We start from the raw sequence: 144179 nt of genomic DNA, 5'->3' as shown, positions 1-144179 counted from the left end.
AACATCCCCCCACAGGGGAGATTTTAGCCCATAAATAGGTTCCTGTCCTTCCGAGTAATGAGTAGAGTTGCTACGAGCCAGTTTCCCCCACAAAATATTTTTAAGTAAACCTGCACTTAGCTGCCATCTGCAGTATGAGTTCCCCTGCTTCCCCAGGGGGGCTGTGGAGATAGCGGAGTTCAGGGGTCAGCGCTGTGGCAAAGAAGGGGGTTGTGGGAAAGCTGTGGAAGTGGACCGACATTGGGGTCGGAAACCAGGCCATGGAATCCTGGGAGCACATCATGGTTGGGTCTCACAGGTGGAATTCATGTGCGTGAACCGTTATCTCCTCAAAGGGTTCTCTCCTAATAGCCTCTGCAAGCACTAACATTCACATGCATGCATGCACGTACACACATACTCACAGACATGCTCAAACACACACACACACTCATACTCACTCACAGACACACACGCACACACACATATACACACATACTGACACACATTCACACACATATAAACACTCAAGCACACACAGTCATGCACACACACACACACACACACACACACTCACAGATAAGCACCACTTACATGTTCTTCCCCCTCTCCAGTTAATGCCACTTGGGTGAACAGCGCTCTTAGTGACTGCCATGTCTGTATCACACAGGGTTTGAATGGTGGGAACTGAGTGGTATCACACACAGACAGTGAGCGGTTAATGAGCCCTGCACCCCAGTGGACACACCTGTGAACACACCTGTGGGACATCCCACCGCCTCTCTCTGAAGTGCTGCCAGAAAGCTAAAGATCAAAGATGTCTGCCTGTTACACAGGGGGAATGAGACTGACTGGCTTTCCTCATCTCTCTCTCCCCCTCTCTTTCTCTCTCTCTCTCACTCCCATCCTCTCTCTCTTCTCTCTGTTCCTCCCTGTTCCCCTCTCTCCCTATCCCCTCTCTCTTTCTCTCTCTACCCTCCCTTTCTCCCTCCCTCCCCTCCTCTCTCTATACCCCCCTTTCTCCCTCCCTCTCCTCTTCTCTCTCTCTCTGTCTCTCAGGGAGACAGCTGACCATCTTTAACAGCCAGGCAGCGATTAGGATCGGGGGTCAGGACAGGGGCCTCCCGTTCCAGGGGCAGATTTCGGGGCTGTACTACAATGGGCTGCAGGTACTGAAGCTGGCCTCGGAGGGGGACCCCAACGTCCAGGCCGAGGGGAACCTGCGTCTGGTGGGGGACGTGCCGTCCGTGCTCACCACCGAGACCACCTCCGCCACGCCTCTCTCCGACATGTCCACCACCATCATGGAGACCACCACCACCATGGCAACCACCACCACGCGCAAACAGCGCTCCCCCACCATGAGGGACAGCGTCACACCGGTACGGGGGGTGGGACAGGGTCAGGGCTAACCCTAACCCCCCCCATCTCTCCCACAGGGACCTTTGCCGAAAGTTAGATTTATACCTCGTCACACGACCCTTGAGAAAAGTGTCGCTCTGCATTTATACTTCAGTGAAGGCCTGTGTCGGCTGTTCTGCTGTCTCTGTAGTAACAGGATGCCAGAGATCTGATGTTCACATTGTTTAACCCACATTCTTCTTCCCACGCACTCTCTGAAATAAAGGTACGGAAATTGCCGCTATTGTACAAATTGTACAAATTCTTGTCGCTGGGGTGGTACCCTATAGGTACATAAAATTGTACCCCTAGCCATATATAATTCATTTGAGAACATTATTGTGCCTTCAGGGTAGATTTGGGAAATTTGATCCTTGAAGAACAAAAGTACACCTCCACTGTCACATCGTGCAGATAAACTTTCTAAGTTAAAGTTTGACGTGAGGACTTCCTGGAAGGTTGTGTCTGTGTCCCAAATAATCCCCCTGACTAAATCCATCAAATTAGTCAGGTATGTAATTAGTTAACAACATCTGCGTGAGCGAAAGACCAGCTTAGTGATTTATCTCCAGTACACAGCGCAGGGCCGATATTAGGGACGCCATGAATCACCACTAAAAATGTGAAAAAAGTAAATGAGACTGGAATTGAGTAATGATGGGGGGGTGACGTGATTAAGGGGGACCTCTATGGGGAGCAATCAAACCTGGCAACCCTGAAGAAGGGAGGAGGTCACACGACCTGAAACGAGGCACAGAGAGATCGAGGGTGCGTCCTAATACTCAAAATGTATCCTCCTTTCCTAAATGTTTGGCCTTTATCCAAAGCGCTGTACAATTGATGCTTCTCATTCACCCATTCATACACACACTCACACACCGAGGGCAATTGGCTGCCATGCAAGGCACTGACCAGCTCGTCAGGCGCATTTGGGGGTTAGGTGTCTTGCTCAGGGACACTTTGACACAGCCCAGGCGGGGGATTGAACCGGCAACCCTCCGACTGCCAGACGACTGCTCTTACTGCCTGAGCCATGTCGCCCCTTTCCTCCACTTGCCTCCTCCCCATGCTTCCAGAGAAGAGGAGGAGACAAGTGGAGGCAAGGAGGATGCATTCAGAAATAAGCATACGGTGGAGGTACATTTTCATTCATTATTGATCCAATGGCAAGGGGTACAATGTTATGAACCTGTAGGGTACCACCCCAGTGATGAGCTTTTGTGCCTTTTTTGGAACTTTTTGTACCCTGTTGGGACACACCCAGATAAATATTTGGAGGTGGAGACATACCGGTTTCCAGCTCGACAGGGAAATGGGTGGACATGGGTTAAGTGAAATTCCAGGTTTTAGTGAAATTCCCGGTTTTAGTGATATTCCAGGTTTTATTGATATTCCAGGTTTTATTGTTCAGGGGCCCAACAACCGCAACACTAGATATAGTAATAACATTGATATCAATTAATCTATTTAGAAAGTGTTTTATTTTATTTTGTTTTATTGTTATATACATTCAATATACAAGCCATATACATTCCCCCCCCGCTTGGGCAGGGGTTCGAACCCCGGACCCAGCGCTTTCAGCTCTGTGATCCCACAGCCCCCGTCTGTAACCCTTTCTGTGCTCCTCCTGTCAGAATAAAGGCAGAAATACAAGATGGCAGCCTGCCATCCTTTTAAATATGTAACACATCTTTATAGCACTTATATACCTATACCTATTTTATCTTTTTCAAAACAGGGCACTCAAAGTGCTTTCCATGAAAGTGTAATAAAAATATAATGTTAAAAAAATATAATGCACTGAAGGTGTTACGGCCATATCAATTTTTAATTCATAAGGATTTAGGAACCATTTTGAATTATCCACAAACAAACAACTTTACAATTGGCTAACTCCTCCGAAGTATGTTTGTGAAATTGTGTGGTTGTTGGTGATTGTGTGCAGTAAACTCCATTTTGTTGCACAGGCCTACTCGTGCATCTTATTCGGTACACTCTGTTTCACAAAGCAGGATTACTGAGTTAGCTGGATAACTGCACTGAGTAAAACCCAGAACAGGGTACTGTATCACAAAGCACGATTACTGAGTTAACTGGATAACTGCACTGAGTAAAACCCAGAACAGGGTACTGTATCACAAAGCAGGATTACTGAGTTAGCTGGATAACTGCACTGAGTAAAACCCAGAACAGGGTACTGTATCACAAAGCAGGATTACTGAGTTAGCTGGATAACTGCACTGAGTAAAACCCAGAACAGGGTGCTGTATCACAAAGCAGGATTACTGAGTTAGCTGGATAACTGCACTGAGTAAAACCCAGAACAGGGTACTGTATCACAAAGCAGGATTACTGAGTTAGCTGGATAACTGCACTGAGTAAAACCCAGAACAGGGTACTGTATCACAAAGCAGGATTACTGAGTTAGCTGGATAACTGCTCTGAGTAAAACCCAGAACAGGGCCCCAGCAGAAAAGAACTAAAACCTGGCATGCCCACAGCCTCTCGTCTTCAAAAACGTGAAACTTTATTTAAAGTGGGATTTTTTTTTTGCCAATGCCCAGGTTTTCCTCCCGGCTCAACACATTGCATGTGACATCATGCTAACAAAGTTAGCGGCTATCAGGTAGTGGTGTGTGCCAGTGTTCCAACTCATATATTTTTATTGATATTATGGTCTTACTTAATTATTGTATTTATTGGTTTTACCCCCTCCAAAGGAACGGCTTAGTAACCTTGTGCCAGGGATGTAGCTGTGTTTTAATTAGACTATTAAATCACTTCTTTAATTGGCAAAACACATGTATTTTGTGAGCAGAGGGGCTACCTAGCTGGTGGTCTGCTTGTGCCTGTATTTCTTTTTTAACATAGTTGACCCAACTAACCTTGTACCCAACTAACCTTTTTTTTGTATTCAGACAGAGAGCAAATAGTGTTGAGAACACGCTCAGAAATTCAGTGACAGTGCAGGTATTTTGTTCCCAAATGTGCTCTTAAAGTACAGTAATGAAAAAAACAGATATTTGTGGGATGAAAGTGAAAAAGTTCAGCGGAAGTGGGGTTGTCTCCTGAGCTGAGGAGCTCTGGCCCCTGTGTCTAGCTCTGAGCTCTGGCCCCTGTGTGTAGCTCTGAGCTCTGGCCCCTGTGTGTAGCTCTGCGCTCTGGCCCCTGTGTGTAGCTCTGAGCTCTGGCCCCTGTGTGTAGCTCTGGGCTGTGGCCCCTGTGTGTAGCTCTGAGCTCTGGCCCCTGTGTGTAGCTCTGAGCTCTGGCCCCTGTGTGTAGCTCTGGGCTCTGGCCCCTGTGTGTAGCTCTGGGCTGTGGCCCCTGTGTGTAGCTCTGAGCTCTGGCCCCTGTGTGTAGCTCTGGGCTGTGGCCCCTGTGTGTAGCTCTGAGCTCTGGCCCCTGTGTGTAGCTCTGGGCTGTGGCCCCTGTGTGTAGCGCTGTGTGAGGTGGCAGTGATTGATTGGCAGGGCCCGGGCGGCAGCTTGCAGCAGGCCCCACCTGAAGGCGGGCGACAGGAGCCGCTAATGAGCGGGAGAAACCGCCCCGCGACTCCGCCAGCTGTTCTTAATCAGAGCCGCCGACGGCATGCCATCACTCTCTCAGACCTGCGATCGTTTCTCCTGAGTGACTGCCACAGACACACATACTCACACACTCTTACACACTGCACTGACTGAGTGACTGGCACACACACACACACTCTCTCACACACTGCACTGACTGAATGACTACCACAGACACACACACACTCACACACATACAAACTCTCTCACACACCCACTGACTGAGTGACTGCCACAGACACACACTCACACACACACACACACTCACATACACCCACACACACACTGACTGACTGACTGAGAGTTTGCTGTGAAAACTTGGTTGAAGACAGAGATTGCTATATCCCTTCAATGCTTGATATTTGTTTTGTTTTCCTTCCATATTTTTGGAGACAAAACATGTTTTTTTTATATTTTATCTCATGCTTTCACTTACTGATAAATTCCAGGCATCCTTCACTGAGTGAGAGCAGAGTTCTCCTTTAAGACGAATGTAACCGTGTGTCTGGTGTGTAAAATCCGTGTAGCGTGAAGTGTGAGTTCGTATTTTATATTCATGAACGAATGTGTGAATGCACAGGTGTTGGTGTGCATCACATATGATACTGTGACATGTCTGTAATCCTGTGAATGTCACACACATGCTCCTGGGAGGGAGATGTGGCACTTCCTGGATTTTTACCGTCTTTGCTGCGTGGAGAGTGAGAGAGAGCGCCCACACCAACACAAAATAAATTATAGAAAGTCTTCACCCATCCCCCTCACAAGTTCCGGACAAAAATAACAAACTCTCCCTCTCTCTATTTCCTTCACTCTTTCTCTCCCTCTCCCTCAATTGAATTCAATTGAATTCAATTCAAAATTGAATTGACAAAATGTAGTGCCATGACATATTTCAATATATGTATTGCCATGGTTTTACAAAACAATTCCGATGTACATAAAAACTAGAATGCAATATGTCATTAATAATAAACAAACAAGTACTGACGAATCCAGTAATAATTATCAGATAAAGAATAACAATTACAAAACAAATTAAAATGTTTCATGATAATTAATGATCCATATGGGTAGTAACTGTCCCTCAGGCTGTGCCAGGTACCTGGCCACATTTTGGCACCACTTTCCTCTCTGAAAAACTGGGCTGTGATTCACGTACATGTTCTCTCTCTCCTGCGTCTCCCTCGCTCTCCCTCTCCGTTTGTTCTTTATTTTGCATGTACAGGTGATTGATGAGTAGATAAGAAGGCTTTCATCTACACTCATCAAAATATAACCCCACTGAAAACAAATGTCATGTGTAGCTGCTCTCTTTCGTTTCTGCTTTCTCTCCCTCTCTCTCTCTCTCTTTCTCTCTCACTCCTCACTCATCTTAATCTCTCCCTTTCTCTCTCACTCCTTACTCATCTTAATCTCTCTCTCTTTCTCTCTCACTCCTCACTCATCTCTCTCTTTCTCTCTCACTCCTCACTCATCTCTCTCTCCCTTTCTCTCTCACTCCTCACTCATCTCTCTCTCCCTCTCTCACTCCTCACTCATCTCTCTCTCTCTCTCTCTCTGGCTCTCAGTCTCTCCCTTTCTAAATGAAGCTGTGCTGCTGACAGAGGGGGTGTTGTGTGTACAGAGGGCTGTGCTGCTGACAGAGGGGGTGTTGTGTGTACAGAGGGCTGTGCTGCTGACAGAGGGGGTGTTGTGTGTACAGAGGGCTGTGCTGCTGACAGAGGGGGTGTTGTGTGTACAGAGGGCTGTACTGCTGACAGAGGGGGTGTTGTGTGTACAGAGGGGCTGTGCTGCTGACAGAGGGCCGTGCTGCTGGCCCTGCTCTCTCTCTCAGTCAGAGCCAGCTCATAGTTATTCCATAGCAGATGCTGTTTATATCAGACCCACAAAGTGCAGATAAACACCTCAGGAATACAACTCAAATAACGACGTGCCATGAAAATCTATTCCTCAATGTTAATATTAAAACTAAGAAAGATGCCGACACATCCACTGAACCAGAAGCGCCGTGTGAAAACCAATGAACATACGCCGTCTGTGTCCTAGAGCAAGTCGGTATGGTAGAGCTTCGCACGTCTGCCTGGCTGATAGGCGGGAAAGGCCAGTGTTAATCCAAGAAGTGAAGGAGAATTATACATTTATTTACAGTTCTCCAATTCTGACAATTCTGACAGTGTTGTGGTTTGAGCCTGTTTGTTGCCGCAATTCCTCTCTTGACCGTTAGAAGACCGAAATTACCTATTGTACGGTTAACACATTCCTTTCCCTTGCTGTCTTCCCTCGACGCAGGTATTTTTAGACTAAGGGTTCGTTCCAATCACTTATTTTTTCTTTTCCTTGCTCCTGACCCGGAAATCGATCGAGGTCCGCCATCATTAAGGACATTCCAATTCCTTAAATATTCCTTCTAGGAGCCAGAAGTAGGAGTTAGGAACTCCCGATCTTTCCATCAGCATCAGCGCATCCTTTGCAGAAGTTGTTTTTCGGAAAGCGTGACGTATAAATGATGGACCTGTGGATCCACCTCTCCCCATCTGCCACGTCTTCACTTTAAACCCTTGGTGGAAGCGAGGAAAAAATGAGGGCGCAAGGGAATATAACCGCTCCATCCCCTTTCATAATTCAGAGCCCAAACCCCACATGCCGTGGCCTCCATATTTCATCCTGCCATTTTAGGTATTCCCCCCTTGAGGCAGGGGGAAAGGAACGTCTGGAAGAAAGCATACAACTTGGATTCGACTCCAGCCCTAGTCTCTTAAACTCTGCCATCCGCCTGCCAGTGAAATATCTCCTCAGCAGGAGGAGAGCCAGCCATATTGGGGAAACCGTTGATCCGAGAAAAGGCTGACGCTGGGTTAATGAATTACCGGAGGGTAGGCGGATCAGATCAGATAATAAGCCCAGCATTCCCGAAAATGACTTCAAATTTCTGTAAAAAACATTTTGGGCAAATCACTCTAAATTGATTGGCCTTGGTGACTTCTGGTGTGAGGACATGACTTAATTACACAACCAATTAGGCAACAAGTGCAATTGCTTAGTAAATGCTCATTGCTTGTAATTCCAATCAAATGTTCTGTAATTACTTAATTCACATAAACAGTTTCTCATGCATTTGAAAAATTCTTAATGTGCGAGAGGAACTAAAGACATCCAAGCAAATGAGCCTGGGGTAGCAGTGACACTGGATTCAGTGCAGAATGCAATCTTTCATTCCTTACACAGAGAAACATGATAAGCATTCAATTTGTTTAGCATGATGATTATGATGTGCAGCCCCCTATCTGCATATACAGTACCGTGCTCTATGTGATGGGCCTGTCGCCCTCCTGTGAATTACGTCTCTCCCAAACTCAACGTCTCCTGACTGCCTGCAGCTGGCAGGGGAAATGAGAACAATCTGACAAATAAATATGGATAAGCTGCAGTAACGACACGTAAATTCATTTTATCGTCGTCAATTTTATAGTCATTGTGATCTGAGATGATGGCCGTTTGGAAAACTCCTAGTCCAAACTCATCATGTTCATGTATTCCACTTTGGAACCGTCTTCCATTGTCAACTGCTATTAGGAAGCTAGCTGAAAGGGTTTCTGAGCTTTAGGGATAAAACAGAAAAAAAAAACCCAGGAGCCTTTAGTCTAAAACCCATTGCAGATTACAAGCTCCTCAGAGCTCATTGCGAGATTTGAGAGGTCTGAAGCAAAAACACGAAGATGAAATAATCATGTTTATGTTTGTCATTATTTCCTTTAGCATTTGCAATTTTTATGATGATCGCTTCAAAGACTTATCTTTGAACTTTTGAGAAGCCTGTGTCTCATCTCTCGTAAGTAAGTGCACCCCCCCCCCCCCCACAACACAGATTTTAAAAGATCTGAAATGCACTTGAGCTCAACCTTCATATACTCTAAGAAAACAACCAGATCAGAAGATGAAACGACTCACAGAACCCACTTTAACCTCCATTAGCGTTCGTCTGCCTGGCGGAAGCCCTTTCCCACAGCGGTTTACCGCGAGGGCGTCATTCCGCGTTTCAGAACTCATCGGCACAGCTGGTTATTCAGCGGGGTAATTGGGGACAAAGCACTGGGGCCCCCAGCACTGCCACAGGCCAGATTCGAACCTGTGACCCTCACAGTCTGTACACGCACTCCTGTCTGCTACCCCACCTCCCACCCCCCGATCAACTCCCAAATAACCCCCCCCCCCCCCAATAATACCACATGATGACAAGAAAGGCTATTTCATGTAATAACAATGGGGACATCATGTTGTGATTGGGATAAACTCCTCAGTATTCTGAAGTGTTTTCCCCTTTGAATTCCCCATAAATGACCTTTTCACAGCTGTTCTTTACAGATTTTCTTCCTAGGGAGGGTGGGTTGTAACCCCCCTTCCTTGGACCACGTTTGTTTCTTTACCAAATCCGTACTTCTCCTCTGGAGGATATTACGTGGGTATTGTCTGATGGAGCTGTTTGTTGCAATGCAAACAATTACTGTCTTACCAAGTGTTTCAGTCTATTTTTCTGTCAAGTTGTGAAGATTAGCTTATTTTAAGTTACTGTTTTCTTGAGAATGACATTTCCTTTGCACTGTAGTGCTGTGGTGAGAGTGGTACAGCTAATGAAACACTGACAGATTCTCTGATAACACACCTGCGATATCCCACATATTTGTCAAATCAAATCAATTCTATTTGTATAGGACTTTTTACAGAATACTGTCACAGAGATGCTTCACGAAGTAGCAGAAGAAAAAAACAAAAGAACAATAAACCAGGCCCAAACCCCAAAGCACATAATGATGTGTAGTGTGAGAAGACTGTCTGATAGCTCTTTCACACTGAATTCCCTGTTAAAGCCAGGAGACCCAGTTTTTCTTTTCATTCATGGAAACTAAGGTGAGGATCATACCACGCCATGCTACCTACGCTCAGTGGAGGTACATTTTCATTTTTCAAGGATCACATTTCCAAGATGTACCCTGAAAGAGCAGTAATGTTCTCTTTGGGTACAAATGAGTATGTATCCCAAGGTACAAATTAATAATATATTGATGGCTATATGTACCTGCAGGGTACCGCCCCAGCGACAAGCATTTGTAACTTTTTAGGTACTTTTCGTACCTTTAGTTCTGAGAAGGCAGTGTGAGGTGACTATCTGACAGCTTGTTTACATCGAATTTACTATTGACGGCAGGAGTCTCACAGTTTTTCTTTTCATTTAAGGAAACTAAGGAAATTTCCGCTGCAGTTGGCATAGGCATCCTATCAAACTCCTCCAAACACACGGCATAAATAAACCCATCGTTCTTAGCACCACGCCTAAGAATGATGGGATTATCATGGCTAATTACACAATGAGAGACACGTGGTGCTAGCAGAGGCATACGAACAAACTCATACACACCTGCAGTGTAAATCTGTTTCACTCACACCCGTGTCTTTTCTGTCTAACTCTCTTTCTCTCTCCCTCTCTCCCTCTCTCCCTCTACTCTTCACTGAGCTCACTTCACTACCTGCCAACACAAATACAAATATAACCGTCAGAAATAACACATAATGGTGGCATGGCGATGCAGAGAATAGCACTACCATCTCACAAGAACCGAGGTTCGGAACCCAACCGAGAGCCTTTCTGTGTGCATTTTGTGCCCTCTCTTCTAGTATCCAACTAGGTTTCCGCCAGGCACTCTGGTTTGTGAGTGATCGGTGTGTGTGCCCTGCGATGGTTTGCCGACCAGTTCAGGGTGTGTTCCTGCATCTCAGCCAGTGCATGCTGGGATAGGCCTTAACCCCCGGCCCACACAACCCTGATCAGGAATAAGTAGGTCTGACCAGGGCAGTGAGAGAGAGAGAGAGTGAGAGAGAGAGAGAGAGAGAGAGACCAAAGGATATGTTTGGTGTGATGGACAACTCATAGCTAGGAGGACACTGTGGACCTTAGATGTTCTTGTCTGAATGAGAAAAGGGCAGAGAATCGTACAGCTACACACACTCATATGATTTCTGTCCTGATTGATGTTGGATGCTCGAGGCACTTTGCTCAGAGTTGTTTGTCTTCTCTTACGTCGTGGCATGGAGAGTACAGTTATATTCCCCTCAGTGCTCTCTGCTCAGGAACATAAAGGAGCACTGGCTGGACACACTGTTCTGGCCTTGCTGAGTTTCCATTACATTACATCTTATTTAGCTGACGCTTTTATCCAAAGTGACTGACAGTTGATTAGGCTAAGCAGGGGATAAACCCCCCCTGGCGCTATGTTCGGTTAAGGATCTTGCTCAAGGGCCCAACAGTTGTGCAGATCATATTGTGGCTACACCAGGGATTGAACCGCCAACCTTGCGGGTGCAAGTCATGTACCTTAACCACTAGACTGCAGGCTCCAAATGCAGCACTCTTCAAAGTAACCCCCCAGGATGTAAATGTAAACATTCTTACTCAAATTCTAATTCTAATTCTTGTTATTATTGTTATATTCTCTTTCTCATTCTTAATCTTAATCTCATTTTTAATCTTATTCTAATTCGTATTCCTATCAGGCGCATTCATCCAGAATGCTAACAGCAGATACTAATACATATTCCAGTGTGATTATTGTCCCTTCAGGCCGCATCTTATGGGGGACGCATGTGTCAGAGAACGGTGTCCAAATCTGGCAACCCTTTACATGAAGCATGCCTGTGGCATGGCGTGCTTAGCTTCCCATGTACACGTATTCTCTGCTGAATATGAGCACGACTCAGGCAAGATTCATTATCTCACAAGACACTCTGCAGTTGCGCGGGAGAGCAAATGCTTTCATGGCTTTACATCTTTGAATCTGTGTGTGTGTGCGTGTGTGTGTGTGTGCGTGCGTGCGTGCGAGCATGCGTGCGTGAGTGAGTGTGTGTGTGTGTGCGCGCGCAAGTCTGCGTGTGTGCCCGTGTCCGTGCGTGTGTGTGTTTGCGTGTGCGTGCGCACGAGTGTGTTTGTGCATGTGTGTGTGTGTTTGTGCATGTATGTGTATGTATGTGGTGTGTGCGCACGCCCTCAGCCATGTGTCCTATTGATTTATATTTTATAGGTCTGGCCTTTTTGAAAGTCAAAGACATAAATCAGCATATTATACATTGTTGCCGTTAAATAACACCTTGATTGTGAAATAAAGCTTTCGATAATGCCTTTGATGACGTCTGTCTTTGACGAGTGTGCCCTTATAAAGTTGTTTTAATAAAAATCCAATCATCTGTGACCCCCACCCCCCACACCCAGAACATTAGACACTTATTTGGAGGTGACTGTATCTGTCCTAGTCTCACCTTCACCGCTTTTCAGTTAGAAAAAAAAGTCAGCCATTTTGTTTCCTAATAGCAGAATAAAACCTTCATCAAACAATGCCTGTGGCCTGTCAGGCTGCTGAAGCCTGGTGATTAGGAGATGGATAGCTGTCGGGGGTTATTCACTTATTCGAGTTCCCTGTACTGCATTAAGTGAAACGAGAGAAAATGCTCACATTTCAGCAATTCTGCTGCTCTAAAAGAGACTTTAGGTGCCCAAAAAAAGAGTCATCAAGTAATCGCAAGGACAAATCAGCTTGTCAGTGTGTAAAACATTTTTTTGCCGGTTCTGGCAACCTTGCTGTTGGTCATTTCCTGTAATATATTTTTGAAATACAGCCTTTTTGCTGTTTTTGTCATTACGATGTTCTGTAAATCAGGATTTCAGTAAACGTATGGTAAATATACAGTAGTGGTACTGGCTACCAGTAATTTCACTGTGTTGCCAGTCATTTTAAATGACATTTCATAAAGTGCCAAATTATTGGCTGGGTCCATCCCCCATTGGCGAGCCTACAGAGTGCAGGGGTTCTGCTAGCTGTTACAGCATTCACTCCTTGAGGAGAAATTGGATTTCTTCAAGGAAACAGGAACACCTATTCAAATTTCTTCCTGTAGCATTTATTTTTTGCAGAGCATAGGCACTTGTTGATGTATGTACATAGAAAAACAATCAATAACCTTGGAGAGGAGGTGCAACAAATATAAAATGTGGAGTCACTCGACAGGGACTTTTTGAGTCGCTAGTTTTCCTGTGTGATTTCCTCTGGTTTGCTGGTGTGCAGTCGCTAGCAGTGGCGTGTCGTCCTCTGTCTTGTTGATGAGTCCCCCGCCTCCGTTTATTGGTCTCAGATTGATAGCACAGATTTTTATTTCACACTAATGGGTCCCCAAATAATTCAGCTTTGAAGAGGTTACACCCCAATAATGATTGTTGTAATTTGTGTTGACTTAGTTTACAGGACTACTGAGGATATGGAGTCACAGCTATTCATGAGGACTGCTCAGATGAATAAGTAAAAGCCTGCTTTTGCTCAATACCAGACTGCAAATATCACAGTATTACCCTGCTGTGAAACCACGCTATGCCAGCTGGACCGGCTTGAGAATTAAACTGGCCAAGCTGGTCATAAAGCTGATCTAGCTGGGTATGAGCCTGTCTGAACTGTTCAACCGGCTACCAGCAGTTTCAAAATATAACTTCAGCTGTTTCCTCAGCAAGGGAGTGCAATCAGATTGTGGCCATGAGACCCTTATCAAACAATGTTCTGTCAGCATTGATGCGCACCTCTAAAATATTACGATCTGTGCAGAGAGAGGGGGACTAACAGGACGGAACAAAGTTATTGCTGGAAGGGAGAGTGTCCAGTATGAAGCAGGTTCCAGGATGGTTCCTGGTTCAAGGTCCATGGGGTTATAGCTGTGCTGGGGAACAATGCTGAGCCCAACCAAGGCATGATCCTGGATCACAGCTATCATCTCCTACCATCGTTACACACAACACACAGCTGCTCAGTGAATCAAACACAGGTGACAAAGCTTTGGTCACGTTCCATGTACTGTATGTGTCTTTAGATTCTGTAACAGGAATGGCACTGTGTAAAGGAAATGTTACACATCATGCATTATATGTACAAATACCCATAGGCAAAATGTTTGTGAAAATCATATATGTTCATTCGTATGTTACATTTAATTGAGCATATTGAAAATATATTTATGTATTTCTATATGATTATGGCTCCTTTTATACATGTGGCATATTAGACATATACAATTCTTATGATCTCAATACAAAATTCAAAATTGTTTTTGACAAACAATTTTTTTAAAGTTTAACCGTAAAACTAAATATGTTCTATATGTGTCATTTAGTAAAACATGCTAATCAACATTTTGGATTTTTACAAACCTTTTCCAAATGGGTATACAGTATATTCAGTATACCACTGCTACCATGGCATAACATATCAGAATGTGTTTGCTCTGCAGGCAATTTTGTCTTTTATGCAGCATATTATTTTCTAAAATATAGGGTATTGCGAATCTTTACAGCCGGATATTTAGCGAATGAATTAAGAACAAGTGAGAATTCTGTTCTCAATTACAGTGTCGGGTGAGCCCTTGTATGGCTGAGTGTTATTTCCACACTGCATTCATTCAATCATTCATTCCTCTCATTATCCACCTCACAAGATAACCAGCGTCTGAAATTGCAGGTTTGTGTGTGTTTCACTGGCTTAACAGATGTGAGTTAGTAATTGATTAATAGGCTTTAATTATGGCTTACGAGGAACTATTCTGCCAGTTTAGTGGTGCATGTTAAGCACATTCTCAGTGGCAGACATTTATCTGAAGAAGAGAATCTAACAAATGCTATGATGATAGGTACGGCCTGCATTCCTGTTCAATGGATATTGTTTCATCTTAATTGCAGGTGTTTCTTATCATAATGCACATGCAATACTGTATGTATCCTTCTGTGGTCCTTTTATGTGGTAAATTTATTTTCCCTTTGGAGATCACTTGAAGGTTTTGTTATGGTGTCGTTATAATAAGAGGTGTGATAAATCTTCAGATTTCCCCGCTGTAAAAGCCAGCTATGACCAGCTCAAAATTACCAGCAACCTGCAGTTTTAAGACATAGCTTGACCTGGTCAAACCATCTTGAGGGGGGTGCTGGTCAGAGCTCGTCAAGTAGCTATCAGCTGTTTGAACACTGCAAAAAATGTCTTAACAAGCGTTTCAGTCTTTTAATAAGACTGAAGATCTTGTTTTTTTTCTATTAAGAAGAAAATCTTTGCTTGTTCTACGTTACTGTTTGCTTGATAAGTGCAATTTTTCACCCCAATGGCAAATTTTCACCTTTTTTTTATTTGTCTCATTTAGCATTAGGTTTTAAGTGTAAATATAAGACTAAGATACTTGTTAAGACTTATTTTTAGCTTGAGCTGTTTGTTTTTTTCCAGTGAAACTTCCTCCGGAGATCAGTAGAAGGTTTTGTCATGGTATAATGAGAGTTGGTGTGGTGTCGGTATGATGTGAGGTGTGATAAACGGCATGTTTATTCCAAGCCCTCCGTTGGCTTCCTCACGCCTCTCTCCTGCCTTCCAGAACACGGACGATCTGCTGGTGGCTTCGGCCGAGTGCCCGACGGACGACGAAGACCTCGACGAGTGTGAGCCGGGAACTGGTGAGTTCACCTGTCGCTGCAGCGCCCAATTTCAGCTTTAACAAAGCCTCTTTCTGTGACCCCCGACCCCTTTCCACATGAAGCTGTGATTGGTCAGTCGTACGCATGTATATGCACACTACAGGCGCACACACCTTTAAAGTGCCTGTGAGCACCGTGCGCCCTGTACAGATGGAATAGTTTGATTAGGCGGCAGTTGATGGTTTTTTGGTTGTAAAGGAAGAAGTAGGTGAAGAAGATATACTTTATTGAACCCTGTGGTGTAATTTGTCTAAACTGCCCATTCGTGATTGATAAACATGGAAAATAATGACACATCAAACTGGCTACCAAGACATGGCTAACTCAGCCCCCCCCCCCGCCCGATCTTAATTAAACAGGAATTTGAAATGCAGACTGTTTGTTTGAAAAGTTTTAGCCGACTAGGACATAGCCTGTCTATATCTGGCCAGAACCTGAGCTGCACTGGGTTTAACGTAGTCTGTATGTCAATACGTCTCTCAACCTGGATTTTCACTCCTCTAGACATCTGGATTCAGCTTTTTCTCACTGGGGCCACATTGATGTTGGCAGGTCTAAGCCTGTCAGAGCTTTTTGGTGTTCACTGCGGATCTGTCTGCCTGTCCGTGGAGCCTTTCACACGCGAGCGTTCGTGAATCTTTGGGATGTCCCGCGACGGCACATCTGTCTGAAACAACTGTTACATTAACTATAAATTAGTGCTGACACTGCAACAGCCAAAAAAATATGTCAATGTCAAGTATTTCTTTTTGCTAAATAAGACAAAAATATTGCCAATGAGGTGAGACAGTTTGACTCATTTCAAGATTTGCCAATGGGGTAATACAAATTCCCTTTTAAACTAACAGTAACTAATAACAAGCTAATATTTTATTTATTTAGGAAAAAAAAAGATTTTAAGTCTCATTACAAGACCTCTTAAGACAGATATATATATATGGCAGGCCAGGTCCACCAAATTTCCACAGTGTCAGCTCAAGGCCTGCATACAGCAGCTGATTAGTGTCTGATTAGCTGGACCTCGTTAAAATTTGTGACATCTCTCCTCCGGGGACAGGCAAGGGGCATCCATGGGGTGTCTGTGGGATCCCCTCCAAAATGTTTCGGATCAGCCGAAGGAGTTCTCCTCCTTCCCGTCCACACGCTTGTGGAGCTAATTAACATTCCTCCTCCTCAGGCTCCCTCAATTACAGTATCCGCTGAGGCAGCAGGTTTTTACGGGAGCGTGGCCAGTGCTCTGCGCTGAGTGTGTGGAGTTCAGCTCTCCACATCGCTGTAACCTGCCCCTGTTTGTCCTCCCTCTCTCCCAAAAATACTGTAGCGCCTGTAAAATATGACCCAGCGTGCCCTCCTGCCTGGCCCCTGACCCCTGGCTGTAGGGGGGCATTGCTGGGCCACAGAGAGGGGGACTGGGCCTGCAGATTAATGGAGCTATGCTACTGCTGAAGCACTACGCTGAGCACTGAACGGAGATCAGCCTTCTCTTTGTTTCACCCTAAATGCAGTACCTACAGTAATGCAAACCTACAGTACCTCCACTTTCATCTGAAACAAAGAGCATTCATAAACAGATGCTACGTGAAATATGAATAGACTGTGTGGACAGGCTTATGCACACTATCTCTCTTTCTCTCACACACACACACACACATACAGTACTGTATATTCACACACACAAACACACACAGTACTGTATATTCACACACATACATACATTACTGTACATATACACACACACACACACAGTACTGTATATTCACACACACACACACACAGTACTGTATATTCACACACACACACATACACACACCCACACATACAGTACTATATATTCACACACACACACACACACACACACAGTACTGTATATTCACACACACACACACACACACACACACACACACACACCCACACATACAGTACTGTATATTCACACACACACACACACACACACACACACACACCCACACATACAGTACTGTATATTCACACACACGCACACACATACAGTACTGTATATTCACACACACACACACACACACACACACCCACACATACAGTACTGTATACTCACACACACACACACGCACACACATACAGTACTGTATATTCACACACACACACACAGACACACACACCCACACATACAGTACTGTATACTCACACACACACACACACACAGTACTGTACATATATACACGCATACACACACACCCACACACACACAGTACTGTACATATATACACACATACACACCCACACACACAGTACTGTACATATATACACACATACACACACACCCACACACACACAGTACTGTACATATATACACACATACACACACACCCACACACACAGTACTGTACATATATACACACATACACACACACACCCACACACACAGTAATGTACATATATACACACATACACAAACACATACAGTACTGTATATTCACACACACACACACACACAGTACTGTACATATATACACACATACACACTCACAGTGGCATGCCCAAATATGCATTGCACACTCACTCATACACATGCCCCTACACACATGCATACCAAACAAAGTGGCACGCCACATATGCATCACACACATACACGCACGCACTTTCGTATACATACATTTCACCAGAAACATGTGTGCACAAAAAGAAAATACATACTACACACATACATACCCCAATACATACTCAAACAATCTGCACAACACACACACACACACACCCTGAAATGTCACTGACACACACCTGTACATGCTGAAAACACACATAAAAAGCACATGCAATGTACACGTGTTAACAGGAACACAAAGATCTAATACTTAACGCATATTGTAGGCACATGCACACAAACTAACCTACATAATGCTTTCATTATGTAGGTTAAAACAAATACACACTCACACACGCACATCTTGTTAAGTCTAATTTAATCATTTATAGCAAATTATTTATAAGAAGTTCATAACCATTGCGTGATAAGCATTGCTTATCTGCATCAAGTAGAATGCACAAGTCATCTGGGGACAGCCTTATGCACTCTGGAAAAGCCTCCATCTTATCTCCTGCTTTCCGCTTTAGCAGTAAGTGGATGTACCGTAAACCGTACACAAGGCTGAAGTGGACATCATCAATAAACTCAAACTCACATAAAACAGTTTCAGGTTACAGAGACCTGACTCCTGGTTCAGCACTTGTAAAACCATTTTTTTGTTGTTTTTTTTCGGGTGCACTCAACTGATTTTTGGAATGACTTTTTCTCTGAGTACAGCGGCAGCCACAGATGTGTGTGCTTACACCACTTAAACAGGCTGGCTGTCCATTTACCACTGCCACAGAAAGAGCCAGAATATTCCTCTACTGCCAGAGGACCTTCAATGGGCCTTAAAGCAATTCTGTGTTTTGAGGGAACTTAATAATTAGTCATTTAGCCAAACAACAAGTCATAGGTCATAGTGGAGTACAAGTGAGGTACACTAATTGGCATTTATTTGAGTGTCAATTAGAGTATCATTATCTATTAGGTAAGTATAACTCGTATTAGTGTATTATAATAATAATTACCTTTCAGAAGAGACCAGGAGGAGATTATGTCTGTAGTCAAACGGGTTCAAGAATAGTAACCATTTTATTTTGGGTATGTCATTTTTAAGCTTGTGCCAAGAAAAGGGGTGATACTTAAGGGGTTAACCTGAATGATATTTTGTCCATCTTTCTTGCTTTCATATAATAAGATGAGTCAATGATTTGATGCTGGTGTCTGAATTGGGTGGATGTTTATAGTGCCATTAGTTTGGGTTTGGTGACATTTTTGACAGGTTTTGTCTTCCTGTATCTGTTTTTCTTCTGCGTTTTTCCCTTAAAATATCCTGAAATTGAACCATAAACTCAAACTGACGCTTTTAAAATGTCAAGTTGAAACTCTTTGTTAGTCCGAGCATATGACTTGTAAACGTTTTTGTAGTCAGTCCTGTGAGTGTAACTGGTAATTTGTCAAAATTTAAAACCTTTTTCGGCACTGTGAAAGAAGCTGATTTCAGCAGAGATGGTTTTTATGACCTGAGGTTTTCAGGCCAACCCCTGCCTGCTGTTCTCGGTACACACCTTTGTCATTTTGAGCACAGAAAAGCAAAGAACAAGTGTTTGGATCCAAAATGGTGGCACCACAACACCAGCCTGTTGTTATTGTGACTATGATGGATGAATCACAGCTCCATGTGTGAAACAGGTGTAACCTGACGGCAAAGCCACACGTGCACCTATTACTGTGTTTCTCTTTGGCTAAACTCCCCACAGTAGTGCATGGCTCCAGCAGGTTCCAGCAACAATCCACAATCTAAATCTTTCCCTTGATTTTCCTATGGCCATGAGCAGGTGTGTGTATGGTGTCGGTGTGTGGGGTGTGTGGGTGTGTGTGAGTGTAAGGGTATGCTATCATGAGGGAGCATCCCTAAGTCTGTATGTGTGTGTGTGTGTGTGTGTGCATTTGTATGTATGTGTGTGTATGCCTGTGTAAGTCCCAATATAGTCAATTTAAGACACTATGCACATCTCTGACCCATATAAATAAATAAATACCAACAGCTCCAGGACTTTCTGCAGCTGCACGGTTGCTGTGTACATTTAAATGTTTGTTTTCCTTGCCAGATCGAGACAATGACCCCTACAGCTGTAATCTGCCCATGTTCTGCAGGAGCTATGTGCAGAGCAGCAAATGTTCTGCTGAATTAATATTTTAAACAAACAGCAAACATTACGCTTGGTCTCATAAGTGAGGTGGAATATTTATAGGACATTATGCAGGAAGGTGCAGTGTTCACCGACCTCACACACACACACACACACACACACTCACACAGACACACACACACTCTCACACAGACACACATAGACACATACACAGACACACACACACTCACACAAACACACACACACTCACACAGACACACACAGACACACACACACTCTCATACAGACACACACACACTCACACAAACACACACACACACTTACACACTCACACAACCACAAACACACACACATTCACACAGACACACACAGACACACACACTCTCACACAGACACACACAGACACATACACAGACACACACACTCACACAAACACACACACACTCACACAGACACACACACACACTCATACAGACACATACACACTCACACAGACACACACACTCTCACACAGACACACACTCTCACACAGACACACACACACTCACACAGACTCAACACACACATACATGCACAGACATTCACACATACACACACACACACACACACACACATGCGTATGCCTGGGTTTGTGTTGCTGTGAGTTTCTGGGGTGCAGGTTGAGTGTGGTTGTCAGTTTGACAAGAGAAAGATTTGATGGACTGGTTTTCTTTTCAATGTTTTCCCCTCTTCTCCTTCTGTGAGTTGCTTGGTGCCAAAGATGGTTCCAAAGATGAACTCCGCATAACCCCTGCTTTTACTTTGTGTTCTGTGATTAATCTTCTTCTGAGAGGAATTAATGCATTTTGTGTGGGCACACAACAAGAAGTCAAATGTTATTTATGTGGAGCACATAAAACTGTGGACCTTTTGCAGGATCGTTAATGTAATCCCTTAAAATAAGGGATATTCTCTCCCTCTCCCCCCAAACTTTAAGCCCAAAGATTCACCCTTCCACTACTTTGGCCATTACCTAATGAACATCATTATCACATACATATCTTTAATGTTTAAAAGATTACCTTCATAAATCATGGAGCTAATCATGATGAACAACACATTCCAGGTCAGGAAACAAGATGTGAATGAAAATCAGTTAAATTTGAAAATCAAGACTGGGCACTCTGAAACTGAAATTATTAATCACGGCTCAGAGAGGAACAGTGTTCCCCAAAAAACACTGTGTATTTAAATATTTTTGAATGTGCATACTGCCATTGTACACCTAGTGAGCATTTCACAGTTGTAAAATGAATGAACTTATCCAGCCTTTGTGTATTTCTAATGGATATTTGTCCTGTATTTTCATCTGAAGGGGATGGTGTTTTTAAGCTATTTCTAGTGTCATTGCAGATGTCTAATACCCTGTTGGGTTCCCAAAGATAACCCCTCCTCCCACAAAAAAAAATGCTTTGAAATGAACAGTATGTTTGAACTGAAAGCAGAATCGATACTGTTCTTTAACAAGGAGACCTAGGCTCTCTCGGGTTAGAGCAATACATTGACAAAGACAGAGAGAGACATTACACAAGTCATATACACACACACACCACACACTCTCAAAAACGGGAGCAAGGCCAGACACATTCTCACAAAGAGAATAGCTGTACACAAAGACAGAGATAGAATGAAGGTTACCGGAACTGAGCACTAAGATACCTCATCTATTTTATTCACTGGAGAGAATAATTGTTGTTGAGCGGGTATGTGACAACTCGTATATAGGTGTCCCATGCTCAACTGGAAGTCAATAGTAATACAAAATACCACATGCATTATGTGAAGAGTGTTTGAAAACACACGCAAGCACACACACACACACACACACACACACACACACAGGCTCACACCACACACAGGAATCATCAAGCAATCTAAGGGGGAAAAAGTTGTGTTTCTATACGAGAACAATCTTACACAGCTTTCTTTTTGTAATTTTTTTTTTCATGCTAAAATCATGCGGCCAATTTGTTGATGTAAGTGACCTGAACTCCGTGGTTTGCTATCTTATTTAAAGAAAAGACAAGAAAAGCAGTAGAGTAGCGATAGGATTCACAGTTGAGGACAGACAGTTTTAGATGCAGAACTGTTTAGATTTGATGCAAGAGCTTTTTAAGAAATACTAACATAATCAGTTGTTACTAATCAGTACATTTTAATCAGTTAGTCTAGTTGAGAGTTAGACTAGCTTAGAGTAGTTGAATCTGGATGTTTCTGTACCTGTATTCTACTTTACCTGTACTAAATACCATACTTCAAGATATTTGTTTTGTGAAAGCTAGCTTAGCCAGCCTAACTGTTTAAATAGCTCCTTGTACACTAGCATCTGTGTAGGCTCTAACTCTGACTAACCTCTTGCTAAGTCTTAGTGCTGTTTCTAATGAAGGTTATTGTGCTGTTGTTGTTATTTTTTGACTGGTTTTTCTTATTTTCCTTCAGACCAGAGGGGGCGCTCTCAGTGCTTTTCTAACGCTCTGTTCCCCCTGCCCTTCTCTCTTTCTCGTCCCAGGAGGTGAATTAGTGTTGCCCATAATTACGGTGGATTCCCTAGAGCCCCCGTCCATCGCCACCCGTTACCCCGTAATCCCCCCTCCCCCCACCTACCGCCCCTTACTGACCCTGCTCGAGACCACCAAAGAGTCGTTGCCCCTGACAACCGGCCGCCCGCCCTGCCCCCTGGATCAGGAGGACTGCGAGGACCCCATGGAGGTGTCGGCGTTCGGGTCGGGGGAGATGACCGAGTCGGACGATGAGGACTATTACAAAAACTCCCCCCTCGACACCGACAGGACCGTCCTGCCCCCGCCGCCGGGTGCAGGGGCCGAGGGTGGGGGTCTCAATCCCCGCGGCGACCGCCACTTCTCCCGCCCCCCCCACCATCCTTCCTCCTCATCCTCCTCCTCCACCCCGACCGCCAACCCCGACCAGTCCCCGCCTCGCCTAAAACCAGGGGCCGGTGGCGGCAGCAGCAACATCCCCGCCGGCAAAATGAACACCCGCGACCAGGTCCTCCTGCCCCCGCCCCCTGCCCCCCCCTCCTCCCACGACCCCGGAGTAACCCACCCCCCCGATTTCCGCCGTCCCACAGCCAACCCCACGTCGCCGGGAGAGAGAGGTCCTCCAGGGGCGGTGGAAGTCTTCCCAGAGTCCAGCAGCACCACGGGCATGGTGGTGGGCATAGTGGCCGCGGCCGCCCTGTGCATCCTCATCCTGCTCTACGCCATGTACAAGTACCGCAACCGCGACGAGGGCTCCTACCAGGTGGACCAGACCCGCAACTACATCAGCAGCTCCGCCTCGCAGAGCAACGGCGCCGTCGTCAAGGAGAAGCAGCCGGGGACCGTCAAGACCGCCACCAAGAACAAGAAGAACAAGGACAAGGAGTACTACGTCTGAGAACCGCCAAAGGGGGTGGGGGGTGGTGGGGCTTTTCGGGTTTTCGGGTGTTTTGTTTTTGGGGTTTTTTTTGTGTTGAGGGGCGGGGGGGAGCTCAATCTCAAGCCATGTTTCAGGATCTCCTGACAGCCATCAGCCCTTCCTCTCTCTCTCTTACGGGCAGGGCTTTGGTGGGGGAGAGCATACTCACACCCTCTTTTCGGCTGGAACTCCTCCTGTCCTCCCCCCTCTCCCCAACCCACACCCTCCCTCCCTCAACACCCCCCTTCCTCAGTTAACGTCAGCGGAAACGGAGTGAAGTAGAGGAACGCTTTCTTCTTCATTTTTCCCTTCTTCGCTTCTACTCATCGATAGAAGAATAAGAAGAACTCAACTGTCACTTCTCAACATCCAGTCCTGTTCATCAACCTCTCACAACTGCCCCCACACGGTGCAACTGCGTCTTCAGCGGGGCTGTTAAAGGATAGAGGCCTATTGGACGCTGGCTGAAGACAGGGCAGCCGTGGGCACCGCAGGCCCCTCGTACAGTAACAGGGTGAGAGCTGAGTCCGCGTAAGATCGTGAGACCCCACCGCCAACTACAGCTGCCATCCTTCATCCTTTACCGCCTCCCTTCATCCTCCATTTCTCATCTCTCTCCCTTCTCTTTCTTATTCTCTCCTTGCCGTTCTCTTCCTTTCTGTCTCTCATAGTCTCTCTCTCACACTTTCTCTCTCTCTGTCTCTTCCTTCTGCTCTGCTTTTGTTATTCTCCCATGTTGGCCTCCATCCCCTCTCTCTCTGTCTCTTCCTTCTGCTCTGCTTTTGTTATTCTCCCTTGTTGGCCTCCATCACCTCTCTCTCTCTGTCTCTTGTCTCTCTCTCTGTCTGTTTCTCTCTCTCTCTCCATCTCTCCATCCATGGTGCTAAAGCAACATTATTCAGTTGCAGTCTCGAGCATGTTCATTTCCTGCCAGAGGGAATAAAAGCTGAATATCAAGCAGAAAAGAGCGGGAAAACGAGCGTGAAACAAATCAGCAGTATGTTCAGAATTCTGCAGACGAGCTCCTGGTTGCTTTTGGGGGGTCATTTTTGTTTGTCTCTCGTGAGTTTTGGGGATCCGACAATATCGACCTGCCACAGAGTCCAGCGGGAAGCCTGGTCTGGACTTTCAGAGCAGAACTCTCAACACTGAAAAAACCTGCAACGGCAAAGTCATTTGCTCTTATATAAATATATATATGTAAATATATATAGAACTTTCAGAAATCTATGGACAAAATCGATTACAAGGAAGTAGGACTGAAAAAATATGTGTGTTTGTATCGGCTTATTGGCAAACAAACATAAAAAAGACAACTGTCAGGTGTACCACCCCTCCCCTGTCCCCCGAATACACCCATACACAGACACAGACAGTCTAAGACGGCGGCCATTTTTTGCAGTTGAAGACAAAGAAGCAAAGAAACTGAAAGAGGTTTTGTTCTTTTTTTTGCCTTTTGCAAGTCGTTTTTTGGGGGAGTCAGCCTTTGCGGCATCAGTCGGGGTACAGTTGTCTCGTGTTCAGACATCTCCTCGCTGCCTCTTCAGAGACAGAGGAACTTCCTGTGGAGAGCAGGAAATGGAAATGTTTCCATCTTCCTGGAACAGAACTCAAGTACTCCACTTTTTCTCCATAAACTGCTCCATGACGAAAAAAAAAAAAAACATTTAAAAAAAAGTTTGTGAAATGTCTAGATATTTGACTCTCATCCCATCATTAAGAATAAAGTGTTTTTCCCCTGTTGCTACCCCTGTTTGAAAAATAAGACAGACTGGGGAACAGCAATTTGTATGTTCATTTTTCGTAATTGAATGACGTGGTTTGGGTTTCAAAAAAAAAAAAAGACCTTCAGTGGTTTTCATCTTCAGCGGTACGAGACGCGGTTTCTCTCCGCGACACCAGAACTCCTGACCCCATCCCTGTCATTTTTCCCATGATTACTTCCTTTGCATTGCCGTCAGGTCATAACTGATTGTAAGTATGTAAGTCCATTCAGAGAAACCAATGGGGAGGCGGTTTCAGATATATTTTTTTCCCTTTCGTTTCAGATATATTTTTAATGACATTATTTATACAGGAGTAAAAGCAGCCCAGTACTACGAGGGCAGCTGTGGTCATTCAATTTTGAAATTTTGGTTCATTGCTTTTTTAATCATTTATTTTTATATATTTTAACAAACTGTGCAAAACATTGGCTGCTCCCAGTATATTCCTGTTCTTATTAAATGTTACTGTAACTTGTTACCGTGAGATGAATCTGATTATGTGTACATTAACAGAGGGTAAATACAATTGGTTATATACTTCTTACATTCTGTGTGCTGTGGTTTCTTAAAGAGTGCATAGATTGTCACCTACAAGTCTTTTAAAAGCGTAGACATCAATTCATTCCTTTTTACCTAAATTTACATCTCATTCTGGTTACTTTGCCTCCAAGATTTTAACATTTTTGCAATTGAGTTTTACGCAGCACTGTAAATATACTAAAACTGCAGTCCACATTAGTGAATATTTTATATCCACTTAGCAGGAGCTGTTGTAAAAATAACACTTACCTAGCTCCCATGAAGTCAGGTTGGAATATAATTCCAAAAGAATCATAAACAACACAAAAAGAGATCCAGATTTGCACCAACATCAATTACACAGGACATAAAATTCCAATGCCCTGTTTACAGGAGTGAATATTAATTTAATGTGGAAACTTTACAAGCAAAATCATCTGAATGAGGAATTGGAAATACCATCTCTAAGAAAAGAGGCTTGCTTTAACTGTCACGACACCATTTACAGCGCTGAATATTAATGGAAGATTTGCGAGCGATTCGGCTGAATATCCTAAAATGGCGTCTGAAGGAGAAGAGGCTTGCATGGTTGTCTGGTGGGCACAGGGGATTTCTCTAACCCCATCGACCAAACAGGACTGTGGTCGGATTTGGTTGCTTGTTGTTGTTGTCGTGTTGCTGTGTATGACTCTTATACCCCACACCCCCTGACGTTCCTGATCAATACTCCGTTAATCTTATCTGTTTTGCTGCTTAGCAAACAGGCACAATCAAGGGCAATTTACATGGGCCATGCTTTACACACACCACAAAAAAAGTCTGTCTTAAGTAGTCTTGTAATAAGACTCTCATTTTTTTCATAAAAGTACTAAAAATAGATTTTAAGTCTAAATATAAGACTAAGATACTTGTTTGTTTTTGTTTTTTGATTTTTTTCTGCCGTGTAGCATCCTTTAATGCCGTGGGGATATTTCCCTGAAGCTATACACTCACTGAGCACTTTATTAGGTACACCTACTTGTTCATGTAATTCTCTAATCAGTAGTGCAATACATACAATCATGCAGATATGGGTCAGGAGCTTCAGTTAATGATCACATCAGACTAGACTGGTCAAAGCTGACCGAAAGGTGACAGTAACTCAAATAACCACATATTATAACAGTGGCATGCAGAAGAGCATCTCGGACCACACAATACATCAAACCTCTAAGTGGATAGGCTACAGCAGCAGAAGACTTAAGTCGAAAATATAAGTCTAATAAATAGCAAATAAAGTGCTCACTGAGTGTATATGTCAGTTTAAAGCCTTCTGCAGCAATGCCCTGTACAAAGACGTACATACCAAGGTCATTAGAACAAACTACAGAATTGGTTGGATAAGATACAGTTCACGAAGAATCAGCTGTACAGCCACAAACATTATGTCCAGTACATTTTTCGTACTATATATCAAATATCACATTTTCATGATATTTTTTAATATGTTGTACTCTGCATACCCACGCCAAGTTCACGGATACATATATCACAGACGCTCACAGGGCATTCTGGGATTGAGAAGGAGATGCTGAAGGAGTGGATGCTGCTTTTTCCTTGGACTTGTGCAGTTAACATGGATATGCACATTACACAAGTATCAGAGACAGTGGGATTAAATTAGGCATAATGCACTGTGAATCTACTCATGCAACTATCCAATACTTATATTGACAAACTATTCCTACTTTTCCAGGATTATTACAAGGCAGTGCACTTTGAATTGATATTCTAATACACTACACTGATAACCACCCCTGTTCCTGGTGATCTACTCTCCTTTAGGTTTTCACTCCTACCCCGACTCTAACAAAGCACACCTCATTCAACGGCGAGAAATCTTCATTGAGCTGCCAATTAGTAGAGACGGTTGAACCAAATTAGGGTTGAAATGAAAACCAGGTGCTGGTAGCAGGGTTGGTTGCCATTGTGCTTGTACAGCAGTTCCCAAATGTACTAATCTGAATTCCCTACAAAAGATTCACTGAAAATGAGCACCCACGCCTCAATAAAATGGTTGGCATACTAAGTCAACTGCCTGCTAATATAATTATTTAACACACTAGTCCAGAATGTCTGGAACAGAATGACATTTACTATGCATCTGTATCAGACATGGTTTAATAAATCTAATAAATTGCAAAGATAATATATTATCCGCAATGACTGTGAACCAGTGATTTTATGTCAATTAAAGATTTCCGGTATACAATTGATTAAATGCAAAGGAGTGTATTCATGGCTGCAAGAACACTTGCTGCATGGCTTTCTTATAACACAGGGGGAATGTTCAGACATGTTCCATGTGTTGCCTGAGCTGTGCTGTGGAAGGCACAAATGAAACTCGCAACACAAAAGCTCCTCTGCTCCCGGTAAAGAAGACTATCAGGATGTGCAGAGTTCCCGCGGGATTAAGGCAGATTACTCTGGATTGTTCCGCCTTCGTTGAGGACTCCAGGTTGGTGTTAAGGAGTGTAATGCAGAAGAATTATGTCTGCTCAGGCAGCTTGGTGAATGATAAGAACCTGGAGAGATGATTCAGATCCATACTACAGTCTGAGTCATCAATAAAGGTTGCACTTTAAAGATGCCTTTTAAGAATATAGGAAATTATTATTCTCCGTACTTAAACAAATGATAAGGAATCATCTGTGGTGTCAAGCATGTAATGTCATTATTGTTCATCACTACAGTATATCTGAGAGCCACACATAAAATAATGTCCCATGTTTATCCATTAACTGTAGGCATAATGGAAGTAAGAGATTCATTGTCTGTTTCCTCTCATGATCCTAATAGTGATTAAATAATGCAAATTGCCAGTACTCCAGTAGCACTGCATTATCATGTTTTTAAATTGCTTGTTCATTTGAGTATCAATAGATCAGCCCATGGATTGCAATTCAAATATTGGTATGCATGTCTATCTTAAAATTGCATATTGTAACCTTTGAGGGATTTTTTATTTATTTTTTGGCCTGGTCTCCAGTCTCCCCCCTGGTGTAATAACATATTTACTCACATGTTATTACACATGTTATTAATGCTGAATGATGCTCACTGTTACATGAATATAGCAATGCTCACCATTTCCGACCACTAAAGTCTTAGTTTGCCTAAAAGCTAAATAGTATCTAGCACCGTATCAAGCCTGGTCTTGTAAACTCCCAGTGTTTCTGCCTCCACTACATGTCCTGGCAATCTATTTCACACAGTGACCACTGTCTGTGGCAAATTTACCCTTTTCTATAATTTCCATTTATGGAAAAAATACCTCCTCATTCTGCTAACCGAACTCACAGTGAATAATCGCGTGTAGTTTTTTATTTTTTATTTTTGTTAATCCCTTTAATGAGTTTAAAAGCCAAATCACCCCTAGGTGACTAAGCTTAAGTTCTCATGACATTCTCAGAATCAACACTCTACACGCACCTGGAGTTATAAATAGGTGCTCCATTTTTCCTGTTATGGAGAGAGCCTCAACGACCTCCACGTCTGTTCGGCTCCCAGAGACCCGTGACCCCTACTTATCGCCCAGGCAGTGTCTGAACGTCTCCCCCTCCTCCTGATCTAATTAGCGGTAATTTTATTAATGAGGACGGTTCCCCACAGGGTTCGACTCGACCTCGATTCCCACACAGGGCTGGGGCGCACGATTCGATTCCGCCCCGGGCAAATGCGGCCGGTTTGGTGTGGAACCACTGCTGCTCTCCGAGCTCTGAATCTCTGATCTTTCCGGCACTGCCCTGTTCTGGCCATCAGGAACAGCTCAGGTCAGGTAGTTTTACATTCAACATCTGAAATGACCTGGTTTTCCTCCAGCAGTAAAGGGCTAGTTACTATCAAAAGATACCTCTGCAAACACTGCGATGTGATTGTAGATGGTCCTATAGCTATATAGATGACCTTGCATAGATGGTTTGGGGGGGCAAGTGATCAGAATTAAAATATCTGTGTTAAGCATGACCATATAAAATGGCTTCCACCAATAGGGCACTTGGTGGCAGCCATTTAAAAAAATGCCTTGTTAATGAGAGAGGTCAGTTGAGACTGATCAAAGCTGACAGAAAGGTGACAATAACACAAATAACTGCCCATTACAACAGTGGTGTATCTCTGAACACACAACGTGTCAAACCTCTTAAGTGGATAGGCTACAGCAGTACAAGACCAATAAGTCAAAAAAATAAGTCGAATACCCAGTAATGTGCTCGCTGAGTGTATGTAACAGGGGCCATACAGGGCAGTTCATAAGTATTTGGACAGTGGTACAGTGGTTTAATTTCAGTGAAGTAGTGAAGGGCTAGCTATCAAAAGAAACCTCTACAAACACTGTGGTATGATTGTAGATGGTTCTGTAGTTGGACACAGTGCGGTGCATAGACATTTTGGGAGGCGTATGCTCAGGAGGTAAGAGCGGTTGTCTGGCAATCGGAGGGTTGCTGGTTCGATCCCCCATCCTGAGTGTGTCAAAGTGTCCCGGAGCAGTAACCCCCAACAGCTCCCGATGAGCTGGTTGCCCAACAGCTCAAGCTTGGTTTTGAGACAGCTGGTAGCTGGTTGACCAGTTCAGACCAGCTCCATACTCAACATGGTTTGACCACCTCAGGCTTGGTTTTGAAACAGCTGTTTGCTGGTTGACCAGTTCAGACCTACTCCTTACTGAACATGGTTTGACCAGCTGATGCTATGTTTTGAAACAGCTGGTAGCTGGTAATTTCAAGCTGGTCGTCGCTCGATTTACAGCCGGGTGGCACCTTGCATGGCAGCCTGTCGCCGTTGGTGTGTGTTTATGAATGGGTGAATGAGAGGCATTCATTGAAAATAGCTTTGGATAAAAGCACTATATACTATAAATGCAGTCCATTTTCCATTTTAGCATTTAATAAAAAGGGTACCTCTGCTATAAAATGGACCATATAAAACCGCTTCCACCAATAGGGCCTTTTTGCTGTCTCTGGGCAGGGGGCATATGCTCCGGTTAATGTTGGTATGTGTGGAACAGACATAGCGGGGGACATAGGCGTGGGCACTAACCTGTAGCTGGGCATGACACGAATGAACTGGCTTCCTGTTCCGTAGCTGGGCACTGTCGTGTATCTGCAGTAAGGTTTAAAATGATTTCATGTACATTGTCTCACATCACTTTAGTGATTCACAGTCTAAAACACTTGCCTGACATTGGGTTAGTTATATCCACTGAAGATTCACTCCCAGTTTATATAGTATGTGGCTAGCATTTGTGGGGAGTGTCGAAAGAAGTGATTTGGGATAGATGTAAATTACATTAATGGAATTAGAAAGAGTGCCTGTACGGTTTGTAACTGTATTAAAGGCCCTATAATATGAGTTGTCAGGATTACGTACAAATGCATGCGTTGGAGGTTTGGATATAAGCGCTTCTGATCATGCATGACTTGCATACGGTGACTGTGCCACAATCTGTTTAACTCAGTTTCATTAACCCTGTCACAGCCAATTGGCTGATATTATCCAAGATGCCACTGCACATTTCTTAAATGCTGAATGTCTCAGTGGGTTAGTGTGACATGGAAGAGAAGCGTTTGCTTTTCTCTCACAGTTATTTCTTTATACAGGTAACTGCACCTTTAAATGCACAGGCTGCATTTACATTACATAACAGTTCTTCAGCTGATGCTTTTATCCAAGGCGACTTACAGTTGATTAGATTAAGACTGATTACACTAAGACTAAGCAGGGGCCAGTCCCCCCTGGAGCAACCATTTTCATCTATAAAGTGCTGATTTGCTCCCAGTGGAAAAATGTTGCAGACCCATGCCAATGCGTGTCATATTATTCATAGGATTTAGAACAGTGGTCCTCACTCCTGGTCCTAGAGAGCCACAGGGGGTGCTCCAGGACCAGGAGTGAAGACCACAGATTTAGAAGGATCCGGTTCAACTTGGCTATTTGGCTGTCAGCGAGCTAACACTTGGAGCTCTCTATCTCTCTCTTTCTCTCTGTCTCTCTTACCCTCCCTCTCCCTCCTCTCTCTCTCTCCATCTCCCCCTCTCTTTCTGCTTTTCTTTCTCCATCTCCCTCTCTGTCTCTCACCCTCCATCTCCTCCTCTCACTCTCTCACCCTCCATCTCTCTCTCTTTCTCTACCTCCACCTTTCTTTATGTCTTTTTCTCCCTCCATCTCTCTCTTGTGCGCAGGCAGAGGGATAAAATGTACAGCGCGTGGGGACTGAGTGAGGATTCCCGAGTTGTGAACAGAACCTCATTACAGGCAGTGGCTAAGCAGAACAGCTTTAGCTTAGCCTCCTCGAAGCAACCCTCGCTTAATCACAACAAAACAAGGACAGCGACCTTGCGTTGCTTTGTCCGTTCAAACACAAGTCCAGCTGCCTGACTGAAACTTTGTTTGTTGTAGAGGAGCATTGTGGGATTGTATGTGTTGGGGGAGATGAGTAGGGAAGATAGGAGACTGAAAACCGCATTATTAAGTTGGTTCTACCCAAGGACAGCGAAGCACAGAGTCAGCACAATAGGCTGAATGTACTCATTGCTCCTGTGTCATATTAACAATGCATTGAAGAAGGGCATGTGTGGCGGTGATAATGCGGGTCAGGGTTGTTTCTATAGAGACGCCATACATAGTGCTTGAGCTAGAACTTCCATCTGTAGAGGACTGTGAGCTTTTGCTACACAGGGTGAATGACATATCAACAGGCTCAGACCTTTTATTCAAGTAAAGATCACCCATTGGTAGGCACTGCTGAAAATTCCTGCTAAGATTCTCGACGAGCCTACTGTCACATTAACGCATTCTTTCAAATAAAGAAAGCCAGTCCTTCATGCATTCAGATTGGGGAGGTTATCATTAATCTCCCAATGCAAAGCAAAGCTCTCTATTGGTCCATATCTTTGACTGACAACATTATAGAGCCAATCGGTGAGTTCCATTCAAAAATTGTTCCTTGTAGCTTCCCATAGACACTTATCACAGTTCTAAATCAATCAGAGCTGGTCATACCAGCTTAAGCTGGTCGCACTTAAGTCAAATTGTTACGTTTAAGTAATAGTCAGATAGCCATCCAGCTATGAGCTTATTCTACCATCTTACTCAGCTTTGACCAGCCATAAACCAGCTATGACCAGCTTTTACCAGCCCAAGACCAGCTATGATGAGCCACAGACCAGTTATGACCAGCTTTAAGCAGCTACAAATGAGCTATAACCAGCTTTAACTAGCCACAAACTAACGATGATCAGCTTTAACCAGCTACAACTAGCTTTGACGAGCCACATACCAGCTACAACCAGCTAAGACCAGCTACGACCAGATAAGACCATCTTACTGACCATCTGGTCCTAGCTGGAATTTTCAGCAAGGCAATCGCTTTTGGCTCAATTGTTTCTGCGGCACTGTTGCCTTTGAGCCCTTCACAAGACATTATTTGATTTCCAGAAAGTGACTGGAGATTCAGGGTTATGACTTGAAACCTTTTTTATGGCGCTACAGCTGAAATGATTTCATCTGTGGTCCATAAAGCCAGATATACTGGGCTGCATTAGACATGGTCAGTGAAAGGGTTAATGGGTGAAAGTTATTTAAATTGCCGTGCCTCTAACTCATGCAACAGAAGCAGATTAGTTTAAATTTAGTTTAAAGTTGTTGTACAACTTCCCGGGTTGAACAGTCCCTGTGGCTTTGTGATCCATTAGTTTTCTGCTTTGCTGAGCATTTATTAGGAGATATCTTTTAATGTTCTAAGAATACTGTATTAAAGGTGCTTTTTGTAAGCTTTAGAACTTCTCATTAAATGAAAAGCCTTTTTGTCTTTAATAATTAATGGCATACGCTCACTTGAGTTTTTTTTTTTTTTTTGTGGTTTCTTGGTTTATTTCAGGTTACCATAGCCCTGTTACAAATCCCAGAATCCACTGCTCCACCTCTATTTTGCTCTGCCAATTGAGTTGTTGTATTCATTGTTTAGAAATTGCCCCTGATCTCGTTTAGGTATCTTAAAACATGCTCTGAATGCATGAAGTAGTTTACTCCCTAGGTGTTTTGCTGATGTGGCTGATGTAGAATAGGAAAGTTTGTTTCTTTCACTTGAGCATTAACCCTCCAGTGCATTCTGGGTAGTGGAGGCAGACCGAAATCACCTTAAAAGGAATGGATTCAATGCAAAGTGAATTGTATAAAAGGCTTGTGACTGTTGCCTAGAAAAGACTGTGGGTGGGAGATGAGGTGTATCATGGGGGTATAAATCTTTGCTCATCCATTTAGAGCAGGGATCAAATCACAGTCCTCGAGGGCCGGGAACTGCTGGTTTTCCATCCTCCCTTTGTCTGGGAGTTAGCTGCTGGAAAAAACCTCTCAAGCTAGGTTTTTGAAACAGGCAAGATACCAGCACTAGCTGGTTGACCTGATCACAGCCAGCTAGATCAGCTTTATGACCAGCTTGGCCATGCTGGTTGTGTCACGTTTCAGGTCTGTCTCGTCATGTTTTATGTTTATTCATGTTGTCTTAGTCACGTAGTGTTTTATTATGTATTATGTTAGTCTAGGTTCGTCATGTTGTTTAGTTTATTTCTTTTTACGATTTATTTTCTCGTCATGTCTAGTTATGTTTCGTTACGATTATATTACCTGGTTATGTTGAGTGATTATCGTCTTAGTTTCGCTTTGTGTTATGTTTCGATTTATGTTTATTGTTACGTTAACTGGTCGTTGTTATGCATACACTTTTACATGTTTTTCCGCAAACCTTGCGTTCCGCCTTTTCTCTCTCTCTCTCTCTCTCTCTCTCGTTCTGTCCTTCACTCCCCTAATGTTTCTATTTGTCTATTTACTAAAACTACTAATGCTAGATCAGGATTGGGTAGAAACTAACAAGACTAATCATGTGTTCATGTTACCTTACGTTTCTCGTGCATGTCATTTACTAATTTACTAATGCTAGGGCAGGATAGGTTTATTACTAACGATTACTAATCTCCTTGTTAAACTTGTCATCCATCGCACCTGTTTTCCATTTCCTTGCTACGCTCTAACTAATTGTCTACACCTGTCTACACCTGCATTTATAGCCCAGTCGCGCAACTGTTCACTGCGAAATTGTCTGCCTCTGTTTACCACGCAACTCTTGAGCATTATTTACTGTTTGATTACACGTTAAGATCCACGCCTGTTACCGACCACTGTTTATTGATTTCTGTTTTGTGACCATCGTTTGTTTTTTGACTTCGTCCTTGCCTACCGTTTTTGTACTTTTGCTTCGCTGATTGTTTCATGGTTTCGACTCCCGCTTCGTCCACGACTACGCCTCTGCCTGCCGTCCGTCTGTTCATCTGCCCCGCTGACAGCTCTCCTGCTACCGGACCTCCCTGCACGTCTACCGACTACGAGTTTGCCTCTTCCCTCGGCACCGTGCTTTTTGTTTGTTTACTTTTTGTTTGGCTGGATCTACGTGTATGGACTTTGCTTGTGTTGACTACTCTCCTGGGATTCGTCCCGAATAAAGCCCTGAGGGGTCTTTATATTACTATTGTTTCTGAGTCGTGCATTTTGGGTCCAACCCCCACGCACCCGTCTCAGGTTGACCAGCTCATACCCAGCTAGACATGCTGATGATAATCTTAACCAGCTCAATTTTCAAGATGGTCAAACTGGCATAGCTGAATTTTCAGCAGGGATTAGCACTAATTTTTCAGTTAATTACCCAGAGGAAAAGAAAACCAGGGCTGGGTTTGGCTTTGAGGGTCAGATGATCCCTGATTTAGAGAGAAGGGCTGGCACCGGTGGCCATCAGACATCAGACAGGAGATTGCTGTGGCTTCTTTTATGCTAAGGTAAGGCTGGGAAAAAAGCATACAAATCACAGAAAAAAACACACAGGACTGGTTTCACAATTACAGATTAAGCCTAGCCCAAGAATTTCATATTAGTCCAGGACTAATCTTACTCTGTGCCTGTGAACCGGCCCATTGCCAATCAATAAGTACGTAGGTTTGTGTTCCTACCCATATGATTAACAACGTGGTCTTGTGCTCACAAAATACAGTATGTTGCATTTATTTGGTAAAATAATTCAAAATGGCAGTATTATGTCAGTGGTGCTGTATACAGTAGCAGTTATGTTCTCATGAAAATCTATTATTTCCCAGTGTGACACAACAACAAAGAAGACGACAAATAACTCTGAACACTGTGTGGACATTTCTCTGTCGATCTAGATAAGAGTGTCTGCTAAAAGATTGTAATTTAATCTCTATTCACTTCACTTGTGTTTTGTAATTGGGGTATCTTATTTGCCCATCATTTAACTTATTATTAACCGTTCAGAAGATCGTCTCTCCACATGTGCACTTGTCGAATATGATAGCATGAATTAGCATGGTCCATTAAACACTGATTTACCCGACATGCCTAATTGTGAGCAAGGCTGGAGTTAACTGGAGGAGATCTATATGTAGCTAATATAACTCGCAAGCTAGCCTTCATTTGCTACTATACCTCTGTAAAAATTAATGATGGTCTCCTAAAAGCATGCCATTAATAATTTGACATTCACCATTTTGTATGCACAACTGAAAAAAGTATGAAGAATTTACAGTATGTAGTCTGTGCCTTTTATGTGTATACACAGAATTTCAAGAGATGCTTACATTGAAAGTTCTTTTCAATGTACTTTTTCCAAACTTTGCTGCCTCCGGCGAGCTTAAAAGAATAACTTCCCTGTGCTGTCAGGGCCAGTCTACAGACCGGACAGTGTCAAGGATTTGCGATTCCAAGCCGAACGGCACCGTTTGATCAGATTATAAAGTCCCAGCACATTCCCTCAGCTTCAGTTATCTTTTCTTCTCTAAGCTTAATGTCTCTTCCTTTCTCCCAGACAAAGGAAAGTTTCCAAGGCCCTAGGAAAAAGGTAAGCCTCGCCTTTGTGGAGAAACTTGCATCATAAGAGCCAATTTCTCGTCGGGCTAGAACTTGGCTTTACAGCAAGGCAAAGATTTTCACTCCTGACGGAAGATTCTGGGCCTGTCTGAAGCCAAGATACTGAGAACCAAGCCAGGGAGAGAAGCAGAGGAGGAAGGCTCATCGTCCACCAAAAGGTCAGAGGTCATCCCCCCAAAAGCCTGTTTTACATCCTTGAGTTCCCTGTGTTTCGTTATGTATATGTGGGTGTTCAAGTTAAAGGGTACAGCAAGTATGGTCGCCATAAGTACGTTCCGAACCACAAGTATGCAACTTTTATAACCCTTCCCACTTTGTGTTCCTTTATGTTCATCGTAGTACCTGTCAAATTCAAACTCTGGTTGCACATCTGTTCTAATTTCAGCTGTAGTAGAAATGCACCTCCTGGTGATAAAAATTCAAAAGATTTTCTCAGTTCGAGCATAGTTCTCTCCTAACAGTGATGGAAAGCAAAACCTCCTCTAATGTCCTCTCTCTCAACTCCATGGAAAAGCCAACGGCAGGATTCCTGCAGGCTAAAATGGCTGATTTATATACACTCCTTGATAATACTTTCTTTGAAGGGTTCTACATAACAGCTTTATAACTCCTTCATAAGCAATACATAGCACATTCATAAGCACTACATACGTGATCAAGAACCGCAAATGGGCTAATGGTGTGCCAACATTGATACAGCAAGTGACATTACCATATGTGACATTACCCACTCCTCCTACTCTGTATACTTCACACTAAAGCTGAGCTTGGCTGTACATGACTGTCAATAGCGCATAATAGAGATGGGTGTGTGTGTGTGTGAGAGAGAGAGATATAGAGAGAGAGCGATTCGTTTTATTACCTTTTAAGAAAATGGATTGGCCCGCTCTTGCTTGCTGATTGGCCCTTAAGTGTTCCAGGTCATGTTATCATGGTTAAAAATACCTTCTGAGTGCATGAGGGAATATTGCCACCAGTAAAACAACATCAGTGCAATATCCATTAAGATCCATTATGTGTTGTCATGAATATTGGCACATCTAGGGGATTGCAGGTACTCACCAATATCCGTGATAATATGCCGTGACCTTCCATACGCTGCCACTTTGTATTGTGATGAGTTATGGTTTATGAAACCGAAAGCATATCCCCAAAAATGAAAAGCACAAAAAATGTAATTTTCACAGTAATTGTAGTGAAAACTGCAGGTAACGAGTGCTTATTCACCACAGTTCATCCAGTGCTTCCGCTTCATTCAAAGTTGCTCATTTTATTTTGTATTTTTTGTGAACACCTCGCTTATCTGTTGAGAGCGAGGGAAACCTCTAGAGTGCCATTCAATAAGAGAGATGGTCATAGCCCTAAAGGCCCATCCACACCAATAACTAATTATAACGATAACTGTAAATATATAATTTAAAGATTTGTTGTAACCGAAGGGGATGGTGTAGTCCACTCCACATCCATAATAATGACAGCGATGAACAATAATGTTGGGATTTTCTTTTCCAGCTGCATGAACTATAAAGCACTGACAGCCAAACAAAATCTTTCAGAATTTACAGGACACCACATTTAAAATGGCAGATGGCATAGCCGAGACAATTTATTAACAATTTATTTCACGTTATTGTTAAATGCTCACCTCGTTATCCTTATAGTTATGGTTATAGTTATAGTTCTTGGTGTGGATGGGCCATAACACCCCCCCATCTCTAACCCTACCCTCCACTGGGGGATATGAACCAACCTGTACTACTCCAGCAATGTGGGGTTAAGGTCTTCTTCAAGTGCTGCGCTGATCTTATCGTGGCTTCACCAGGGCTTGAACCACCAACCTTCCCGGTCCCAGTCAAGCACCTTAGTAAACTGTAAAACTATGGCAGCCTAGGTGATACACATTTTCTCCACTTCCCCATTATGTGTTAAGCATTCTGAATATGAGTGTGCTTAACCATTGTTATGGCAGAATAACCAGCAATGAATAATACTGACACAGACCCTCGTGTTCCTCTTTTTGTGATAGCAGTCAAACGCTGTAGCTTTCCCTTTTGTGGACTTCACGAGGGATCAATTCGGGTTTTGGACAGAACCCAATCTCTGCTGTCTTGGTAATAACTTCATTGTTATAAATGAATTAATTTCATGTGAAGTCCTCAAAGATACAACAGTGAGATGACGCGCTCAGAGTAAATGGGCTGGTGAAAACGCCCATTGTTCTAAGCACAATTAAATAAGCTGAAGACATTTCACTTAAAAGGTGAATTCACAGCATTGTCTTACATAACTTACATACATAATAAAATCCAGGAGAGAGGGGCTAGCACAGGTGGCCATAGGTGTAAAATCCAGGTATGACCCGCTTGAAATGACCAGCAGTTTTAAAACATAGCTTGAGCTAGTCACACGATGTTGAGTTTGGAGTTGGTCTGAACTAGTTAACCAGGTGCCAGCTGTCTCATAACCTAGCTTGAGCTGTTTTTTTCAGCAGGATAAAATTGTCTGCGTATGAATACACATTAATGTATAAACCAAGGGTCACCAACTTTGGATATGGAGTCACATTTTAAACTAAGCTAGTTCAGATCCAAGAGGCCAGGGGCCAATATCACAAATAGGGTTACTGAGTGAGCTGGATATCTGCACAGAGTAAAACCCAGAATAGCTCGTTTTACTCCAGTCCGTCATCCAGATTTGGGAGGTTCCAAGTTTTACTTAGCCAGAGTTATCCAGCTAACTCCATAATCCGGCTTTGGGGAACAGGCCCCAGTGAGATCGATTAACAACTGCTGTATTTCATAAATGAAGTACCAGAGTTAACACAACACCAGTAGACCCTTAGACTCTCCAAAACCAGAGTCCGGGACCCTTGGTATACACAAAAGGTGCAAAGACACCTTCACCACACTCTCAGAAATAAAGGTACAAAAAGTGCCTAAAAAGGTACAAATGCTTGCTGCTCGGGTGGTACCCTATGTAAGTACATACAATTGTAACCCCTATCCAGCAATATATAATCAATTTGTACCTTTTTTGCGTGGAAAAACGAATCATTTGTACCCAAAGAGAATATTATTATTGGAAATTTGACCCTTGAAGAACAATGTACCTCCACTGTCACTTTATTACTGAGAGCGCAGTACGTGGCCAGCTGTCCAAAAGGGTGGCACCAGACCCACTGTAATATCACCCCACTGGGGCTGGGGGTGGGAGGAGGGTTATGTTTTTTGGAGGAGGACAGTTTCGGGATTGTCTGCATCTCATCGCACAAGAGCGGTGACACTGCTAGTCAATCATGTGGTGGCAGCCATCTGCCGGTGAAGTGCCCTGCTCTGATTGCACAGTTCAGCCGGGGGATTTCGGTGTGAATAGCAGCAGCTGCTGGGCACTACGTGCTCTGGAGGAGAGCCCAGCTCCTCCTTCTTCTCCCCAAACTGACGGAGCGCACCGCTGCAGTCAGACGGGTCTATAGATACCACCAGACAGCTAACGGAAATAAATTGGCGCCAGGAACATAACAGAAAATGCGTGCAATCAACGTTGTTAACCTCTGCAGGCTGTTCGGTTCTACGGACGTTCACAACAACAACCACAGGCGAAGCCGAGGATACCAATCAGCTGATGGAAACTGGTCATTATCCGAGCCATGGTAGAAGAGGAGGTAATCACTTCAGCCAGATGTCTGACCCCTGTGTGGAAATTAACCGAAGCTCGCAAGCAAGCCTCTGAACCTCAGTTCAAAGATACACCGGTTTACAAGTTTTCAAGATGCTTGCTTACTTCTGACACCTAATGATTACTGTACTTGCGTGTACATAGTGTATGATCGTAAATTCAGGGCCAGCGGGACACTGGAATGTTAATTACACTGAAGACAGGGCAGAGCAGAGGACACCCCACATATTTATTAAGAGAATGAACAGATTCGAACACAGTGAGTCAGAATTAACAGATTTGTAATGTTCTCTTTGGGTACAAATGAGTACGCAAAACACATACAAATTACTATATATTGCTGTCTACAGGTAAAATTGTATGTACCTGTTGGGTACTGGCCCAGCAGCAAGCATTTGTACCTTTTTTGGCACTTTTTGTACCTTTATTGTAGCAAAGTGTAGTAAAACTTGATAGATGACATCATACACAGATAAAGTCTGATGGGGGCGGAGCTTAGTGTGAGATAGAGACAGAATTTCATTGCACTTAATCTTCCCCACTGATTTTATGATGTATTTAATTTGTTTTGTCGGTTGTAATTATTTATTTTGTTAATCATTTACTTTGCCAAATTTCTTGCCAACAAATCATCATAAATTAAGCGTTGTTTAGCCATAATTTCCATATTTCTGCTGTTTCATTGTTTGTTTGTCACTTTTAATTGGTAACGCTGTCTCATATTAACCCTGTATGCATATGTAATCATATAGACGCATACACATCAGCATTGTTGTTGATTATGTTACCGTTTACCTGCTTGTCTACTGAGTGAAAAGCTCTGGCAACCTCTGCATCAGTTGTCATTTCTGCGAAGCGCTGTTTGAATTTGACTAAAAATTGAGAGAAAGCGAGAGCGATTGTATTACCCCTAGGATGAGTGATGGGGAAGCGCGAGCCAACATCATATTCTCCAGACGGGTGACGGGGGCTGACGGGGTGGGGGCATTAGAGAGTGCCATCATTCCACGCGGTTACGAGCCAGCACCAGACCCAATTCATCGCGGTTTTTAGGCGATGAGTGAGCTGTTCGGAGCTTGTTTTGGATGAGAGGTGAGACTGCGGAGAGCGAAGTCGTTCGTCAGTCCTGCCAGGCGGGACGCCGCACCCCCGCACCGCGGCGGAGAGCCTCGTTTATTAAACCCGAACTGTAGCAGCTCCCTAAAAACGGCACATCACCGCGCCGCTGCCCATGAATCACAGCCAAGCGCAAATTCCCCCTGGAAAACCCAGCGAGAGGGAGAATAATAAACCCGTGAACAGGTGCACACAGTGAGAAATAAAGAGAACGAGGGGAACGTAGAGATGCATTTATCTTCCAACACGGTGCAGAATGCAACAAAACTTACAGTACCAAATTCAACCCTCCCCCCTCCAAATAAAGCATTAATGATCCAAATATTTTCTGAGTTTTAATCAGGGCAGCAGTTTGCCCCTAGCCTTAGGGCTTCTCACACAGACCCATAATTACATTTAAAAGATAATTAAATACGGTTGGCACCCAACACAGGGCTGAGCATGTCCAATTCCCACCCTAATTTGTGACGTCCATTTATCTGCAGTCACAGCACAAAATACTGCTGATTCAGCAGACTGCCCACTCTCAGAAATAAAGTGACAGTGGAGGTACATTTTTTTGTTCTTCATGGATCAAATTTCCCAAATGTACCCTGGAAGTACAGCAATGTTCTCTTTGGGTACGAATGATGTGTTTCCAAGCAAAACAGGTACACATTAATTATATATTGCTGGCTAGGATGTACACTTTTATGCACCTATATGATACTGCCCCAGCGACAAGCATTTGTACCATTTCAGGCACTTTTCATTCCTTTATTTCTGAAACTGTCACCAGTTCTTCTCTGGTATGCTTGGTGCTGCCAGATGCCTCTTAGCTTGCATAGAGTGGAGTGAGAGGAAGACCTTTCATCTGCAGCCTTCAGAAGAAGTCAATGGGCACCTGATCAACTGAACCGTAGTCGTAGTCAGGGGTGACCGGTAGCGTAGTGGTTAAGGTACATGACTGGGACACACTAGGTCAGTGGTTCGATCCCCAGTGTAGCCACAATAAGGTCCTCACAGGCCCTTAACCCCGCATTGCTCAAGGGGAGGATTGTCTCCTGCCTAATCTAATCAACTGTACGTCACCCTGGATAAGAGCCTCTGCCAAATGCCATTAATGTAATGTAATGTAGTTGCTGAAGAGCAATGAAATGCAGACCTCAAACCAACTGAACCCTCAAAACTATCATTTGGCGCCATTCATTTGTGCTCACCACACATAAGCTGAGGTGGAGAGGGAGAGAACAATGTTTTTGCCAATCAAATCAGGAGATGATTAGGCAGCAGATCAAGAGACCCAGGGTTTGGAACTTAGCCAGGGTACTGGGGGACCCCCTATACACTTTGCGAAGAGTGTCATGAGATCGTTAATGAGCACAGTGAGTCAGGACCTCAGTTTAACGTCCTATCCAAAATACGGCGTCTCCTACAGCACAGTGTCCACATCACTGCGCTGGGGCATTACCTTATGAATCCAGAACCCTGATTAATCTTGACTTCTTGGTATGCTGTGCTCTGTATGCTGTAAAAAATATATAGCTTTCTGTTTTCTACGTTTATTTAGCATTGTAAATTTACTCTCCATATGTACATCTGTATATGTGGACTAGGTCAGTATACATAGCTCTGTAACATGGATTGAGTTAGTGTCTGTGCCTCTATACATTTAGAATATGGCAGGGAGAGTAGCTCTGTAAATCTAGGACAAATCAATGTTTCTCTATGTGAGTTTTAGGCTAGTCCGCATACGTTCCTCCTGAATTCAGAGTCTGTGTACGTAATCTGTATATTCAGGGTGGGTCAGTCTGTCAGTGGAAACTGAAGACCCTGAGAAGCCAAAAAGATGTTGCTGTCAAGAGGATGACAGGAAACCTTTTCAACTGCTGGCTCGCCTCTGCTTTCAAAACTCTATAACCCCTCAAAGGCCAGGGCTGCTGTTTAAAGCTTCAAACCTTCTCAATTTCTGTGAGGGTCAAAATTACCCTGCCCAACCACCTGCATCCTAAACAATGTCTTCATTGGCATCTCCCGAGTGGACTACAAGCAAGGCAAGCACAGAACCTTTGCTCCACAGTTATTCTGACCCTGTTTCTGATTAGTCTGCGCATTTAATGAGCCTGCCCACTTAGATAAGATTCACCCATTTTCAGCTGATATCTTTCCTTAATTTAATTACATCTGCGCAGCAAATTTGCTCACACCTTAAACTTTAAATTGTTTTTGTTTTTTTGTTGCAACAAAAAAAAAACAATTTGTTTTAAATTTAAACAACAACAAAAAACCTGCACCTTGCATCTTTCTTACAGTCAAAATAATGAATTGTGAGCCAATATGTTGTGCTGCTGAATCATTTAGATAAACTGTTCCTAATGCAGTAGTTAATTATTTGTAAAAAATAAATATATAAAAAAAAACATAACAGAACTGGCCCATTTAATAAACAGTAAAGGCAGGCTTGGGATAATAGTCAGTTTAAGAGGTGCATTCTCTGAGTCGCCTATTCTCTGCTTGATTATCTGCACTGTTTTTCTCTGTATCAGCTGAATCTGATGCTGCAGATATGTAGGACCACACACAGCAGAGTGTTGTGTGTTGTGACACATTCCTCCTTTAACCATCATGAACATTTCCTGCAACTTGTGCCACAGTAGCCCTCCTGTTGGTTTGGACCACACAGGATAGCCTTTGTTGCCCTCGCGCATCGATGAGCTTTGAGTGCCCAGACCCCTGACGCAGGGTCGTGGATTGTCCCTCCTCAGTAGTCACCCCTGTTCACCCCATAAGCCATTTAGGAGATGTTCAGTTGTCTGGCCATAACAATTTGGCCCTTTTCATAGTCGCTCAGGTCTTTTACACCTGCCCATTTCTCCCGCTTCCAACATGTCGACTATGCCAACATGTACCTCCTTGCAGGCTGGTGTCAGATCTCCCTGCTGTGTTCCTGTATTTGTCCTGTGTGTATTTATGTTTATTCTTGTTATTTATTCATTTGAAATTGGTTAGTGTTTTCCATTACAGTTCTCATTTGTCATCCCCTGTTATGTCTGCGTCTGAATGTTTACCGGTCTAGTCACTCCCCGTCTGCGTGTCCCACTATTCGGGTGTTTACGGTAGTTTTCGGGTTTTCAACATTCCTTCTAAAACTTGCGATTCTTACTTCCTGCTTTTTCTTGGTAGTTAAATGTTGTAAAGCATGATTCTTACTAACTACTACTAATCTAGGTTTTGTACAGTACTAATCCGATTAATACACTTACTGTCTGTCTAACTAACTAACTAACAATCACTTTTATTGGGTAGTTTAGAAATATTCACGTAACTAACTCACTAACGCAATCTCTTAGTATTTCTGCACTGTTCTGTAACTCTGCCTCCCTATGCTATCCCTGATTACTTGTTTAGTTTCTGCGAAGTGTTCGCACCTGTCTCTAACTATCACTACGTCTTCAAGCTATGCAAATGTCTACTCCCTAATCCGGAGCCGTACGTTTTACATGTTTTGTTACGTGCATCCAGTCCGCGTTTTCGTCTCCCTCCGGTTATTATGTTATTACCCTATTATGTTTCCCCACCTGTTGTCTATTTGTTTAGCCCACCTTTTTCCCAGCCCCGCCTAGATTGTCACCTTCCCTCATGTATTTAAACCTCAGTCTCTGCATTGTTTTTTGTCAGAACGTTGATCAGTATTAGTGCCGAATTCCTTGTAAGCCTAATTCTTGAGATTCTTGATAGACACCCCTTTGCCTTTTGATTTCCGAGCCTGCCTTGCCCTTTTGTTTTGTTTGCCTTTCTGATTATCTGCTTTTTGACATTCTGCTTTGTTTTCTGGTTTAGATTTTTGCCTTCATCCTTCTGTACTTTAGCCTTTTGATTTTCTCGCCTGTTTTTCGACTATTCTTTTGCCTTTCGTTTTTGTCATTGTATTGGATCTCCTGGCTACGATTTCGGACTATTAAACAACGATTTTTGATTATTTTGTGGTCTGCGTTTGGGTTCTCAGAGCGGTACATAACAGTGTCAAGAAGCCCAGGAGGCCTGCAGCAGCACTCACATACAGGCCGATTGATACTGCAATCAGCCCGGGTGCTGATGAGTGCCTGTGTCAGGACTATTCATAAAAGCAGTTTGCAAGACTGCTAAGGAGACATTTTACAATGGCACTTGGCTCTTCTCATCTTAAGGCTCCAAGCCTGTATGCGAGCTCAGACGTGAGATGAGTTTTATAAAAAAAGCCTAACTAGGGACGGGAGTTGGAAACTAGCAAGCTACAATGTCTGTATGCGTGAACCTGGTGTAAACTGGCAGTAATGATGCTCTGCGTCTTGACATAAACATTAAATAAAAAATTTTATAATAATAATAATAATAATAAATGCTCTTGACGCATTGATTGCTACCTTGCATGGCAGCCTACCGCTGTTGGTGTGAATGGGTGAATGAGAGACATCAATTGTTAAGCTCTGCATAAATGCAGTTCGCTTACCAACTTCTGTTTGGCGGGCAGTCATTATGGGGCATAATACGAGGCAATTTGTTTGCTTCTATGGGACATTTTTAGGAATTTAGATATCCCACCCGGACCCGTATTTTGTGGTCCAAAAACAAACATGTCCAAGGGAAAGAGGAAGTCTGGTCAGCTGAAGGTTCGCTCTTATATTCAGGTTCTACGGAGGTGACATCACCTTCTGTTGTCGCATTCTCTCACTCTCCTAACCCCCCTCCCCCCCACCCCCCACGGCAGCAGGGGGGGAGGGGCAGTGCAGTGACTAAGTACAGTCTAAGGCCGGAGTATTCTGGGCCTTTAATGCACAGGGCAAAGTCCGGCAGGGAGCTTGCTCTCCTGGTGGGAGCAGAAATGTCTACCCCACCATTTGCTTTGTCAAAATACTCTTCAAAGAGCTTTTCAGCACAGCAGGGTGGGCCTGCCTCCCTCTGATTAAAACGGCGAATACCAGACATGATATTGTCAGCCCTGCGCTCTCTTTTTGCCTTGCACTCTTGCTCTCTCTCTCTCCCTCTCCCTCTCCCTCTCCCTCTCACTCTTGTTCTGTCTCTCTCTGCCTTGCTCTCTCGCTCTCTCTGTCCTGTGGTCAGAGGTTCCACGCTTGAGCTCATCCATTTCAGAGAACAAAATGGCTGCCGGCTCATGAACGGGCGTTTGCGATGAGCATATGCTTCAGCTTCCACCATGGTCCTTTGCGCATGCAGGTGGCACAATGTTGACCCGAGAGGCACACATATTGAGTCCAAATCTAGAAAATGTGATTTTGATAATGGCTCAGGAGGTAATTCCTCTCTAACTTAAGGCCAGTGACAGAGTGTCTCTCGACTGAAATCCCAGAACGTTCATGAACCTTCTATTGTCGTCCGACATAGAATATGGTCATTGCCCTTAAGAAAAAGTATAAACACACTCCAATTGCCTAGAGTATGAACCAAAAGTTGCTGTGACCAGTGACATCCACTGCATGTCATCGGTTGTAAAACTGGCCGTACATCTGAGGTGATGAAACAACTTTTCACCAACGAGGCAACAATACCGGGTTAAAGTAATTTATTTGTTTATTTAACAGTGACAATGTGTGAGCTAGAAAGGCTCATTTTCATCTGTTGTATCTGGGACTGGGCTACATGTTTCAGCTGTGGGAAGGAACCGGAGTACCCGGAGGAAACCCACACGAACATGGGGCGAACACGCAAAACTTGACACAAAGAATCCAGAACCTCCTTCTTGTGAGGCAACAGCATGAACCACTGCACCACCATGACGCCCAGACAGAGTTGAAGCTTTGAATGCATTCAGATCCCCCCACAAACCGAACCGAGTGAATGAACGACAGAGGTCGATGCTACGGTTTCTGAGCAAAGCAGGATGGGATGGGAGGGGAGGGGAGCGGGTAGAGCCAGAGGCTAAATCACACAGAGCCCGTTTCCTTCACCGTGGCCAGACTATCCCTGGGTGATTTATGCTGGAAGGGCAAATTACATCCTTACAGAAGCCATGCTGGTTAAGTACCTTGATCAAGGGCATAACCCCAGGACCCGCTGGTAACAGCAATGATTCCTTAACCTCTACACCACACCAGCAGCCCGATGTTAACCGCCAGCCACGTGTCAAAATAAGCATCGCCGTTACGTTAATACTAATATAAATTGCCAATTTACACTTATAATAACAGTCCATGACTGTAATAACCGTGCGTGAGTTATGTGGCAGAGGGAAAAAATGTAATGAAATTCTGCCCCCTGCTGATTGTTTGCAGATATGCACATACAGACCAGATCCAATATGGTGCCCTTTGGCCATTACGTTTATTTATGGACGTAATTGCAACACTCAATCCGAAAGCCATTTAAATAGTGATAGCGATTGGAAAGCAAAGGGTTCGATGAGTTAATTTGTGAAGAGATGGAAAATTGCAGAGATAATGCCTTTATGTTCATTATGCTTTATGTTGTTGTACACAACAGCCTGGTGTATAACTGGCCATAATGATAGCCCTACCATGTCGGCTTCAGTTGCTACATACAGCACACGCTACATACACAATACTGAGGGACAGCAACATGGCTGCCCACTGTAGGCACATGTCACAAGCACCAAAATGAAAATGAACTTCTTCAAGTCTCCATAACCGGACAAACAATAAAGTATATATTGCTGAAAAATGATAAAATTGTAACGTGTATTCTCACAAGTTTTCTATCCACCTCCTAGAAAACAAGATTTTATGTTGTGTACCAGTATGTCGCGCAAATGTCTGTGAATTTTCAATCAATATCCTTTTCACATAGCGGCGTGCATCCTAATTTGACGTCCCCCTCCTCATTTAACGTCAGTCAAATTTCGACAGTCCATTTCAGCTGGTCTTTCAGGCACCGTTTTTGGTCTAGTGAAAGGATGTGTTCGCTGGTAGTGTGACTGTAGCCCCCAGCCCTGCACGGTGATGTATAATTGGCAGTTGTGTCAGGGAGTGATCCCCCATGGGTTGATTATGCCTGCTAGTCCTCCTGTTAAGCTGAATATAAAGTGTGTTTCTCTGACTCATCTACATGTGAGAAAGATAAGAAGGTAAGTGACACTTGATCTTACATGCTTTGGAGGAGACTCTGGAGCCACTATTTTAGGGCCACTTATGAGTGCTGATGTATAATTGGGCTCTCCGCATTGTGGGGGGGAAATCTAAAGAAATTCAAAAGGCAAATACATAAGCGCTTGGCAATCCCCGTTGCATTCCTAATTAACACTGGTTTTAGGTGTTAATTAGTCCAGAATCCATGGCTTGAAACCAGTTCAAACAAAAGAGCGTTATTATTGTTTACCGTGGCAAATTCAAAAGCAGTGACGCTCGGTGCTAGACTTTCTTCTGAGGGAGTAAAGAAACAAAGCAGATGTTTCGGCTCTGACGGCTGGATCCCAACTTCCCCAGCATTCGACTGAAGTACTGACTTTAATAGACGAGCAGCAGCCTATGCTACACGAGCATGCAAAGCTGTAGTTATCTTGTCTGAAGGGAAAAGTGTGATGAAAACGCCAGAACAGGGAATATTTCCGTGTTATCGGTGTGGAACCTGCGGGGCAGAGCAGTATATCTTGTCATACGCTGATCTTGCTGGGTCAACCAGCGACCAGCTGTTTCAAAACCTAGCTTGACCTTTTTTTCAGCAGGGGTATCGTCGGCTTCACTGCAGGTAGCTAAGTTCGCTACCGCTACGCCGCTCTCCTATCGTGTTCTATCACATTGTTCGCAGCAGAAGAAAAGGTTTGCCTCACGGAAAGCTTGACTGCCTCTAGCGAGGGGCTCCAAACGACTACAACGGTTACTGGGAGGCTTGAATCCAGTGGGAGCGCTTCGTTTCCAGGGGCGACGGCCCGGTAAAGTTCTGTCATCTCTTATCACCGCAAACACGGATCAGCCCCGGGAACCCAATACAAAGACATGACGCAGTCAGAAAAATTATTAGACCACAGTGGGCGGAAGATTAAAACCGTTTATCTCAGTCTACAATTCATCACAACGTGGACCGGGTAATCAGAAACCTCAAATACCCCCCCAAAAAAGTGCATACAGGCATTAAAAATAAAATAGGGTGAGTATCGTAGATACAATGATGCCGTGCAACAGCCCATTCTCACACGGGATTTAAAATTCAGACCACGCAGCACTGGTACACTCTCGAAACCGATGTGCTAAAAAAAACAACACAACCTGTCATTTTTAACACACCCCTAGTGTTTCACATGTCTAGTTAAGGACAGCACATTTTGTGTTACTTACAACACAGTCTGTTGTCAAAAAGACTCCCTTCATAACTCATCCCTTTTGAGAGTAGCTATGAACTGTAATCTTTTTTTATGTATCAGTATTGTTAACAAGCAGACTTTACCAACCGTTATAAATATGTTACAGGTGCATCATGAGTGTTACTTGGTCATATAAAGCCTTTATTAACTGATAATGCACCAGAATACCTCTCCTGAAGGCATTAATATCTGTTTTCGCATGGGCAATGCAATAATTCCTTAATGTTGAATAAAATGTCTAAACTGTCTTTGAAATAATGATTTAAAGCACATTTCTGTGATGCAAAGCAAATCAATGTCCAAAGCAGATGAAGCATAAATGATGGGTTGTTTGCTAAACAACAATTTTGTGATGGATTTATTGATGAAAAGAACTTGAAATAACTTGTTTGAGCTGTAATGGAATAATACAGTGGATCAGGTACCTGCTGTACAATCCAGCTATGCCAGCTTGATGAGCTGGTCATAAACTGGTCAAGCTGGGTATGAGCTGGTCAGCCATGTTTATGTTGTCATAAAGCTTTTCTAGCTTAGTATGTGCTGGTCAACTAGTGCTGGTAGCTTGTTTGAGCTGGTAGCTGGTATACCAGCTGTTTCGAAACATAGCTTGAGCGGGTCAAACCATGTCAAGCCATGAGCTGGTCGGAATTGGTCAACCAGCTAAACCATGTCAAACTGTGAGCTGGTCTGAACTGGTCAACCAGCTAAACCATGTCAAACTGTGAGCTGGTCTGAACTGGTCAACCAGCTAAACCATGTCAAACTGTGAGCTGGTCTGAACTGGTCAACCAGCTAAACCATGTCGAGCTGGGAGCTGGTCTGAACTGGTCAACCAGCTACCAGCTGTTTCAAAACCTAGCTTGAGCGGTTTCTTTTTTCAGCAGAGGTGCTAGGATTTGATATAACTGACTTTCCTGAGTGTCAACATCGGTGCATATTTAAGGGTAGGTTTTCATTCTGAGAGGTTTTGTGCTAGCTTTGTGTGGTACGTGCAGGCTACAAGCCCACAGCATCTGGCCCAACGGCATGCCTGTCTGTCAGGGGAGCATCTGGGAGGCAGCATTAAGCTGCCAAATCAGAAATCAAACTTAATTGCACCTGAGACTAAATGTTGTCAACAGCCGTCCGTGTTTGTAATTGCCTCACAATGCTGCAGGGATACAGAGGACGTGTCAGCTGGCATGCTAACGAACGCTCCTGTATTTATGAAACAAAACAAAACAGAGTGCAATGGATCTTAGAGATGGAATATTAAACTTTATTTGGTCTTTGGTTTTCAAAAGACCGCTGGTGTTTTTCTCCTCGGTCATTCCATGGGTAAAAACATTTAAACACAACAAATACATCTACAGATATGTTTTATGCCGTTTAAAAATGTTTATATGTATAGACATATCTAAAACACACACAGACGCATATGTACATTCTTGAAGCCTACACTCACATGCACACTCACACATACACACACACACACACACATCTACACTTGAACACACAAACAAGAAATGGCAGATAAAAAACACACAAATGTAGTTTAGGTCCAGCCCAGCGTGAGATTTAAAGAGTGCCAGTGTGAAGGAACCACTCCTCAAAGCTCAAAACAGACTATTCCATTCTCTTCGGCACTGAAATTCACACCATTACAGTACATTACAAGTATTTTCACAAGCTCTGAGAGCTGGCCACACAAATCTACAGCACACTCAGCTGACAATTTGAAATAAGAAAACAAATAATGGGCCAGTTTCACAGCCACAGGTTAATTCTAGTTCTAGATTCTAGCTCAAAATAAAATTTTCAATGGAGATTTTCCATGCTAAACTCTAAGCTGTGTCTGTGAAACTTGCACCAAACAACAATAAAACCCAAATAGCTATGGGCAGGGAGGTATACCGTAGCCATCTTGGTTGGGCATGCTTCTGAGTTACAATGACAAGTATGCCAGGTTGGTCAACTCAGACTTATTCTTTCTGTGGCAAAACTGTGGAGTGCGCCTTGGGAGTCACATGACACATCTCAGTACGGTGTCCCAGGAGGGACACTTGTGCAGCACTTTCTCTACCACACAGAAACACACCGAAAAAAAAAAAAGATTTTTCCTACAAGAAAATAAAACCACATCACCACAAAAAAGAAAGAGGATTGGAACTGACCCCCAGTGACCAGCCATAACCCATCCATAAAAACTCCAGTGAAGACTAAAAGAAAATGAAAAAGTTACCCTGAACCTAGGGAATATATTTTTCCCCCCACATTGCCCCCATATTTCTCTTCACCATCAAGGTAATATGGATCCTTTTGGTCAGCAATTGTTCTTTATAGAAACACCTGAATCAAACCAGTAACCAGAAATAAGATTCTAAGATCAGACTTGGAGAACAATTTCAGGAATTGACATTATTAAATGTTGGAAGGCGCAAATGAGATGCAACAGCAGTACCTGAATGCTATATTGTTGGTCAGGGCCAGTTCACCTTCTGTATTCTAATGAAGGCGTTTGCAGCATACAAAACAACAACGGCTAAAACTGGTGGATCTACAGCACCACCTGCTGGTAAAATCTCATCAATGCACATTTAGACCCCTTTTTAATTAAAAATCTAAAATCACTTATTGTAATTATCCATGATGAAGTGGCTTCATTCAAGTCAAAGAATAAGCGTGTTTGATGTGTTATAACTTTTCTAAAACCCTGTTTTATATCATTAACACCATGTACACAAACACAATAATAGAGGGGGTTATCTGTAGGGTATGAAGCAGTCAAGTGACAGCAGATGTGTAAATTAGCTATCGCTAACTGGTGTGATGAATCATATTTAACTTTGTGAAATGTATGTTAAAAATGACACATAAAAATGTCCCTGTGAAATAAATGAAATGAATAAAACAGTAATATTAAAAATGAAGCATAGAGTGGTCTGTTTAGACTACGTCGGGAACAAGGGTTTAACAGACAGCAGCCCTACCACCCCGCTTGATTAGTATTATCCATCTATCCATCCATTATCCTAACCCGCTTATCCTGAACAGGGTAGCAGGGCGGCTGGAGCCTATCCCAGCATACATTGGGTGAAAGTCAGGAATACACCCTGGACAGGTCACCAGTCCATCGCAGGGCACATGCACCATTCGCTCACACACTCATATCTATGGTCAATTTAGACTCTCCAATCAGCCTAACCTGCATGTCTTTGCAGGTTAGGGAGCACTGATTAGTATTATCATTATTATTATTAAAGTTTATTTACACATGGTAGTTTGACTGAGCACCCTGTTCACACCCAACCAATTAACCTAACCTGCATGTCTTTGGACCGTGGGAGGAAACCAGAGTACTCAGAGGAAACCCACGCGGACACGGGAAGAACAGGCAAACTCCACACAGAAATGCACCACACGGGATTGAACCATTTCGCATGACATATAACCCCTGCACTTGATTAGGTTCATCTCAAAACTCTCTCATATCGGGACCCAAATTAGAAATACACTCCCACGGCCCACTTTGGGGTGGAACTTAGTTAAACGTAGTTAAAGAAACACTGCTTCATGGAGACATAGTGAAACCTTTTACGAGTCCTTTGCAGGGAAAACCTGATCCAACACTAGCGCTCCTGTAACGAGAGCGCTAGTACAAGCCGGGGCATTGATAGGTTCTCAGTGCTGTCACCAAGAGGCAGCTAATTGCTCTGTGCTTCTCACAGCCCGCCGTTTTACCGACCCACTGTGAGCCAGCTTTCTGTCCGCTGTTAAACAGCTCACTTAATTAAGCTACCAACTGAAAGCTGTGTGTCGCTCTGGGAGCAGACGTGTGGGTCGACTCGACGTTCATCCACATTACAAAACAAGATCAAGGCGAAATGAATCTTCTGAAACTCGCATTCCGTCTCGCCGGTGGATAAAAAAAAAGCGAGATTTCACGGGGAGAAAGCTTCAGAGAGATGAAATGAAAACAAACCTGTCATGTTCAATAAAACACATATTCGAATGTGTCCTTCGACACACTGACAGATTGCAGTGTGTTGCAGTGTGGTTTTCAAGACCAAGCCTGATACAATTTAGCCTTTATGTTAACTTAGGAGTATGTACACTTTAGTGGCTGGAAACGGCAAGCATTGCTGGGCTGAATGGCCCGTTCGTCTCATGTTATGTTATTCCATGTGTTCTTTTATTGGCAGAGCCAGAAGCAGCTAAAATTGAGCTGGTTAGCCTGATTATCATGGAGAGAGGAATTGCAGCAACAAACACGCTCAAACCACAACAATGTTCATGCACTAGACAAACCGATACCATTCTTGATCACACAAGAACGGAGAGGACCGAAGGCGTCGGTTTCTGGTGAGCTCCAACACCCGTCTTCCTCTCCCTGAAGCGACTAGTCTTGCTAACTGGGCACAATACTTCGCTAGCTAGCGTCACTCCACCGCCTTCCACTAACCTATCGGTATCTCCCAGCTGCGGTGTGGCAAGACCTCAAGCTTGGTTCACTTCACTCGGCTCCCCAGCACAGCAAAAAACCTGCGATTCATAGAAGAACCCTATCGGCTTCGTTGTCGGGCAAAATTGTTGAAAACCCCATAAAAAGCAGGTTTTCCACTGCAACCAATTTGGCAGGGGTCATCAACTCTTGCACTCCAATCCAAACAAAGCCCTGGTTTTCTTTTCTCCTAGGTAATTAGTGCTGCTTATTGGCCAGTCTGTTCACACCTGACTCCCAGGTAAAGGGAGGGTGGAAAAGCAGCAGTTCCTTGCACTATGGAATCAAGCCAAAGAACCCTTTCAGAACCCCTTTTTTTCTAAGAGTGTAATCATAACCTTCTCTCTTCACACATCCCCAAACGCCTTTCTCCAGCACCTCGAACAGATGACCCTCATGATTGGTGAGCAGTTAGCAGCTTCATTAAGTCTAATCACTGGAACTCCGTTTGCTCTGAGCCCGGAAAACACAGAGTTTTCAGAAGCAGGGCTGGAAGCTCGGCATTAAGCATCAAAAAGAGCTTTAAATCCTGCGCCTCTGTCCTCTAACATCCTAAGGCCCAGCAAGCTGTTTCTGCATTCGGTGTGTATTTCTGGTCTTTATTTCAAGACCCAAAGCATCTTTGACTCACTGTGTTCATTAAAGATCCCATGACACTCTTTGCAAAAAGAGTAGGGGGTTCCCCGGTGTCCTGGCTACAGTCCCAACCGCGGCACTTTCAACCTGCCTCGGAACCATCCCTGATTCAATTGGCTTAAACACTGTTGTTTCCGTCTCCACAAAATGCTGTGGTGGGTGCTACACGTTATTGAGGGTTGAGTCCAGTTTCCCCCTCATCACTGTATAGCGCTTTGAGTGTCTAGAAAATGATCTATCTTTCTAACCACATATCCCACTGTGCTGAGACCTACTCTACAAGGGACATTCAATAAACATAAAATAATGTGTATAATAAATTGTTGTTGTTGTCATCCAAGAAATGTGTGTTTTGTGGGGGAAAAAATGAAATACGTTTTCTGCTGAGTCTCTGGAGAACACTCCTGTGTGAATATAAAAGGAGCTAATGAGGAACGGGAAGGTGAACCCACTCCCATTGAAGAAACCCGGTTAAACACTCGGTGGTGTTCAGGGACCGTGCTTAACAAGGAGAGCCTCTTTGTATTGCTGCCAGGCTACTCACCCTGCTAATACACTGGGTTTCAGATCAGTGACTCGCACCGCAATCACAATCTAGCACTGAATTCTGAGTGTGCTCATGCAGACTGTGACCAATAGGCAGTGTAATTGGCTGGAGCTTTGCCAAGGTTGGGGTGCAACAGGAAAAAAAATAAAAATGTATCTCAAAACATTTTAAATGTTCCCCATTTTGCTGGCAAGTGTCATCTAACTGGATTTTCTCTTTGGCATCAAAGTAAAAAAAATTCAATTCCAGATTTGACTGATTATCAGGACCTACGTATAGAGACAAACACTGGACTACAGTCACGATTACAGTCCAAGTTGAAGTGAAAATCAGGGTAAATATGCTCTCTTCTTGAAGAACGTGTACCAACCCTGAGCCAAGATGTTTGAGCTATAAAGGCTTTGAGGACTGTACACTAGCCTGCTGTGTTTGTAAAGTCGCCAGTCTTGCCGACAACTCTTGAGGCACGGAAAATGTGCTTTAGCCGCCTATTGTAGCAGATGGCCACCATTTGATGACTGTGTCCTGTTGAACGTAAACACAGGTTCTGTGAGGGAGGGAGCTGCTCAGTAGGACATCACAGGTGACCTCCGATGGTTGTGATGTCAAAGAGGTGTTGGGAGACTCTGTTTGTAGAGTTTTTTTGTAACTTTTCTCTCAAGTATAAAATATTAGCTAGTTTGCTTGACGTGCAAAACTTTCTTAGTCCATTGGCAAATCTTGATATGAGTCAAGCTGGCTTACCTCATTGGCAATATTTTAATGTTATTTAGCAAAAAAGTTAAATAAAGTTTCAATATAAGACTAAAATACTTGTTCTTTTTTGGTTTTTGCAGTGTATGTGAAATAAGGACCAGGGTCACACCCAGTTGTGCTGTTCAGGCCATCTGGTCCTTGGTGGTTGGACCTGGTCAGAAGTGGTCAGGGGACGGAGTAGTGTAGGGGTCGTCCACATATCGATGCTTCTTCTCTTTGGGGTTGTCTGAGGGTGGGCTGGCTCTGGCCCTGCCCCGTACCCCACCCACAACAGAGGGAGGCGATGGGGGCTCTGTGTGGGGGGAGAAGGGGTCAGAGGGCGAGGAGCATCCTGGAGTCCAAAAGGGCTCAGCCCCGCGAGAGAAGGGGTCGCGGTCCGAAGCGGGGAAGGGATCGCGGTCGGAGTGGAGGCGGTTCGGGGGGTGTCGGGGGACTCTGGACCGGCCCGTGGAGATGAAGCTCCAGGCATCGATGCGGGGGCGCAGAGGAGAGGGCCGGGGCCGGGGAATCATGCTCACCTCCACCATTTTGGGTCTCCCAAACTGGGGGTAAGCTGGAGGCATCCAGTCATCGTCCCAGGCTGAGGAGTCCTCCGAAAGTATCGGCAGGTCCAGGACTGCAGGGAGATGGGCAAGGGGGGAGGAAGTGGAGAGGCAGACTGAGTCAGTAATGCATTGTGGGATTGATAACACATTTATCCTGCAGGTTACTTTATCCTTTAAGGCAGTGGTCTTCACTCCTGGTCCTGGAGAGCACTTAGTAGATCAATTAAAGTCGTCAATTACACAGTTAACCCACCTCACCTGGTTTCTTAGGTCCCTTTGGCTCTCCAGGACTAGGAATGAAGAGTGCCTTGAGGTGTAAGGTCACACAAGAGCGAACTGTTTTTCCTCTTTTTAATGGAGTTATAAGCACTTATTCTGCTTTTTTTCCCCCGTTGATCGGATAATAAATACATACACAGCTTCTGGAGGCAACCTTGCTGCACAAGCTGCGTTGGAGAATTTTCATGTTTTAACCCACAGACACCCTCAAGTCCCTACAGGCGGTATCCATCTTATATTTAAAATATCCTCCATTGCACACAAAATCTAATTTTCTAGGCCAGTTGAAATCATATACTAAAACTGAAATATTGTCAAAAAAGTCAACCATCCTGTTAAACCACTTCAAGCACTGATAAGAGCATTTGTGGTAAACAAAAGAAACCCTTGTGATGCTATCTGGGAAACATGTTCCACCAAAAAACAAAAAAAAAAGTTTTACTGTCTATTTTACATGGAACCTGATTGGCTGTTAATAGGCTGTATTAAGGTAAAGGTGGTATTTTTGAGGTTCTACTATATCTTTACAATATAAACAAACATTATAAAAATAGTTTTGGCACATAACATTATTTGTGCACCTAGAGCAGGGAACATCAAATCATCTAAATCCAGCCTTGGTTTTCTTTCCTCCCAGGTAATTAAGTGAACAATTCATCTCCCAGGTAAAGGGAGGGTGGAAAACCAGTAGTTCTCTGCTCTTGAGGATCAAAATTTGATGATCCCTGACCTAGAGTCACATTCTCTTCTGGGGAAGTCTTTTGGTCTGTTTTTTTTAGAAAAGCAGTGTTGACTCACCGAGGTGGGAGAAGTTGAAGTCCGAGTCGGACCCCCCCCAGGACTGCCACGCGCCCACCTGTCCATCGCGGCAGAGCTGGAGTGGGGGGGGCGGGACCACAGATTCACAGTGCGGGGGGGTCAGGATGAAGTCAAAGACGGGTCCGGAGTGGGAGAAGGTGATGAGATCCTCCTCTACTGGGTGCTCGCGGGACTGGGGCCCCAGTTTTAGGGGCAGGCCGTTGCTCCTGGGGGGCACGGCAGGGGGGGTCTCGATGCCGCGGCCCAGGGCCACCGCGGCTAGCAGGGCCCCGCCCTCCAGTGCGGCCCTGTGGGTGAATTTTAGGAGCCCCCCAATCGAGCCCCTCGGGGAGCCTGCTGGGGATGGGAGGGGCCCGTGTGGGGTCTCCTCCTCACTTTCGGGGTCCCCCTGAGGTAGACGGGCCCCTGAGGACTCCTTCAAAGAGAAACCTGAAAGAACAGGGATGAATGACATTTCCATGGATACTGCCACCTTTTCAACAGCACATTATTATTCATTGACATTACACTTCATTACAGCTATTTAGCTGATGCTTTTATCTAAAGTGACTTACAGTTGATGCAGCTAAGCAGAGGCCAATCCCTCCTGGAGCAACGTCCAGGTTCCCGTCAAGCAGTTTTATTGAGACGGGTCATTTGTGCGATTATTTGATAGTTTTATTGTGATGAATGAGAGAAGTGGGTTTACCATTCGGGGAAGACTCTGGCATAGTGTTCTCCTCAAAATCAGACTTGATGTCATCACTCTGAGTGCTGTCCAACTCCTGGGATTTGGCTTTCATACACAGGCTGAACACACACACGCAAACACACACACACACAAACACAATACAATACAATAAAGTACATGAACACATACAGACCAACAGAACAGGGTAAGGGTAAGCAAAAGTCAGCCCATACAGAAATTTCTCTTTTCACATGTGAAACAAAACTTGAGATCGTATAGGTTACCTTTATCACTCTCATCTCATAAGTGGTATTATGTTTCTAATACTCTTCACATGTTGGGTGTTCACATGTGGTTTTTCAACATGTGATTTAAAAAGTTTTCCATAAGTCAGTTTACACTGTCAGACCTAACACAGAAAGGCATGAAGGGGCCTGTATGAAGGATGAAATGATGGTGAAAGGCCGGTTGAGAGGAGAGGAGCGTACCCGTTCTCCTGGGAGCTCAGACGCAGGACTCTGGGCCTGTCAGGGCCAGGTGGGCAGTGAGGGCCCCAGTGGGGGCTGAGCCGCTGGTCCCCTGCCCCGTTCAGCTGCTTACCGGGGGGGACATCCGGGGGCCACACCGAACCCAGGCCCCAGGCCCCGCTGCTCTCACTGGGGCTGACTGGGGGGGAGGGATGGGGGGGAGGTGAGGGAGCAGTTTGAAAAATAGAGATTTTAGGTGGAGAAAGAGAGAAAGAGAGAGAGAGAGAGAGAGAGAGGGGTGGGGGGGAAACAGAGAGATTGATTGATTTTTTCAAAAGCAGAAATTACCCCCACACGAACGGACACACAGAGACTCTTTAATCAGACCTGAATATTTATTTATTTTTTAGTAATCCTGACTGACGGTTTTAGACAAAAGCGAAATAATCAAAGAGCACTCGTACTTGTTTTGAACAGTGAAACCTGGTCCCAGAATAATGGAGAGAAAGGAAAAGAGACAGAACAAAGAAAAGATTTTCTTCTAAAAGATCATTTCACAATTGTTGTGAGGGAAACTCACTCACTTGAGTGATGTTCAACAAATAAAATCGAATTCAAGATGAATCAAATGAAAAGACAGAGACAGAAAGAGAGAGAAAATGTTTTTTGACACACAAAGGTTCTTTTCGGCGAAGCAAACAGAGAGGTACATTTGATGTGCGGGGACAAAAGCATAACCAATAAAGTTTGTTGTCTCGGCAACGAGACAACTTCTCCAAAAGGTCAGACTCCCTAATCAACTAGACACTAAACTAACTGGAGCACTCAAAATGAAGTTACACCTACTGTATATAACTTCATTTAATACAACAGAACACAGACCATGGGACAGCTATGGTTTCCACCATCAATTCCTCCGTTTTTTCCTCAGTGCCTTCTCCTTTTAAAAAAATATATGGCTGAAACTAACTGAATCCATCTGATTTTGCTCATTTGGACAAACATGCATTTCACTTTTTTCTTTACACAGTTAGCAGAACAGTACTCAATGTGGACGAAACTGTGAATGATTTTTCCATTGAATACAATTTAAAAAATCTTTCATTCATTTCTCACTCAAGCTGAAGCACCAACAAAACTGCATATTTCTAAAACCCAATTTGCAAACGGGTTTTAGAATATTTTATTTGAAAATAGATACACTCAAGTTCAAAACCTAAAATATACAATTCAAGTGGGTAGCAACGAAAAAAGCCGAAAAAAGATTTTATAATGGCTGGAGACAAACTGATTGAAGCAATGTAACTAATCTGAGTTGGAGACCTACCCAGGTGTTAAATTTCCGCTTCACGGCGAAATTAAGTAGACCTGTACAGTATTTCTCAAGTGTGTTTACAATAAAGTACATCTATTTTGCTCTATTTCAATATTGGAATTTTTGTTTCTATCAATTAATTGCCTATTGCTATATGCCAATAAAGCCTTAACAATAACGATCACTTCAGATAGTCCCACCCTAACACCCTGCAACCTCCTGACCATAAACGCATTTCAAAATGAAATCAATTCCGAGTTAACCAAAGTCCAACAAAATTAAGACAAAACCACACAGGCCATTAGGAAAGGCAAACACAAGCACAAAGCAAAAGGCAGTGCAATCTGGCCCGAAAGAAAACTCGGCCACCTTGGCAAACACCCAGTGCCTGATAAGAAAAGGAAGGAAAACATTGAGGATTTACAGATTAAGCCTTGCACTGACTGGCCCTTCAGGAGAGCTCACACAGCAGCATACAGCAGACCTGGCTGTCCACAGTAGACACAAGACAAGTCTATACTCCCTCTGCAGTCAGGGAGTTTCACAAACAGAGCCACACTTTATAACAGCCTGGGAAATGCAAGTCTTGTTACCCCAAAATGCATACAGATTTGCCTTGAAACTTTTTAGAGAAAAATATTAACTGTTCAGCAAACACAATATACAGTGCAGCCCGTAAGTATTTGGACAGTGACACAGCTTTTGTTGTTTTCGCTCTGTGCTCCAGCAAACAGTTGAAATAAAACAATCACTATGTGGTTAAAGAGCATATGCATTAATATCTGCTGTGCATATGTAAAGGTTTATTTGAATGCAGAAAAACTAAATCCTCCAAGACTCTATAATTCTGTCACACCCTTTTTTCCTGTAGTAAATAAAATGTACACCCAATAATGACTAAATGGCTCCACTTAACTGTAAAACTGTGAAATGTACAGTAGATGAATTATTTGGGTAACAGAATAAACTCCTCTCCAATATGGTGGGCAATTAAATCTGTAGCAATACAAATGATAAAGCAGCCATTTAGCAGGTCTGACACAGAGAGGGGGAATGAGCAATGGAGAGAGCGAGGGAGGAGAGAGGGAGAAGTGGGAAGCAAGGACTGTAAGGATGCTAGGAAGACTGACGCTGGATGGCCCGGAATCGGGGTCCGAAGGTGGGAGACAGCCCCGAGGCCAGATCCGGAAAGTTCTGTCCCTTTTCCGGACCGGGCGATGCCTGCACTGTGATCTTGTGGATGAAATCTGAGGGAGGAAGAGTGAGGAAAGAGAGGATAAAGAGAGAGAGAGTGTCTGTGTGTGCGTGTGCACTCTCAGAAATAATACGTTGTACCCTGAAAGTATAGTAATGTTCTCTTTGGGTGAAAATATGTAGTAGCAAACCAGGTACAAATGAATTATATATAGCTGGCTAGGGGTACAGGTTTCTGTACATATAGGGTACCTATATGGCAAGCGTTTGTACCTTTTTAGGCACTTTTCATAACTTTCTTTCCGAGAGTGTGTGTGTGGGTGTGTTTCTGACCTTTACTTTTACTTTGATATGTGGACATATGTGTACAGAAATATGCGTGTGCATGTGTGACTGTGTGTGTGTGTGTGAGTGTGTGTGTGTGCATGACTGTGTGAGTGTGTGAGTGCGAGTGTATGTGTGTGACTGTGTGTAAGTGTGTGTGTATGTGTGTGTGTGTGTGTGTGTGTGTGTGTGAGACTGTGTGCGAGTATGGGCCCTACCCTGGGGCATGCTGATCTTGTCGCTGTTCTTGCCCTTGAGCTTGTGCTTCTTGAAGGTGCCCTTGCGCTTCTTGACGTTGGGCTTGTGCTGGTTCATGTGCAGGATGAGCAGGCTGAGCTCGCGCTCGAACACGTCCTGCTCCCACTGAGCCAGCTGCTGCTCCCGCTGCCTCAGGAACTCCTCATGAGACTTCTGCTCCAGAGCTGCTCTCTGCAGCTCCTCCTCTCTGCAGCGCAGCTCCTGCACACACACACACATTATACACACACACACACAGTAATACATACACCACACACACAGTAATACATACACATACACACATTATACACACATACACATTATACACACACTCACACACACACAGTAATACATACACACACATTATACACACACACAGTAATACACACACACATACACATAGTAATACACACACACACAGTAATACATACACATACACACATTATACACACACACAGTAATACACACACACACACACATAGTAATACACACACACACAGTAATACATACACACACAGACACACACATATACTTGCACACATACACACATAACAGTCAAACATAAACATACACACACACACAAACACATAGGTTTCAATACACCCGACAAGCTCCGTAAAGTGAAAAGTATTTGAATCCAAAACAATTGCATATTTGACCCAGGTCTACTCCCCACCTCGTTTGCTCCCTGTTTGTGTCTCTTTCTTCCACTCTCTCCCTCCCTCCCCCTTCCCTCCCTCACCTTCTCCTTGGCCCGCAGCTCGTTGAACATGTCCTGTATCTCCAGTTTCCAGTCCTCCTGCAGGGAGTGGAAGGACTCCGGCGGCATCTCCTCCAGCACCTGCTCCTCCAGAGCCGTCAGCTGAGCCAAAATGGCGCTGAAGCTGGGCCTGTGGTGAGGCTCCTGATCCCAGCACTCTGGGTGGAGAACAAGCCGTTACACTTCCATCCCTCCATCCACTTCTCATCCGTCACATCCCTCCATCCATCGCACCCTGCCACACTCTCAGAACTGAAGTGGAGGTACATTTTTGTTCGTCAAGGATCGATGGACATTGCCACATTGTCGCCAACATTCCATTATCGCTCGACTATCATTTTAGACATCATAAAAGGTTTAACCTAAGAACTTATCTCCAAAGTGGAGTCATTGTGTGTATGTATATGTCTGTGCACAAGACAAGGAAGCTAGTTTAGGACACATTGCTAAAGATAATTGCAGATGAGAACATTCTATAATAAGGTTCTCATGACAATCGTGCCAAGTAAGAGGTCAAAGTTCAATACAATTTGTATCTCAGCGACGGGCCCAACGATAATAGTAATGACATCAAATTGTCCGTCGCTCTAGTATAAACTAAAAGTAGGTAGTGCGGTAAGACGTGGTGGCTACCTGCCATCAGGAGGGCGAAGGGCTCTGGGCAGGTGGAGGGGATGGGCAGGGTCAGCTTGTTAACCGCCACGCCGTAGGCCACAGCCAGACCGTCTATCCCTCTGTAGGGCACCTCCCCTGTCAGCAGCTCCCATAGCAGCACGCCGTAGCTGAGGCGACAACGACAGCGAACATCTCCGTCAGAGTCACGCTTTCACCCCACCCAGCGAGGAATGTCTGTCTTAACATGTGTGTTTAGTCCTGAAATAAGACTTAAGATCTTAGTTTTTCTTCTCTCAAGTAGGAAATATTAGCTTCTTTTAAGTAACTGTTAAGTGAAATGTTTTCATTCTATTGGTAAATCTTGAAATTGTCTCATTGGCAATATGTTTGTCTTATTTAGCAAAAAAGTTATAGAAATAAGATTTAAAGTCTCAGGTAAGTACTAAACTCTGCTGAAAAAAAACAGCCCAAGCTAGGTTTTGAAATAGCTGGTCACTGGTTGACAAGACCAGCTCCCAGCTCGACGTGGTTTAGCTGGTTCAGACCAGCTCCCAGTTTGACCAGCTACCAGCACAGACAAGCTATCAGCACTAGCTGGCTGGCCAGCTCATACCCAGCTAGACCAGGTTATGACCAGATTGACCTGCTCAATTTTCAAGCTAATCAAACTGGGATAGCTGGATTTTACAGCAGAGAAACAGTTGTTGAGAGTGACTTATTCTTTGGTTTTTGCAGTGCAGCTCACCTCCACACGTCGCTGCCCTTGGAGAAGGTGGAGGACTTGATGACCTCTGGGGCCATCCAGGCGTAGGTGCCCGCGGTGCTCATCTTGGTGGTCTTGTGCCACACGCGGGCCAGCCCGAAATCTGTGATCTTCAGGGTCTTCCCCTCCATCCTCTCATCCTCTATCGGCTGGGCCAGGAGGACTGGGAGATGGGAAGATGGAGGGAGGAAGGGGAAAATAAAAAGAGAGAAAGACTGAAATCTACAGCTTTGCTTTATTTACTCAAATGGTTTAGGGCTGATGCATTTAATTTGATTTCAATTTAAATAGTTTCCCCTCTTCTGATCTTCTTTAATGTATCAATTATTGCAAACAAAGCTATTTTGTATGGCAAGCTCTGCTGAGAAATGATGTAAAATCAATTTAAAATGGCACTGGTATGCTCCTGTATAATCATATATCCCACCTAGGGGGTCTTTCCATAATATTTGCTCAATGGAGCAATAGGGCTGTGAATGTCTCTATTAATTTTATGACATAAAAGCTGAATATAAATCGCCTGCCACCTTTTTCTTTCTTTCTTTCTTACAACAGCACAGTGCTGTGTGTTCTTATGGGCTGCCAGGGGAGGGGGGCTTATGGGCTGATCCTTTCCATAAATTATTACACTCACGGAGGGGAACGAAAGGATTGGTGCCAGAAATGCGCTGGGCTTAAGGGGTCCTACATTTCCATACCAATCACGGGAATGTGGAGCAGTGAGGAGAGCAATTGTCAGCACGTTTGGGAAAATGTTTCTGTCTCCTCTGGAAATCCAAACCATCAAATGATATGCTATAATGTTGCACACATAACACATTTAACTCCAAGGAAAGGATTTACATTTAAATTGACTCGAGCTTCAAATTGTTCTTGAAGGCCTAAGGGTAGTCTTGGTACCTTTTTTTCATCTGGTTTGAGTGTGTCCTGAAGTATATATTTTTTGGGAAATTATATCAAATAACATCCCTTTGATTTGATCCAGGGCTATTCCCCTTTTCTTTTGGATTTCTGCTGCTAAATGATAGTTATTTTGTAAAAACGCTTTTGAACAAAACTGCCTGTGGTTGGCTGCAGCTAAAAAAATATGTAGTATATGCAGTAGTATGCCATTGGAAGACACCACACAGACATGTCTCCTGTGTGTGGTGTGTGTGTGTGTGTGCGTGCGTGTGCGTTTGTGTGCATGCGTGCGTGCGTGCGTGCATGTGTGTGTGCGTGTGTATCTGTTCAATGTCTTATTACGGCTTTTTCTTTCTCTGCCACTATCTTGGATGTTTCTTCTTCAGATGTATAAAATAATAAAACAATCATCACAAAAATTCTAGTATTGGATTTACAGCTTAACCAAATATAATGAAATGCAAGAGTCATACAATTCAGTGGGAGCATCACACGAGCATTCCAGAGGCCGCTGGCTTCATAGCAACACACCACATGGCCACGGCACATATTGCAGGTGTGTTTCCTGAGCTCAGGATGGCATGGCTCATCCTGTCATAGGAAAGTCGTATTACCAAATACCTGTGTGGGGGGGGAAAGACAATGGCCCCTGGTATAATTCCCACAGCATTGCCTAACACAGCCAATACTGCGTCACACGGTGTAACTGGCAGGAGCGCCAGTCCCTATTGAGGAATGTGTGTTTTTTGAGATCCTGTATCTGCAAATGAGAACATTAGATTTTTGGCTTCCCTGAGCTCTATACAGTATTTGTCTTAACATAAGGGACATTCAATTAAAAATAAAATATATTTGAAAATATTTTTGCCACAACATGTTTAATAAAATGTCATAAAAGACACTTGTAAAATTAGGCTTAATAACTAATACTAAAGCTTTTTTTCTCAGGAGGTGACTGAGGCCAGTGCCCTGGACAGAGAGAGTTATGTCAGATATTCATCTAACTATGCAGAGTATATACATACATTAAAATATATGACAGCTTGCAATTTATATACAGTATATAGCAAATCAAAATATATTGTTTACCAGTTACCATACTGTAAATCGCCATTCGTGCTGTATTCCTATTATAAACCAGGAGACCAAAAAGCGTTTTGACCCTCCACTGACGCGACTCTCTCTTTCAAGGGCTCTTGATTAACACCGAAATTGAAAAGAAACTATTTTCAATTTTCCCCCATGTTTTGTCTTTTTCTCCCCCGCTTGCCTATCACAATGTAATCAGGAGCATGCTCCAACCCAAATGCATACGCCTCCATAATGAAAATTACACTGCGGTTGCTGCAAGGGTACAGTAAAGACCATACCTCCTGCATTACCAGTATTTGCTCCAGCACGATCTTTAGTGGGCCGAGGAAGACCAGAGGAGAAAAAGAGTTGACTTCTGCTACCGCGACTATTCTCCCCACTTACAATTCTGCAATACAGTCCATTTCTTCTCGAGATGTATTTGGATTTGTGTCCATACATTTATTTTTTAATGATTCAGGCTGTTCTAATGTTGCATGAAACAAAGAGACCTTTTCTTTAAGGAGAATCTGTTAGAACAATACAAGACGTGTCTATGGGCAGAGTAGAAGAGTAAATTAGACACACACCCAATCATTTCAGGGGTTCCCATCACACAGTTGGGTGAGGACACAACCCTTAAATTCCACATCAATTGCCAAAAGGCAATTTCTGCCAATGGCCATTCTGCCTTCTGTGATTTATTTTTATGATAAATATTTTTACACACACATACAGACATAGATATGCATATATACACTCACGCATATGTGCACACACAGGCATACACACACACAAACACACACAGACATAGACATGCACACATACATACACACACACACACACACACACAAATGCACGCACACTGCTTTACTATAGTTGGATTATTGTGACGTTTAACATGTAGTAGTCTACTTTTACATATTCAAAAAAATAATAATAATCCCCCCCGCCCTCCTCCAGAGGGCACCACAGTCTGCTGAACAGCACGTTATTTTGAAACGGGCATTAAAAAACAGCAGGGCAGCCGCAGAAATGGCCAGGTGTGAATAATTCCAGCCTCGTTTTACTAAAGCTACAGTGGAGGTTTAGGGAACAGATTTCACAAATGTACCCTGTAAGTACAGTAATGTCCTTGTTGGGTAGTAATAAGTACCTTCAGCAAGCAAGAAAAAGCACAAACAATTATGTACTGTTTGCTAGAGGTATAATTTTCTGTACCTAAATGGTACCGCCCCAGTGACAAGCATTTATACCTTATAGCTACAGTACTGTGCAGAAGTCTTTTGTGTGTTAGTATAAAAGAACACATTTGAGATTTCCAAATATTCATTTTCCAAAAGATTTAATTTTACTTTTTTTAATGTAACATATTACTGTAAGCAATTGACCACTTTTTACATAAAAACTTGATCAAGGCTGTCTGAGATCAGAAGCAAGGAGCGAACCAAAGTCTGCATAATAACTGTGGCAAGTTCTCCAACATGCTTGGAACAACCTCCCTGCTGATTCTTATAAAACTGCTGGACAGCGTTGGCTATCTCAGAGAAGTGATGCAGTTTTAACGCCGAAGGGTGGTCACAAAAAATATTGATTTGATTCAGTTTTTAACTATTCTGCCAAATTACTCAAATGTAATGTAAAATGTATAGTATGTTTATTTAGGACCTTTCATTGAATTATTTTTGAAAGAATCTTATCTGTACAGAATGTTATACAGGTGCCTGTATAACAAGACATTTGCACAGTACTGTACTTTTTCATACTTTTTTGGGGGGTAATTGAGTAAATTTAGTTATTTAGCTGAAGCTTTAATCCAAGGCAATTTACAGTTGGTTAGACTAAGCAAGGGCCAATCCCCCCTGGAGCAATGTGGGGTTAAAGACCCAACAGCTGCACCGATCTTATCGTGGCCACACCAAGGCTTCCAGGTCCTTAGCCACTAGGCGAGGGTAAAAACACAAAAGCTGCACTGTCCACAGCCTGCAGCTTCAGCAGGCAGATAACAGTGACATGGCTGGGCTGGTGAACAAGCCTGTTTCTATCACGGCTCTCCATGGCCATAATGTTATGGCGTTTTGTGTTAAAAACAGTGCCGTCACTCACCACACTAGGGCTTTAGTATACTCATTGCATCATTAACTGTAATCCTGGTCATTTCTGACCAACAGGAGCACATATCCAGCAGGCAAAACCTGCTGATGGAGGGCTGGTAAATATACAAACTCAGGGAAAACCAGATCTAAGATTAGCACTCCTTCTGCCACCCACCCCACTTTCCACGCCCCAACCCCCCACTCTTCCTTCCCCACCCACACACTCTCAGAAATAAAGTGACAGTGGAGGTACGTTTTTCTTCATCGAGGATCAAATTTCCCAAATGTACCCTGAAAGAACAGTAAAGTTACAAATTAGTACATTTTCCAAGCATAAAGGTTATGTAAATTGATTATATATCGCTGGCTAGGTACATAATTCTATGTACTATAGGGTACCACCCCAGCGACAATCATTTTATACCTTTTTCAGCTCTTTTTGTACCTTTATTTCTGTGGGTGAAGGGACAATAGACAATTCCAGAAATGGGGGTGGGGGAATTGCTAGGCAAAGGATCTTTGCCCTGAGTAGGAAGGGGTTGTGATATACCAACACAGTGCCCTGGAAACTGATAAAGACTTACCCCAAGGGAGGAATATTCTCACGGAGGGTGGGAAATTTTGAGACACATGTGGTACAATGCTGTGCCATTCTTCTAAACAGGGCTTCCCCAACCCTACTCCAAACACACAGGATGAGTATCTGCCCTTCCATCTGCTCCAGCAAGTCTGTGATAATTCTGATAAGTCTGACTAACAAACTACCACCAAAATACGGTTCCCAAAACATGCGGTCAATTCAAACAAAAGAAACAAAAATATGTCATCACACAGTCAGCACCTCACTCACAAATGCTGGGCTCAAGGAGATTAGAGACCTAATTAATCATGGGTCAAGGTTAAGAGGGTGCTAAGTATTTTGCAATATTCATTGGAACATTCAAGTTAAAAGTTAGCCCAGTCCTATAAACTGAAATGTGGAGTCATTATGGTCATCTGATCCCAGATGTTGACCCTGTCATTCTGACCAGACTCACAAATTGGCTCACAAATCTGACTGTCTACACACCAGTTGATTGGCTACAGAATCCCTTGCGTCCTCTCTGGTTTCCGTAGGTCATCAATGTAAAAGGAAACCAGTTTTTTTTTTCTCCTTAATGCCCATCCATCCATTATCCTAACCCGCTTATCCTGAACAGGGTCGCGGGGGGGCTGGAGCCTATCCCAGCATACATTGGGTGAAAGGCAGGAATACACCCTGAACAGGTCGCCAGTCCATCGCAGGGCACGCACACCATTCACTCACACACACAATCATACCTACAGGCAATTTAGACTCTCCAGTCAGCCTAACCTGCATGTCTTTGGACTGTGGGAGGAAACCCACGCAGACACGGGGAGAACATGCAAACTCCGCACAGAGAAGCCCTGGCCGACGGGGATTCAAACCCAGGACCTCCTTGCTGTGAGGTGGCAGTGCTACCCACTGCACCATCCGTGCCGCCATTCTCCTTAATGATGAATCCATATTCTTTGATCTATGTCTGACTGTTTTTATTCCTTCTTATTTCTCAGTCTCATAATGGCTTCCTTGACTTTTACAGGAACAGCTCTGTTCCTCATGTTGACAAATGGCAATAACAGACTCCAAAGGCAATCAAAAGCCTAGAATCAAGGCTAGATATCGAAAGCTTTCTTATATCTGCACTCATACCTAATTGAATACACCTGATGATTCAGAAGCAGCTGAGAAGCCAACCGTCCAATTACTTTCCCTAAAATTGGGGGAGTATGTATGAAAGGGTATGTGATTCCAACACGCATTGCCTGATATGGACGTAAACAGCCTCAAATTAAAGGGGACAGCCTGCACATTAACCTCACATACCGTTGTTCCATTTTAAATCAAATGTGCTGGACTACAGAGCCTAAAGAACAGAAATTATACCAACTGCCCAAATACATACGGACTGTACTGTAAGTGCTATCTAAAGATCAGAACTGGAACTACAGGACCCGTACCTGGTGAACCTAAACCCTGGAGGTACATTCTCAAAAATAAAAAGTGAGCCAAACAGTGAGGTGAATCAGGATAAGGAGGCCAGAGACGCAGGAAACCTGGGCAATCAGAGATGTGACCCGAAAAGGTCTTTGAAGTGTGTACGAAAACAGGACAAAAAAAGCAGGGCTAAACAAAAACAGTATATTACTCAGTAGAAAAATGCCGCGAGTTGACGAGTTTCAGCAGGTCCGGGACAAAGGCGTTTTTTCTAAAGCAGGGCCGGGAGAGATGGGAACCGATATCGTCGCGCTGCACAACAGAGAGAGATTGTGCTTTCCTCCTCCGCCACTCTACAGTGGGAAACATACCGAAGACCGGCTCAAACAAACACGGACGCCCACTCCTGTCCGGTGAGACAAAGAGAAGAGAAAGGTTCACCAGCCACGTACTGTAGAACACTATCATGGGAAAACTGCCCAAAATGCGAGTGGAGGTGTGTGGGGATGGGCGGAATCGTTGAGATTCCCTAAAATATGTTTATGTGTGTGTGTGTGTGTGTGTGTGTGTGTGTGTGTGTGTGTGTGTGTGTGTGCGTGTGCGTGTGTGTGTGTGCGAGGGGAAGGTATACTGTTCATGTTGTGACAATAGAGAAGATTGCATCATGTAACCTAAAGACAAGTCTGAATGACCTCTTCTCTTCAAACACTCTTATGCTGTTGTAAATCCCACATCTTCAGAGAAATTCACTTTGAAATGCTCTCTTGCATTACAGATAACAGTGTTACGGTGTTGCTGTCTAATTCTGGAGATCAAATCATAACCTAACCCGTGTGAAAAGCATGAATGCATCCATTTGCATAAATGCAAGTCATTAATTTATAATTTTGCAGATACAATCGACAAGTCATCAGCAATAAAAACTTTTCAAGGAGTTGTGTTTTTGCCGACACAGTGCGTTGGAGAGAGACGAATATTTAGTCTCACTGAGCATCTTCAAGCAGAGCTGCAGACAGCTCTTTCATTCGGAGTAGACATTCACGTAACAGTAGTACATTAGTGGCACCAACAGAAGCAGATGCTCTCATTCAATACGACTCACAAACTGGTTATCCTCGATGATACCAGCAAAACATAATATCGCCTACAGAAGTGCAATAATCCCACGAAGATGGTAGGCCAACACGTGAATAGATAATCAAACCAATTACCGCTGTCAACTTAATAATATTATCATTAGTATATTTTTTTAAATGTTCCAAAAGGAACCCTGTGATTCCTTAGACTAGTTCAACGGTTCTTTGTCCGGCAAAATAGTTATATATATCTATGATATAACTAATAGTGATTCCTCTATGAAGAAAAGCCAAATAACCATTTTTTCTTAAGAGTGAACTATTACTAAACTGGCACTTCATTCTGGAGAGTTCTATTCACATTGCAAAAGCCTCAGTTATGGTGACCAAGTCATACAGATTCACATACATCTGCGCATCAATACCACGTTTTCTCCGAACGAATCATGGGACAAATTACAGACTACAGCGCATCAAGCTTTTTTTTTGTTTTTTTTTGTTTGTTTTCACTACTTACAAATACTTACTGTTGTTAGACTTGAGATCCCGGTGAATGACGGGCACTATCGCCTCGCTGTGGAGGTACAGCATACCCCTTGCAATCTGCACAGCCCAATTTACCAGGACGTGCGGGGGTATGCGGCACCCGGCTAGCGCCCGGCTCAGCGCGCCACCGGCGGCGTACTCCATGATGAGACACAGGTTCGGTTCCAGCAAACAGACCCCTTTCAGCGCGATGATGTTCGAGTGGTTCAGCATGGCAAACAGCCGCGCCTCCTGCATCACATTCTGGGCCGTTACGCTGATGTCTTCGTCCGGGTCCTGACGCGCCGCCTTCACGGCCACCAGTTCACCTCTCCAAGTGCCGCGGTACACTTTCCCAAATCCGCCTACACCTATTACCTCCTCCAGGCTGAGGTCGCGAAAGTCCAACTGTGTGGGTTCGCAGCCCCCAACTACTGGGCTAAGATCCCCAACCACATCCTGAGCCTGCAGCTGTCCATAGCCGTTGGGCTTTAAAGAGACGTAGTTAGACGGAAATATGCCCACTTTGTTGTTAACCTTGCCAGCCCACCAACCTTCGTCTCCCGATATCTCCGAATCCAACGACAGCACCTCCACCAAGTCGCCTTTGCGGAGCGTAAGCTCATCCTTTCCGCTGGCCTCGTAATCGAATAAAGCCGTCCAGACCGGGTTGGCGAAGCTGTCCGCTTCAGGCGACGGTTCGAGGGCTTTCCAGCTGGACAGAGGGTTGCGAACAAACATATTCTTCAGCGGCTCCATGATGTAACCTGTTGCACCTTTTTTGTGTTTGGCTGTGCGCATAACTGAAATTGAAGTATTTTAAAGCACCGCTTTCCCCTTCCGTTCCACTCATTGGTCTCAGAAGGAACCAATATGCGCACGGAAGCCAATCGCACAGAAATGTAAAAATAACTTTTCATTTGGAAGTGCCATTCTGCTTGCCGGTGTTCGTGCGATGCCCGTGGCTTTGATTGAGCTTGATTTGGCTTGTAAACACTAGGCAATAGAGCAAATTAAGCGTGGAAGCGCGTAATAAGGACTTTTAACTCGTAGCCTAAGAAAAAAAGGAGCAACTTTCGGTTAGACGTCTTGTTTTCGTAGGCTGTACCATAGAATGGAAGATTCCGTTTTGCGCAACTACGATCCACAGTCTATACTTAGAACTTCATTTAGTAAACTTCATTTTTGGCAGTGGTCCCTTTGTGTGTGTCATGCATATTCTCAAGGAATGCACTTTGCTTTTGTTTCAACCACTTATGCCAAGAGCATGTTTCCATTGCCATGTCCATCCAAAGTCACACAGACAAAAATAAGAAACTCCACCCTCTCTGGGTGGAGTTTCTTATTTTTTTCCAACAGGAAAATAATCAGATAATACCATCTCTCTCTATCTCTCTCTCTCTCTCTCTCTCTCTCTCTCTCTCTCTCTCTCTCTCTCTCTCTCTCTCTCTCATGCTTTTAAGTATTTATTTAAGTAAGGAATAATCATTGCAAAGTAAATGTGAACTATATTTCATACCATAATTTTTTTAAGTGATGGTGTTATTTTAGGAATGTTTCCGCTTCTGAAGAAGGAAGTAAGTTTCTCTTACTTCCCTGTACTTTTATTATTTTTGTGACAAGTTGCCACTCTTGACCTGTTGTCGGCTGCATGGTGAGCACAGACTGTCCTCTCTGGCCATCCATATTGCTCTGTATTTGGATCGTCACTGTTTCTAGGCTGTGCTTATTGGTTCTGTCTGTACTTTTGTATTTTGCTCGGTATCGTTTGGCATATTAGTATCTGGTGCTATATCTGGTAATATAACTAATTGGTCCCTTTTTTTGCCTGGAAATCTCATTACTGTACATTACATACTTGTTACAAGAAGATTACTGTACAATCATACATTATTGGGATCTGACCCCTTGGACAATAATTTCTAAATATCTTTGATAGTCTCTCCACATCAATGGCCCTCAATCCTTGTGATGTGTGGTCAACAAGACAGGAAGGATGAAATAATTTCCTAATGATTGACTGGCGGTAATTGCCCCATGGCCTTAAGATATGCAAACTGGTCAAGATACAGTGTACATGAACAGTGTGTTGGTGGGGCAAGGGGGTAGGAAGGGTGTGTGTGTATGGGGGGGGGGGGAGTTAGTTACTGGAGAACACTATCACTATCTGAGTGCCTAGCAGACTTTTTCCTTAATTTTTTCTCTTTTCAATATGGGACTGTTAATTAAGCCTATTTGAGGGACCACTGTGTCAACAATGCCTGTGTACAAAGAGCATCACAGCTGAAGCATCAAACCAGTGGTTTTTACACATCATGGGGCTTCCAGTGCAACTGGTGCTGAGCGGATGAAAGATGCACCGCCCACTCACTCATTTTGTAGGGATGAACACATTAATTGGCTCAAGAGATTTGAGAAAACAGATGTTTCTTGTCTTGTAATGTTAGTATTTTTATTAACTTTTCACAAAGTCAATGCAAGCTCCAAAGCCATTCAAAACCTTATATTGCACATGATTGGGGCACTGCCATCTTGAAAGAAATGCTTTGTTTTGGGGTGAAGATGCCTTCTCTCTACTTGCCTTCTCATTTGTATGAGTGCACCCCATCAAGATATATAGAAAACTGGAGACTGCTTCTGCTTACTGGTTCCATGGATTCTTATGGGAGCTGGTCAATGGAGCGAAAATCCAATTCATGGGGATGGCCATGTTTGACTATAAGGCTTTTTGGCACCAGAGCATGCACACTTGATACATAAATGGGACAGATAATGAACCACCCGCTTATTAATATCACTGGCAACCACTGGAGTTTGCAAGCTTCTGGGGAAATGTACATCTCTGGTCTCCTGGTACAGCCATACCATGCTGTTAAAAACTGCACCCTGCAACAGCAAAGCTTCAGCCAAACCCTTTAATGCTGGAATGCTGGTGCATTCCCAGTTTTGTTCAAAGCCTGTATATCTCCATTTCTCCAGCCTTGCCGTTTTTCATTTCAATATTCAAACCCTTGTGTCCTTTAGGAATTAACTACTCTATCAGGACCACTGCATTAAATACATATTAAGTGGATACATTTGGGTGTAGATCAGGGCATTCCGACGTTGGTGTCCAATTTGACCCCTGGGCATCTTTGTATGTAGGAGACTAGGTGAGTCTATTATTAGTCTATTATTATTATTATTGTTCTTTCTGATTTGACCGATTTGTTGTTCACTCTTCAAACGAAATGTCCGTTATATTAGCGATCAGAAGAAAATGTCATAACTGCGGTTGGCCTCATTACGTCATTTGTACGTTTATTTTTTCATCGTACATCTGAATAAATGCGTTATGACAGATTGCCAAAAAGACCAATCATATCATGTGATTTCGACAATTCAGGTCAGAGGTACAGTTTATTCTCATACAACCAATCGCAATTTCAACTACTTGAGAGACAGGTATCTGGGCCAATCATAGTGTGAAATTACGTTCTCTTCCTTCGAAAGGGTGTTTGCTACCTGTGTGAATGGGCGAATTCGACAGGAGGAGTTTGTTGGGGGAGAGAACAGGATTTTTTCTTCAGGAATTAAAACAAACGTTATGTGTTCGGGACTGTATAATATATAAAAGACAATGGCGAAGTTGTATATATTTTTGTAAACTTCGTTCTATATGAAGACCAAAACTTCAGACACCAACCGTGTCCTTCCAACGGAAAAGACCAACGGAAAACACAATGATAAGCTAGCTGGCTAGCGAGCTGGCTCAGTAACTGGCTAGCTATTACTCGTGGATAAGAAGAGGAAAACAGTCAAAAAGGAGTCTTGTGTTCAACACGGAAGGGAGAGGAGGTAGCTATGATCAGCGCTTTTAAAAGGGAAAATCCGTCGTTACACAAGTCGGTTTAGCTAGCTTCCGTTAGTGATGTTATTTATTTTTTTGGCCTAGCTGGCGAGCAAAAGGAATCGGTTCCAAAATTGGAAACCGGGATATCGGTTGGTAGGCTTGTTTTGACTGAAGCTCGAGGGTGGATACCAGGCTAGCAAGCCAGTCAATGTAGCTAACTTAGCAAGTTAGCGATAGTATAGCCATCACAGGTTAGCTAGCTAACGTTAGTTAGATCCGCTACGACATGTTGCTCATTGTCAACTAGCTGGCTACAAATGATAGCTACGTAGCTGGCTAGCATGTGGTCTCTTCTAAAACAGCGCAAAAGGAATACATTGTTATAACGTTAATTAGTAAATTGGTTAGTATAACAGCAAGCTAGCAACGAAAAGGAGAAGAAAGCGGCATGTTGTTTGGACTTGCTATCTGGCTAGTCGGCTAATATTGTTAAGAGTGGCAAGCTAACATTGACCGATTTAGAGAGAATGTTACAGTGTTGTTGTCTTTTTCATTAAGATAACGCTAGAAACTTGCAAAGTTTCGACATTGCCAAATCCTAAACTAGGGAACTAGCTAGCTTGTGAAATACGTTAGCTAGTTCGTCACAGCAGCCATAAATTATATGTTTACAGGGAGTTTTTGGTAGGGATTTTACATTGATTTCCTACGTCCGAGTTAGCCATGTAGCTACTAAATTCAGGTGCATTTGCTGATAAGGCTTGCTAGGTAGCTAGCTTGTAAGTTAAATAAACATTGGCGCTAGTGATTGGGCCCATCTAGCTAAGTAACTGTCAGTTACATTTGTGGCAGAGGGTTCTTGAGCATTTCTCACTAAATGGATGAATATCAGTGCAGCCACTTGAGTACTGAGGGTAGTTTGATAGCCAGCGCAGTTAACGCTTGAGTATTGAGTCTTGTTGGTAAACTACCGCTGGTAAATGGTTATCTAGTGCTAGCTAACACATCTTACTTTGATAAACATGTACCCGATTTGTAGTTTTCATTTTGGTCTGTCGTTCTATGGTTGGTTTCTCAGGGCTAACGTTACGATTCTGCAGATTGTGCATAGCTAAATTATGGCTCGTTAAGAAAGGCAAAATTCAAATGCCAGCTCACCAGGAGCCCATCAGCTAGCAAACGTTTGGTAGTTGACAAGGTAGCCCGTCCGAAAAGGTACACTAGCACTAGAATCCAAACTCACAACCAAACTCTGATAGATCTGTGTTAGGATAGCCCAAACTTTCTACAATATTTCAAGCAATATATTGTGAGAAGCCATTGGCATTAAATAAGGCATCTTGTATTTCCATGACACAAGTTATCCGTCTTGGAGAATAAGCCGACCTTCGATTCTGATTATCATTACAAACATCACACAATTGCCACACGTAGCAAAGGAGTGTAGGTAATAGTATCGATTACCTGAAGCATTTTAAAAATACGTTTTAATTTATCTAAGAGCTGGATACAAGTGAATAAGTAAAAGATTGGTATTTTATCGCACCCAGTGAATGTTTTCTTTTTCTCATTGGATTAAAAGTGCCAAAATACTGCCCAGAATATCAAATAAGAGGGTTTTTTCCCCCCAAGAACTACATGAGACTTGTGCTTTTGAAAAGCACGTGCGACTGTTCTTTCCTCTGCAGTCGAAGGAAGCCAAAACCCCCCCCAAACTTTTAAAGTGTCGTATTCTCGACGACCACCTCGCTTAGACTGCAGAATTTACCAGTACCAGTAGCGTTCAATGGAGCTGCAAACACTATAGCGAAGACGGAGCGGTGGTACAGCCGAAAAGTTTGGAAACAGACCGTGGCCGCGGAGAGCCGAGGGGCCGTTAGGCCCAGGTTGAGACGCAGGCTGGAAAGATGGGTTCTCAAGCGCTTCAGATACTGCGGCAGGGTGTGTGGGCCTCACTGACCGGAGGATGGTACGTCGACCCACACCAGAGCACCTTCTCAAACTGCTTTCACCTCTACCTCTGGATATTCCTTCTGGCCTTCCCCTTCCTGCTGTACATGGTGAGTTTAGACACACGTCACATTTCAACCGGCAGGTAAATGCATATCATATAATGCACATGAAATAATCCAGTTCCATTTTATGTGCTTATGTTGTTATAATCTGTATGAATTCAGTCTCTGCTTGGCTTCGATTTGCCAGGTTTCTCTCTCTCTCTCTCTCTCTCTCTCTCTCTCTCTCTCTCTCTCTCTCTCTCTCTCTCTCTCTCTCTCTCTCTCTCTCTCTCTCTCTCTCTCTCTCTCTCTCTCTCTCTCTCTCTCTCTCTCAGGCTCATTCAGTCATAGATACAGTACTTTGCAAACTCAGACTTTTTGTAGTAATACAATACAATAAATCAGTGCAGCTTCACTTGAACAAACGAGTATGACGTTTCAGGTGAAATGGGTGTAGTGGGACTTGCATAGAGGATCCTAGATTATCTTACTGTGTTTAGCTATTTGTACAGCTAGCTATTTTTGCCAAAGCAATCAAGGTCAACTATCGTAGCCTTGTAGTGCCACACTTGGAAACTGAACCAGCAACCTCTACAAGCAGTCTCCTGAGCCTAGTGTCTTTTGAAACGGTACATGCACCCCGATTGTCCCAACTTGAAATTCAGGCTTTTGAAGTTGTTGCTCGGCACATAAAGCATCCAAGGTATGCATAGCAATGCATCTGAATTATGATACCCGCTACCAATGCTAGCATTGTTTGCAAGGCCTTCCTCAGCCAATGAAAGCAGGCAGCGATTGTCTTGATAACAGTGGGTGGGGGTGCATTCTTACCTGGGCTGCTAGCGCTCCTCCTCTCCAATAGGCCTGAATAGTATGTCTTGGCATGAACATAAAAGACTGGGACTATTTTATGTCTGTTTTCCTGGCATCTATTTGGCAGTACATGGACTATGGGGGGAGTGTTGTCTTACAGTTCTGTTGGCAAGTGGGAAGACATTAGCTCAGGCGGTAAGAGCAGTTGTCTGGCAGTTGGAGGGTTGGCGGTTCGATCCCGGCCTGGGTGTGTCCCTGAGCAAGACGCCTAACCCCCAAATGCTCCTGACAAGCTGGCATGGCAGCCAGTTGCCGTTGGTGTGTAAGTGTGTATGAATGCGTGAATGAGAAGCATCAATTGTACAGCGCTTTGGATAAAGGCGCTATATAAGTTCCAACCATTCACCATTACAAAAAGGAAATGTATATCATTTGGTTTGGTTACTTGTACTTTTTGAAGCGGATGAACCTTGCAGAAGTTTGTGCTTGCAAAATCTATATATTTTTTTGTGAGGGTAAATTTTGTTCAAGTAGTTTGAAGGACAAAGCGACAGAATGGTTAATGGACTCATGAAAAAAGAGAACTGGTGTAAAAAAAGGGTGAATTGTGCAATTGCTGGTGGATTGTCTGAGCAAGTTCTCACCCTCAGACACAGTGCTTCTGCCAACACTCAGACAGATCGAAAGACCCGTCGATTGCTGATGAAATGGATTTGTTGGTAGCTGTGCTTTATCTCTGGTTATTTTAGATGGTTGAGGAAAAGTAGTGTCAACATGAATAGTGGCTTGTGAATGTGTAACGCACGCACACTGACATGCAGTCTCTAGTAAAATTATTGACACGCATGATAAAGATCAGCCAAAGAAAATAAACCAAAAAGCGTCATTTATATTATCTTTCGTACTAATGTAGTTGCTCAGAGAAAGTATGTTATTTCCCAAAAAGACGAGCATTGATATTAAAGGTACCCCTGATTTGAGCACTTTTGAGCACCCTCTCTTCAGAAGGATGACACTGCTCTGTGGTCTCTTGCATCCTGGAAGGAATCCTTGACCAATCAGGATCTTTCCGAATCGTTCAGATCATTCAGTCTGCAGGTGGACTGCCCTCTTCAATTCAAACCGTACAATTTTTGTAAAGTTCAGGTCTGGAGACAAATAACAAAACAGTCTTTTTGTGGCCTGTTGACACTTACTTTGTTGATTGTGCTATTGTGACTAATTATGGGCCATTGCTTTGCAGAACAATCAATTTGTGGCCAAGCTTTCGCTTCCCACAGGGGGCGTGCATTTTATAATTTGTATGTGTACCGGATGAGGACACCGCTCCAAATTCAAGCAGTTTCAAATGCTCAATTAATATCATTTTGCTGTACTAGGGTGTTCTTGTCAACTGAGCTGTAAACTGGTCTTGTTATTTGGAAGTTTTGGTGTTTTTGCCAAATCATCAGAAGGTCTACGGTAAGGAGGGCTCAAAAGAGCTGTTTCGGGGGGGAAGACAGAAAATGCACAAACATTTTGTGTCACAAAGCCACAGTGGAGGATGTGGGCTATGTATCCATTCCAGACTGCTGTCCTTCTGCTAAAACGATTCTGTGACTTCCCGTGATTGCCTTGTAAAGTCAATGTGAATAAGGAAATTTGCTAAAAACGAATTATGTAATATACGCAAAGTATGATGTGCAAGCAAAGGTGGGATTCCTGTAATGGCTTTATCCTTGGCAACCATTCTACCTGTACAGATGCGAACACTTCCTTGTACAGATATAAAAAGCTTAAATAAAAGTTGAGCGACATTTGTCATTAGGCTGAAGGGTGGGGTGTTTCTGTGTGGTTGATTTTCCCCTGTGGGCAATGTCTGTCCTCCAGGCCTTGCCTTCCAGCATGGTGGTGGCGGGCCTGTACTGCCTGGTGGTGGCGGTCTTCTTCACGGCCGTCAAGGCTGTAAACTTCCGCCTGCACACCATGTTCGACCTGGGGGAGATTGTGGAGAAGAGGCAGGCCTCGCTGACCGCCGACGCCCTGCGGGTGGAGGAGGTGGAGGAGGGCGGAGACATGCGCGGGAACCAGCACAGGTACCGTAACCATAACGACCTGAACCAGCACAGGTACCATAACAACTGCAACCAGCGCCGGTGCTGTAACCACAGCAACGGGAACCAACACGGGTACCGTAACGAAAATAACCCGAACTATTTCAGGTACTGTAACCATAACGACCTGAACCAGCACAGGTACCTGCAGGACTGCCCCACTTTACATACAATCTTTAATTGCTCCCTACACCCCAGCAAGACCACTCTGGTCTGCCAGCTCTGGTCGCCTTGTGGTTCCTTCACTACGAGCACCTGGCGGTCGAGCTGCACGTTCACACCTGTTTTATGTTCTGGTTCCTCAGTGGTGGAATGACTTGCCTACCACTGTCAGGACAGCAGAATCCCTCCCCATATTTTTTTAGAACAGCTCTTCATTCGTATTTTGCTAGTTATGGATTTGATGCTTTTAAACCTGTGGAAGAACCTATGCACTTGTAAGTCGCTTTGGATTAAAAGCGTCTGCCAAATGATTAAAATGTTAATGTAAAAAATGTACCGTAACCATAACAACCAGAACCAACTCCGGTACCATAACCATAACGACCTGAACCAGCACAGGTATCTTAGCCATAACAGCCAGAACAAGCACAGGTACCATAACAATCCAAACCAGTACAGGTACTGTAACAATAAAGACCTGAACCAGCACCGGTACAGACACACAGCAGGCGAGGCAACAAGCGCAGAGGTTCAAAGTCAGCGTGCTAACATTAAATCTGCCCCCCCCTCCTCTCAGGGACAGCAGTGGAGGAGTGGAGATGACGGTGTTCCGTAAGGTGAACTCGACCCCCCCGGTCCGCTGCAGCTCCCAGCACTCTCTCTTTGGGCTGAACCAGGTGTCGGTGAGTCCCGGCCGCCTTTCTCCCAAAACTCCCCCCCCGCCCATGTAGGAGCGGCCAACAGCCTAATGGCCAAGGTCCTTAACTGGGACCTGGAAGGTTAGTGGCTCAAACCTCAGTGTAGCCCTGCCTTCCAGATGCTCAGATAACATCTTTTTGCGTAACAGGCCCATATCTGCCCAGTGTTCTTTGCAAAATGGTCTCTGGTTGATTCCCATACCTTTTTTCCTCCCCACTCTCTCAGGAATTCCTGCCACAGCTCGATGACACGGGAGGCTCCAAAGGTACGGTGCTTATCAGCCATCTGTGCTGAAGATACGGGTGTAGTCTCAGCTTTTCCACCAGCAGCTGTGTAGCTCTGCTCACAGGCGAACTCGGCTCCTGCTTTGTCTGCTCGCGCACTTGTGTGAGAATTTTAGACCAAAGAGGTTTTTTTTTTTTTACTAAAGAAGCTTCTACAGTAATTCTGGCAGGAGTGGTTTAGACAAAATATACAGCTGACAGCCGGAGAATGAGGTTGTGATATTCTAGTCGCGCAGTAATGAGCAATCTACCAGCCCTTTGAAGAGTGGGTTATTAAAACGTCTTTTCAAACAGTTTTTTCCCCTCCCCAAGGAATTTCAAGCAATGATTGTTACATCAACGTCAGAATGTTCATTAAATTCTAATCACATATTTGCTACCTTACAGTTTACAGTTAATATAATTAGTTTTTATTTCTATGCATATTCATGCATCTTTCTGGGTGCTCCTTGTGGTACTTTTGGCTAAAGATCTGGAGTACAGCGTGCAGTGTACAGTACACCCACGGTTCAGAATCGCGTCCTCTGCTTGCCGGTGGCACCGTTGCTTGGAGTTACCAGTACCAGTTTTCCAGAACCCTCCGACACCTCCACGCCTCTGCTTGCAGAACGTGGCATCAGATGTAGCCACGGCTGACAGCAGACACTTCCGCGGAGCGCTTGTGGGTACTGGCCTCAGATTGGCTGTTAGAACCTGGGAGAATAAAGGGTTAAAAGTGGTTGCAAAGAAAACGCTCGTAGATAGGGGGGGGAAAGGAGCATGAATGAAGGCTGACGTCCGGTCTGTTCGCCCTCAGACATTAAGGACCTGATGAGGGAGCAGGGCAGTAACAACGTGATCGTGACCTCGGCGCACAGGGAGATCCTCCGACACAGCTCCCAGGACACCATCAGTGAGTGACGTCACAATGAGCCTGCCGTTAAATCCAGAAATATTGCACAGCACAAATGCATGCATAGTCCAATCTGTGTGTTTGCTTACAGAAGCTGTGTGTAATGTGTTTAGCTAAAATACCCATGAGGTTCCCACTCATCCTGGAAAGTTATGAACTAGTTTTCCAGCCATGGAAAACACCTGGACAATGAGAATTTACAAAATGTCCTGGACGTACAGTATTTGTCCAGGAAAACTGTTGGCCAGGCTACAATCAAGCTATTAAGCAGTACTTTTACAGCTGAGATTACATACATTTCTGTACTTTTCTTTGCTTTTCCCTTTTTGTTAGCCACTGAGATCACAGAGCGGCTCAAAGTTTTGGATGGTAACTTGTACATTGTCATGCAAGTCATGGAAAAATGCCCAAAAAATGTCCTTGAAAGGTCATGGAAAAATGATAGAAATGATTCAAATGGTCAGGGTGCGAAGGAGTGGTAGTGCTTCTCTGTGGCCAAATACTCTCTGAATGGTTTGTATTCCTCTGTCTTGCCTGCAGGGGGCGCCAGCGTGGTCCAGTCCTGCCTGGCTGCTGCTCTGGCCAATGACTTCCCCGGCCTGATGGGTGTGGGCGGGGTGATGTCGGGAGGTTTCGGGGCCAGCGTCCCTGGCGAATGCCCCTCAGCACCCCCCTCCCCCTGCAGCCAGGGGGACGAGGACGACGGGGAGCGGCTGGAGGAGCGCGGGGGCCGGAGGAGTCCAGAGGGGCCTGGGACGGGGGGCTACTCGCCCCTGGGGCCCTCGGGGGAGTCGGAGAGCCTGGGGGACGCCCCGCTGAGCCCGCTGATCAAGAGCAGCCTGAGCGAGGAGCTGAGCGAGAACCTGCTGGGCCTGGGGCTCGACCCCGTCTCCTTCGCCGCCGGCTCCGGCCGCCACACGCCCGGCAACCGGACTGGCGTCGCCATGGCGGCGGGGTCCACCGACAGCTGCTTCAGCGGCGGGGGCGGTGCCACGGACCGCGAGACGCTCAGCACGGTGAGCAGCTACCGCAGCGAGAAGACGGACTCCACCCAGCTGGAGAGCCCCTCGCTGAGCCTGCCCCGGGCCGCCCCCTCCGGGACCACCGCCGCCCTCCCTTCCCACACGGACCCCCCCAAACCCAGCCCCCCAGAGCTGGCCGGGAGCGACACGGACGACCTCTCGGACAGCGAGCTTCTCCGCTCACCCTCCAAAGACCTCTCCCTGGGGCTGGACCCAGACCCAGACAGGACCCTGGTTGAGGGGGAGAGTGTTTCCGCCCTCCCCCCGGAGCTCCCCCTGCTGCCCCTCCAGGACTCCTCCCCCTCCAGCAGTGGGCGGTCCGAGGCCCCCCTACCCCCTCTGCCCCCGCCCCGGCAAGCCAGCTCTGTCCCTGCAGGCCTGGGCTGCTCCGACCCCAACCTCCCCATCACCCCCCCGCCCTTCCTGCTATCGGACGTCCCGCAGCAGGTGGTGCGGCCCAAAGACCTGAAGCTGCTCCGCTCCGGGACGGGGAGCGGCGGTGGCGGGGCGGGGCACAGGCCCGGCAGGCGGAAAGCCCCGCGGAAACGAGGCGGGGCCGGCAGCAGCAGCTTCGACTGCGGCTCGTACCGCCGGCACCACCACGGCCGCGGGCAGCACCGGGACTACATCCCCGTACGCAGCCGGCTGGCCGCCAAGGCCTACAGCGAGCGGCTGTACGAGGACTCCAGCGACGAGGACGACGGCAGCGAGGGCAGCGACATGAGCGCCGCCTCCAGCCTGGGCTCCCAGCGCCGCTACAGCTCCGACGACGACTCCAGCTCCTCCACGTCCTGCTACTCCCCCGACTCGGCCGGGGCGCAGCCTCTGCCCCCCTCCGGCGCCCCGCTGCCCAGTCCCCGGGAGGGCGAGGAGTCGTCGGACCGCGTGGTGCTCCACCCTCGGGGGGCCCAGCGGTCGGCCAGCACGGCCAGCGCCAAGACCCACGCCCGGGTGCTGAGCATGGACGGGGCCGGGGGGGGCCACAGCAGTGCCGGGGGGGTGTCCTCCGCGCCCCTGCCCCTCGTACCATCGGGTTCGGCGGCCCCCCGACCCCTCACCGTCTCCAAGTCCGACCTGGAAGCCCGCACGGCGCATCTGGAGGGGTTCCCCGGGGGACATCGGCACCGGCTGGACTCCCAGGGCGGGTCCTGGGCAGGGAACCACACCGGCTGGAGGGCCGGGGAGCTGGTGGAGGAGGGAGCTGTGGGTGGAGGTGAGGATGGGCTCCAGGTCACTGATGACCTGCAGAGAATTCCCTTACTGTAAGGGCCAAACCTGTTCTTGGAGATCTATAGGTTTTCATTTCAACCAGTGAAAACCTACAGGATGGTAGATCTCCAGGAACAGGGTCAGGCAGCCCTGCTCCTGAACGGCTGCAGTATCTTGTGGTTTTCAGTGCCTTTTGCCGCAAGTGAATAATTTCAGTCATTGATTGCCTAGAGACTCCACACACCTCAATTGGCTTCTAATTTAAATGAGACCACAAAGACTAGCAGACACGACAGCCCTCCATGTCTGGAGTTTGGCAACCCCAGCGGTTAATCATTTACTGTCTTCTGTTTCAGAAGCATTTCACTGCACCATGTCCAAGTAAGTCCAGGAGCTAAAACACACACAGGGTGATCCTGTAGGTCTGAAGCTCATGGGCTTTGGTCATTTCAGTGACTTAAAAAAAAAAAAAGGAAAGTTAACTGAAAAGAGGGGCAGGCTGGAGCCTAGTGGCTAAGATATATGACTGGGTCCTGGAGGGTTGGTGGTTCAATTCCTTGTGTAGCCACAAAAAGATCTACACAGCTGTTGGGCCCTCAACCCGACATTGCTCCATGGGGGGTTGTCCCCTGCTTTGTCCAATCAGCTGTAAGTCACTTTGGATAAAAGCATCAGCTAAATAACTAATGTGATGGCCTGGAGAAGGAGAACATTTCTCAGGTTGTGGTTCAGACTCAGCTGACCTCCCCAAACTTTGCTCATTCGAAGGAGGGGCTGGAGCTTTCTCCGGCTTCAGCAGTTCTGCGGAGGCCATGTTTTATTTGTCGCTCCGTGCTCGTCTGTCGATGCACAGATGATGACCTGTTAATTATTATGATCGAGTTAAGGATCTCCTGTGACGGCAGCCATTTTGCCTCTTATCTCCATTCAGACTGACTGAGTGCATTACTGCCTCCGGCAGATTAATCTGGCTGGATGTACCAGCAGCTCAAATTCCCAGATGTCCTGTTTTTTTTTTTTTTGGTCCCGAAAAGCCGAATGCATCACTGGTCTGAAGTTTTATTTATTTATTTTTTTATGTGTTTTTGGGGCACTCGATCTGAGACAGACATTTTATTAAAAGCTCAGACAGCCCAGATCATCCCGGTTGTGAGTGTGACGTGTGCTTTTTCTGCCGGCTTGATTAGTCTGAATGCTGTGTTTTGGGTTTTTACAGTGACTCTTGTGTGGTGTGCCTTGGGGGTTTGGATTGGATCGCACAGAACTGGGCTCAGATTAGATTAGATTAGGTTACTGGAACTGTGCCCTGAACTCCAAAGTGCTGAGCACAGAACACAGGCCATCCCCTTCCCATTCCCCCTATCCCCACCCCTCTCTGCCCCCAAACCTGTCCTGTGATTGTATCCTCTATCGTGTCCCCTTACAGCTGCAGTATTTACATTACATTGTTATTTATCTGATGCTTTTATCCAAAGTGACTTTTCATTTGTTGATTGATTTGACTAATCAGGGGACAATCCCTCCCGGTGCAATGTGGGCTTAAGCGCCTTGCTCAAGGACCCAACAGCTGTGCGGATCTTATTGTGGCTACACCGGGGCTTGCACCACCCAACCTTCCCTCTTCCTTTCTGATCCTGTTGCCATCCATCTCTCGCTTTCTGATTCTGCCTTTTCTCTTTCCCACTGTTGCACTCTCTCTCTCTCTCTCTCTCTCTCACTAACCCGCCCTCCCCTCCCTCTCTCTCTCTTTATTTCCCCTGCTCCCGCTCTCCCCCCCAGCCCTGGCTCCAGAGGAGGTGGGTAAGAGGGACTCAGTCAGCAGTGTGAAGAGGACGCAGGCCATCCGCAGACGACACAACGCCGGGAGCAACCCTACCCCCCCACCCTCCGCTATGGGCTCCCCCCCAAGGTACACAAAAGGCCCTCCCCTCCAAAAGGCCCTCAGCCTGCACCACAGACTAGCCTAGGTTAATGAAGCAGTTACTAATAAAAGGGTCTGTCTAAAGAATAAGCTCCCTAAACCCCAAAAAGAGGTCTGGCTAACGTTTTGCAGTCTTGGGATATGCCCACAGTGCAGGTGAACTTTGACCTTCTATAACTTTGACCTTGTACCTAAAATCAGTAAGTTATTCATGACCATGTACATTTTGGCATTTCTGCATCTAAGTACCGGTTGGCAGTACATTAGGAAACGTGACCTCGTCCTACTCTGTCACGGCACCCGGTGCATTGTGGGTAGAATGACCGTGGGCCTGTCGCCAGGTGTGGCTCTGACTGCTGTGATGTGGTTGTGTCTCCGTGGCGACGCCTCTCCAGCCTGCAGGACCTGCAGCGGGCACGCGCCTCTTCGCACTCGCGCGCGCTCACCCTGCCCTCCGCCCTGCAGTTCGCCTCCTCCCTGCTGCTCCCCCGCGGGGGCGTGCACGAGGCCTCCACCTTCGACGACACCTCCGAGGGCGCCGTGCACTACTTCTACGACGAGAGCGGTGAGGGGCCGGGGGGCAGGGGTCGGGCAGGGTTGAGGCTGTACTGGGATCAGTTTGATGTCCAGAGTAGCTGTCCCAGGGTCAGTCTGAGGACCAGAGTAGCTATACCAGGGTCAGTCTGAGGACCAGAGTAGCTGTCCCGGGGTCAGTCTGAGGACCACACTAGCTGTCCCAAGGTCAGTCTGAAGAGCAAGACTAGCTGTTGGTGCAGAATTAAGGCCCGTCCACACCAAGAACAAGAACTAACGTTAACTATGACTGTATCGTTTTAAAAATGGTTCTACCTGAAGTGGATGGTGAAGTCCACACCACAAGAACGACAGTGACAAACGATATCTTTGGGATGACTTTCATTGTGACTTTTTTTCCTGCTGCATAGCCGAGAGGCTATTTACAGACTATTACCCTTCAGCAATGTCGATGCTCACATCGTTATGGTTAGAGTTCTTGGTGTGGATGGGCCTTTAGCGGTACTGGGATCAGTACGTTTTTGCCAAATTTCTCAAACTCACAGGATCAAAACCAGCAATGACAATTCAGTGGCAAGACAAATGGGAGGCTGTAAACCAAATGAGAATTATTTTAGAACTGAAATGTATCTTTTCAACAACTTAAAATTGTGTAAGAAATGACCTGTGTCAGAAACCAACGAAACACAACACGATGCAGTTGTGAGTGTGTACCTGTCGTTGACGTTGTTTTTGTGTGTGTGTGTGTGTGTGTGTGTGTGTGTGTGTGTGTGTGCACTATAGGAGTGAAGAGGTCTTACACTTTCGGGCCTTCTGGTGGAGGATACGAGGACCCCGTTCAGTAAGTCCCTTAAGCCTCTTTCACACTACAAAATTTGAACACTGCATTCAACGCCAAGTGACAAAACATTAGAGGAGTCGAGTGCAGCCAGCTGTTGGACTTGACGTCATCCTTCTAGGAAGAATTAGCTGTTCTTTCCTGTTTATATCTGTCTGCATCACACACAGCCTTAATGTGATTGGACACGCTACGGAAAGCTTGGCGTCAAACTCAGTCAGAGCTGAAACGTCTTGCCGTTTTTCAGCCCTGCGCTACGGCAAGTGTTACGTTGCTGCTCAGTGTGGTGTCAACACCCTCTCCTCAAAGTGAGCAGTTTGACACTGTGTGGAGTGCTCTGATGCTGATCGTGTGAGCAGCTTTATCCTGGCTGTGATGTAGTGCACTGCACCTCCCCTGTGTGTGGGGCCGCCTGTAGCCTAGTGGACCTGGAACTTTGGTGGTTCAAGCCCAAGTGTAGCCACAATACGATCGGTGCAGCTGCTGCCCTTAACAGTACTCCAGATGGGATTGTCCCCTGCTTAATCGAATCGGCTTTATTTCCCTTTGGATAAAAGCATCAACTAAATAACTGGTAATGTAATGTTCCTCCCCTGACCTCCCCCAGGGAGCGGGAGAGGCAGTCCCAGTCCTCCAGCTTCACCTCTGCGGATGTCCAGGAGGGGGCGCCGGTGCTCTCCATGCTGCAGCCCAGGCCCGTCGTGCTGCAGGGGATGCAGGTGCGCAGGGTCCCGCTGGAGATTCCAGAGGTGAGATTCACACCTGTCACCTCGGGCACTGATTACAGACCGTGAGATCAGCACAGCCCAAAAATCTGCTAATCTGAGCCAGGTTCACTGATGCAGTGACATTAGCACGGCCCAACCCTCTGCTAATCTGAGTCGGTTCTGCGTCATGGGCACAAAGCTCACTTTGTGAGTAGCCTAGTGGCCCCTGACGAAGGCCCTTAACCCCACATTGCTCCAGGGGGGATTGGCCCCTGCTTAGTGTAATCAACTGTAAGATAAGTGTCAGCTAAATAACTGTAATATACTGTTATCTGGAGACTCCCTTGTCCTGACCCTCCTGCTATCTTTCCAGTTTGACCTGGACCACGAGTCGGTGCACGAGTCTCAGGAGAACACTCTGATGATCGAGGAGAAGGCCAAGCCAAAGCAGTACTACCGCTTCTGGGTCCTCCCGGGGAAGTGGCTGCGGGTCCGCTACGACCGGCTGGCCCTGCTGGCCCTACTGGACCGGTGAGCGCCGGAGCGTACCAAGCCTGGGGTCGGGAGGGGGGAGATCGGGACAAACCAACCGCTGGGAATACAGGGGGAATGAACATGCAATTAAATGAAATGCCAGTGTGCTTCATTTAAGTAACATTGCGACGCCCGTTGTTTTTTTTTTTTGTTTTTTGTTTTTTTAACTCGTCAGTTATATTACACATGCTTTTTTCCTCCATGAGTGCAATTTTAAATCCATAAATGTTCACTGGAAAATCTTGGTCAAAATAGTGACATAATAATTGAGGATAATTTTATGGAATATGTACTTTAAGATGCGTTTGTATGGTTATGAAGAATTGAGTAAATTGAGGAAAATGATCATTTTGATTTCAGCTGAATTCAGTTCTTTTCTCATGTAGTCTTTCCAACCACCAGGTGGCAGTCATGTCATCTGCATGTCTAATGTAACTGCACACTTTTTCCACACTGAAAGTTTGAATTAAGTTGAGGTGAAAACATCCAAGCATTTGGGCATATTGTCACCGAATCACTGAAATGGTGTGCTGATGGCAGTCATATACCCAACTGAAAACTGTCACCACAGGTGTACATGCTAATTAATGAATGACCAATCTGAGTTTTGAGGTACGATGTTAACACAGATACTCGCCTTGTGAGGCAAATTCAAAATGGAAAGGAAATCCAACTGTCAGCATGTAAACCTGTATGGAGTTGGTCCCCACACGCTGCACTGTGGCTGTCCACTGCTCCTAAGTAACTAGGATGGGTCAAATGCAGAGGATGCATTACCCCACGGGGTTCAATAAAGTATCTATTCCTTCTTATTGCTGTTGCTGTTATGCCATATTTAAAGTAGTAAATGGCTCAGTTGCTGATGAACCTGAGCTTGTTGTGGTGAACCTGAGCTTGTTGTGATGAACCCGAGACGGTTGTGATGAACCCGAGCTTGTTGTGATGAACCCGAGCTTGTTGTGATGAACACGAGACGGTTGTGATGAACACGAGCGCGTTGTGCGTGTTCCTGCAGGAACCGGCGTGTGGGGGAGAACGTGTTTGCGGTGCTGCTGGCCAGCATGGTGGCTTTCCTGGGCTTCCTGCTGCTGCTGCAGGGCTTCTTCAGGGACATCTGGGTCTTCCAGTTCTGCCTCGTCATCGCCAGCTGCCAGTACTCCCTGCTCAAGGTAAGGCCTTAGCCAGGGAGGGTGCAAAAAAGACCCTGTGTTTTCTTGCTTAACTTACTTATCTGTGTTAGTGTTAACTTTGTAAATATGTTAACCGTGTACATGTATTGACATTGTAAATAATATAGATTGATAGATTGTTACATTTATATAGCACTTTTCTAGACACTCAAATCGCTTTACAGTGATGAGGGGGAAACTTAACTCAACCAACCTAGAGAACACAACCGATGTGAGGCACCCACCATTTACTAGCATGATTCTCATGCCCACGGTGTAGAAACCAGGAACTGCGACTGTGGTCTGAACCCTGTGTGTCATTCATTTATGCACAAAAGGGTTTTAGTTCCCCTTTCCTGCTCCCTTTTTCTGGTGAAGGTCAGTTTCTCTGTGCTGTCTCCAGAAATGTAACTTCAAATTTTATACATGCACACTTCGTTCTCGCCAGCCATTCAAATGCAAATTCTTTAATAAAAATGCAATCAATTATGCAATTAAGCTATCCTTTATGATTAAATTTTAGCTGGCTAAACTGATGATAAATCAAATATAAATGTCATGATACTTCAGTAAAATTAGCTGTTTGACCCTGACTTTGAGCCATTTGCCATCTTTCTGAGTAAATTTGATTACTCTCACCTGATTGACTGTGAGGAAGCCCACAGTACCCAGTTCTCACTTCTCTAACGATCGTCATGGTTTCACGTGCTTTTTCTGGTGTAACCCACAGTACAGCCTATAAAGAGGAAAGAGATAGTGGAATTCTCCAGGAAGTAGCGTAGAGCGCACTATATTTGTGTCTCGGGGGGAAATTGCTTGTCACCACAGCGAAGTGGAAGGCTAACTGGTAACTGTCACTAATGAGAGGTGGCTGAGTTTAGCGCCCATGCCCACACTCAGAAATAAAGTGACTGGGGAGGTACATTTTTGTTCAAGGATCAAATTTCCCAAATGTACCCCGAATTTTGGGTATAAATGAGCACATTTTAATTGCAAAAGATGCAATGAGATTATATATTGCTGGCGAGGGGTACAGTTTTATGTACCTATAGGGTAAGATTTCTTTTTTAAGCCACTTTTCACACCTTTATTTTAGCGTGTGTATGCTTCTTCTCAGAGAGCCTTGTCCCTGTCTGACTCCTGCTTTTGTCTCTTTCAGAGTGTTCAGCCAGACGCGGCCTCCCCCATGCATGTGAGTGAGACGCAGTGACCCCTATTATCCCCTACAGCACACTGCCGTGTACATGAAGCTAATCATGTTAGACCACCACAAAGACATACGTGCTTGTGTTCCCTAGGCTGACTTGATCTCTTGGCTGTGTTCTCGTATTCGTCTGTCTGTCTGTCTGTGTGTGTACATGTCTGTCTGTATTGTGTGTCTGTGTGTATCGCATGTCTGTGTCTGTCTGTGTGTGTTGTGTATACCTGTGTGTGTGTGTGTGTGTGTGTGTGTGTGTGTGTGTGTGTGTGTGTGTGTTGCTCTCTCCAGGGGCATAACTGGATCATCGTGTACAGTCGGCCGGTGTACTTCTGCCTGTGCTGTGGGCTGATCTGGCTGTCTGACCTGGTGGGCAGCTCCAGCTCCCTGCAGCCCTTCAGCCTGTACGGAGTCACCTTCTTCTCCTCTCACTTCCTGCTCTGCACCAGGGACGTGCTCATAGGTCAGTGCACAGACCCCTCCCCTGCACACCTTTATATTACACACCATTACATTACACACTATCCCCCGCTGGAGTAATGCAGGGTTAAGGGCAATGCTTAAGGGCCCAGCAGCTGCACTGGGGCTTGAACCACCAGGCTTCCACATCCCAGTCAAGCACCTTAGCCATAAGACAAGAGGCTACACCACTATGTGCTTTGAAGCATTTGCCTTTGTCAATGGCCAGTTTGTTAATCTTCCCATCTTTCTCTGCCTCTCACTCCCTCTCTCCCTTTCTCCTTCCCTCTCCCTTTCTCCTTCCCTCTCCCTCTCCCTCTCCCTCTCCCTCTCTCTCTCTATCTCTTTCCCACGGCAGTGTTCACCCTGTGTTTCCCAGTGGTGTTCCTCTTCGGGCTCCTTCCTCAGGTCAACACCTTTGTGATGTGTCTACTGGAGCAGGTTGACATGCACATCTTTGGTGGTACAGGTGAGACCTGACAAGCATGTGAGATTCTTTTATTTTGTGTGTGTGTGTGTCATAGGGACCCAATTGACCTGTTCTTGTGTGTGTGTGTGTGTGTGTCCAGCCACGACCAGCCCCCTGTCCTCGTTATACAGCCTACTGCGCAGTGTGCTGGTGGCTGCCCTGCTGTACGGATTCTGCCTCGGTGCCATCAATGTGAGTAACCGTCGGTTGAGGGCCACTGTTCAATGTTTCCTGCTCATAACTTGTACTCGGCTGTTTTTATTCATGTTTGTTTGTTTGCACGTGTGTGTGTGTGTGTGTGTTTAGGCCCCGTGGGACGAGCTCCACGTCCCGGTGCTGTTCTCGGTGTTTTGCGGGCTGCTCCTGGCTCTGTCCTACCATCTCAGCCGCCAGAGCAGCGACCCCACCGTCCTCTGGTGAGTTACAGTTGATTAGACGAAGCAGGAGGCAGCCCCACGTTGCTCCAGGCAGGACTAACAGCCTTGCTCAAGGGCTAGAAGGGTAACTGTAACTATGACAAGAAAGATGTGAGCATCCAGACTGATCAACGATCTGCTGTTTTCTACGTGACGCCCTGTAAATTTGGATGTATTTTTGTTTGGCTGTTAGTGTTTCATTGTCTCTGCAGCTGGAAAAAAGCAATCCGGGGATATAATTTGTCACCGTCGTAGTCATAGTTATTGATGTGGACAGGCTTTTGCTGGGATAAACCCCTCCCTGTCAGCCAAAAATGTTAATGACATTAACTGTTACATATTCTAGATAAATCAGCATTATTTCTGTTTTGTTTCATGAATTGTGGTAACAGGCTGAACGCTGTCATGACTGCTGTTCCCACACCCGCAGGTCTCTCATTCGCTCACGGTTCTTCCCCGAGCTGGATGGCAGGAGTCCGGAGGAACCACCCCTGGAGATTAAGGACCCCCTGCCGGACAAGCTGCGTGATTCCGTGGTACGCCCCCGTCCTGTATCTCGCTCTCTCAGTGGGGTCTGCCTTGGGCGTGTGTGTCAGATTACCGTCAGTTCATTTTACACTTTGAGTGAAGCTGTTAACCCTTGTGTAAGACGTGTACATGTAAGGTGGCATGTGATTGGAATGTTCTTAACCAAACATTCTAATGCTGATTTCACAGTAACTACTGGTAACTGAAAGCAGTGTGTTACGATCGCTCGTAAATCGTAACATGAAGGACACACACCAGTTTAAGGAATAACAAAATAATAGAATTTAATAAGACAAAAGATAACAGAATATACCAAAATTAGTAATGAGGTGTGTAGAGCTATGTGTCATGTATTTAATGTAGGTACATAAATTGAATAAGACTGGATACATATAAAGGTTAGCCAGTCAAACAAAAAGGCTTGTCAGCATGGGAGGAAGCAAGCCCCAACTGCAGGAATGGCAGATGTCTTAAGCCAAAGCCTCCGGCCACAGGTGCACCTCATTAAGTTGATGACCTTCTTGTTCCTCAGCCAGCCACTTGAAAGACAAAAAAAAGGAAAACCAGAAACGGATACGAGCGGGCCGTCACACCTTCCCCCATAAAGAAGAGGGACCATAAGGCCCTCTAGAACATTAATAAACGAATATTAAACAGATAAATCACTAGTTATCAATAAATCATTGACTTTATTATTATTATTTTTTTTAACAAAACAACTCCCATCGGCCCATAATGTGCACCAAATGTACAAATGAACACTTGAGTCGACACCAAAAAAAAAGAGGGTGCAAAAGAGAGAAGAGGAAAATTACAACAATACTTCCCTTACTCCAGGGTTCCTCTGCCTCCACCACAATAACCAGTCCACTTCTCTACTGGCCCCCTAACCTCCACACCCCCCTTCCTGTGCACCGGGGTGGGGAAAAAAGTGAGCAGAAGAGTGCCAAAGCGAGAGAGATAAGATCAGCAGATTGATGAGAGTAAAGGAAGGCAAAAGTCAAAGTGAGAACAGCGACAATTAACTGTCCACCGGAGCACGGCTCAAGGCGTCAGCCAACACCCACTTGGTCGACACAGTCCTCCATACGCGGCAATGGGTAACAGTCGGCCTTAGTTACTGCAGTAACTTTACGGTAATCGGTACAAAATCTGTAGGTGCCATCAGGCTTAGGCACCAACAGGCAAGGCGAAGACCAATTAGAATAACTATGTTCTGCTATGTTAAGCATGCATTCCAATTCGGCATCAAGCTGCTTCCGTTTGTTTGGCGAGACTTGATAAAACCGTTGCCTAATGGGAGGAGAGTCACCGACATCAATATCACGTTCGACCAATGTTGTACGTGACAGGATGTCAGGAAAGAGGGACAAGTGCAAATTAATTAATTGAACCAGGTCAGCACGTTCAGAAACAGACAAATGTGCAAACTGAGATTCAAGGTTACATAAGAACTCAGAGTTATTAAGTCTATCCTGAAAAACACAGTCAGCCGGCATAATTACATCCTCTGCAGCATCCCCTACTACTCCTTGTGAAAAAGGATATCGGAAAGGCATAACAGATGCAGTAGTAGACAAAGGAGGGACCTGGTTTATATTTTTGGCGACAGCGACAGTAACCAGCACTGCATCATCCTCTGCCTTCGGTGCCACAGCCAATGAAGAATCAGCTTTCTGATCAGAGATAAACTCCTGAGAAGAAACCGACAGGGGACTGATTACCTTACCAGATCGGCTCTTTAAGGCTTTGTCTACAGGTGAAACGGCGTCCACCGGATCTACCAGAAAGGTCTCACTTAGATCAATCAATGAACAGGGATACTCCTTTTTTAAATGGTCAACAGGGGCCTTAATGCTGTTACGGCTCATAGCCCGAGTAATGGCACAAGCCGAAAACCCCTCTGGGTACCTCCGCGCATTCACAGCCACCTCCGTAGACATGCATGGGACAGAGACAACCTCTAGAGGGCGCTGTACATCTTTCCACACAGCGCCACCAGCCAAATCATTTCCTAAAAGGAAAGTAACTCCCGCTACTGGCAGGGAGGGGCGCACACCCACTACAACCTTGCCATTGACCAAATCAGAAGATAGATTAATTTCATGTAATGGAACATTCACATGGGACAATTCAATGCCCTGTATTAACACACTGCGTCCAATATCAGTTTTTGATGAAAGGGGCAAAATACCCTCCAAAAGAATTGATTGAGTTGCCCCTGTATCCCTCAGTATTGTAACAGCCTGCTTCACTGTGTTACCATCAAGAGATACAAAACCTTTAGTGAGAAATGGAGCAAACTCTATACATGGAGTAACCTTTATAGAGGGAACAGGATCCTGAATTTTCAAATGAATCACCTTAGGAGTATCAATACAATTACGTGAGCATGGCACAGGGGCTGCTAAAGCAGCAACCCTAAATTGAGCGGACTTATTTTTTTCTTTAAGAACCGGACAATCACTAATCCAATGGCCTTTTTGTTTACAATAGGCACAAGCCCCATTAAGCTTTTTCCCAGTTAATTTACGATCAATCTTTTTCTCACCTGCATTTGCATCATTACCAATACCAGAAGGATCTTCTGATTGAGACTGACAAGGATCAACGTTATTAAAAGCATGGCTACGAAAACGGTGGTCTCCAAACCCACTTTTATGCGTCAGCACAAATTCATCAGCAAGCACAGCTGCATCCGCTGCCGTCTGCACTTTGTGCTCATTAACATAAGTAGCAACGCGGTCGGGAACAGAATTCTTAAACTGCTCAAGTACCAGTAAATCACGTAATTGTTCAAATGTAGTAACAGTGGATGCTTTAATCCAGCGGTCAAAAAAACTCAATGACTCCCTAGCGAATTCAACGTGCATTTGCCCTGCCCCTTTCTTATAATTCCTAAATTTTTGGCGATAAGCCTCAGGAACTAACTCATAGGATTTTAGAACAGCGGATTTGACGATGTTATAGTTAGAGCACTGTTCAGATGTTAGTGCTGAATACGCTGCCTGAGCCTTCCCAGTAAAAATACACTGAAGCATCAGTGTTCTTGGTACATCCGGCCACCCCAAAGTATCAGCTACACGCTCAAATAGAATAAAGAAAGTATCAACGTCTTTTTCATTGAACCTAGGAAGTAATCTTAAATTTTTTACAATATCAAACGCTGGCGCACCACGGCTACTACTAGAGGGAAACAAAGATCCACCCCAAGTGGCATTCAAGTCACCAGGACTCACCCCCTCTTTGAGCAAATCAATTTGGGCCATACGAAATTCCTGGTCGGCATTTGCTTTCCTTTCCTCAAAATCCAGTCTTCTCTGCTCTAACGCAATTTTGTCCTGTTCCAATGCGAGTTGCTGAAAAACCAAACGCCCATCCGCACCTACACTACCTGAACTAGGTTTGGGATCAATCAAAGCCGCCATCAAAGGACCTTCTACGGCTTCTGGGGCCTCTAATAAACCCCTATTAACAATCAATTCCACCAATAAATTCTTTATTTCAGGCTTTCTAAGTTTTTCCCCCACGTCGGAATGGCCCAACTGCTCCGCCAATTCAATCAAGCAATCCTTACGAAGTGCATCTAACCTAGACCAGCTGGGTTGTTCCAAAAATGCAGCAACCACCAGAGAAGGAGTCTTTTTAATTTCAAATTTCTCTTTAGACATAATGAGGTAATTGAAACGGATTAACTAAATTAGTGGAGATTATACCAAAATGGCAATGAACAAACAAATTCCAAAGTTATAGTCGCATAAATACTTTACTCTCCGCTATTGCACCCAACCGAAAAAAAAACCAACCAAGACAACAATTTGCAACCAAACAGTGTGCAAAAAAACTGAAGGAGCTTTCCCCACAGATCTACCTGATCAACCCTAGTCTTCTGGGAGTCCCTACGGCTCGAGGCGGCTTTAAACGCTGAAACCGTACGCACAATGAATAACCAATTGACAAGTTACCACCGTAACGTCGGAGCGTGCCCCCACCGTCACGAACAACCCGAAAATAACAAACTAAAATAAAAAAAATCGACAGGCCTCCCGGCCGTGCCGCTCAACCTATCAGGGGAATATAGCTTTAAGCACCAGTAATTATTACACAAGTATTATCAGAACAAATCAATACTTTAATTGCACACTAGTATGGTAACACTCACCGGTCCTCGGAAGGATGGAGCAGCGGGGAACAGAAATAGTAGCTCCAACTCACGAAACTGGAACTAGAATAATTATTCTTCACTCCCACGATCAAATTTAAACAAGCATGAACTAGTCTATATAAACCAATGCGTGTCTATTGGCATCTGTTCAAAGTGTTACGGTAGCTTAGACCACTGGAAAATAGGCTACGCCAATCCAGAAAACACAAACAAATCCAGATAGCAAATCCAGATAATACAAACAAATGGACACGAAACGAGTCCTACTAAAAGGAATCAGATGAGTACTTACTCATGCCAAAGAACAAAGCTACCTGAAGTAACGACGCCGCGGCGACCAAATATAAACAGATGCCAAAACCGCCTTATTCCGAAATAAGGCATTCAAACTCGCAATGCAAGTAAAAATAAAGGGATCAAAAAGGATCCGGGACGAGCCCCCATTATGTTACGATCGCTCGTAAATCGTAACATGAAGAACACACACCAGTTTAAGGAATAACAAAATAATAGAATTTAATAAGACAAAAGATAACAGAATATACCAAAATTAGTAATGAGGTGTGTAGCGCTATGTGTCATGTATTTAATGTAGGTACATAAATTGAATAAGACTGGATACATATAAAGGTTAGCCAGTCAAACAAAAAGGCTTGTCAGCATGGGAGGAAGCAAGCCCCAACTGCAGGAATGGCAGATGTCTTAAGCCAAAGCCTCCGGCCACAGGTGCACCTCATTAAGTTGATGAGTTGTTCCTCAGCCAGCCACTTGAAAGACAAAAAAAAGGAAAACCAGAAACGGATACGAGCGGGCCGTCACAAGTGGAGTTCTAGAACACTTAAACATTCCAAAAAAACCTGCTCTTCAAAGGGTGGGGTTGAACTGAACCATCTGCTGGTGTGTTTGCGGTCAGCGGTTTAACGGTTGCCCTATGCTCGTCTCCTCCACTGCAGAGAGAAACCCTTCACTCTGACCTGGTCATGTGCCCCCTGATGGCAGTCATCACCTTCGCCATCAGCGCCAGCACCGTCTTCATCGCCCTGCAGGTGAGCTCCTACCAGACCGCTGCGTTGTGTGACCGCTTCTCACAGTTAATCTGACCACTTCAGAACCGCGTGCCTCCACGTTAACCTGGCAGCTTCTGCTTCAGAAGGTCTGCTGCAGTCTTAATTTTACAGCTTCAGGACCACATGCCAAGGAGTTAATCTGACATTTTTACAACCGCACTGTGTGTTCAATTTGGAAATTACCCCATAAAGCAGAGGTGGGCAGAGAGGGCCGTATCCATTTCTGGATTTCATACCAACTTCTGGTCTTAATTACATAATTAGCCTTTTATTCCATCTGGAATTTTAGCTACAGTAAATTTCTTGATGATTGACAGCCGAAGACTGCTATTGTGTCCCCCGTTTTACTGTGATCTAATCTCTGAGTGAACCAGTGCATGCAGCCAATTAGTTCATTTAGCCAGGGTAATCGGTGGAAACAAAAACCTGCATACACACCGGCCCTCCAGGACCGGAATTGCCCACCCCTGCCATAAAGGCTGTATTTTACCAATGAATTCCCATGATTATCTCTCTTGAGTGGTCATTGTGTGGAATAGCTTGCCAGGTCATGTAGTGCAGGTAGAAACACTGGGGGTTTTCAAGACCAGACTTGATACGGTGCTAGATACTATTGACCCAAACTAAGCAGTAGGTACACTTCGGGGTAGAAAAAAGGGGAGCATTGCTGGGCTGAATGGCCTGTTCTCATGGCTGCACTGTGCTGCACTGTGCTATGCGTACCAGCGCTTGTTTTAAAACCTCTCCCGTCTGTCCCCAGCCTGCCCTGAGCTTCGTCCTGTACGTGCTGGCGGGGGTGGTGGGCTTCCTCACGCACTACCTGCTGCCCCAGCTCCGCAAGCAGCTGCCCTGGTTCTGCCTGGCCCACCCCGTGCTCCGCTCCCGCGAGTACTGCCAGTTCGAGGTCCGGGGTGAGTGTCCGCCCCACCAAGGGGGCCCCCTCCTCGTCCTGCTCCCCCCAGGCTGTCCCGTTCACACGGGCTGTTCCGCAGCTCCACCGTGCTGACGCGCTCTCGCCCTGTTCCAGACGCCGCCCAGCTCATGTGGTTTGAGAAGCTCTACGCCTGGCTGCAGTGTGTGGAGAAGTACTTTGTCTACCCCGCCGTCATCCTCAACTCCCTGACCACCGAGGCCCAGGCCGCCAGCGTGCACCCCGAGAAACTGGGCCTCTAGTAAGCACCTCCTCTCTGTGTTCACCCTGAGAAACTGGGCCTTTAGTAAACACCTCCTCTGCACTTCAGGAGTATCAATCAGACTGACCTTTGGATACATTTTGGGCCGAATTTTTGATAAGTGACATAAATTATCTGTCCCTCTCTCCCCCTCTTTCCCCCTCTCTCTCCCTCTCCCCCCCTCTCTCCCTCTCTCTGCAGTAGCCGCTCTCTGTTCATCTCTCTGGCGGGGATGAAGCTGCTCCGCTCGTCCTTCTGCACGCCGTCCCAGCAGTACGTCACGCTCTGCTTCACCGCCCTCTTCTTCCACTTCGACTACCCGCGCTTCTCCGAGACCTTCCTCCTCGACTACTACTTCATGTCCATCCTCTTCAGCAAGGTCAGCACCCCCACCACCCCAGCACTGCACCACGGCCGCAATGACAGAACAGGGATTTCACAACTGACACGCTACACTACACATCGCAGTACCTATGATTAAAGCCCACAGGTCCTGCTCCCACGGTGCAGTTGTGTTGGGTTTCAGTCGTGTGGCTCCCAGTCTCTGGGCCTGCGCTGACTGCTCGTCTGTGCCTTGTTCCCTCCAGCTGTGGGACCTGCTGTACAAGCTGCGCTTCGTCCTCACCTACATCGCGCCCTGGCAGATCACCTGGGGCTCCGCCTTCCACGCCTTCGCCCAGCCTTTCGCTGTGCCCCGTATCCTTTCCCTCGGGCCCCTGGCCCTGCCCTCGCACCAAGCACTACATCATCTGTGTACACCACAGGATAGCCGCTGAAGATGCCATTTGCTCCCCATGCGAAATGCACGTTTGTTAGTCACTTTGCATGAAAGGCTCTGCCACGTGACCAAATTGTAAGACCATTAAGTGTCCCAAAGCTCCTTGACCTCGACCCCACACGCAGACTCGGCCATGCTGTTCATCCAGGCGGTGTTCTCCGCCCTCTTCTCCACCCCTCTGAACCCTGTCCTGGGCAGTGCTGTCTTCGTTACCTCCTACACCCGACCCGTCAAGTTCTGGGAACGGGACTACAAGTGAGTGGTGCCAAGAGTTAGACTAAAGTAAGAGCTAGAAATGACTCTAGGCAGTCATTTCGACAATCTGGTTCATTTATAATATGGTTTTCTTGTGGCCTTTTTAGTATTCATAATGTTCCTTCTGTAACTATTAGGCTTCTGTTAATCTGAGCATCCAGTTTTTTTTGGGTTTGGTTGAAATGCATCTCAAGCAGTCTCATTTAATGTATAATAATCATAATAGTAATGTATGCAATTTCCTGTTACCCATGGTATCTCCATGGCTTTGGATTTCTCTTAAGATTTCCCTTTTTGCTAATTTTACAGTAAACCATTGTGTGAAAGTTGAAGTCTTGCTCTTTTTTGCAGCACTAAGAGGGTGGACCACTCCAACACACGCCTGGCAACTCAGCTGGACCGCAACCCAGGTATGCCCCCGTTGAAATTGTGACTGGAGTCAAACATTGGACCGGGCATTCCGTCTCCAGACCAGCTACCTTCCCTGTGAGCTGTTAAGACCCTAGTAACAATAACCTAGTAACAGTCATTAATGGCCGTCTGTGAGAAGGCGTTTTCCTGAATCTTCAGTGGACTGAGTTTATGTGTTGTACTGGAGACACCGGGCTGTGCTTCTTGTCTCTCTCCCCCTCCTTCCTTTTTCCTTCTCTTCTTTTCTCATCCATACGCAAAGGTCTAGAGAATAACTTGTGTCATAAGGATGATACCTTTGCTTGTTTTGTTTGGCTAGGTAAGCTGTTTATTCATACGTTTGCGTGTTGCGGTATTATTATGAAAATAATTTTTTTTAATCAGCCCAAATCTTTGTTGTACAGGTAGCAGTTGAAGTTGTATGTCCCTCTAGGGTCTTTCAGCGCACTTATCCCTAGTGATCGGTATGCACTTGGCACTTTGTTGTATGTCGCTCTGGATAAGAGCGTCTGCCAAATGCCTTTAATGTAATGTCTACTGAAGACCCAATTTGATTAACTTTCAACACCAAATTGAGTCAACTTCCAACTCCCCTGAAGACAGACACCATTTTGTCAACTTCATGTGTTCCGGGTTGTACATCTCGTCTCTCTCTCTCGCCGTCCTTTCTGCAGGCGCGGATGATAACAACCTGAACTCCATCTTCTACGAGCACCTGACGCGCTCCCTGCAGCACAGCCTGTGCGGGGACCTGCTGCTGGGCCGCTGGGGCAACTACAGCACGGGCGACTGCTTCATCCTGGCCTCCGACTACCTCAACGCCCTGGTGCACATCATCGAGATCGGCAACGGGCTGGTCACCTTCCAGCTGCGCGGCCTGGAGTTCAGGGGTGAGCCCAGTCCGCTGGTCCTTTACATTGCGTTAGTTATTTACCTGACTCTTTTATTCAAACTGGTGGAGCCGGAGAAAGCTTCAGCAGTGTCCCTCCTTCGAATGAGCAATGTTAGGGGAGGTCAGCCTTGTCGGAAACAACCTGAGCAATTCTGTCCTCCTCCAGTCCATTGCATAACGCAAGTTATTTAGCTGATGCTTTTATCCAGAGCGACTTACAGTTCATTAGACTAAGACTAAGGGACCAATCCCTCTGGAGCAGTGTGGGGTTAAGGGTCTTCTTCATGGGCCTAACAGCTACACTGGAGCTTGAACCACCAACCCTCCAGGTTCCAGTCAAGCACCTTAGCCCAGTCAATTACCTTAGCCACTAGGCTATAGACTGGTCCTGTTATTACCACTGGGGAGCAGGGGTGTGCAACCTGGGTCCTGGAGGCTTTTGGCTCTGTATTCCTTGTTGCATTAAGGGCAGTTGGTTACACAATTGACTCGCCTCTCCTCATTACTGGACTGGTTGAGTGGCCAGTTTTAAGATTAAAGCCACTTCCTGCCACTCTTCTCTCTTTGGGGTCTCAGACGGGCGTTAGCCTCACAGGGGGCTGAAACTGTACCGCCGACCTTGTGGGGTCCCAGTCCTGTACCTCAACCACTACGCTACTTCCCTCCCCCTCAGGGACGTACTGCCAGCAGAGGGAGGTGGAGGCCATCACGGAGGGGGTGGAGGAGGACGAGGGGTGCTGCTGCTGTGAGCCAGGCCACCTGCCCCACGTGCTCTCCTTCAACGCGGCCTTCGGCCAGCGCTGGCTGGCCTGGGAGGTGGCCGCCACCAAGTACGTGCTGGAGGGCTACAGCATCAGCGACAACAACGCCGCCTCCATGCTGCAGGTCTTCGACCTGCGCAAGATCCTCATCACCTACTATGTCAAGGTACGGCCTGGGGGTGCCAGAGTAGGGCCAACTTACTCCCCAAGAAACTAAACTTCCCAGGTTCACTTGTTGATTTTCAATCCAGATACTTTTACCTAAGACCTGTGAGATATGTTGCCCTGATTCGATTTACTTTTTTTGTTATTTATTAGTAATTAATGGATTAAAGTGGCAACAGTAAGGTTCTCGTTTTCAGTTGTTTTAGTGACCTCTGTGTCGGTGGTAACTGCGGCAGAATTTCACTTTGCAAACCCCATGTGGTCTGTCATATAGCGTGTCTTCATTTCTCCTGCCCCTCCCTGTTCCCCGCAGAGCATCATCTACTACGTGAGCCGCTCACCCAAGCTGGAGGAGTGGCTGGCCAATGAGACGATACAGGAAGCCCTACGCCCCTGCCAGGCCCCCGCCTACGTGGACAGCGACCCCACTTTCAACCTCAACATTGACGAAGACTATGACCATCGAGCCGCCGGCATCACCCCAGCAGCCTTCTGCGCCATCTACCTGGACTGGATCCAGTACTGCAACAGCCGGCGGCAAACGGTCAGTTGCCGTAGTCTGCCAGTTGATTGGCCACTGACTTCCTCAGTCACACAGGAGGTCCCACCCCTTGCCTTTTCCATTGGCTCCTCACAAGCTTTTAGTCACACAGGAAGTCCCGCCCCTCTGCATTTTGTCATTGGCTCCTTAGAAGCTTCAGCCACACAGGTGCACTGACTTTATTTTCACCACTGACCATTATTTTATGTGTTACTGTAGCCTCTGTTCCCAGCCATGTGTCACCCATAGTGTGGTCGCTTGTTGTTGAAATCCACTTCTGATTACGGTCGAGCTGAAAACTTGCATGAAACTTTCAAATGCAGGCCTGACAGTGGGGCCGAAATGTCAGTGTTTTTACTAAAGATGGAACTTCTTAGTTCATTGTTTAGTCGGTTATTTGTATTATAGTCACTTATACTTATTACAAAAGACACATTAACCGTGCGTGTGTTGCAGCCTGTGGAGAGTGAAAGAGAGTCCCCGCTGGTCACGTTGTGTTTCGGGCTCTGCATCTTGGGCCGCAGGGCGTTGGGGACCGCCTCCCACAGCATGTCCGCCAGGTGAGAACATTACCCAATATTCCCATGCAGACAGACAGGACCCTAGAAATGGCTTGATTTTAGTCATTTAGCAGTCCCATTTAATTTGTATTGCGTATTTTCATGTATTTGTCGTGTGTGTGGTCGTGCAGCCTGGAACCCTTCCTCTATGGCCTGCACGCTCTGTTTAAGGGTGACTTCCGCATCACCTCCCCGCGGGACGAGTGGGTGTTTGCTGATATGGACCTGCTCAACAGAGTGGTGGCCCCAGGGGTGCGCATGTCCCTCAAACTGCATCAGGTATGTCCTTAAACCATACACTAGTTATGCCTCTAAACCTTACACCAGGCTTGTCCCTAAAACTTACACCAGGCTTGTCCCTACATTTTACATTTACATTTTGGAATCAGGAGGGAGGACTAAGGTACAGTTTGAAAAGGTGTGTTTTTAGTCTGCGTCGTAATTTGGGGAGGGATTCTGCTGTCCCGACAGTGGTAGGCAAGACATTCCACCACTGAGGAACCAGAATGGAAAACAGGCGTGAACGTGCAGCTCGACCGCTAGGTGCTTGTAGTGAGGGAACCGTAAGGTGACCAAAGCTGGCAGACCGGAGTGGTCTAGCTGGGGAGTAGGGGGTGATTAAGGATTATATGTAAGGTGGGGCAGTCCCCTTAGCAGCCTGAAATGCCAACACTAGAGCCTTGAATCGGATGCGTGCGGCAATAGGAAGCCAGTGGAGGTCAATGAGGAGTGGGGTGACATGAGCCGACCTGGGCTGACTGGTGATCAGGCGGGCTGCAGCGTTCTGGACCAGCTGGAGGGGCTTGATGGCACACCTTACACCCGGCTCGTCCTAAACCTTACACCCGGCTCGTCCCTAAAACTTACACCAGGCTTGTCCCTAAACCTTACACCCGTCTCGTCCCTAAACATTACACCTGTCTCGTCCCTAAACCTTACACCCGGCTTGTCCCTAAACCTTACACCAGGCTTGTCCCTAAACCTTACACCAGGCTTGTCCCTAAACCTTACACCAGGCTTGTCCCTAAACCTTACACCAGGCTTGTCCCTAAACCTTACACCAGGCTTGTCCCTAAACCTTACACCCGGCTTGTCCCTAAACCTTACACCCGGCTTGTCCCTAAACCTTACACCAGGCTTGTCCCTAAACCTTACACCAGGCTTGCCCCTAAACCTTACACCAGGCTTGCCCCTAAACCTTACACCCAGCTCGTCCCTAAACCTTACACCCGGCTCGTCCCTAAACCTTACACCCGGCTTGTCCCTAAACCTTACACCCGGCTTGTCCCTAAACCTTACACCCGTCTCGTCCCTAAACATTACACCTGTCTCGTCCCTAAACCTTACACCCGGCTCGTCCCTAAACCTTACACCCGGCTCGTCCCTAAACCTTACACCCGGCTCGTCCCTAAACCTTACACCAGGCTTGTCCCTAAACCTTACACCAGGCTTGTCCCCAAACTTTACACCAGGCTTGTCCCTAAACAAGGTATAAACTTCTCCTGGTATGTACTGAACTGCCAATAGTTTGTAGCTAAATGAGAGGCTACCAGTGAAAGCCTGTTTGCTGAAAGGTAATAGCATAATAGTCAATGGAGGCGGTTGTCCCTCTCCACCAAGCAGTGAAACTGATGTCCCTGAATTAAGGTTTCTACAATGCACTGCTGTAGGGAGCTCATTTGGGTCATTACCTTAGTCAGTAGGGTTGCAATCCCCCGCAACGCACCTCTCTTCTCCCCAGGATCACTTCACATCGCCAGACGAATACGAGGACCCGGTAGTGCTATACGACGCCATCACGGCCAACGAGGAGAAGATGCTGATCTCGCACGAGGGCGACCCGGTGTGGCGCAGCGCCATCTTGGCCAACATGCCGTCGCTGCTGGCGCTCCGACACGTCATGGATGATGGCAGCGATGAGTACAAGATCATCATGCTCAACAAGAGGTTCCTCAGCTTCAGGGTCATCAAGGTGCCTCAGAATGATCTAGAACTGTGACTTGCCTATGCTCCTCATTTACTGCTGTATTTCACCTAAACTAAATCTACTGCTGTAATTTGCTTATAATACATATACACCTCATCTACTGCTGTATCCCACTTGTGTTACCCTGAATATAGAATTTTGCTCTGAAGCCAACTTACCTGATTCCAGGATGCTATATCACAAAGAAGGATTAGTGAGTTAGCTGGATAATTGCACTCAGAAAAAAAACACCCTCCCAGATCTGGAACATGGACTGAAGTTCCACATTGCTCCAGCCAACTCCGTTCTCCTGCTTCATGATACAGGCCTCAGGTTCACCCTGTGTAGGGTAGGATGAGGTCTTGCCTGTGACTCCCCGCATCTTGCGTCCCCTGCAGGTGAACAGGGAGTGTGTGCGAGGCCTGTGGGCGGGGCAGCAGCAGGAGCTGGTTTTCCTGCGGAACCGCAACCCGGAGCGAGGCAGCATCCAGAACGCCAAGCAGGCCCTGCGCAACATGATCAACTCGTCCTGCGACCAGCCCATCGGCTACCCCATCTACGTGTCCCCCCTCACCACCTCGTACGCCGGGGGCCACACCCAGCTGCGCTCGGTCTGGGGGGGGCCCGTCAGCCCCCACAACATCTACACCTGGTTCATCAGCAGCTGGGACAGGTGCGTGTGGCTTACAGTTGATTAGACTAAGCAGGGTCCTATCCCCCCTGGAGCATTGTGTAGTTAAGGGCCTTCTTCACGGGCCCAACAGCTACACTGGGGCTTGAACCACCAACCTTCCAATCCCTGTAAATGGAAATTGGTTGGTATTTACATAGCGCCTTTATCCAAAGCGGTGTACAATTGATGCTTCCCATCACCCATTCATGTACACACACACCAACGGCAATTGGCTGCCATTCAAGGCACCAACCAGCTCATCAAGAGCATTTGGGGGTTTGGCGTCTTGCTCAGGGACACACCCAGGGTGGGATCGATGCGGCAACCCTCTGACTGCCAGACAACTGCTCTTACCACCTGAGCCATGTCTCACTCCACTCAGTCAAAGGCCTTAGCCCTAAGGACAGCTGGACAGCCAGCTGCGCAGACTCTGGTCGCTGAGTGTCTAATTGAGGGCCAACTGCTTAAGTTACTACTTGTGGCCTAATCCATGGTCCAACCAGCATAAGTGTATATGCCGACTGTGTGATTGATTGGTCAACTGATTGCGTCAACTTCGGATTGATTGCCTGTTCGTTAAACAACCTCTTTGTCTGATTGATCGTTTGTTAACTGACTGCATCATCGTCCGATCGGTTTCCAGCCATTGGTTAACTGGTTGTGCTGTTGTATGTTTTTTTCTGATTGGTTGGTTAACGGACTGGATGGTTGATTGGCTGTGTCCTGTTTCCAGGCTGCAGAAAGGCTGTGGGGCAGGCTGTAACAGCGGGGGAAACATCGAGGACTCGGATTGCGGTGGCGGCTCCTCTTCCATCGCCAACAACCCCACGACGCACCCCCCCCAGCCCCTCTCCACACACAGCATGGCCCCCCCAGCTCTCCCACCATCCCACCTCACCACCATCCAGCCCCCCATGGGTGAGGCCTCAGCTTCTCAGACACAAGTCACACGTCCATAAGGCCAGCCCAAATGCAGCACATCAGCAGTTTGATTACAGTAACACAGGATCATCATCAAATCTGGCCCTCAAATCCAAATCCAGCCCTGGTTTTCTTTTGTGCTGGATAATTAACTGAACAGTTGCTACTGATTGGCGAGATTGTTTCATGCCTGATTCCCAGGTAAAGGGAGGGTGAGAGAACCAGCAGTTCTTTGCCCTCATGGACTGTGATTTCATGATCTCTGCAGTAAAAGCTAACAATTTTTATTTCAGTTCATCCTTAAATGGTGAAAGGTCTTGCACCCCTGGTTGGTTTTGGTCAGTGTGTGCATTTTGATTAATAGTGTGTCCCATTAGACCAGCATCAGCATGTGAAATTCAGAGAGAACTGTTCAGTATCATTTTAAAATATGTTAACTGTGGCATTTTTATGTTTTCACTCCATAGGAACTGACAACCCTCTTGGACCATCGTGGCCCCTCCACCCCCAGCCCCTCCCTCTGGCCCTGCTCAGCCAGTCGGAGGGCAGACGCGAGGCGGGGCTGGTGGGCTCACTACAGCGCACCTCATCCATTCAGGGCCTCCTGGGGCAGCACCTGTCGGGGTCTCAGCTCTCCTTCAGCAGCTCCGTGGCTCTCCCGCCCACCGAGCGTTTCTGCGCGGGCAGCGCTCAGGACTGCCCCGGGCCGCCGCCGCCGCAGCGAGGACCCCAGCGCTCCGGGCTGGGGCTGGGGCCGTGCGGGGGCGGGGGCCCGCTGTACGAGGGCCTGTACGGGAAGTGGAGCCTGCCGGGGAGGAAGGGCTTCAACGGGCCGGCCGCGGCGGACTGCGACGGCAGCGGCCAGCAGACCGTGCGCACGCAGGTGAGCGCCACGGCAACGGCGGGGAATCTGTCTTTCACCCGTTTCCAATCAGTGGGGGGTGTTCGACCAGTCAGAATTACTGAGTTAACTCTTCCAGTCCCAAGCCCAGTATGAAGCGGGTCCATCCAACTCACAACAGGTTTTGGCTTTGTTTGAGAAAATTGAGAAAGTTGAGAATTTAGTAGCGGGTCAGGAAAAGGTTGTTGAAAAGGTATAAGGTTGAGACGTGCCATATGATTTAGCAGGGTATTTGTGGTGAGTGAAACCCGAAGCAGCTCTTTTTACTTAAGTCCAAGGGTTTCCAGGAATCATTCAGTGCAGTTATCCAGCAAACTCCATAATCCTGCTTAGTGAAACACCCCCAGGTTTGAATGATGTAGTGTCATTTTGGTTCTCCCAAATTTATGGCTATTTAGGGCTGAATAAAGTTTCTGGCTGATGTTTCCACCAGTCATTTCCTCCATAGTTAAAATGAAATGAAGAAACTGTTGGAATGTAGTGTTTTTAAATTTTAAAAAAATGTTTCCATGTGCCGTTTCAGCCTGCTGCTCCGGCCCCTCCTCCTGAAGTCACCCCAGTGGCTGAGCCAATGGGGACTGCTCTTGTCAGCGAGACCACGCCCCTGACAGCGGGGGAGCCGGCCCCTCCCCGGGACGAGAACTCTGAGCTGCCGTTACTGGAGCGCCTGTGCTGAGACTGGCCCTCGCACCTGCAGCCAAAGCATAGGGGCCTGGGGCGGGCTGGACCGAACCGGACCCGACCGGATCAGACCGGACCAGACCAGACCGGACCTGGCTGGCCCGTCCGGTTTCCCCTGAGTCATTCCAGCGTGCTCCGATTCTCACTGAGTGGAGAGTGTCTGAATCATGCAATATCAGATGGAGTGACCACCAGTCCCCCTCCACCGCCGAACCACCCCTGTCTGTACTGTACCTCTAAGCCCTGTGGGACTGGATTCGCCTGGAGACGCACACGCATTCCTCCCTCTCCCTCTCTATCCCTCCCTCTCTCTCTCTCTCTCTCTCTCTCTCTCTCTCTCTCTCTCCATCTCACTCTTTTCTTTTACTCTGAAAATGGAAGCCAAACCCTCGCAGCCGATGCACATTTTTGGACACTTATTTTTGGACCCTGCTCAGTATCCGGACAGCACGGGAAGGGCTCTACTCTGATTTGTCACTCAGGACTCAATGGGGGAACCTTGGTGGGACTGCAGCTGACTGGCCCACGTCCCTGCTGAATTGAGATCCTCCGGGCCCTCGACCGGGCCTCCTGTACCCCTCAGCAATCATGCCAAATGCCAAGTGAAAAAAGGGAAAGCTGAACCAAGCTGGGGCTAAAGATCTGTCGTATGTGGGTCTGTTCCGTGCTCAGTAGAGTAGGGCAGCCGTATGTAGAGTAGGGCAGTCGTATGCACAGTGCTCAGCCCACCAATCGCAGCGCGGCAATGTGTCTCATGGTTAAAGTCAAACCTAATCATTCTACAGGTGCTAGTGCCCCAGAGCCCCTCCACACATTCCACAAAACAATCTGATATATGTACATGCATTTGTGCATCACTCCCCTGAGAACAGCAGGCATGTGAAACTCAGACGCCTGGTTTCTGATTACAGCATAGGCACTTTAACCAGTGGCCCCACAACCACTCTGCCAGGGAGAGAGGGAGAGTTAGGGCTGGGGCATATCTGCGTTTGCCCCCCATGGGGTTGGATCTGGGGGGGGGGGGGTGTCCCGGGCTCACCCTGGGGCAGGAAGCATCAGCAGGGTCATGCAATTACTCAAAATGGTGGTCGCTACCATGGAAACGTCATGATCTTCAAAATGGCCATCAGCCTTCTCCACACGACATCACACCTGAATTGGTTTTTATTAAATTTTTTTACCTTTTTTTTTTTTTTTTTTTTTTTTTTTCTAAAATGAGGGAAGCAGGCATTTTCTGTGCAGGTGGAGGGAGGGCAGTTATTTTACCGCCCCTCGGTAAGGAATAATCTACCCCAGAACTTTATTTTACCCAAGTGGCTCTGATGATATCTACAGTGGGCGGGACCTGGATTCCTAAGCTCCGTTCCCACCCCAGTCAGTTCTAGAGAGTGCAATAGATCCACAAGCTCCTCTGTGACCCTGCTCGGGAGAGAGAAACGCTTTCAGTGTGGCTACTACTGCTACTACAGCTTCTGCAGCTACTAATATTACTACAACTACTGTTTCTACAACTCTTACCTCCAGCGTTTTAGTTGGAAGCTCGTTGAAATAAAGACTGAAAGTAAATCTAAACGTATTTATTTGGTTGCTGATGATGTCACGGGAAGCTGGATTGGTCTGGGCTGCGTATTGATATTAATATTAATGAAAATGATGCTGCTGTAAGCAGATCCATTTGCTGTGTGTCTGGGATTCGACCGTGTGTCGGGGAGACTTCAGGCAATGTCTAATGAAGAGTTTTCTCTTTTTTTTTTCTTTTTTTTTTATATTCTATTTTTGTTTACCACAAGTGTTCAGTATGGGAAAAGAAACTGAATTCAGTGACTTGTGTTAACCTCCGAGTTGATATAACTGGAAATAGGCTTAAAATTAAGATGCTTAGGCCAGCCGAAATGTGTTGCTTGTGTTTGGGTTGTGCTAATGATGAAATTAGCACAGACGTAATGCCAATTTCACCAACCCCCCCTTTCCCCCTCACGCACTCGCGTCAAACCACATATCAGAGAATGAGAAGCGGTGTGGGATTTAAGTTTAAAATGGTGGCCTTTGGGTGGATTCTTTTGCGAGGGACCCGTTTGTTGAGTGGTTTGTCTGTGGCGGTGTGTCGATGTGCTGTGTGTTCTGTGAACGTGTTTGACAGGGAGTTGGGCAGGGTGCAGAGAGGGCGGTCGTTGTGCTCTGGCTGTAATGTATGCAGCAGACCAGTGCTGAGGAGAGTTCTGGGACCTGGTTGCCAGAGCAGAAAATGGAGACTGATGTAATTAGTCGTGAGGTAAAAGGAAGAGTAGGTTTCTCTGAAATTTGTGATCGTTACATCAGCGTTGGAATGCTCAACGTTTAAATCACATTTCTGTCATACACCTTAAAGGGTTAAGTGAGCAGTTCATGTGTGGTTCTGTTGTGAGTGGCATTGACAACTGGTATTGCATTGGTAACAATGGTAGCATTTGAGTATAGCTGACAGTTTTGGCAACGTGTAGCTTTTAGGTCTCAGTGTTTTGCTTTTGAAACGGGTGGTGGCGGTTTGAAGTGGGCTTTTGGGTTAGTTGGCCGAAGGTTAGCCAATCACCTCAGCGGGTTTGGTTGCTAGGTTTCCTGCTCTGCCATTTCTCTTGCAGTAAGGGGCAATGGAAAACAAATGTCTGCTTGAAATATTTTACTGATTTGGCCCCTAGGAACGGTTGCTGTAATTGTCATGTAGGCCACAGTGTGGCGCTAAATGAATGTGGGCCAATGGGTCTGTCAGTGCGCACAGGGGGTAGCCCCGCCTCAGAGGAAGTGACCAACACGTCGACTTGATCTGTCCAGAGATGAGGAGGATGTCTGTATTTAAACTGGGCGAAAACTGAGTTCCCCGAAATGAGGATCCTCCAAATTGTACTGCTCTCCTTCCCCCCCAGTTAAGTTGTCCCCTTCTGTTCCACACTAGTTCCATTCTCATACTCGTACAGCTGTATGGACTGACAGATGACGTTTTTATGTGAACAAGGAATTTTTTTTTTTTTTTTTTTTTTAGATTTTTTGTTTGTTTTTCCCCCAAAGTGACAGACGTTATTCTCTTACTGAAAGTAAGCACAAGTTACTGGATAGGTCTGGGTGTCAACTAAAGGGATGAGATGTATCTCTGCCATTTATGTACAGCATGTTGTGTATATAAATACATATAAATATATTTTATTATTATGATTATTTGATTTAATACTTATTTTTTCGAGGAAGACACTACCTTCAATGAGAAGGGACCCCCCCCCCCCCTCCCCTTCCTGCTTTTCACTCCAGTTCAGTGCGTGTTGATCCCCATAGAGAATGCATTATGAATCACATCTGGGATAAAATGATTGATACTGCTTTTGCACAAACTTTGTAAATCAGAACACCATACCAACTTGTTTTTGCTTTTTTTTGTTATTTCAGTTATTTTGGGGATGTCTTGTTTTATTTAAATCTTGTAATTCAATATTCAAAGTTCTGTACAGTTTTTTATGTGATTTATTTTTTTTCCTCCCCTATTTAAATTAAAGATTTTTTGTGTCATGGTTTGCAAAGCAGTTCTGGTTGCTGTGCTTGGCTCTCTGGGCAGGTTGTACATGGCAGAAGGGCTGTGTGGTGAGTGTGGGGTTCAGGCTGCAGGAATGACTGTGTGGACATATGCGTTTCAGTATTTCAAAAATTAAATGAAAGTATGTTTCTAGGTACCCAGAGTACCATCTATCCATCCAGATGCGACTCCATTTTCTAGATTTCACTACTTGTTCAGTTCTGCTCACCGTAATATAATGGACCTCTATGGACCAATCTTTCAGCTTCTTTTAACTCTGATGATGCTTGTGAGTAACTGCATATTTCAACAGAGATGTTGCAGTTGAGTTGAATGTAAAATGTCAGCACATTGATGATGGTTCATAGAGGTGCATTCTATCATGGTGAACTATCTAAAAAGTCACGAAAAACGAATTTGTCATCTAAGCGAAACTATCTGGATGGATAGATAGTATATGGAAACATACTTTAATTTCACTTTTGGGTGAACTGCCCATTTTAACAATGAGAACAGCCCACAGGACATCCATCCTTGGACTTTCTAGTGAAACTCGGACTGGAATATCAAACCAAGGATCCACACAATCCACACTGCTAGAGGTTGAAATGCTTGAAATGAGTAGATTAGGTTAAACACGACATGAAGCCTGTTTCTGGAGATCTATCATCCTGTAGGTTAATAAGCAGAGACCTCTGACTGTTGAATGACGTGTGCTTTGTTATGGTTGGAGTGAATACCTACAGGACAGTAGCTCTCCAGGAACAGGGTTGGGCAGCCCTGTCCAAGTAACTGGACTCAATCTAGGGACATAGACATGAGAACGTTCTCGCTCATTAACTAGATTTAATAATCTTTATTTCACATATCATTTTGATTCTGAGTTTCACTTTGTATAATGAAGAAAACATGAATAACACTTCTATGATGAGAACGTGGAAATGCTCCAGTCCTGGATGGGGGATTGGCGTTTGAGTGGTGGCAGGGCCGTGGAAGCGCATTCTTCAGGAACATCCGTCCGGCGTGGCATTAGACCAGTGTTTCCCAACTCCAGTACTCGAGACCCACTTTCCAGAAGGTTTTTGTTGTAACCAGTAGCTCACACACCTGGTTCAATCATTAAATCAGGTGTGTGAGTTACTGGTTACAACAAAAACCTTCTGGCATGTGGGTCCCGAGGACTGGAGTTGGGAAACACTGCATTAGACAAAGGAGCGTCGGGGGAGGTTGGGCTGGTGCCGCATTTCTTTGCGCCGTTCCTCCTCTTCTTCGCCCTCAAGCCACTTCCTGTCACGGCCAGAGCGGTGAATCCAGAGGACGAGGCCCAGCAGCGCCAGCAGCATCAGCGCCATGGACAGCGTCAACAGCACCCCCTGCAGGATCCCCGGGGAAGGCTCCGCTGCTGCGGGGGGAGACGAGCCCAAGGTTATCGGTTTCGCCGATCAATGTGAAGTCACCCCCCTCGTGATGCCTATATTTTTGCTCAGAAAGCCTATTTTCCAATTGGACTCCAAGCCCCTGATCTTCAGGGACTGTGTGCATCTCCATGCATGTTCATCCCCCTGGTACTAATTGTGTGTATTTTTGTTCTGTCAGTTTGGCATTGGAGACCTACACTGAGGGTGAGTTCCTACACCACCAGCCCTCACCTACTGTATCACACGGACTCATTTCAGAAGGACTGTCGTTCATATCATTTGTGCAGATGGGTTAATATTGATCATAGTGACTCCTTTCAGAGGAAGAAGGTTTAATATCGCTGACTCATTTCGGAGGAAGAAGGTTTAATATCGCTGACTCATTTCAGAGGAAGAAGGTTTAATATCGCTGACTCATTTCAGAGGAAGAAGGGTTTACACTTGTGTTCAAATAAATAGTAACCTGATGAACTACTGTTATTAGTAGCAATATCTCTGCATGGCAAATAATTTACTTACTGTATTTTATTTTATTTACTGTAGATGTAGTAATGTAATATAAAAACAACAGACCCAACTTTCATGCCATGCACGCTGCTTGTTCTGAGTAATTGACTCATTCATTGAAAGGGGCATTTTCAAAGTAATAGCAGTGTGGAGTTTAATTAGCGTCATTAATTGTTCTTAATTAAGAAAGAAGGGAAGCAAATGTTTCACACATTGTTATAAAATATATTTCCTTCTGAATTGCTAAGTAAAATGGGCCGTTCCAAATGTTGTTTGGAGGAACAATGTCATTTGTTTAAAAAGTGAGGCAAATTATAGGATGCTCAGCAAAAATGATCTCAAATGCTTTAAAATGGCAACAAAAACCTGAAACACCCTGAAGAAAACGAGCAACTACTGTTAAAACGGATCAAAGAATAGTCAGAATGGCAAAGATTCAGCCATTCATCAGCTCCAGAAAGACCAAAGATGATCTTCAATTACCTGTAAGTGCTGTTACAATCAGAAGACGTTTGATCGAAGCCAAGCTATCAGCAAGAAGCCCCCGTTTTTGTTGAAAAAAGGGCGTGCAGAATCGGTTAAAATTTGCCAAGGAACACATCGATTGGCCCAAAGAGAAATGGCGTAACATTCTGTGGACTAGTGAGAGTAAAATTGTTCTTTTCGGGTCTAGTGGTCATCAACAGTACATCAGACAGCCCCTGGGTACTGAATTCAAGCCACAGTATACTGTGAAGACAGTGAAGCATGATATGGGGATGTTTTTCATACTACGGTGTTGGGTTCGTATACTAGGGATCATGGATCAATTTGAATACATCAAAATACTTGAAGAGATTATGTTGTCTTATGCCGAAGAGGAAATGCCCCTGAAATGGGTGTTTCAACAAGACAATGACCCCAAACACAGCGAGCAACATCTTGGTTCCAGACAAAAAGGATTGAGGTAATGGAGTGGCCAGCTCAATCCCCGACCTCAACCCCATTGAAAACTTGTGGGGTGACATTAATAATGCAGTTTCTGAAACAAAACCCCAAAATTCACAGGAACTGTTGAATGTAGTTTGTTCATCCTGAGCTGAAATACCTGTTTCTAGGTGCCAGAAGTTGGTTGACTCGAAGCAATGCAGGTGCACAGCAGTTATCAAAAACAATGGTTATGCACCTAAATATTAGTTCAGTTTTTTAAAGGGAAGTTAAATCTTGAAAAATGTCTTCAGTTTACACAGTAAGTGTTTGAGTTTGAAGAGAAAAATGTTGACTGCCATTTTTTTGGAACAGATTAATATTCCTTTTCTTTGTTTCCTGTAAAAGAATAAGGCAGACTTGATAAAATTTGTTAATATTTTGATTTGGAGTTGAATGTGTAAAGTTTCCACTACATTTGAAATATGGAACTAAAAGCTATTACAAAATATTTCCACTTTATTTACTTTTTTTTAACGCACTGCTATTTATTTGAACACAACTGTATCATTTCAGAGTGAATGGTAGATGTGAATTTGATTAATGTCAGAAGACTGGCTGAAATCCCTTGGTGATTTATTCATGTGAATGATATCTTGGTGATTCCTCTTGGCAGAGTAGCTGGTTGATATACTGATTCCACAATGACACACAGTGTCAGTGAAGTGAGTGTTGTGGGAATGCCTGGAGCAGGGACTCACGGCTGTGCACGGGCAGCTTGATGTAGCAGTTACGGGTCCCCAGAGGGTTGGTCACGGAGCAGCGGTACAGGCCAGAGTTCTCTGCCGATATGTTGCCGATGGTCACTGTGCCTTTAAGATCACCTTCAGGGACAGGAAGAGTCTAAGAAGCATTACCCCCCCCCATTCAACCTGGCCATCTAGAACATTCCTATTAGAATATTAGCAGTCTGTACCACAGACTAAATTTGCACTGTCTGCAGGTTTTTATGGTTTCATTTTCAGTCCGCTGACAATTAAGGTCTTGAGAACAAGGTGTGCGGATACTTAAGCCAATCACTTACTTAAACGAACCCACGTATACACCCTGGAGACCAGCAAACACTACGGCCCTCCAGTACTGGAGTTGGACTTCCAGGAGTTGGTCTATACAGTACAATCTGTACACCAAGGATAAATCTAATTTGACCTTCACAACCAAATTCGGCCCTAGTTCTCTCCTCCCAAGTAATTAACTGAACAATTAGTGAGATTGATTAGCCAATCTGGCTTCTCACACGGCTTGCAGGTAAAGGGAGTGTGGAAACCTAGCAATTCTGGGCCCTTGAGGACCGTGATTTGAGGAACAGGGCTCTACAGACAGGATGAGGCTATGTGTACAGTAGCAGGCTCTGTGGGCCACAGAGCAAACTGTAGCTAAAGCATAGTTCCTGCATTCATATAGAATCCATATGAGGACAGGTCTGGGCTCTTTCCATTCGCTTATGGGGGAAATTTAAATTAGGCAAATGGAATGTCCTTGCTCCTTCAAACATCAGTTTGCAGCCACATCAGTTACAGACAATCATTTATATGTTGCGCTTTCCAAAACAATACTTGTGCATGTGCTTATGTTTTCTTGGTGAAGAAAAGGTTTGGGGGTTCCTAATTTCTACTTCTAACTCCTAGAAGGAGCATTTAATGGGTTGGAATGTCCTTACAGATGGGGGATCTCTGTCAAAGAGGAGAAAAATAAGCGATTGGAGAGAGCCCTCTGTCACAGCACTTACCCTCCATGTCGAGGGGCAGGGAGATGGAGTCCGGCTCCACCTTCTCCCACCGCATCTCTGGGACGGGCACCCCTCCCTCCACCGCACAGGACATGGTCACGCTGCCCCCCAGGTCCAGGTCCCCCTCCCACTGGCACAGGGGCAGGGTCGGGGGCGCTGAGAGACCCGGGAAGATGGAACAGAACGGGGGGTGGTCAATCTTGAGCCTCTCGAGCCTCTCGAGCCCTGGGGGGCTGCAGGGCCTTCAGGTTTTTGTGGTTTCTCTTTGCTCACCAGCCAATTAAGGCCTTGACAATGTGGCTTGTGGATTCTTAAGCCAATCGATGTCTTGAATCACTACAGGAGTGCAGCTTGACCCTTCTGGAATAAAATGACTGTTTCCCAGGGGAAACTTGAAGTGAAGTAGTGAGCTTACAAGAAATTATAACATTTTATATTGCAATAAGACATAAAATCAGACATTGCATTGAGATTCATAAATGATATTCCTATTATTACACATAACAAAGAATTTGAGAATTCCATTGAGAACTTAAACAGAACCAAATATAAAACACACAGAACTTTACATGACATGCATAGAACCCAGGAACATTATGGAACTGGGAACCCAGGAACTGTGGACGTACCTAGAACGTGGAGGCTGAGCTCCCCTATCCCAGGGTCCCCAGGTTCGGGAGGGTTGTTGACCACACAGCGGTACGTTCCTGAGTCAGACACACGCGTGCCGTTCAGCACGACGTCGGCACTCCAGGGGGCGCCCACGAAACCCACCCTTCCCCTCAGGGCGGGGTCCTCCATCACCTGTCCTTGATCATATACGATCACCTGGGGGACAAGAAGAGGCTACACTGGGGCTTGAACCAATAACCTTCTTGGTCCCAGTCAAACAGCCACTACACCATAGGCTGCCCCTGTGCAGTGCATCATTATCAATAGGTTCACTCCTTGCTGTGTATCAGCCGATAAGGTGGGCTGATATCTATGGTGTATTTTAGAGCTGACTGATATCAATGGTGTGTGCATCAGCTGATGTGTTATGGGTGGTATCTATGTTGTGTTGGACAGGTTTTAAAGCATACTAATCTCTATGCTGTGTGGATCAGCTAATGAGATAATGTGAATGTGAATTGCCATCCTGGTTGTTAAATCTGAATATAATTTTTAATATATTTTCATTTTTCCCCCAATTTTGGATATCCAATTGGACCTACTTATCTCTCCAATACTCTGGATCATCCATCCACATGGAAGGACTCTGAAACATACCCTCTGAAACATACAGCCATACATGGCTCCATACCTGGGAGGGCGATGCAGGGTCAGATAGGGGCACCAGCGTCCAGATGATATTGATGCGCGACATGGGCCCCATGGTGTAGAAGGAGCAGGGCAGTGTCACCGACTCTCCCTCCACCACCTCCAGAGTCCGATCCCTCACAGACACCTTCACAGAACCTGCTGGGGAGCCACAGACCAGAGCACTGTCAGTACTGCTACACCACACCACCTTTACCGCTAAAAACCACAGACACTGTCACTACTACTACTACTACACAACCTTCACCGCTGAGAACCACAGACCAGCACAGACATGGTCAGTATTGCTACACCGCCGAAATCCACAGACACTGTCAGTACTGCTACGCCACCTTTAACACTGAGAAGCACAGACCAGCACAGGGACAGTCAGTACTGCTACACCACCTTTACCGCTGAGAAACAGACACTGTCAGTACTGCTACACTATAACCTTCACTAAGAACCACAGACCAGCACATACATCCATCCATCCATCCATTATCCTAACCCGCTTATCCTGAACAGGGTCGCAGGGGGGGCTGGAGCCTATCCCAGCATACATTGGGCGAAAGGCAGGAATACACCCTGGACAGGTCGCCAGTCCATCGCAGGGCACACACACCATTCACTCACACACTCATAGCTATGGGCAATTTAGACTCGGAGGAAACCCACGCAGACACGGGGAGAACATGCAAACTCCGCACAGAGAGGCCCCGGCCAATGGGGATTCGAACCCAGGACCTCCTTGCTGTGAGGCGGCAGTGCTACCCACTGCACCATCCGTGCCGCTCCAGCACATACAGTAGAGTGACAAATGTATCCTCCATTCCTCCACTCATCTTCTCCCCTCCTTCTGCCCACACTCCAAGATAGGAGATGAGGTGGTAGTTGAGGAAACAGGGATACATCCTCGACTGTCCGCTACACTATCACCTTCACCACTGGTTAACACTGTTTTAAATGGTGCACAGTCCCTGCAGAATACATAAAAACATAAAATAGTTGGCAAAAAAAATGTCATCACATCACCCCCACCCCCAGGGCTGCTCCCCTCGTTACTGTAATGAGCCACTGAATATCCCCACCACCCCCCCAAATCTGTCATGTCTCTTTGTGAACCTGTGGGAAAACTGCTGTGGCTCCTCAGTATTACTCACACATGGAAGCACCAATGAGAGAGAGAGAGAGAGAGAGAGAGAGAGCCTTGTATCTGTCATACAGCATGAGTGCGATACCATCCTAACTCCAGCCGACACTGTACACAGCACGCAGAGCCATTTCTCAATATGCAATGGTATTTTATTATGAGCAGAAATTAGATTCGTTCTGCTGGGAAACGTGTGCCACTGTGCACAGCTTGTGTGCAGTCAGCGTGTAAGCGTGCATGCTGTTCACACTGCTTTTGCAAACCAACATTTACATATTCCATTGTTGTGCAATTTACTTTGTTTTGAGTCCTAAAGCCCTGAATCTCAGAACAGCCATTTTGCTGGCTGGGTTAAGTCATAAGTATTTGGTGTGATATAGCATTAACTACAATCAATGACCACAGCAACCATTTCAAGCAGGTAGATTTGTTTGCACAACAAATTATTTTGAGAATCCATTTTCTATTTTCTTGGAAATTTGTGAATCCCTGAATAACACATTCCCTTGCTGGCAACAATCTTTTCCATTCAGTCCATTCCATTCTGTTCTACTCAATTCTGTGCACTCCATTTGAAGTTTTTTTTTTTTGTGATGTGGGTTGGACTCACCGTATTTGAGGAACGATGTCAGCAAACAGGCAGTCCAGAGCAGCAACCCTCCTGTGCTTTCCATTGCTGCCAGGAAATGAACGGTCTCTGAATTTACTGCCCACTATTCTCTCATTCATTCACTCTCTCTCTCTCTCTCTCTCTCTTTCCCTCTCTCAATTACATGTGCAGATGCATCGACTGGGCAAACATAATTAAGCTATTGAGTTGTGACCCAAGCAAGAATGTGCTACCCTCCCCTCCCCTTCTGTATCTCTCACACTCTCTCTCACTGGTCTCATCATCCGTCCGCTTGGCTAACCCTTCAGCTCAGTCTCTTAGCATAGCGTATCTTAGCATGTCATAATCACCACTTCCCCCTGAATGCCCTCCAGCGGTGGCCAAAATAGGTCAGCCGTTCTGCCGTTGTTGTTTGGTAAAACAAATCTGGCTACAATGTTGCATTTATTAGGGCATACTGGAGTTACTGTGGTCTTGGCTGATTAGACCAAGGCAAACCCACTGCAGTGAGGTCCATCAATATGTTCACCTTATGTTTTTTACCTGAAAAAGCTTGTCTTTTTACAGTTGTTTTACAGGGTCTTCGTCTTTTACAGTGTTTTTACTTAAATACTTTTCCTACAATGATCCATATTTGTGGTCCACCTTGCTTGGCTTCACTTGGTACATGTAAAACACTTTAAGGGAAAATGAAAGTACGAAAACATTTAAACACAGCCCCTACCATTGCCTTAATTATTATATTTATTAGAGGAGCATAGAGAAGGAGACTGCCATTTGTTTTTAATGTATAAAAGGATCCCAGTGCCAGTATTCCTGGAAAGTACCATTATCCAAAGACTGTGGTGATTGGAGAGGGGAAAACATATAAAGAAGTGCAGCAAATTATAGGATTCTCAGCTAAAATTATCTCAAATGCTTTAAAATGGCAACAAAAACTCGGAATACGTGGAAGAAAACTACTTTTAAAACAGATCAAAGAATAGTCAGAATGGCAAAGATTCAGCCATTCATCAGCTCCATAAAGATCAAAGATGATCTACAATTCCAAGTGCTGTTACAGTCAGAAGACATTTGGCAAGAAGCCCCCATAAAGCACCATTGTTTAAAAAAGGGCATGTGCAGAATCGGTAAAAATTTGCCATGGAACACATCGATTGGTCCAAAGAGAAATGGCGTAACATTCTGTGGACTGATGAGAGTTTGAAATATGGAACTAAAAGCTATTACGAAATTTTTCCACTTTATTTACTTTTTTTTAACGCACTGCTATTCATTTGAACACAACTGCACATTTCAAAATTACAGGAATCCACCGCATTTGTATTTGACACGAATACAAAAACTGTTTATTTTACTTACAATTGAGAACAAAATCATAGTAGTCCAACCCGTGGACTGAATGAACAAATTGATTATAAAAATATATCTGTTATGTGTAAAATGAAGCTACATGAAAAGAATAAAAATCATGTTTAGAAAAGAAAAGTCTTCAGCCAGATCCTAAGCGGTCATGTACAAAAACTACTGACTGAAGTGTCATATTCAATAACCAATAATGGGACAGCCTTCCCAAAGACAGAATTACCATAGATTAATACAAAAGTAGATAATGATAGAGCATGTCACAATATTCACTAGAATATTAGGCATCTGGCTTGAACATATAACAGGATGTTAAAGTTCATGCTTATCCTCCTTTGACTAAAATCTTAAAACCAGACATTCATATATTCACATCCTAGTAACATTTGTATGCTTTTGTCAAGCAAAACCTTTATAAAGAGCACCATCTACTCATTTACTTATAGTCAAGTTTCTATAAGTTTAATATAAATTAAATGTCTTGCCTTCATTCTTAACATTTTTCTGTGGAATAGGGAGAAGTACACAGGCTAGCTAATGCAAACTTACTACAGTTTAATCATAACCATTTTATAACAGTTTTACTACTAGTTGTGTTTTGCAGATTGAATAGAGACCTTTCTCGGTAAACCTAGTGAATTAATTGAATCACTACTTTTAAGTGCATTTTTGGGAGCACAAACACCAGATACAAACTACTGCGGAAAACTGTCTGATGCAGCCAAGCAACATTAAAATAGCTGGAGACACCCTGTAAAAGCATCCACATTACAAAAGTACAACTTGACATTAGATCCAATGTACAGAGACCATACCCAAGCATACAGACATGTATAAATCACACAGAAACATAAACACATTGCAGAGTGATGCATAAGATGTTTGAATTAAAATTTTCAGGGTTTTCCCTGCTTCAATGCCAAAGATATGTTGCTCCAAACACACGTGACAAAAACCCCAATTTCCACTGAAAAGTGACTTTTTGGGACCTTTCACGGAATTACCCTGTAAAGGACCAGAACCTTCCATTCCACACATGCCAGTTATTAAATGATATTCCTGTTAATATCCAACAATCAAGCGGGTAGAGATTAATATCAGATTATTAATAGATGAAAATAGATTGGCAAATCAAATGCTAACAAATATTACTGGTGTTATAGATGGTAGATTTCCAAGGCAATCAGTCATGTAACAAAAAGAAAAAAAGTTAAAGGAATGCAATTAATATAAAAAGCAGTTTTCATAAGGGGCTAGAAATGGGAAAAGGTCACCCTGTGTTTCCCTTACATACCTACAGATCAGTGTCACTACTGGGACAAACAATGATTTACGGTTGACCACTACATTTACAGACTGGATTTGTTAGGATAGACATGCCATGCTTGATCAAGTCACATTTTTATGCATCACTTACTTTTAAACCAACTTTGGCAGTTGAGTATCATAAATATTTGTGCATACACTACACAATGTGGTTAGCACACACACTACAAATATATACAATTCCCTTTTTAAAAAGATGAGTAATATTGGAGAATTGACTTTGCTCTCTTTTGTCAACACATTCAGGTCTCTTAAGCAGACATCATAACTGTTTAATGTAAACTTGACATTGCCCAACTGAGAACTTTGGGGGCCAGTTTCACAGACTCAGATTAAGCCTAATCCTTGACCAAATTAAATTTTGAATGGAGATTCTCCATACACATTCCTGAACTAAAAAATAGTCCAGGACTAAAATTAATCTGTACTTACAACCTTGTCTTCCAGCTCTGACGTGAGAGTGAATTTTGAGTTAAACAGTACCAACAGTAAAGTCCAGAGACTAGAAATGGATTCCCAAGATTTTCTGAAATCTTCTGAAGAGGGTGTTGCTTCAAATCCAGGTTAACAGGACTGACCCATTCCACACTATAGAAACCTAACCCCCAAATGCTCCTGACGAGCTGGTCGGAGACTTGCATGGCAGCCAATCGCCGTTGGTGTATGAATGGGTGAATGGGTGAATGAGAAGCATCAATTGTACAGTGCTTTGGATAAAGGCGCTATAGAAATGCCAACCATTTACTATGCACTCAGCGGTTTTCTGTCGGACCCAGGTAAGAATGGTTCTGAGATCCGAAGGCCACACTATTCCCTATGTCGGTGCAGTGGATCTCTGCACCGTTTTAAGGTCAAGGGCAAGGTCTAGACTCCATGGGGACACCGGCTGTCCTCCAGTCACCCAGGCTGGTGTAATGTTGGTGTCGCAGATGACTCCACCAACATCGTCTATGAACAACATCTATGGACAAGATACCTACATTACGAATTAAAAGGCAGCTGCAGCAATGATTCATGATTCCCTTCAGCAAAATGTAGTTATAAAAATAGCTGTGATTTCATCCATTACAGGTCCAACTGGCATGCGTTCATCCATTAGAGGCTGGACATTTTTCTGCACTTGCTTAAAATAATCTCAATGGTAGAACATGTTCCCTGTGTCCAAGATCTGGTATTAAAAGGCACTACAATTGTGGGTTTTGCCATGTGAAATTAATTACATTACATTATTGGCATTTGGCAGACCCTCTTATCCAGAGCGACATACAGTTGATTAGACTAAGCAGGAGACAATCCTCCCCTGGAGCAATGCAGGGTTAAGGGCCTTGCTCAAGGGCCTAACGGCTGTGTGGATCTTATTGTGGCTTGACAGGGGATCGAACCACCGACCTTGCGTGTCCCAGTCATGTACCTTAACCACTACGCTACAGAACGCCTGTGAGCCTGTCCCCAAAACCCCCAAAATGTCTCTCACCACAGGGAGTGAGCGCTACTGGCTGTCCCGTCCGGGAGTGTCCTCCCAAAAGCGTACCAACGTGACAAAAGACCCCGGAGCAGTGTCAGAGAAGGAGGGACAATGTGGAGAGGACGGGGGGGCGTGACCCACAGCCTTTCGGCAGGCTGTCCCACCTGAGGACAGGGAGTGGGTCTACCTGTCGTGCAGGATGGACATGAGGCGATCCTCATCCAGGGAGCTCAGTTCGTCCAGCTCATCCAGGAAGGAGGCGGGGGGCGGGATGGGGATGGGGGGGTGGGCGTGGCCCTCCATGGGCTCCGCCTCCGTCTGCAGCAGGCTGAGGATGCTATTTGGGTAGCTCATCCAGGTGCCCCCGCCCCCAGCCTGGACCGCTCCCGCTTGGGTAGGGATGTTGTTGGACGCAGAGGAGGAGGAAGTGCAGGAGGAAGAGGATGGAGGGTGCGGTATGGCGTTCCCAACCCCCTCCACATTCCCTGGAGCGCTGCTCTGTCCCAGCAGGGCCTGGAAGTCCTCGTCGGTGCTGATGTTATCCAGCGTTCCGAACGACGGCACCTCGGAGAAGCTGGGAAACTTGGGCATCATGTCGTCATCACCAGAGGCCATGCTCGAGGGGGCCAGGGCCACTGCCCCAAACTGGGCCCCCACCATGGGCTGTTCGGCAGGCGTGGCCTGCTTCGTGACCTCCATCCCACCCCCCGGATTAGCACCCCCGCCAGGCTGTGGGGCGTTGGGGAGGACGGGGAAGCTGAACCCGTAGAGGTCGGAGAGGTTGACCGTGGGGTACTCCTGGGTTTGGGTTGGGGCCGGGACCGGGACCGGGACCGGGACGGGGGGAGGGAAGACGGCCCCCGGGGCTGGTTTAGGCTGCTGCTGGAAGACCCAGGTGTTGGTGGTCGCAGTCACCTCCGGTTTGGACTGGGGCAGGAACATATGGCCCGGTGGCAAGCTGAAACCAGGCTCAGCCTTCACTGGCTCCATGGGGACCGGGGGCTTCACCACTGCAGGAGAGGAGGAAACGCAAGGTCATTCACTCGTTGGCTACTGGTTGCAATACTGCTCTCCACCACAGGGGATGCTATGCAGGCAGCCTATAGCCTCGAGGTGAAATTGCTTCTCTGGGACCCGGATGGTTGGACCAAGGCCCTTTACCCCCACATTGTTTTCCAGGGGGGGGACTGGCTGCTTAGTCTAATAAACAGTAGCTCACTTTGGATAAAAGCATCAACTATCCCTCTGTCAGAGTGCCCTTGCGCACTTATACACCACTGTGTATGCAGGTGTTTCTTTCCACCAATTACTAGATGATCTTAACTGGCTGCACACACAAACACTGGTTCATTCGTATATTAGATCATAATTTTTAAAAAATCATATTTACTTTACATTTATATTTCACATTAGAACAGTCATTGGGTATCATTCAATGTCGATGGTGTAAGAGTTCTTAAGGCCAGAAGTTGGATACGGCCGTTGTTAGCCATCTCTGTAGGGTGGAGGACTCACCAGGCTGGACCCTGGAAGCTGAGGGCTTACTGGCGGTTACCATCCGGCGGGGCGTGCTGATTGGCCGCCTGCCGGCAGCAACAGATCCTGAAACATACAAAACACACAAGATCCATATAATACTGTACCTTTCATCCCTACAGCACATCAACAAAGATCAACCTTTTACCATATACCATCAGACACTAGACCTGTGTGAAATATACACTGCGTGAAGTTTACCATTTCTTTTTTTGCTTTCATCATCTTGTCTTTACTCGATTAAGAGTGTTTGAGGACAGGACTGTACAGTGCTCCCATTTCAGGAGCTTTTGGGAAAATCATCTGGGAGCACATCTACTAATTGGGATGCATTAGTGTGTTCCTAAATTCTTTAACTTGCCCCTTGGAAAAAAACGTTAGCATAGAGCCCTGATTGAGGAATAAGTACTCTAATGGCCCATTTTAAACTTTTTTCATTTGACAATAAAAGTGTATTCTGTTGGCAATATTAGTGTTGAAACTGATTAAAATGGAGGGCGGGACCCTGATGGAAACACACCAGCGGTGACGGCATTCAGCTTCAGGTTCTGGAGCATTCCTTCTGTGCGTTTCCTCTTCTCAATCAGCCCGTACTCATCTGCGCCATGGGAGGAAACAGGGCAACAGCCATCAGATGAGACTACTGACACGACTGCAGCCCCTCGACTGAACCACAGATAATACAGGCTAACCAGATTAGCACCAGGCTAACAGCGTGCGAGAGGCGGAGGACCTGGTGTGTGTGTGTGTGTGTGTGTGTGTATGTGTGTGAGAGAGAGAAGCAGAGGACCTGGTGTGTGTGTGTGTGTGTGTGTGTGTGTGTCTGTGTGAGTGAGAGTGAGAGAGAGAGGCAGAGGACCTGGTGTGTGTGTGTGTGTGTGTGTGTGTGAGAGAGAGAGAGAGAGGCAGAGGACCTGGTGTGTTTGTGTGTGTGTGTGTGTGTGTGAGAGAGAGAGAGAGAGGCGGAGGACCTGGTGTGTGTGTGTGTGTGTGTGTGTGTGTGTGTGTGTGAGGGAGAGAGAGAGAGGCGGAGGACCTGGCGTGTGTGTGTGTGTGTGTGTGTGTGTGTGTGTGTGTGAGAGAGAGTGAGAGAGAGAGGCAGAGGACCTGGTTTGTGGGTGTGTGTGTGAGAGAGAGAGAGGCAGAGGACCTGGTGTGTGTGTGTGTGTGTGTGTGTGTGTGTGTGTGAGAGAGAGAGAGAGAGAGGTGGAGGACCTTGCGGGGCGGGCAGGTACTGGAACTCCAGGCTCTTGCTGACCTCCCCGTCGGAGGGCCGGCGGAGCTGCAGGAGCACCTGCACGGGCCGGCTGAGGTGCGGGTCCCTGAAGGGGGGCGTGCGGAACACGATGGCCACCTGCCGGTGCACATCGGCCTGGGAGAACGAGCCCCTCCCCTCCCAGGAGTCCAGGTAGAAGCGCACCTCGATGTCCTCTGTACAGGACACACAGGGATTAGCCACGCATAACTCCTCTGACTTCATCCTACATAGATACAGGATCCCCTGTATCTATTTTTATTTTTATCATATTATTATTATTATTAGAGTTGTAAAAGTACTTTTCATGCTTTATTTTTTTATTTACATCTTATTTTACTCAACAAATTGAATAAATATTTGTCATTGTGATCAATATGTTATTAAAAACCTATTTGATGTTACAATTACAGTACAATGTTTTTATGAATGTTCTGTTTGAGTACAGGGCTCAACAAAACTTCCAAGTTTCTGTAATAATGTTCAGGGAATATTTAGTAATGAACCTCTATTTTACTACTAGAATTTTACTTTTTTATTGAATAGTAATCCTTTATTTCCCCTGCTTCCCTGAAATAAAGGTTTATTACTATCAATAGATGTAAAAGCCCAATCTGTGCACTTTGGGGTTGGGAGGGAGCTGGATCTCTGTAAAGCTACAGGTCTACCTAATAAAGTGAACACTGAGGGTTGGATCGCCTAGATTGTTAGATACGCAATAGAAGATTATGTATCTAACAATCTAGGCTATCCAACAACTCGTGTGAACCCAATAAGGACTCATAAATTAGGGAATAACAGCTTGTGGTGAGAAACTTTCACATAGAGACCCGTTGTAAAAACAGTGCTTAAGCACGGGGCATCCCTATCGTCCCTCTCAGGCTCACCTTTCTGCACTTTATCACAGAGCAGGAAGATCTCATCTCCTCCCCTGCAGCTGCCAGAGTTACTGTTCACACGACAAATCTTCAGCTCTGCCGTGCTGGCAGCCCCTACGTGGGGAGAGTGAGAGAGAGGGAGTGAGAGAGGGGGAGAGAGAGTGAGAGAGGGAGAAAGGGAGGAGAGGGGGAGGGGGAGGGGGAGAGAGAGAAGGAAATTATATGTTGTCATCCACTGCATTTTCCTTAATACTCTATATCAGTAGTCCCCAACCCTGTTCCTGGAGATCTACCATCTTGTAAGTCTTCATTTCAACCCTAATTTGGCACACCTGACTCTCCTATTTGGAGTAGCTCAATGAGCTCTCTAGCTGTTGAATGAGGCAAGTGGCTTAGAATCCCCCTTCCACAAACATACACACAAACAAATGCAATCACGTGTGCACACACCTGAAGCTCCCTAAAAAAAAAAAAAAAAATATATATATATATATATATATATATATATATATATATATATATATATATATATATATATATATATATATATATATTTTACATTTATATTTCAGTCTTGTGTGTGAGTGAGTGCCCCAGGCTGGCAGTGGGACAGTGGAAACGCGGCCAGCGGAAGCAGCAGTTTAGCGGGGGAGAGAGTGGGGGAAGTGAGAGTTTCGGCTGCGGGGGCAGGCACTCACGGTTGTCGTAGATGGGCTGGGACACCACGGGCTCCAGGGCGTAAAGCTCGCCGCTGGGCAGCCTGATGGAGGCCTGGAAACACAGCCTCACCGCGTTCAGGTCGTACTCCTCCGCCCAAATATCCGCCTCCGGAACTGAGAAACACACACACCAACCAGGGAGGTAAAACGGCTGCGTGTGGGTGTCTGTGTGTCTGTGTGTGTGTATGTGCGTGTGTGCTGAATCACTGGGAAAAAAAACAAAAAAACAGCTCAAGCTAGGTTTTGAAATAGCTGGCAGCAGGTTGATCAGTTCAGACCAGCTACCAAACTGAAACCAGTCAAACAATACCCAACATGGTTTGACCAACTCAAGCTATGTTTTGAAACAGCTGGTAGCTGGTAATTTCAAGATGGTCATAGATTTTACACAAGGGATTACATTGCATTTTACTTTATCCAAAACAAAGTATAAAAAGTGCATACGAAGGTCATTAGAACAAACTACAGAACAGGTCTGAATAAGATAGAATTGACATAAAGTTAGCTATACAGCCAGTAAAATTAAGTCTCGTACACATGTAGGCCAAGTCCGTAAATAATAAGGTCAGGACCTACAGTACCAAGATAAATACAAATGCAACAGTCATAGACCTAACTACACAGTACAATTGAACCTGAGATTAGTCACTCACTGTGGAAAGGGTTGTTGAAGGTCTCCAGCCGATGGGAAATGGCTGTGGCCACATCGTTCTTCTTCACACACTGGACACCCAGGTTCTGAAAGCTGCAGGAAAAGGAAACCGATGCCCCTTTTTCACTCCTTCAGAACAGAGGGCGCCCCACAGTGTGAATCCAGGACACCAGAGGGCGCCGTTTCTCACTCATTACATACACACAAGGCATAGCAGCTTGAACCTGGGCCTTTACTGTCAGCACTTTAACACACTTCAGTTTTGAACATTCACTTTCAAGGTTATCTATAAACCTGGTTGTTCTTTCAAGAAGCCTGAAATGCACACTGTACACACACAAATAGAAACACACACACAAGGCGTTTCGTGCTCACAAACACACCGCGTACCTGTGAATGCGTCTCTCCTGCAGGTCTGCTTCATAGTAGCCCTTGCAGCATTCCTTACCCACCAGCTCGTGCGGGTGTGGCTTGTAGGGCATGTTCTTGGTTACCAGGGAGATTCGCATGCGTACCAGGCCACTGTAGTTATGGATCTGTGAAAATAAACGGCAAGTTTATATCAGCTCATCTCAGCTGTGGGCTCTGCCATCATGTACTGTAAATGAGGCAAAATGTCTACCTCCATTTCACCTGACAGCTTCAACTTTAACAAGTTTCTAAGGTAAACAAAAATCCTTATGCTATGCTTATGTGACTGTAAAAATGTAATGAGCTTATGTCATTATGCAATGTTTGTAACTACATCCATCAAAAGATTCAGTATCGCAAATAACAGAATTTCTTTTTCAATCATTTTTGGTATTTTTAAAATATTTTTTTGGCAGAACCTTAGTTGGATCATCCTCATTAACAGCCTTCCATTTGCTATGGAAACAAAGCTTTGAAAAGCCTTTGTGATGGACACATCAAACGTGGATCAACCCTGCCAAAAACCATCAATTTCAGGTCAAAATAAATAATTTAAGAAGATGAATGAATAGCATTCATGTTTATGGTGAACTGTAACTTTAATATTTAACTAGTTTGTGTGGTACTCACTGCCTACGTGAAAAAAAGAGCAAACGAGAGCGTGTGGGTTGAGAGCTGACGTAACCCTTGTGAATTTCGACTGCGGGTTTTTCGTGCACGCCCTACCCCCACAGTTTCAGACGCCCACGCAGAGTGCGCGGGAGGATTTCAAAGCCGCGATATCCCCAGAGAGGTCGTATTGCATCACTTCCTGGTTAACCCCCTACGAGCAGGCGCCAAACGAACATGAGCGCAAACGCCATTAGCGGTCTGACCTGATTCGAACAGAAACAACTATGGTCTCACCTTCTACGCATTACCTCATTGCTCTCAATAAAAATGGGGTTTTATTGGTTTCACAGTTCCTTTACAGTTTGAACACATTTAATGAATAATATTTTTACATTTAAGACACAATACAAAAAAAATATTTAGGCCTACTGACATTTTAACTAATGAAACATGAGAAAATTAAACAGTGAAGGATTTTTTCATAAGTCATTACAATTACTAAAACATTCCAAATTGACAGAACATAATAAAATCAATATAGACTGCAAAAAATGGGAAAAGTGAATTTAAAATTCCCAAAGGGCACAAATATAAAGAAGAGGTCCATTTTGCTCAGGTTAGAGCAGCTGCTGAGGCCCAAATGCCCCTCTAGGGGGGTGGACTCTATGATCACTTCTTTCCAGTGGTTCACCCCCATTTCTCTCTCGCCAGGGGCTTGTTCTTATGGAAGTCCAGTAACACACCATCTTGGAGGAGGCTTTATTGAGACTTTATAAAAGCGTGGGAATCTAACTGAAAGCACATAGAAACCACACGTCCCTGTGTGCAGCAGTTTGACATTTACAATAGATGCCTTAAATGAAGAAACTAAGAACTTGCATGTCCTGACCCAGAAATACAGGAGGCGAGGACTTTACACTTAATCCAACAATGACTCAACATCTGAGGGTTGTTTTCCTCCTGCCCAATTAGACCTGTGGTATTTAGCAATTTATTACTGATGTTATATGGGAGTGTTTAAATCACAGTGAAGTGAAAGAAAACCACTTTGTAGGAAAAAGACAATAACAAGAAAAGGAGAGAATATGTAGATATAAAGGAAAGGGAGGAGAGGTTTATGTAAGGATCTGATTCAATGAGAACATGACTGGATTGAAATCAGATGCTGCTAGTGCAATCATTTGAAGGCCACAAGTCTGGGATTGGTTCGAGTGAAAATGGTCACTATACCTTTTAAAAAAAGGATCTATGACCAGAATTATTTCTAAAACCAGGAACTGGAATCTGAAGATTCCCAGTAGAGTGTGTAATGTGAGAAAGAGACGGTTTGTGTAAGAAATTTAAATGACTGGTGGAGAAATGTCATTGTGTAACTGATAATGGTATTTGGATAAAGGCGTCAGCCAAATGATGTGTAATGTAATTTGATGGTGGTGGAGTTACAAAGGTTTAAAGCTTATAGACTGAAGAGCTGTGCAGTGGTGAGTCCATGGAGGAAGTTGGAAATTAATTTAATGGGCTCTGTGGTGCAGGTGAGCTAAAGGTGCCATTGCTTCATTAGTGCTGCAGGACTAAATAGCAAAACATTATTATAGCACTGATAAAACTATGGCATTAAGGAGGGTGACACAGCGGAGGTTAAGTCTGGCTAGATATTACAAAAAATAAAACATTTCTGATTTCATTGTAATTGAAGACTGAGTGAATGGTATTTTTGGCAAGATGTGCCTCAAAAGTGTTAACAATGGTATTGTCTGTAGATTGATTTGCAGGAAAACAAAAGTGTGTATGGTGAAAACTTAAACAAACTCCAACTGTAAACGGATTATTCATTTATTTTTCAACTCCTATCTCCTTCTCCTTTGCCTGACCTGGAAATTGATCGAGGTCTACCATCTTTAAGGATCCGACCCATTAAATGTTTTAATTAATTCATGAAAACATGGGCGCATCCTTTGTATTTGTTCGGAAAGGGTGACCTATAAATGATCGAACTGTGGGTGCAGCTCTACCCATCTGCCACATCTGTAACTGACGTGGTTTCAAGCAAGGACATTCCTTTGCCTAATTCATGTTCTCTCGATTTCACTGTATTCACCTACTTTTCCCACTTCCATTTTTTGGGTCCCCCAGTGGGTGGAGCTAGCAGCTAGAAAAGGAGCAGGGAAAGGAAAGAAGTGAAAAATAAGCGACTGGAAAGAGTCCAGTGTCCTCCCGGTCAGAATGTAGAAAAAGTAATGGGTGTGGCATGTGTTGTCATTCAATCTCAATAAGTCTTCCAATCCCTCATTCCCCAGAGGGTTAATGTTCTTAGTGCATCGACCTGCTTACGTAACTTCCAGTAAAACTGAGCGCTACCTTAACAACAGGATAATGGGACTGACTCATTTTCAAACTATGCATTTGGTGCAACGAGTTCTAAAATGCAGCATTTTATCCTTTGTGTTAATAATTACCCATTTACACAGGCAGCTAATGATCAAATGCTTTTGCAATAGTCTGACTTAGTTCTGTCTACACAGAACTAAATCACTTCCTAGCAGTTCAGGTGTGCCTTTGTGCTTCGACAAACATACAACAGGCGGGACTTAACCAAGAAAAACTTCCTAGGTGGACTAATTCATTGAAAGAACATGTGCACAGCCTGGAGCCTAGTTCCTAAGGTACATAACCTGCATTGCTCCAGTTGGGATTGGCCCCTGCGAAGACTAATCAACTGCAAGTCACATTAGATAAATTATTTATTATCGATTTAATTATTTCAGAACTGTTGAAGCACTCAGAAAAGCAAAAAGACAGGCAGAGATTTTGGATTCTCTCCAAATCAACAGCAGCAAAGTTGTGTGGGCCCCACTCTTCCTCATGCTGTGTATCGTGAGGTCTTTGCTGCATGTGGATTGGGTGGATCGCTGCGGGTGGATTGGGCGGATCGCTGCGTGTGGATTGGGCGGATCGCTGCGTGTGGATTGGGCGGATCGCTGCATGTGGATTGGGCGGATCGCTGCGTGTGGATTGGGCGGATCGCTGTGTGTGGATTGGGCGGATCAGGGCGGGGCTCACCTTGATGGTCGGGTACGTCTTCGTGGTGTCGTTGCTCCGCTCTCCGAGGATGCTGCCGGCTGAGCGGCCCTCGATCTTGTAGCGGAAGCGCATGCCCCTCTGCTTGGGCTGCTCGATGATCTCTATGTACGGTTTCTCTGAGGAAGCACAGCCCAGGTCAGCCATGCCCAGGCAAGAAGCCGCACAGGCAAACCCAGCCAATAAGCACTAGCCTCACAGCCAAACCCAGCCAATAAGCACTAGCCTCACAGCCAAACCCAGCCAATAAGCATTAGCCTCACAGCCAAACCCAGCCAATAAGCATCAGCCTCACAGGCAAGCCCCACCCTCACACCCTAGCCTTAAAGACAAGTACTTCTCAAACCTCCGCTTGTCTTGAATCAGATACACAAACCCCACCAAGTTCATTTTCTACATTAGCGACATAAAAATACAATATTTCAATATTTAACAATTTTAAAGATTAATGATTCCAGAAACATTTCGATTATTGATTATTACAAGTCAAAAGTAGCTGCAGTATATGAGAATATCAAATCAAATTTTAACGTATGAAAGCATCTTTTAATGCTTATATAATCTAATCTTTAAAAACAGAAAGTGTATTTTACAGAAGACACACAGGCTACCACTCTCAATCCAATAGTATGAGCGTGAGCACTTTATCACTTTATCATAAGCCAGCAAGAAGCATAACAAGCATAACAGAGCAGTGTACGGACGCCAGACAGAAGTCAGAACTCACCTGCAACTGGTGCCGGGGCCCAGCTGAACAGCCCTTCAAAGAGAAAGACATAAGGTCAAAGGTCACTGCATATTAAACTTTACATATGGTACATTTAAAAATAGAAATCATGAACTGCCCCTCCCCTCCTCTCCTCTCAATCACTTTAATCATTCTAGCTTGTTCCTGAAACCGTTTTCAATTCAGCAAAGTGCAGCCAATGAACATGCTCTCCTGTGAAATATATTCGATGCCAAGCAGTCGCTTCCTTTCACTCCATAGTCCGCAAGTTCAGCCTTCACAGACACAAGCTAAGCTTTCACAGACACAAGCTAAGCTTTCACAGACAAGTTCAGCCTTCACTGACACAAGCTAAGCTTTCACAGACACAAGCTAAGCTTTCACAGACACAAGTTCAGCCTTCACAGACACAAGCTAAGCTTTCACAGACACAAGTTCAGTTTTCACAGACACAAGCTAAGCTTTCACAGACACAAGTTCAGCCTTCACAGACACAAGCTAAGCTTTCACAGACACAAGTTCAGCCTTCACAGACACAAGCTAAGCTTTCACAGACACGAGTGGGAGGAGGAGTGAGAGATGAGGCAGTCATCCGGACTCCCTCCTTCAAAATGAATCTGTGGCCGAAACTGCCTTATGCTTCCTTAATATTTGACTCATTGTCCAATAACAGAACAATGAGGTAATACTGAAATCAAACATGATGTCAGCATATTAAAGGAACTATGAGGGATCAAGCCCATAGCCTTGTGGCTAAGCTGCTTGACTAGGACCTGAAAAGTGAAATGGACATGACAGGAGATGAAAGTGTTGTATCTGAACACTAGTGCTACCAACCACCTGCCAGACCTGAGGATATTGCCAATTCAAGCAAAGCATCATGTCCTCAAAAACCATATTGTGCTTTAAAGTGGTAAATGGGGTGTAGGCTTATAGCCTCACCTATACAGTGAGGTTATCATATCATACATTTTTAATGAATTCATTAATGACTCAAGGCTGGTTCATACTAGCCTAATGTTATTACAATCCTTCTCTTTTCTGAATTACGTGCCGTCTGCTGTCTTCCCACTGACGTGAAGCGGAGCGTGAATAACAGATCGGTTGCAGCTCCACTTCTTCTGAAACTAAACGGGCTACACTGCGATGAAAAGCGTTGAGGAAATCGTTCCGCTTCATTTCAGCAGCCTGCATTAACATGATGCTTTTAGTCAAAAATCACAAGATGATCCACTTGGTTTGAACTGACTTCAGTCAGTCTTTGTTATTAATTATTATTAATATGTATTATTATTATTTATAATGTTTTCTCCACAAGCTGTGCAGTGGTTTTCCACTACAGGCAGTAGAGGAGTTGGTTCGACTGGTAACAGCACCTGCTTTCCATACATCAATTTTTGCAGAACGTTAATCAGTTATGATTTATTTATTTATTATTATTCAAAACCTAATTATCAGCACATTAAAGCCTAGCATTTTGAAACAAAGAAAAAATGCTTGAGCTTTACGTTTAACAATGAACAACAATATGTATTTTGATAAAATCATTTCTGAAGAACCAAAAGTGAAACTAACTCAGAACAGAGGCCTGTGGTGGAGGTGGGGGAGCACATCTTCGCTGTAGCCTTTAAGGCTTGAGAACTTACGGCAGCCATTTTCTAACACAAGCACATATCTGTAGAAAACTGTCAAACTGGGCTGATGGGTCAACTTCGGTCAGGCTCCACAGGGCAGTGGTCCAAAAACAAGACCCTGCAGCTCACACATCAATCTAGCATTTAATCAGCATTCAACTAACGTCCGGCCATGCCTCGATGGATTCTCAATGGTTCAGGAAGACAAGTCTTCACAGATGGGCGATCTCTCACTAACGATCCAGCTCAACAGTGAACATTTAAGCTTAATCATCAAGCAGTGACACACAAATCAAATCTGTCTAACAGGCATAGGCAGGTCACGGCATGCTAAAATTACAGGCAAAATGAAACATGGTCAGTTGTACAGCCTCCTCACACATATATATATATATATATATATATATATAGCGTTATTAATGTTTACATTAGTGATGGACCAAATCAGGGATACTCAAAGCACACAGCTGTCCGCCCAGTTTATTTACCATCAATGATCACTTAGCAACCAGGCTCAATAAAACATGGCCACTGATAAGTGTGTCGCTACCTAACTGGGGCAGCCTGTAGCCTAATGAATAAGGTACATGACTGAGACCTGGAAGGTTGTTGCTTCAAGTTCTGGTGTTGGGCCTTTGAACAAGGCCCTTAACCCTGCTTAGTCTAATTAACTGTAAGTCACTTTGGATAAATAACGAAACAGCTCAATAACAAATGATTATATTACAGACTAAATAATTATTATTTATTCACCCCCGCCAATCGGTTGTGAGATACTGCAGTTTATAATTCATAAGCAGACATGGAGAAAGGAAAGCTGGAAATCCAGGTCTGACTGTCACAATTACCTGTATCTTTCCTTCACAATCAAATGTCAGTCTTCTTTCATCAACCAACACATCTTTTGCATCAATTAACAAAAATAAATGAACCAAACCGTGGTTTTGAAATAACTAAAAGCTCTGCATTCACTTTAAAGTAAAGCCTCTTCTGGATCCACTAAAAATGAGCAGTGCCTAAGTAACGTTACAAACGCTGAAGATCCCTGTGGTCACCTAACTATATGCACCAGTTCGACAGGTTCTCGTGTAGCCCACTTCATTCCTCCAGCAACAGGTGTAGGGTTGCCAAATGCTGAGATTTGGACCAGAATGCCCAGCTTTTTAATTAGTTGTACAACATACAGTACATACTCAGTCTGAACAACTAATTGAAATTTGAATGTTAGGTTCTTCTGTCTAAATTGTTACACTGTAACACAAACAACCTCACCTGCTTTTTCTTAGTTCAAGGAATAATTATTCCTGATTATAGCACCTCGGCTGAAGTTTTAGTGGGCACACCGCACAATCTAAAGATGACCTGGGATCAGAGTTAATCGTGGCCAGAATACACATTTAAAAACATGGTTCCAAAACAAACCCTGTTATTCCATGCAAGATCCCATCCATTTAAAGGGTTCTTTTTCAGGCAGAATAGCTCTTTGTATGCAAGTTCACACTTCACACCTACAGTATGACAGAGGGTTCCATAAGAGACTAAAAAGGTTTCCCCAATGGAATAAAGCCAAAGAGCCCTTTTTTTGTCAGAGTGTATGCCAAGAGAGTCTATCAATCTTTCCTTCTCTCCTCAGAACTCCAACCAGTCAGCCAAACGCAACGTCGGCCACAACTCCTGTCAGGAAGGGGGGAGGGGCATACATGGAAGAGAGACCATCTTTTAGACATCTTCATCCCCACAAAATGTCTTCAGACAAAAGACTGCATTCGATGTCCTTCATTCTATAAATGGACATACATACGTGGCTGCTTGTTAATAGCAGTTGTCACATGAAGTGCAACTGAAAAATTGCACAAACTTCAAAAGAAAAGAAAACATCCTCGTGGTGAAATGTAATTGTGTGAATCATGATGATTACACGGTGACTGACAGCCTAATGACTCATTATCATTCAACTGCCTCAGTTCCCTTACTCAGTTTCACATGTCACTCTGAAATAAATCAATTATGGTTAATTAAAGTGAATTTTGGCTATCATGATTAGACTCTTATATTACCGTCTAAATCAAGAAATATAAATGAATAAATACTTGCAGTAATTGACAATACAGCCATGACAGACCAGCAAGATCATGAGGCTTCAAAGTCGACCACAGCACTGATAAATATGACGCAAGTTGGAGCCTTTGTGGGAGAAGGCATCAGGTCTGAGATCATACCTGGGTAAAATACATCATGGATTTGGATTCAAATACTAAGCTTTGCTGAGCGTGTATGGTGTATTAGAACCTACTCTAAAACTGTGTGAACCCCTGCCTCCTGGTCAGTCATGTACCTTAGCCACTAGACTATAGACTCGGCTGCCCCCAGGTCTGATTGAGATGATATAATGACATGTAATTTAGCTGACACTTTTATCCAATTTACAGCAGATTAGACTAATCACCCCTGGAGCAATGCGGGGCTAAGGGCCTTGCTCAAGGGCCCATCAGCTGTGGCTAGGGCGAGGCGAGGCGAGGCGAGAACCACTAACCTTCCAGGTCCCAGTCATATACCTTAGCCGATAGTACATTTATAGAAAAGAAAGTTCTCCCCAAGGAAAGGATCCACGATTTTAGAGCCCTTTCTAGAGCCCTGTCTACAGGGATGTACTTTCACAGCTCCTGATTGGCCATCTTGAACTCAGGAGCGTGTCTTGTTACATTTCATCTATTCAGTCAGCACTCGGATCAAGCTCAGCTTGCATAAAACACAAAAGTGCATTCGACAGTTTGGATATTATAACTGCATCGGGAACGAGGTCAAACTTGGTTGTGAAAAGACCGGTCAAATCCAGTTCAGTCACAAGTAGCGGTTCCACATCCAAACACACACACACAAGAAATCATGAACTGAAATTACACTGATTCTGTAAGATTTGTTTTTGTTTTTATACAGTCTTCATCGAAACGCGCCCTTCGCATGCATTATTTAGCTGCCAATAATATTAATGTGACAGGTGGCAATAGGATCAGATACGAAAGCAACTGTTGCGGAATTATGCCAATATTACCACGGATAACAACTACGCTGCTTGCAACACATATTACAACAAATATTAAAGTTTGCCAGCTACCCTACAAACACATTTCTCAATTTAGCGGAACGGGCGACCAAGAAAGAACGTTACATTGACTATAGACCATACAAGAATGATGCTAGTAAACCAAGTGCAAAAGTTTTTTATGCCTTAGTAAAAATAATTTAGACATAATTGTATGCTACGCAGTACTGACGATAAAAATAAACCCCCCCTAGTTTTTGAACGCTCCTTTTCCAATTGCATCACGTTCAACTTCCCATAGCTAATTAGGCTACTTTCATTGTCCTTTCGACACGTATCCGGGAATGTGACTGAAACAACTCTCAAGTGGGAAAAGCCCACCTTACGTAATTTAAAAGTAAAAGCCATTTGCCTACTAGTACTGCAAATTGTCAATGGTAGCTACAATCCTTAGTTTCGAAACTAAGAAGACAAAAATAACAATCTACCGTGACGTCATCTTTAATCGTGGAACGTGCTTAATTCCATCATTTATATCGTTTCCTTGAATAAAAATACAGAGTTCGTTCATTGACATTTGGTAATTAATGGTTTGTTTGATTATCTTTGTACAAAAATAGGCTCGTTTAATTTAACTGGGCATACACTTAAGCAATTAAGACCGCACCGGCTTCCTGGAAATATAATCGTTTCCACGAACATCACTTGCAACACAGCTCCTTCAATTAAATAAATTACATCGTAACTCGCTACATTATGTGCAAGAGCAACACTGCTTATTGAGTAGCTAAATGTGTCAATGTTTAATCAGTGTCGCTTCTGACACCGATCCAGTATTTTGTTTAGACCACTGTCCCCACTATTACACACGAAATATGAAAAAACATCTTCCACGACATTCATATGACCATCTGTCGAATTCATAATAATAAACTAAAAACAAGGTGCATGTCGAACTGAGTATGTTTCCGCAGTGTTTACCCTAACAGACTACAAACAATTATTTCGCTGGAGAAAGTGTCAGCCTAGGTTGAATCAGTCCAGATATAAGAAGAAACGTTTGCGAAATTATGCTTTATAATAGCCTATATTACCTTGACATTGACTAAAACGAGGAAGACTCACATTATGAAAAGCTGCTTGGTGATTATAGCAAATATTTTAGCTTGCTGTAAACACATTTATCAACTTTGGAGAACATGCGACTTCTACCAAACGTTACATGGACGACTGACAATAAAATACAATTTCAACCAGTAAAACATAAAACAGGGTTGTTTTCCATTAATAAGTATAACGTGCTTTTGACAAAATTGGGCTTAACTGTTGATTTGCCAAAATACAAACACAGGGGCTTTCCCCTGGGACAGTAAATTACTTACCATCCATTTTTATTGTGCTTTCGATTTAAGTTGTACAGTCAATCTCTGTCTTCTATCCAAAATGAGTAGTGGGCTTTCCCTCTTTCTTGGTTTTTGAACGCTCCTGGTCGAATTTAATCGCTTTCGGCTCTAAATCACTTTCAGCGCTCTTTTTGATGCGTATCCGGGAATGTGACTGCAACTCTGAAGGCGGAAATGCCCAAATTGGCCTACGTAATTTAAAGGGGAAAGAAAAAAAAAATAGGCGCAATCAGTTTTAAAACGAGTCTGAAAACAAAACAATATCCACAATGACATCACATTTTTAACGGCAGTCATCATAAAATCACTAGAGTCACTTGTTTCAGAGCTACTGGAAATGTATTTGTTTGTTTATTTATGATACTACACAGTAATATTTTCATATAGGCTATGCTATATAAAACAACTGTAGCTACCCCAAGGGTTACTCAGAATCAGCAAATCAGTTCTATTTTTGTTGTAGCCAGTCTGTTGATCAATTAATGTTGTTGAAATATATGCTACACGTTCAGAAATGAAGTGACAGTGGAATTAATTGATAATTGAACAAAAAATCATTTTTGTTCTTCAAGGATCACATTTCCAAAATGTTCCCTGAAAGTTCTCTTTGGGTGTTCTGTTTGGGTGCAAATGAGTCATTTTTCACCCAAAAAAGGTACACATTAATTATATATTGCTGGCTAGGGGTACAATTTTATGCACCTATACCCAATGACCTTTTTTGGCACTTTTTTGGACCTTTATTTCTGAGAGTCCTGCCATACTTTCCCCTTAATTTAAATAACAATACAGGTTTGCCTCACTGTTATCTATTTTTTGGCAATGTTTTTCCACAATGTTTAATTTTCAGTAGCCACTTACTGCAATTAAGACACTACCAATTTCCTACCCCACCAAAAATCTGACGACTGAAAAACTAATTTTATTAAATTTCCCCAATAGAATGTTATATGAAAGAATAATTTGTTTTGAATGATTAAGTCATGTAATGTGACCATGGAGCATTTATTCATGGCAGTCATAACAATTTAGTACATAATGTTATCGCTGCAGCGTATATTATCACAAAATACATTTAAAGGGTCTAATTAAGAAATTGACAGCTTGTTGCATTCCAGGGGTTGGAATTGGGGCAGAACAGTAAACAGTAGGCCTCTACGCCAAATGGTCCAGGAATGGGTTTGACTTGTAAAATCACATAATACTTTATTGACACAATAAATTAATTAAAGGACATATAACTTCATCTTTTGAATGTGTGTAAAAGTAAAACTTGATGTGTACAGCAGGGATGCACTGCAAGGACGAGAGAGTTTCGCTTCGAGAGAGTTTCGTAGCCCGTTCATTTGACGTGAGAGTATTAATAACGGTGTAATATACCGAGTATAATTACACTCATACTCACGGCGCACCATTGCTTACTTTCGTAATGACTCGCATCATGGGTGCATCATGGGGCACAACCTCAGGTCGGACCCAATGCAATGTAGAGTTACGACGCCATCTACTGGTTCATCTGACATTACGAGTTCACCTACAACTGCCAAATCATGTAGAATGTGGTTTTTCCACATTCCTGAAGTTTTCCCCTGTAAATTCACATGTAATTGTTATTCAAATTTTTTTGTTTTTTTCCAAGAATATTGTAGCTTATTCAATTAGGCCCTGTCAGGACTACGACCAGGGGAGTAGATATGTTGGCCTACTGTCTCAGATTACATATCTAACCCCACATATCAAAATAACTAATATATGAAAACCTATTGGCAGAAACACTAAACTGAAACCTTGCTATCTACGGCAAGGAGGAAAACAATAAAAATTGTCTCCTCTTCCTCATGTACAAACAGCATGTACTAATCATCCTCTTTTCCATTTCCTCATTATGAATCTGCAGCTGGAATGTAGGGTCCAAGTGTCCACAACTGTATCTGGCCAGCCTCAGAAAACAACTATAGACAGGCCTATAGCTGCATTTGTGTTTAGCTCCTTGATAATAGATTGCATATTTGCTAATGAGTGACTAATGACACATGAGATAAGTATGAACTCTAACCAGTGAAATTTGTATCGAATACTGTTGTCCATATAAAAAGCTGAGCTTATCTAGGTCAGTGACTCATTGTTGAATTTTTTTCCAAGTGGCACTGAGCAAGAATGTCACATTCACTGTGATCACAGATTATATTTCAGTGAATTATTTCTAAATAGAAGGTCATTTAATACCTCCTACCTTATTCAAAAAGCATTATTTGTGTAGGTGACCCACTGTGATGATTGTTGAAACGAAACTGTTTCACAAAGACCTTTGTTTTGTTGCTTATTTTTTCATTGACAAGATGTGAACCATCTTTGCTGTGTTTATCAATACAATACATCGCATCAAATTCAAAACATTGGTGCTAGCCTTCCAAGCAGTTGAGGGGTCTTCCCCAGCTTACCTACAAAAAATCATCAGACCTTACGCCCCTGCCAGACCTCTTCGTTCAGCCTCCACAGGCCGCTTGGCACCTCCCCCTCTCTGAACCTCCACCTCACGCTCACGACTACTGTCTGTTCTGGCTCCACGGTGGTGGAACAAACTCCCCGTTGAAGTCAGAACTGTAGAATCTCTCCCCATCTTCAAGCGCAATCTGAAGACGCACCTCTTCAAGCAGCACCTCTCCCCATCCCTCCCTACCTCCCTGTGAACCTTAATTGTTGTCTTTGTGATTTACTTTGTGTTTCGGTATTTTTAGTTGGCTAGGTAAGCAGTATTTGGATAGTTAAGTTTGGCCACTTTTGCTTTGTTGTTTGTTTGTTTATTTGTTTGTTTAAAAAAAAAGAAAAAAAGAAAAAGATAGGCCCTGGTCCTTATTTTTGTTGTACGGGTAGCAATTGAAATTGGACTTCCCTCTAGGGTCTTTCAGCGCACTTATCCCTGGTTATGGGTATGCACTTTGTTGTACGTCGCTCTGGATAAGAGCGTCTGCCAAATGCCAATAATGTAATGTAATGTAATGGTGTTAGCTGGTACAACTGGTGAAATGAATGTTGAAAACAATCAAATATTATGATTTTAAAGTATATTTTCTGTGAAATGTATCTGTATTAGCATTCAACCCCAATGCTGCCTTTTTTTA

General features: G+C 44.9%; 5 protein-coding genes across 12 annotated transcripts in view; 2 read left to right on the top strand and 3 right to left on the bottom strand.

Moving 5' to 3' along the window:
* The window catches only part of nrxn2a (neurexin 2a), a 612560-nt gene extending 588939 nt beyond the window's left edge, over positions 1-23621 (top strand). For 4 of the 7 annotated variants that reach the window (XM_061248027.1, XM_061248026.1, XM_061248033.1 and 1 more), the window contains 3 exons: positions 1039-1361; positions 15387-15465; positions 23312-23621. In XM_061248027.1, the coding sequence (XP_061104011.1) occupies positions 1039-1361; positions 15387-15465; positions 23312-23619 (710 nt within the window). In that variant the 3' untranslated portion in view covers positions 23620-23621. Of the gene's footprint in view, positions 1-1038; positions 1362-15386; positions 15470-16890; positions 16900-22531; positions 22554-23049 lie in introns of all 7 variants that reach the window. The other 3 variants (XM_061248030.1, XM_061248029.1, XM_061248028.1) reach the window with 2 other exon arrangements.
* Positions 23622-51213: 27592 nt separating this feature from the next.
* Positions 51214-73260, bottom strand: LOC133132153 (mitogen-activated protein kinase kinase kinase 11-like). Its single transcript, XM_061247362.1, has 10 exons — positions 72054-73260; positions 64364-64544; positions 63637-63785; positions 62986-63161; positions 62225-62465; positions 61619-61735; positions 59195-59372; positions 58725-58825; positions 58016-58465; positions 51214-57009 (listed from the first exon to the last, which is right to left on the bottom strand). Exons 1-10 carry the CDS (start codon positions 72850-72852, stop codon positions 56549-56551), a joined length of 2853 nt encoding a protein of 950 aa, XP_061103346.1. The 5' UTR covers positions 72853-73260; the 3' UTR covers positions 51214-56548.
* A 2339-nt stretch (positions 73261-75599) lies between these two features.
* On the top strand, positions 75600-113272 carry LOC133132152 (pecanex-like protein 3). The gene is made up of 35 exons (XM_061247361.1): positions 75600-77943; positions 80560-80765; positions 81523-81628; positions 81870-81909; positions 82725-82820; positions 83361-85055; positions 86831-86960; positions 87368-87537; positions 88290-88347; positions 88952-89093; positions 89425-89582; positions 90601-90754; positions 91914-91946; positions 92244-92415; positions 92770-92880; positions 92981-93072; positions 93187-93296; positions 93727-93832; positions 98943-99035; positions 99817-99967; positions 100084-100228; positions 100430-100607; positions 100816-100924; positions 101132-101261; positions 101613-101671; positions 102347-102562; positions 103238-103491; positions 103804-104034; positions 104488-104591; positions 104723-104870; positions 106333-106563; positions 106956-107230; positions 107964-108148; positions 108619-109034; positions 109576-113272. The coding sequence occupies exons 1-35, from the start codon at positions 77791-77793 to the stop codon at positions 109726-109728; spliced, it is 6810 nt and encodes a 2269-aa protein (XP_061103345.1). The 5' UTR covers positions 75600-77790; the 3' UTR covers positions 109729-113272.
* Positions 113273-114453: 1181 nt separating this feature from the next.
* zgc:165604 (uncharacterized protein LOC792578 homolog) lies at positions 114454-120104 on the bottom strand. The gene is made up of 6 exons (XM_061249340.1): positions 119969-120104; positions 119195-119349; positions 118521-118719; positions 117892-118047; positions 116864-116986; positions 114454-114673 (listed from the first exon to the last, which is right to left on the bottom strand). The coding sequence occupies exons 1-6, from the start codon at positions 120102-120104 to the stop codon at positions 114474-114476; spliced, it is 969 nt and encodes a 322-aa protein (XP_061105324.1). The 3' UTR covers positions 114454-114473.
* Positions 120105-122177: 2073 nt separating this feature from the next.
* LOC133133906 (transcription factor p65-like) lies at positions 122178-141207 on the bottom strand. 2 transcript variants are annotated; one of them, XM_061250192.1, is made up of 11 exons: positions 141037-141207; positions 134978-135010; positions 134233-134369; positions 130540-130685; positions 130151-130278; positions 129477-129611; positions 128788-128892; positions 127861-128076; positions 127166-127243; positions 126625-126711; positions 122178-126119 (listed from the first exon to the last, which is right to left on the bottom strand). In XM_061250192.1, the coding sequence occupies exons 1-11, from the start codon at positions 141041-141043 to the stop codon at positions 125293-125295; spliced, it is 1899 nt and encodes a 632-aa protein (XP_061106176.1). In that variant the 5' UTR covers positions 141044-141207; the 3' UTR covers positions 122178-125292. The 2 variants fall into 2 exon arrangements, with proteins under 2 accessions (XP_061106176.1, XP_061106177.1); XM_061250193.1 differs by having other exon boundaries at positions 130151-130242.
* Positions 141208-144179: the final 2972 nt, after the last annotated feature.

This window comes from Conger conger, chromosome 7, assembly GCF_963514075.1.
Source record: "Conger conger chromosome 7, fConCon1.1, whole genome shotgun sequence".
Taxonomy (NCBI): Eukaryota; Metazoa; Chordata; class Actinopteri; order Anguilliformes; family Congridae; genus Conger; species Conger conger.
The sequence above is the reverse complement of the archived record's forward strand: the minus strand, read 5'-3'. Positions and strand labels throughout refer to the sequence as shown.

What these genes read in the sequence shown, in the direction of transcription:
- LOC133132153 (XM_061247362.1), bottom strand. Translation starts at nt 72,852, where the DNA reads ATGCGCACAGCCAAACACAAAAAAGGTGCAACAGGTTACATCATGGAG. An exon ending in CTTCGCCCTCCTGATGGCAG is followed by an intron (nt 63,162 to 63,636) that starts GTAGCCACCACG and finishes TTCTCCACCCAG; the next exon opens with AGTGCTGGGATCAGGAGCCT. An exon ending in AGCTGCGGGCCAAGGAGAAG is followed by an intron (nt 62,466 to 62,985) that starts GTGAGGGAGGGA and finishes GTGTGTGTGCAG; the next exon opens with GAGCTGCGCTGCAGAGAGGA.
- LOC133132152 (XM_061247361.1), top strand. Translation starts at nt 77,791, where the DNA reads ATGGGTTCTCAAGCGCTTCAGATACTGCGGCAGGGTGTGTGGGCCTCA. An exon ending in TTCATCAGCAGCTGGGACAG is followed by an intron (nt 107,231 to 107,963) that starts GTGCGTGTGGCT and finishes TCCTGTTTCCAG; the next exon opens with GCTGCAGAAAGGCTGTGGGG. An exon ending in CACCATCCAGCCCCCCATGG is followed by an intron (nt 108,149 to 108,618) that starts GTGAGGCCTCAG and finishes TTCACTCCATAG; the next exon opens with GAACTGACAACCCTCTTGGA.
- zgc:165604 (XM_061249340.1), bottom strand. Translation starts at nt 120,104, where the DNA reads ATGTATCCCTGTTTCCTCAACTACCACCTCATCTCCTATCTTGGAGTG. An exon ending in GGAGCGGCACGGATGGTGCA is followed by an intron (nt 119,350 to 119,968) that starts GTGGGTAGCACT and finishes GCTCCCCAGCAG; the next exon opens with GTTCTGTGAAGGTGTCTGTG. An exon ending in CCTGCCCCTCGACATGGAGG is followed by an intron (nt 116,987 to 117,891) that starts GTAAGTGCTGTG and finishes CTGTCCCTGAAG; the next exon opens with GTGATCTTAAAGGCACAGTG.
- LOC133133906 (XM_061250192.1), bottom strand. An exon ending in GGCCCCGGCACCAGTTGCAG is followed by an intron (nt 134,370 to 134,977) that starts GTGAGTTCTGAC and finishes GTGCTTCCTCAG; the next exon opens with AGAAACCGTACATAGAGATC. An exon ending in CTGTGATAAAGTGCAGAAAG is followed by an intron (nt 128,077 to 128,787) that starts GTGAGCCTGAGA and finishes TGTCCTGTACAG; the next exon opens with AGGACATCGAGGTGCGCTTC.